The 144,179-nt window shown below is 42.9% G+C and overlaps 1 protein-coding gene across 2 annotated transcripts; it reads left to right on the forward strand.

Annotated features, from left to right (window-relative positions):
* Window positions 1–35,456: 35,456 nt before the first annotated feature.
* On the forward strand, window positions 35,457–84,013 carry USP46 (ubiquitin specific peptidase 46). 2 transcript variants are annotated; one of them, XM_058192607.1, is made up of 9 exons: window positions 35,457–35,785; window positions 55,020–55,100; window positions 57,702–57,915; window positions 59,082–59,311; window positions 61,492–61,568; window positions 64,470–64,553; window positions 68,545–68,742; window positions 75,250–75,328; window positions 77,960–84,013. In XM_058192607.1, the coding sequence occupies exons 1-9, from the start codon at window positions 35,750–35,752 to the stop codon at window positions 78,059–78,061; spliced, it is 1,101 nt and encodes a 366-aa protein (XP_058048590.1). In that variant the 5' UTR covers window positions 35,457–35,749; the 3' UTR covers window positions 78,062–84,013. The 2 variants fall into 2 exon arrangements, with proteins under 2 accessions (XP_058048590.1, XP_058048591.1); XM_058192608.1 differs by lacking the exon at window positions 57,702–57,915 and having other exon boundaries at window positions 35,729–35,785.
* The last annotated feature ends 60,166 nt before the right edge of the window (window positions 84,014–144,179 follow it).

The following is a 144,179-nucleotide window of genomic DNA, read 5'->3' on the forward strand; positions in this document are numbered from 1 at the left end:
AGGGCGGTTTACAGTGTGTAAGGCAATAGTCTCATTCTATTTGTATATTTACAAAGTCAACTTATTGCCCCCCCCCAACAATCTGGGTCCTCATTGGTGAGGGATTGGTGAGGGATTGGTGAGGGAATGGAGATTTTACAGTATCCTTCCCCTGCCATGCCTACAAAGCCACTCCCACCAAGCCATGCCATACTCACCAAGCCACACCCACAGAACCGGTAGTAAAAAAAATTTGAAACCCTCCACTGGTTTATATGTCACCATATTGGAAAAACTGCAAACAATTCTTGTAAAATCCTTACGTATCTGAAACTATCCTAGCAATAACAAGAACTGTGATTTTTAACTGTACAATCACAACTAAAATTCTGCAATTTGGGGTATGGGTAGAATCATAGAAACACAGATTCAGAAGGGGCCAAAGCGAGTCTAATTCCTTGCTTAGTGTGGGAATTAGCAATTCGGAAAGATGTTTACCCATCCTTCCTTTGAAGACATCTAGTGAAGCAAACAGACCTTTTGTTCTGTCCTCCTCCGCCTCCGTCCGAATGATGGCTTAATTAGCCGGCACTATCAGCTCTGGCAGCAAAAGAGTCAGCTTCTGCCAAGAGCCCTAGTTATCTTCCACGACGCTGGTGAGTCACAAACTTCAGCTCTAGTCAATCAGTGGATTTGCCTGTTACAAAGAGACACAGCAGCTCTCGCTGCCTTTTATATCCTGTAGGGTGTGGCTCCATGACTCAGCACTTCTTAGGCCTGCCCCACCCTTGCTTCTGTTGTTCCCTCCTCTCCTGCCTACAAAACCAAGCCTGATTGCTGTCAGCTGGGTCTGCAGGCATGGCCTGAGGGGGGGGGGGGAAAGAGTCAGGGGATGGAGGCCTCACTATTTCTTCCACCTGGCCTGTTTCGGGCTCCTGGAGCTGAGCCAGGGGAGCCGGTGCTCCTGAGGTAAGTCCTGACGGCCCTTCCCCCTCACTTTCCAAGTCACTTTCTGGCAGCAGGGCCGGCTCGGGGGGCACAGACACAACACCTTTTTGTGCATAAATCCACCCGCTTGCATACTGTCCCTGTCCTAATATTCCATTTTTTACTTACTCTTTTCATGTATCCAAATTATGTTTATATTTTTACCTGTTATCTTATATATGATTGACAAATAAAATAAAATTAAAAATTCCTCTTAATATCTCATCCTCCCTGCAGTTTCAACTCCTGGGTTCTGGTGTTGTCTTTCATCATGAGAGAAAACAAAGCCATTCCCTTCCCCTTACCACAACCCTTCACCAGTGGTGGGTTTCAAATTTTTTTACTACCGGTTCTCTGGGCGTGGCTTGGTGGGCGTGGCTTGGTGGACGTGGCAGGGGAAGGATACTGTAAAATCTCCATTCCCTCCCCACTCCAGGGAGAGTTACTGCAAAATCCCCATTTCCTCCCAATCAGCTGGGACTTGGGAGGCAGAGAATAGATGGGGGCAGGGCCAGTCAGAATTTTTACTATCGGTTCTCCGAACTACTCAAAATTTAATAATAATAATAATATCAGAGTTGGAAGGGACCTTGGAGGTCTTTTAGTCCAACCCCCTGCCCAGGCAGGAAACCCTACACCATTTCAGACAAATGGCTATCCAACATTTTTGTTATGTATTAACAGTTGTGCCTTTAAATATTTGAGCGGGAAATCAGCACGTTGCTGATTGGACGAAGCCTCCAGCAGAACTGTATAAAAGGAGAGGTTTTTCCCCCAGCCTGTTGCTGGGTTCACCCTATATTAAAGAGCTGTTGTCACTAACCTGGTCTCCAGCCTCGTTACTTTCCGAACATAACATTGGCGACGAAGGTGGGATCTCGAGGCTGAGGAGAACCAGAACCGAGCTGAAGCACGATAGACCCGAACCCAGCAAATCCAGGGCAGAAAAGGCGAGATGGCCAGTTACACTCCACCCGCACCGTTCGACCCGGCTAAGGAGAAATGGGGAACGTATATGACCCGTTTCGAAAGTTTCCTAGAAGCCAACGAACTGCACGGAGTTCCAGACAACCGAAAGAGGGCTTATTTCTTAAGCCACTGCGGTCCGGAGGTCATTGATATCGCGGAAGCCCTGGCAGAGCCAACGCCGTTGCAGTCGGTGTCGTGGCCAACTTTACAGACTTTACTGAAGAACCACGCACCAACGCCGTCCAAATCGTGCGGCGGTTTGAATTCGGAGGCGAAGGCAGATGGAGGGCGAGTCCATGGTGACTACATGGCCGCCCTAAGAAGAGCGCCCAAGGACTGCGGATACCGTGACCTAGACGAGGTGCTCTCGAGCAACTCATCCGAGGGGTCAAAGACATCCGTTCGGCGACGGTTGTTAGCAAAGAGCAACCTCACAGCCAACGCTCTGGACGAAGCCAGAGCACATGAAATGTCATCCCAAGCAGCAGAGACGCTACAGAAACCGGTTCCACAAAAGGCGGCGAAGGCAACGCCAGTGCACCAGGAGGAGGTTCAGACCGAATCCGAAGGTGAAGACGAGGAAGGGTCTGCCGCGCAGCGACAAAGGGGACCGAGATGAATGCGGAAGCTGCGGGGTCAACACCAGCGCCAACGCTGCAAATTTAAAGATGCGATATGTCGGAGGTGCGGGAAGAAGGACACCTAGCTCAAGTTTGTCGAGCGCCCAACCTTCCGCCGAAAATTCAAATCGGCCAATCAGAGCGCGGAATCGGCAAGGCGACCGCGATTGGCTCAAACAAAAAGGCGCGGATTCAACCAAACAACCGTGGTCATAGGCGCGCCTCGACCAAAGTGGAAGAAGATCTTCACCAAGCCAAAAATAGAGGGAGTGCGGTGCGGCTTGAAGTAGACACGGATCAGCGATAACCATCATGTCCTGGGACACTTTGGCGAAGTCGCTGCCGTCCGTCAAGCGCCACCTGCAAGCACAACGACTACGAGTCCACGACTACCAGGGAATCGCATCCCTGTTCGAGGACCACCTCCGTCCGAGTCGAGTCGGCCCTCACAAGAAGACCCTGCCCATCACGATCGTCGAAGGAACTCTGCCCAGTCTGTTGGGACTAGACTGGTTTCGTGCCCTGGGCATGGGAGTGACTGGCATCTACAGAAGTGACTGCAATTTGAAAGACATTCTCTTTAACGAGTTCAAGATGTCTTCAAGGACTGCCTGGGCAAGTACAAGGGGACCCCTATTTCCTTCAACTTAGACCCCAGGTAGCCCCATTAGGCTTAAGGCGAGGAGAGTCCTTTGCCCTAAAACCAAAAATCGATAAGGAGCTGGACAAGCTCATAAACCAGGGATTTTGGTGCCAGTCGATCACGCAAAGTGGGAGACGCCAATCGTCACCCCATCAAATCGGACGGGTCAATTAGAATTTGCGCTGACTACAAGGCGGCGCAACAAAGCCTTACAGAAAAGCGTGCAGGTTCCCGTGGTGCAACACTTATTGCACTCTTTGGGGCAAGGGCAAGTCTTTGCAAAGTTAGACTTGGCCCAAGCCTACCAACAACTGCCAGTAGACGCCCGCTGGCGAAGCCCAAGCGATTGTGGCGCACAGGGGGCATTCAAGTGCACCCGATTGCAATTTGGGGTTAGTGTGGCACCAGGGCTGTTCAAAACCTGATGGAACGACTACTGCAAGGGCTCCCAGGGTAGTTCCTACTTGATGATGTCCTAATTTCAGGGAAAACATGGAGGAATTGGGGAGGCGGTTAAGAAAGGTCTTGAGCATTTTCCGGACAGCGGATTAAAAGTCAAGACAAATAAATGTCAGATAGGGGTCGAATCGGTCGATTTCTTGGGCTACGGATAGACAAGAAAGGAATTCACCCTACTGAGAGCAAGGTTAAGGCAATTAGGAAGGCTCCAGCGCCCAAAAACAAAGCAGAGCTGCAGGCATTCCTGGGATTGGTTAATTTTACGGTCTTTTAAAGAACAAAGCAACCGTTGGAACCGCTGCATAGGCTCTTAGGAAAAATACTGTTTGGTCTTGGGAAAGTCAGAAAATAGGGCTTTTGAAGCAGTAAAGAACCTGCTCTCAAGTGATAGCCTGCTCATCCAATATCACGACTCACTACCCCTAGTGCTGGTTTGCGTCGTCCCCTTATGGGGTGGGGCTGTACTCAGCCATAGACTTCAAACGGCACAGAAGCCCCTATAGCGTTCTACTCTAGAACGATGTCCTCCCCAGAGAGGAACTACAGCCAATTAGACAAAGAAGCATTAGCCATTGTATCAGGGTCAAGAAATTCCATGAGTATGTCTTTGGGCGAATTTTGAAATCGTGACTGACCACAGACCGTTACTTGGATTACTGGCTGGCGACCGCCAACGCCTGTGGCACTTTCGCCACGCTTGACTCGATGGACTATATTTTTAGCCGCTTACTCATACAAGCTGCAGCATCGACCGGGAAAGAAGTGGGGCATGCAGGCGCGTTGAGCCGATGCCCACTGCCAGGGCGACCGAAGACCCCACTCCGGGACACCCATCCTCCTTATTGACTCGTTGGACTCTGGCCCAGTCACATCAAAGGAAGTGGCTCGGGCATCATACCGGGACATTGTGTTAAGGACTGTACTCGGTTGGGTACAGAGAGGTGGCCCGCTGCGCGGTAACGGTTCAAAGAATTTGTTAAGAAACGTGATGAGCTCTCGGCTCAAGGGGTGCCTGTTATGGGGTGATCGTGTAATAATTCCTGTTAAGTTAAGGGGCAAGGTATTGGACCTCCTCACGAGGGTCACCCAGGCATCGTAAGGATGAAGGGGTTAGCTAGAAGCTATGTATGGTGGCCACTCATGGGCAGAGATTGCTGAGAGGGTAGGGAAATGCCAAGCTTGCCAAGAGTCCAGACCGCTACCCCCAACAGCCCCAGTCAGAGAATGGGAAAAGCCCCAAGGACCTTGGTCAAGAATCCACATTGACTTTGCTGGCCCCTTTCACGGCCAAACGTTCCTAGTGGTGGTGGACGCATTTTCCAAATGGTTAGAGATCATACTTATGAAGTCCACCACAGCCGAAGCAGTAATCGCAACCCCGCGCCACCTATTCGCAACTCACGGGTTGCCGGACACTCTGGTGTCCGACAATGAGCCCCAATTCACGGCAGCCCAGTTTGAAGAGTACCTGGCAGAGGAAGGCATCCGACATGCCCTCTCTGCACCTTTCCACCCTGCGTCGAATGGCCTTGCAGGCGTTCCGTCCGGGCGCTAAGGAGGCATTGTCAGGCTCAAGCCAGGTGACTGGCAAACAAAAATAGACTTTTCCTAGCCGTCCAGCACAGAACCCCAAGCACAGCCACTGGAAAAGCCCAGCCGAATTGCTAATGGGACGGAAACTCCGGTGCCCACTTGACCGCTTGAACCCCATTACACACCCGAGGGTTACAAGGGGAGCTAGAAAAACAAGGAAATGAGCATAGGCGACGGGTGTGGGCCGAAACTATGGGGACGGCCCTAGTTGGGTCGCCGGACAAGTAACAAAAGTAACAGGGCCAAAATCGACGTGGTAGAGCTACCAGACAACCGAGTGTGGCGGCGCCACATAGATCAGTTAAGGAAACGAATAACTGACCAAACCAAACCAACAGAGACAGGTAATGACCAATACCACTTTGAATCCACAGCTGACAATGACCCGGGAGGCGCAAGACTTAGCTGAGGTCCCAGAGTTCCAGCGACGCCATCAGGTCCCGAGGGAAACAGCAGGAAAATTCCAAAATTAATCCAAGGCCGGATGGCCAAGAAAAAGAGTCGGCCAATAATCCAGAGCCCGATGGCCCAGAGAAAGAGCTGGGAGGAGAAAACAGCCCCTCCGACCAGCTCAAAACACCACCCAGAACTGAACCGCGCAGGTCAGAAAGAACTAGGAGACGCCCAGGTTATTTGCGTGACTACGTCGAAAAATAACATGTAAATAAATATGTAAATAAGACCAAGTGTTTTCTGGGAGGGGAGGAGTGTTATGTATTAACAGTTGTGCCTTTAAATATTTGAGCGGGAAATCAGCACGTTGCTGATTGGACGAAGCCTCCAGCAGAACTGTATAAAAGGAGAGGTTTTTCCCCCAGCCTGTTGCTGGGTTCACCCTATATTAAAGAGCTGTTGTCACTAACCTGGTCTCCAGCCTCGTTACTTTCCGAACATAACAATTTTCTTAAAAATTTCCAGTGTTGGAGCATTTACAACTTCTGCAGGCAAGTTGTTCCACTGATTAATTGTTCTAACTGTCAGGAAATTTCTCCTTAGTTCTAGGTTGCTTCTGTCCTTGATTAGTTTCCACCCATTGCTTCTTGTTCTACCCTCAGGTGCTTTGGAGAATAGTTTGACTCCCTCTTCTTTGTGGCAGCCCCTGAGATATTGGAACACTGCTATTTCCTCTACCGGTTCTCCAGAACTGGTCAGAACCTGCTGAAACCGAACTCTGCCCGTCATACATAACTCTGACGCCCCAACAAGGTAGAGCAGACTAAGAAAACAATGCCAAATAGAACAGGGTTACTTCTATTGTGTAACGGCTATGGAGACAGAATCTTGCAAGTTGGAATGTGCTTCCCCTTCCTCAGTTTATCTTTGTGGGAACTAGGGACGGGCTTGTCTGAGAAATTTTCTCACATTGTTTTCTTGAATTAGGTTCAAGTCTCTCCTATCTAATCATTGCCTTCGTAGCTGCTCTACCTCCTCTCTTTATGCCCGTGATGGCAAACCTATGACTCGCGTGCCAGAGGTGGCACGCAGCGCCCTCTCTGACGGCACAAGAGCCGTCGCCCCAATTCAGCTTCACTGAGCATGCGCACGTGCCTCCCGCCAGCCCACTGGGCTTCAGATCTCTGCCGCGCATGTGTGTGGGGGGGGGCAGGGGACATGTGGATGGTCTGTGCGTGGATGTGCAGGGGGTGGGGCGCATGCAGGGTCACATGTGCATGCATGGGGGTGAGGGGCACGCACGGGGCCATGCACGCATTGCATTTGGGAGGTTCGCGCGCGCTCTCGGTACTCGGTCCGGGAAAGGTTAGCCTTCACTGCCCTATGCCTTCTACATCTTTTCTGGTAGCTCTTTTCTTCCGCAGATTAAGTATTCTCAAATCCTGTAACTGTTCCTCATACCGGTTACTCATTTGTTTTCCAATCCTCTCACTATCCTGGTAGCCCCGTTCTGAACATGGCCCGGTTTGCGGATGTCCTGTTAAGATTGTAGAGCCCCAAACTGGACATGCTATCACAAGCATGGCCCGTTCAAAACAGAGTCGAGTCTGACCGTCACGTTCCTTGATCTGGATTCTTCTGAGCTTATGATAATACATCCCAAAATAACATTTGCCTTTTTTTTTTAGCAGCTACATCATATTATTGGGCCATGTTCAACTTGGGATCTCTTTGAACATCCAGATCCTTTCCCCGTGCACTACTATCAAGTCAGATACTTGTGTTTTTATTGCTTTTATACTTCTCCTCCACTAATTTTAATCAATTTCAGCAGTTCAAGCCTGTATATCTATAACTCTATCTATCTATCTATCTATCTATCTATCTATCTATCTATCTATCTATCTATCTATCTATCTATCTATCTATCTATCTATCTATTTATATGAATTATTTATGGCTTCTAAAATGTTAGCATCTGTTCCTAGTTTTGATTCATCTGCAATTTTTCCTCAGCTTCTTCATCTAAGTCACCAATAAGACATTGACTGGCTCAAAGCCCAGCGTAGATCTTCCTGGCCTTCCATTCTCTCCAAAATGATATGAATCCATTTATGAATATGTGTCTGGCAGCAATCGTTCAGCCAATTATGAATCCATCTAATAGTTGCATCATCTATTTTGTATTGAGATTAGAAGGAGGATTTCGGGTTTTACTGTTCCCTGGTTTCGAAATAATTCAGTTTTTCTGCTATTTAAATGGACAAATCCTAACGAACTGCCAGATTTTTTTCGGACCATTTGTCAATTTGTCCTCCTACGGAAGTTAGACAGCATAATAAATGCTTCTCTAAATAACCATGCATGGCATTGCAGTGTTTTGTTCCCCTGGAAAATAGTGGCCGGTTTAAAATTAGTCGCACTTTGCAGTTCTTTGCATGAAACGGCACACAATGTACTTGTTCTGCATCTTGTCATTTAAATTAGGCGATCCTTTAAAAATTGGGTTATAGCCAGTGGTGAAATCCAAATTTTTTTTACTACCAGTTCTGTGGGCGTGGCTTGGTGGGTGGGGTGTGGCTTGATGGGCATGGCAGGGGAAGGATACTGCAAAATCTCCATTCCCACCCCACTCCAGGGGAAGGATTCTGCAAAATCTCCATCCCCTCCCTACTCCTGGGGGAAGGATATTGCAAAGTCTCCATTCCCTCCCCACTCTGGGGCCAGCCAGAAGTGGTATTTGCCGGTTCTCTGAACTGCTCAAAATTTCCGCTACCGGTTCTCCGGAACCTGTCAGAACCTGCTGGATTTCACCCCTGGTTATAGCCGAATTCACAGAATTTATGTCCCTGGGTTGAGCAGCAACTTTACAACTTCTTAAATCGAGTGAAAAGACCCCCATAGCTATGAGGATCGTGAAATAAGTGACATGCTTGTTTATTATGGTGCAGTATAACTAAAATGCCCTAAAGCAGGGGTCTCCAACCTTGGTCCCTTTAAGACTTGGGGACTTCAACTCCCAGAGTTCCTCAGCCAGCAAAGGGTCTCCAACCTTGGTCCCTTTAAGACTTGGGGACTTCAACTCCCAGAGTTCCTCAGCCAGCTTTGCTGCTTTCACATTTGTATCATATGGAGAGTCGTGCTTTTCTCCTGCCCTTCCGTGTGCTTGCAAAATCAGAAGCAAATAAAGGTGATTCTGTTAAGTATACCCATGATCGTATATTCTTGGTTATATGAGACCAGGTTCATTTCTCTGCTTAATCCACAGGTCTCTTGGAATGATTGACCACCCCAACTCTTGTCTCCCAAAGGTACTTTTTCAAAAGGCAACCAGACTTTTTCTTTAAAAACATTTTGTTTCTCATCCAAGAAGCTGTTGTGGTCTGCCAGCAGCTTGCAGTGCTGGCAACAGAGTCAGACAGCGATGAGGCAGAGGAAGAGCGTGGGCCAGTCCTGGAGGCTGGGGAAGGCCTGGATGAGGGCTCTGCATCGGAGGCAGTGGTGGGGCTAGGGCCCTTGGGGAGTGATGTGCAGACTCCAGAGCCTCCAGAGGCTGACAATAGTGAGGCAGAGGAACAGGAGGAGTCTGTTCTTAATGCATGCATGAGAAGAGCTGCCAGAAGGCAAGAGCAGCTCAAGCAAAGAAGACGACTCAGGAATAGGGCCAAGAGATGACTGGCCCCTCCCATAAGGCTTAAAAGACCATCAACGGCGTTTGGGCTCTTTGCCGGAAAACAACGTTGATAGCTTTGTCTTGTTGCATTTGTTTCATATCAGTGTCTTCTGAACTTTTGCCAAGAAAGGCCTTTGGCAGTTTGCCTAATTGGACCAAGGTTGGTGATAGGACTGAGGAATTTGTGTTGGGAAGAATTTGCTTTAATTTAGTTGGACTATGCTGAGAATGAAGTAATTCTCCACTGTTGTAATAAAGTTTGTTTGTTTTTACACTGACTGAGTTTCCTACTACCTACTTGGGCCTGGGTCACAACAGAAGCTTCTTCTATTCTGCCTGTTTAACTAATGATGTAGAAAAGGGAATTGCAGCCAGCCTTTGTAGAAATGCTCACTCTCTTAAAGTGTCTATGGAGATTCTCAGTCATCCAGGTCATAGTTGTCTCAAAAGTGCTTTTCAAGAGTCAATAGAAGAATAGAATAGAATAGAATTTTTTATTGGCCAAGTGTGATTGGACACACAAGGAATTTGTCTTGGTGCATATGCTCTCAGTGTACATAAAAGAAAAGATACGTTCATCAAGGTACAACATTTACAACACAAATGATGGTCAATATATCAATATAAATCATAAGGATTGCCAGCAACAAAGTTACAGTCATACAGTCATAAGTGGAAAGAGATTGGTGATGGGAACTATGAGAAGATTGATAGTAGTGCAGATTTGGTCAATAGTTTGACAGTGTTGAGGGAATTATTTGTTTAGCAGAGTGATGGCCTTCGGGAAAAAAGTGTTCTTGTGTCTAGTTATTCTGTTGTGCAGTGCTCTATAGCGTCGTTTTGAGGGTAGGAGTTGAAATGTGACTTTCTTTGTTTTTCCTTGAAGACTTTTCACTTCTCATCCAAGAAGGTGCTTCAAATTCTTGGCCAAACTGAAGAACTTCAGTTCTTGAACTGAAGAAGCTTCTTGGATGAGAAGCAAAATGTCTTCAAGGAAAAACCAAGTCCAGTTACCTTTTGAAAAAAGCACCTTTGGGACAACCATGATCTGGATGACTGAGCATCTCCATAGACACAACTCTTGCGGTTGAGAAATTGGGTCTGGACATTTTGCCTACAGGTATTCCTCAATTTATGACTGCAATGGAGCCTACCCATTATGGTCATAAGACGTGATGGTTGTAAAGCAGTGGTGGGTTGCCCCCAGTTCAGATCGGTTCGCAAGAACTGGCGGGAGGCTCCGCCCATTGACCCAGATGTCATCAGGAAGCTTCTGCGCATCTGCGCGCGGCCCCATTGCAAACTGGTAGTAAAGGTAAGTAGAACCTACCCCTGTCGTAAAGCAGATAATTCATGTGACTGACCGAATTTTATCACCTGTTTTGCAATAGACGTTAAACAAACACAGTGGTCGTAATGCATACCCATTGTTCCGCAAGGGACATTTTTGCCAAAAACCAAAATAAAGGCCGTTTTTGGGCCAAAATGTTGTAAAAAATTATCATGTGACTGCAGAGCCCTGCAAACAGCGGTAAATGACAGCTAGTTGCCGATCCTCTAACATGGGGTCATGTGATCATGAGAGAGGGGCAGCTGCTGGAACTTTGAAATTGGATCGTAAGTATCTTGGAGTCGGTCCATCATAACTTTAAATAGTTGCTAAGCGAGCATCATAAGTCAACTACTACCTGTACATACATACATGCATGCATACATATATATATATATTCGTAGGTTTTCACAGGTATTGTCGTGTCCCACTCCTCCGCTGACGGCCGGGTCAGGAAGTCCAAATCAGGCGTGCCTCTGCAGCTCTGCCAAAGTCTTAGCAAAGTTCTCAAGGCAGGCAGGAGACCAGGAAGTGACTTCAGCAATATAAGGTAGACTTTGCCAGAAAGCAGATCCTTTATATAGGCCATGGGGTGTGGCTCCATGACTCAGCACTTATCCAGGCCTGCCCCTCCCTTCCTTCTGTTGACACCGCCTATCAATTCTCCTGAAGCGAGGGTCGCTCCAGGCTCCAGCTGTTGGTAATTGACCTTCCTCAGGCTCACATGCTGTGGGGGAGGGGGAGGGGTCTAGTTGCTCCGTTTGCCTGGGCATGGAGCCAGGGCTGGGGGCTGGAAGCACTTCTTCTTCCTCGGCCTGTCTGGGCATGGTGCCAGGGCTGGGGCCTGGAGGCATGCCAGGACATTCCTCAGCGTTCGGAAGGAGATAAGAAGGGCCCGGCTGCGGGGAAAGCGAACGAGACACAACAGGTATAGGTATGTAAATCTTGGCATATTCGGGTCTTTTCCCATGTAAGGTTGAGAGTATCTTGGCGATGTTTCAACGAGGTCTCACTCATTATCTTCAGGCTGGTGCTTTCGGCTTCGTGCTTTGCTCACAGAAGCACGCCGAAAGCACCAGCCTGAAGATGACGAGTGAGACCTCATTGAAACGTCGCCAAGATACTCTCAATCTTACATGGGAAAAGACTCGAATACACCAAGACCTACATGCATACATGCATACATGCATGCATACATACATACATATACATACATACATACATACATACATACATATATATATATATATACATACATACATACATACATACATACATATATATATATACATATATATATATATATATATATATATATATATATATATATATATATGTAGGTCTTTGGTTACGTTTCGACGAAGTCTCATTCGTCATCTTCAGGCTTCAGCTTCGTGCTTCTTCCAATTTTACGCGGGAGAAAACCCGAATAACCAAAGACCTATATACAAACACCCGCGAAAACCTCAGAAAACAAATATATATATATATATATACACACACACACACATACATACATATATATATACATACATATATACATACATACACATACATATATATATATACATATATATATCTAAAAGCCGGGAGGTTTTTTTTTATTGTTATTACTGCTGAGAGTTACCATAAACTCCTGTGCAATATAATAAATTGGATTTTGAACTTGTCATAATTTTTAAGAGTTGTTTTTACAGAGAAATAAAACCAGAATCTTGGGTTCATCAACCAGCTGCATAGTAAGCAGCATTTTCGTCATGGTGTGGAAGAAAATCATACCTGATTCTAATTCAGCTGCCCTAATAAAATTAGCAAAGGTTGTCATTTCAGAAGAAAAGAAGAGAGCCAGCATATTTATACTTTGTGGTACAGAAGCCATGACATCTTCTTTCGGGATTCATTGCAGAAGTCATTCAGCTTATTAAATCGGCTCCAAAGAGCCTTGTCACAGTAGGCACTTGCCACTTAAAAGGAGAGCAAGCATGAAGGAAGAGTGTGGTTTTCACAAAACTATGATTTTTTTCTTTAATTAAATATCAGGCTGGCCGGACAGACTATATAGCAATTCCCTCTTTCCAGGCAATGAAGCAAAGCATTCTGGAGATTCTTTTTGCAAGCAAGAATGCAAAGTAAAAACATTCTTAAATACCTAATTCTATATTTTTTAAAAAAACTTTTTAAAAAAACTGTTCAAGTGTTAAATTTGATTTTGAACTAATAAAAGCATAGATAACTAATTTCAAGGTCTGGCACAAAGAAAAATGAGTACCGTTCTACTGTTGTGTCTGTGACCAGCTTAAAAATGTTAAAATTGCAAATTTATCTCCAGTCCCACTGAGTGCTCAAATTACTTCTAATGTCACATAATCTAAAATGGGAATCTAATTTACCCATTTCAAAGTAAACTATGTGAAGCATTTCAGAGTGTGCAAAGCCACAGTTGGCATTTGAAATGATTGTTGTACACACACACACACACACACACACACACACACACACACACACATATACACACAACTCAGAAAGCTCATACTGCCCAAGGAGCTGCTGATTCAGTTCTACAGAGGAATTATTGAGTTTGTCATCTGCACCTCTATAAATGTCTGGTTTGGTTCTGCAACCCAACAAGACAGACACAGACTTCAGAGGATAATTAGAACTGCAAAAAAAAATAATGGCTACCAACCTGCCTTCCATTGAGGACCTGTATACTGCACGAATCAAAAAGAGGGCTGTGAAAATATTTACAGACCCCTCACATCCTGGACATAAACTGTTTCAACTCCTACCCTCAAAGCAAGGCTATAGAGCACTGCACACCAGAACAACTAGACACAAGAACAGTTTCTTCCCAAACGCCATCACTCTGCTAAACAAATAATTCTCTCAACACTGTCAAACTAATCACTAAGTCTGCATTACTATTAATCTTCTTATCGTTCCCATCACCCATCTCCTTTCACTTATGACTGTAACTTTGTTGCTTGTATCCTTACAATTTATATTGATATTGTTTCCTGATTGCTTATTTGTAGCCTATGACTATGATTAAGTGTTGTACCTTATGATTCTTGATTAAGGTATATTTTCTTTTACGTACAGTGAGAGCATATGCACCAAGACAAATTCTTTGTGTGTCCAATCACACTTGGCCAATAAAATTCTATTCTATTCTATTCTATTCTATTCTATTCTATTCTATTCTATTCTATTCTATAATTTGCACACACACAGAGATATACATTCATACAGTACATACATATACACATATGCACACATATATACCTATACCTAAACTTATACATTGTGCTCCTTGGTTTCTGTTACCAGACTTTGCAGCTCCTTTGCATTTTTGGCCTATACACACACACACACAGAGAGAGAGAGAGAGAGAGAGAGAGAGAGAGAGAGAGAGAGAGAGAGAGAGAGAGAGAGTGATTTCCTGAAACTAAGACCGGGTCTTATATAATTTTTTGCTCCAAAAGGTGCATTTACTATTTTCTTTATACGGTTACAAACTGACTGTTTTCTAATCTGTTCCAGAGTTTTGTCAAGATATTTATTTCCAGCTGGCCAAACTGCAGTTATCTTGTCTTCTTTTTCCTTACTGATAATTATTTATATTATTATTTCAGAAAGAAATAAAAAGAAGAAGAAATAATAAGAAACGAACATTTCTTATTTTCCAGTCTCTGGCACTGCCTCCATCTTAATTTCTTAAAGATGACACTGAGAAGCTTTAAGATGATTTCTGCTATGTCCTCCAAATTCTTGGAGGAGGTTAATTTAACCCTGGAGACATGAGATCATTTGAAGTAGCCAGTAACCATCTCTTTATTTATCTTGGGTCTGTCCTCCTTGTTTGTGCCAATTACTCTACTTATCTCTATGTGTAACTTTGGAGGAAAATACAATGTGAAGGTGAGGAGTTGTTTTTCTCTCCATCATCTTCAAGGAGGACTTGTAACTTCAAACAGTTGCTAAGCAACCAGTCGTAAGTCACGGTTACCTCTATGGACATATATGGATTTTTAAAGGACCAACTGTAGCTTAAAATGATTTCCCTCAAAAAGAATAGTCACTTTTTCAGTCCAATTTGGCAAATTCTTCTTGAAGGGCTTCTTTCCTGACAAAATTATTCCTTGAAACCAAGTCTCAGCCTTGCCTTAAACCTGTGGTGAAATCCACATTTCTTTACTACCAGTTCTGTGGGCGTGGCTTGTTGGGCGTGGCAGGGGAAGGATACTGCAAAATCTCCATTCTCTCCCTACTCCTGGGGATAGGATATTGCAAAATGTACATTCCCACCCCACTCTGGGGTCAGTCAGAGGTGGTATTTGCCGGTTCGCTGAACTATTCAAAATTTCCGCTACCAGTTCTCCAGAACCTGCTGGATTTCACCCCTGCCTTAAACGCTGAAGGGAAAAAAACATGGTTAATTTTGACATTTTAAAAAACGTAACCGGGGTAATTTGAGACTAATGGCTTCAGTCTTTTGCAAGATAAACACTTTACAACACACTTGTCCTAATATATACCAAGCAGCCATTGATCTGAGGAATAAATGTTTCTGAGGAATAAATGTTAATATCATTAAAAAGTTAGCAGCTCTTTTTTTTTAACCAAATGAAAGTTCTATGGAAATATTAATAATAATAATAATAATAATAATAATAATAATAATAATAATAATAATAATAATAATAATAATAATAATAATAATAATAATAATAATTTAATTTGTATACCGCCCTTCTCCCGAAGGACTCAGGGCGGTGAACAGCCAAAATAAAATACAAAAAACAAACACATACAATATTAAGAACAACCCTTAAAAAACTTATTCAATTGGCCAAATTTAAAATACAATTACACCCTATAAAATTTACAAAAATTTAAAACCCATTAAATCAAATTAAAATTTTAAAAAATCAAGCCAGTCCAGCAAGATGGAATAAATCTTCACCCATATTTCAATCTTCACCCATCTTCACCCATATTTTCAATAAATCACTAGAGATGTGCTATGTTCCTTCTTGCTTCAAACGCTCTACCATCATCCCAGTGCCGAAGAAGCCCACCATCAAGGAACTGAATGACTACAGACCAGTTGCTCTAACATCTGTAGTCATGAAAACCTTTGAAAGGCTAGTGCTTTCCTACCTGAAAACCATCACGAATCCGCTTTTAGACCCCTTGCAATTTGCATACCGAGCAAATAGATCAACAGATGATGCTGTTAATATGGCTCTGCACTACATCCTACAACATCTTGAGTCTCCAAAGACCTATGCAAGGGTCCTTTTTGTAGACTTTAGTTCAGCATTCAATACCATCATTCCAGACATTCTTCTAACTAAGCTAAACCAGCTACAGGTACCGGAACAGACTTGTAAGTGGATCACAAGCTTCCTAACAAACAGGAAGCAGCAGGTGAAGCTAAGCAAGATCACATCAAATACCTGTACAATTAGCACAGGGCCCCCCCAAGGCTGTGTGCTCTCCCCACTTCTCTTCTCTCTGTATACCAATGACTGCATCTCCAATGATCCATTTGTTAAGCTACTGAAGTTCGCAGATGACACAACAGTGATTGGTCTCATTCGAGACAATGACGAATCCGCATATAGACGAGAGGTCGAACGACTAGCCTTGTGGTGCAACCAAAACAATCTGGAACTGAACACACTCAAAACCGTAGAAATGGTGGTAGACTTTAGGAAAACCCTTCCATACTTCCACCTCTCACAATACTTGACAACATAGTATCAACAGTAGAAACCTTCAAATTTCTGGGTTCTATCATATCGCAAGATCTCAAATGGACAGCTAACATCCAAAACATCATTAAAAAAGGACAACAAAGAATGTTCTTTCTGCGCCAACTCAGTAAGCTCAAACTGCCCAAGGAGCTGCTGATCCAGTTCTACAGAGGAATTATTGAGTCTGTCATTTGCACCTCTATAACTGTCTGGTTCGGTTCTGCAACCCAACAAGAAAAACAGACTTCAGAGGATAATTAGAACTGCAGAAAAAATAATTGCTACCAACTTGCCTTCCATTGAGGACCTGTATACTGCACGAATCAAGAAGAGAGCCGTGAAAATATTTGCAGATCCCTCGCATCCTGGACATAAACTGTTTCAACTCCTACCCTCAAAACGACGCTATAGAGCACTGCACACCAGAACAACTAGACACAAGAACAGTTTTTTCCCGAAGGCCATCACTCTGCTAAACAAATAATTCCCTCAACACTGTCAGACTATTTACTGAATCTGCACTACTATTAATCGTTTCATAGTTCCCATCACCAATCTCTTTCCACTTATGACTGTATGACTATAACTTGTTGCTGGCAATCCTTATGATTTATATTGATATATTGATCATCAATTGTGTTGTAAATGTTGTACCTTGATGAACGTATCTTTTCTTTTATGTACACTGAGAGCATATGCACCAAGACAAATTCCTTGTGTGTCCAATCACACTTGGCCAATAAAATTCTATTCTATTCTATTCTAAATAGGTTTTAAGTTCGCGGCGAAAGGTCCTAAGGTCAGGTAGTTGTCGGAGTCCAGGGGGAAGTTCGTTCCACAGGGTAGGAGCCCCCCACAAAGAAGGCCCTCCCCCTGGGGGCCGCCAGTCGACATTGTTTGGCTGACGGCACCCTAAGGAATCCCTCTCTGTGCGAACGCACCGGTCGCTGGGAGATAGAAGACGGCAGTAGACGGTCCCGTAAGTATCCCGGTCCTAAATATTAACAGTGCAAAGTTTCCTTATTGGGGGTGAGGTCAGGGGTGAAATCCAGCAGGTTCTGACAGGTTCTGGAGAACCAGTAGTGGAAATTTTGAGTAGTTCGGAGAACCGGCAAATACCAACCTCTGGCTGGCCCCAGAGTGGGGTGGGAGTGGAGCTTTTGCAATATCCTTTCCCCAGGAGTGGGGTGGGAATGGGGATTTTTCAGTATCCTTCCCCTGGAGTTGGGTGGAAATGGAGATTTTGCAGTATCCTTCCCCTGCCACACCTACCAAGCCACGCCCCCAAGCCACACCCACCGAACTGGTAGTAAAAAAAATTGAATTTCGCCACGAAGGTGAAGATGGGGGTGGAAAACAAATCGAGCATTTTTCTCTAGAAAAGTAACTTTCTGGTAGCATCTGAAAATTTTTCCTATTTACTCAACAAAATGAATTGGGACATTAAGAGGTCAGTCTATTTGTACAAACTACACAACTTTACAAGAAGCCACACTGCAGAAAATTGTTTGTGTTGAAAAACACCATTTGCCAATATGTCACTAAAGGTAAAAGATCAGGACAGATAAAGGCCATTTCTTTTTCAACAAACTTCATCTTTTTAAATCCTCAAATTGTATGGGGTGTACAAAGGTGCTTTTTCAGGAGGCAACTGGACTTTCTGGTTTTTTTCTTTGAAGACGTTTCTCTTGGCATCCAAGAAGTTTCTTCAACTCTGACTGGATGGTGGGGAATGGAAGGATTTATATTCCTTGCAGACAGCTGGACATCCTTTTAGAGAGTCGTTGAGGCTACTTGGAGGTTTATCCGTGTCCTCAGGGGTCACCTGAGTAGTACAGGATAAAAGTAACATCCCCTTGCATAGAAAATCAGTTACATGTAGTCAAACATGTTACATGTATGTCCAATGAGATCTGATGTCAGAAGGGGCGTAAAATTTAAGATGTTAAGGAAGAAAAAGGCTTGTTTGGAGTTCAGAAAGAGACAAACCAGACGCCAGTTAGCACTCACAATTTTTTTTTTTTTAAATCAGCAGATATTCTCCAGCCATCCCTTCTATATTTTATCTTTTCAGTTTAGGAATGTTAAAAGCTATCAATCCATACAACAATAGGATAAAACGTTTTCCCACATTCCAGTTTAAGGGTTTAATAAAGCCTTATCGTCGTTTTAAAAGCGAGAGAAACAAGTTAAGTTAAAATACAAAGTAAGTTACTCGATCCATGTCAAGTGCCCCTCAGACCCTCCTTAGTTTTTCAAGCTGTAAAACAAGAATGGGGAAGAATTGCATTTTCAGATTTGTAAAATTCTGTTCATATTTGCTCTTTCGGAAGAACTCCAGCAAAAGTAGTTGAATCAGGGGTGAAATGCTCCCGGTTTGGACTGGATCGCCCGATCCAGTAGCGATGGCAGCGGGTAGTTCGGAGAACCGGTAGCAAAAATCCCTGCCCCCGCCCCGCCCCTGCCCAGCTGAGCCACGCGATCATCAGAGGTGGTTTTTTTAAACTTTTAAAAACATTTTTTTCTTCGGCTGAAAAAATCCTTTTAAAAGTTAAAAAAAAAGCCTCTGATGATCGCGCGGCTCATCTGGGATCGTCAGAACCCTTTAAAAGCATTTTTCTACAACCTCTTCAGCCAAACAGGTTTTTAAAAAAATGCTTTTAAAAGGTTTTGGCGATCAGGCAACTCAGCTGGGATCGTCAGAACCCTTTAAAAGCTTTTAAAAGGCTCCTCTGGCGATCCCAGCTGAGTTGCCTGATCATCAGAGGCTTTTAAAAGCATTTTTTTACAACCTCTTCAGCCGAAGTGGTTGTAGAAAAAATGCTTTTAAAAGAAAAAAAAAAAAAGTTGGCCACGACCACCCAGTCACATTACCCGCCACACCAAGCCATGCCCACAGAACAGTAGTAACAAATTTTACATTTCACCCCTGAGTTGAATGCCCTTGAGGTCAGCTCTGTTTTGTGGCAATCCGATTTTAGCAGAAACCAGACATATTTGAGGAAGTGAGAAGTGAAGCCTGTAAACAGGATCAGGTTCGACCCACCTTCAGTACAGGTAAGTCCTCAACATAGCCACAAAGGAGCCTGCCCATTTTGCTGGTAAGTCATGATGGTCATTATGCAGGTCCCCATATGACTGGACTCATTTTTATGACCTTTTCTGTAGCAGTCATTAAGCGAACATTTCGGTTGTAAAATGTTCACTATTTGGCACTTTGCCAAAAATGAAAAGTAAATTATAGTTCCGGGAGAAAACATACAGGGAGTCTACAACTTACAGCAGTTCATTTAGTGACTATTTGAAGTTCCAGCACCACTGAAAAATGTGACTTATGACCGTTTTTCACAATTACGATCTTTGCATCGTTCCCATGGTCACATGATCAAAATTCAGATGCTTGGCAACTGGTTCACATTTATGACCATTGCTGTGCCCCAAGGTCCTTTTGCGACCTTCTCACAAGCAAAGTCAATGGGGAAGCCAGGTTCATTTAACGGCCAGCTTACTAACTTATCAACTGCAGCGGTTCACTGTGGCAAGGAAGGTCGTAAAATAGGGCAAAACTCATTTAACAAATGTCCCACTTAACAGTAGAAACTTGGGGCTCAATTATTGTCCTAAGTTGAGGACTAATTCAGTGGTGGGTTGCCCCCGGTTCAGACCGGTTCTGTAGAACCGGTAGTTAAACCGGCGGGAGGCTCCGCCCACTGACCTGTCGTGTCCCACTCCTCCGCTGAGGGCCGGGTCAGGGAAATCCGAATCAGGCGTGCCTCTGCAGCTCTGCCAAAGTCCTAGCAAAGTCCTCAAGGCAGGCAGGAGACCAGAAAGTGACTTCAGCAAGATATGTTCGACTTTGCCTGACTCAGAGACTGCCAGAAAGCAGATCCTTTATATAGGCCATGGGGTGTGGCTCCACGACTCAGCACTTATCCAGGCCTGCCCCTCCCTTCCTTCTGACGCCGCCGCCTATCAATTCTTCTGAAGCGAGGGTCACTCCAGTCGGCAGCTGTTGGTAATAAACCTCCCTCAGGCTCACATGCTGTGGGGGAGGGGGAGGGGTCTAGTTGCTCCGTTTGCCTGGGCATGGAGCCAGGGCTGGGGCCGGGAGGTGCTCCTTCCTCCGCAGCCTGTCTGGGCATGGAGCCAGGGCTGGGGCCGGGAGGTGCCCCCTCCTCCTCAGCCTGTCTGGGCATGGAGCCAGGGCTGGGGCCGGGAGGCATACTAGGACATTCTTCAGCGTTCGGAAGCAGATAAGAAGACCCCGGCTGCGGTGAGAGCGGACAAGACACAACATGACCCAAACGTCATCAAAACTCTTCCGCCCATGCGCAGAAGAGCAAGTGCGTGCACGAGCGGAGCGCACACACGAGCGGAGCGTACGCACAATGCGAACCGGTAGTAAAGGTAAGTAGAACCCACCCCAGACTAATTGTAAAACGTGGTCACATGACTAAGGGACACTGCAAATGTCTGTAAAGGGAGGCCAGTGGCCAAGATACAGTCATGTGACAGGGAGGGAAGCAGTCAGAACTTTGGAACTGGGTCAAAAGTATTTTGAGGGGCATCCGTCGTAACTTCAAATGGTTGCTAAGCAACTGTTGTAAGTTGAAGACTATCTGTATTACACATGCGATTATTGTTTCTAAATATTTAATGCAGTTCTGTGGGTCGATGGCTTTGGCGGCTTTTTTCCTAGGTTGCAGAACAGGGGTTTTTTTTCTTAGCATTTCCCTCCTTTTTTCACAGGTTGTAGTATTTTGCTAGCCAAACAAAAATGAATGAAAAATGAAAAGGAGCAATCCTTTATACGTTTTCCCTCTTTCGGTGACTCTCGGGCTAGTAGAAATCCTGTCTTTTCCACTGAATGGGATCTCAAAAGGAGGAGGTCACACACAATTACAACCTTACACGAGGTTTAACACCCCAGAAGGCGAGGAACAATTTCTAACCAGTTAGCAGCTATAATGAAGACAAATATTATGTACACAAGGCAAGCTGAGCTCTGCGTGCACCGTCTGTCTCTTTGTGACTATTTCTGCAAAGGCCTTAATTTATACAGGGTTCGCTCCTTTACGAAATGCAATTAAGCAGCAAGGTAGCAAAGAGGCATGCTGTATAATACAATCACATTCCAACGAGTTATTTATGAGGAAGTGAACTGACTGTGAGAGGGGAGAAAAAAATGATCTAGCTGTGAATGAAAGCCAATCCATTCTTATCTGCAGAATAGGTTAACAAACTTTGCGAATCTGATGATAGCTTATTCAGGGTATGATGAATATGAGCTGTCGCAGATGTTTCAAACCCTTGAATTCCTAAGCTAAGCAAAATCAAAAATATATATATACTTTGGTGGATTATTCACAATGTCCTGAAGAAGAAGATAAAGTTCCTGCCGCAATTTTTTCTTTTGGGAATTATAACGGATTGTACAGGGATTGAGACTAAATTGATTTTGGACTTAATAACAGCAGCAAGGCTGTTGATTGGACAATATTGGAAGAAAAAAGAGTTACCTACAATAGAAGAATGGATATTGAAAGTTACTAACTTGGCTGAGATGGCTAAAATCTCAGCTTTTTTGAAAGACAACACGCAGGAAAGATATTTAATTGAATGGAAAAAATGGATTGATTATTTACAAAACAGATATCAGATTAAGAAATATCAGATTGCCTTTGAATAATTAGGAAGTATTATTTTATGTAATGGGGGGGGTTGGGAAATGAAAAGATTTGGATGAGGTTAATTGGATTAGAAGGGAAAATTTTACTCTATGTTTGGTTTATGTATAACAATACCTTGTGATTGACCCGGGAAGCCGGGGTGAAGGGAGAGGGAAGGGGTTTTGGGGGAGGGGGGAAAAGGGGGGAAATGTTTTTGCTTGTTAAAACTTTTTCAATATATCTATCTATCTATTTATCTATCTATCTATCTATCGATCGATCCCTGGCAACTCTCCTTTAAAAATAAAATATTAGCGCGGATAACAAAGTGGGGTAGAGGCCATGTGGAAGACGATTGTTATTTGTTATTTTAAGGAGTTTGGTAGCATATTTTGATTTTGTAATAATAATAATAACAACAACAACAACAACAACAACAACAACAACAACAACAACAGAGTTGGAAGGGACCTTGGAGGTCTTCTAGTCCAACCCCCTGCCCAGGCAGGAAACCCTACACCACTTCAGACAAATGGTTATCCAACATCTTCTTAAAAACTTCCAGTGTTGGAGCATTCACAACTTCTGGAGGCAAGTTGTTCCACTTATTGATTGTTCTAACTGTCAGGAAATTTCTCCTTAGTTCTAAGTTGCTCCTCTCCTTGATTAGTTTCCACCCATTGCTTCTTGTTCTACCCTCAGTATTAAGAAAGGTCTAGATCAGTCATGGCTAACCTTTTTCTCTTTGTGTGCCAAAAGTGCGCATGCGCATGCAACCCCCCCACCCACTCAGCCCTGTGCATGCGCGCACGAGGGGTGGGATTCAAAAATTTTAGCAACAGGTGCTGGGTGGTTGTGGCCATGGTGGGCGTGGCCTACTCAGCCTCCTGCACCACCGGGGGGGGGCGTGTTTTCACCCTCCCCAGGCTCCAGAGGCTTTCCTTGAGCCTTCGGAAGGGCAAAAATGGCCTCCCCCAGACTCCGGAGGCCTTCCAGAGGCAAAAAAGGGGCCCGTTTCCAGACTTCCAGAACTTCTGGGAGGCCCTTTTTTCACCCTCCCCAAGATCTGTACGGGCCCTGCACTTACCTGGTATCCAAAACAGGCTGTGTGGAGCCTCCTGGAAGTATCCTGGGAGCCTCCTGGCCCCAAAAATGGGCCGTGGGGGAACCACCGCCTCCCGTGCTCCCCCCGCCTCCCACATGCATGCGTGACCCCACCCCCGTGCATGCACATGCAAACAACCCCCCACGCATGTGTACGTGTCTCCCGCATGCACCTTTCCCCCTGCGCATCCCGAAAATCAGCTGGCTGGCGGGAGGCGCATGTGCGTATATGCAGTGGAGCTGAGCTGGGCGACGGCTCGTGTGCCCGCAGAGAAAGCTGTGGCACGCATGCTATAGGTTCGCTATCATGGGCCTAGATGTTTCTATCTCGTTCTGAGGTTATCTGCTTGCTTTTCACTCGTGCTTGCTGAATAAAGGAAAAGGTGAGAGAATCTTCACATAGCTGCAAACCTGTGAAATCATTAGACTTTCAGTTCCAGGATTGTGCCACTCAATCAGGATCAGATCTTGCAGCCTCATGATCAGAGCATGGTCATGAAGTCACGGTGCCAGGTTTTGATTTAAAAAAAAAAAGCGGTTCGTGTTGTTTCTGAATTGGGTACAGTTCATATTTGCTGCCACCGAGGTATCTCTGCTGTCCTTGTAAAGTTGCTCCTGACAGCTTGTAAGAGCTTTAAGTATCTTCTTGCTTGATACGCATAATTTTTGTGTTACGCTTTTAAATCTCTTTGCTTGAATTCGGAACAAAGCTTAGAAACTCTTGATTCACTGGAGTGCTCATTGTCTCTGGAGGAGGCAAGCAACCTAGAACTAAGAACAAATTTCCTGACAGTGAGAATAATTAATCAGTGGAACAACTTGCCACCAGAAGTTGTAAATGCTCCAGCACTGGAAGTTTTTAAGAAGAGGTTGGACAATCATTTGTCTGAAATGGTATAGTGTTTCTTGCCTATAGTGTTCTATTCTATTCTATTCTATTCTATTCTATTCTATTCTATTCTATTCTATTCTATTCTATTCTATTCTATTCTATTCTGTCTAGTCTAGTCTAATCTAATTCCTATTCTGTTCTATTCTATTCCATTCCATTTTATTCCATTCCCTGGGCATGTGAACCAGGGGTGAAATGCTACCGGTTCTGGCAAATCGGTAGTGGAAAAAAATAAGCTACCAGTTCGGACGAACCAGTAGTTAAAAATAGCTACTGGTTCCTCTGAACCAGTATTTCCGACGATCAGCTGTGCTGCGCGGTATTTAGTTTTGCTAGAAAGCAGGCAATCCTGCTTTCTAGCGAAGCTAAATTGTGCAGCACAGCTGATTCCCCCCCCCCACTCGGTGTTCTACTTACCCAAGCCTCCTTTTGGTGTGTAATGCGCAAGCGTATGCAGCGGGTATTTGACGTGCATCGCGCATGCATGGCCAGCAAACCAGTAGCAAACTGGTTCAGATTTCACCGCTGACCTGAACAATGCCCTGACCTTGGCAATACAAGTGGATGTGAACAGTAGACAGTCAATAAAAAAGAGTCGTAAAAAGACCGTCCTATGATGTATAATACAGGGAATGGCTTCATTAAACTCAGCTGATCAATCCATGAATACAACCATATTGTTTTCTTATTTTAGGATATTTTTCCAACTAGTTAGTCCAGCCTCCAACCCTTCAGGGTTCTGGTGGCCTCCCAATCAATTGCCAACCAAGTTCGATCTGCCTAGGTGGGGGTTTTTTTTGGTGGTGGTGGGAGTTTGGGGGAATCAGTCAAATTGGCTGAGTGCTGTTACCTTTTGTAAAAGAAAAAACCCAAACTGAGGCCAGACCTGGGTATTTAGAAGTGTGATCAATGCTGATTTTGGGAGTTTTTTGTTTTAAAAACTCACATATCAGAACAGGGCTTATGTGAGCCAATTACCAATCACTGAGGACTGATTTATTCGATCAATTACTTCTTTCTGGGTTGTTTTTTTACAAGCTCTCTATATAACCTAACTGGATCTGCCCTTTTCTTCTGACTTGTCAGTCTCTGCTCCTGGTTTTTTGTTTTTTTTAATTTACATTTATATCCCGCCCTTCTCCGAAGACTCAGGGCAGCTTACAGTGTGTAAAGCAATAGTCTCATTCTATTTGTATATTAATATACAAAGTCAACTTATTGCCCCCCCAACAATCTGGGTCCTCATTTTACCTACCTTATAAAGGATGGAAGGCTGAGTCAACCTTGGGCCTGGTGGGACTAGAACCTGCAGTAATTGCAAGCAGCTGTGTTTAATAACAGGCTTCTTACAGCCTGAGCCACACCGCGGCCATGGTAAATCAGGATGATGGATTGATCAATTTGTGGGATTTATACTTCGCCTTTTGTAGAAGCAGCATATAATACACTGCACTATCTCCTATTTTTCTCCACAACAACTCTACGAAATAATTTTAGATTCCAGCTGGCCCAGTGATGGAATTCAAAGATTTTTTACTACTGGTTCTGTGGGCGTGGCTTGGTGGGCGTGGCATGGCTTGGTGGGCATGGCAGGGGAAGGATACTGTAAAATCTCCATTCCCTCCCGATCAGCTGGGATTCGGGAGGCAGAGAATAGATGTGGGCAGGGCCAGTCAGAGGTGGTATTTACCGGTTTTCCGAACTACTCAAAATTTCCGCTACCAGTTCTCCAGCTCTTTGTGGCTTGTCTCAGGGAATGCGAAGAGGTGATATAATTCTGATTAAGTTGCTATCGGCAAAGAAACCCTCTGTGTCTTCATTTGAAGGCTGCCTTTGTATACACAGTGCAGTGACTTAACGAATTAAGAGTTTGGCTTTGCACGCTGCTCAGCCTTTGTAGAATGTAGATTGTTCAGGTTTCAGTATGTTTTATGAGCCCAGAAAAATGGAGTAAGTCAACTGTGGTTTACGCTAAATGGTCAGTATTGACCTATTGACTATCCAAGGGGTTGATAAATGGCTGGAATCAAAAGGAGATTTGATATTTGAGGGGCTGTCACAGAGAGGAGGGGCTCAAGCTATTTTCCAAAGCACCTGAAGGCCAGACAAGGAATAATGGATGAAAACTGATCAAGGAGAGATTCAACCTAGAAATAAGGAGGGGTACCATCTGTCAGACAATGGTATAGGGTCTCCTGCTTGGGCTGGGGGCTGGACTAGATGACCTACAAGGTCCCTTCCAACTCTATTATTCTGTTCTGAGATCAATAAAGGGCTGGAGTAAATAAGTGGCTGGTGAACAATGGCACATCAATTAAGGGTCAATTAATTTGAGAGATCTCTGTAGAGCTTCATTCCAATCCATAATCCTGAAGGTGAAGTGGCTAGCAGCAAAAGAGTTACCCGGAGTTGAATAATCACCAATGAAAATGACCTTGAGTTTTTACGGTTAGTCACAGTCAGCCAGATGTTTACACTGGATTTGGCACTTTTGTCCATCAAAGGACTTGGCAGATGTTATTCAATAATATTAAAGGTATTGTCATATGATGCAAGCTATTCCAAGTTAAGCTGCCTTTTGCAATTGACTGGTAGTGATTTTGTCATTGTTGATTGTGGTACTCCAGATGCTTTGGAATTGCACCCTGTTACTTTTGAAATTTTGCTTTCTTTTGCCACAGTATTCTCCTTTTTTATGCAGGTCCTTATATTTTGTGATTTTCCTCTAGTTCTTTCTCTTTTTTCCTGCTGTCTCTTCTCTTCTGCTGAAGCTGAGGACTTTGAGGAAGTCTACTCCCATTTAGATATATTGAACTTAAAACTTAAGAAATCCCTGGCTAGAAAGACCTTTGGGCATGCTGGCTAAATTTTGGGAATTGAAATCCATTCTATCTGACAGTCCTTAGATTGGGGAAGGTTGCCTTATATTCTCATCCTCCAATTTCCAAGCTAGACAACTTGATTCGCAACACACAATTCTCAGATCCTGCTAGCTACCTTGGAATTAAAGCCAACTCATCAATGAGCTGTGGAGTTTTGGGGTTTGCGCAGCTTATGTTAATGCAGATAAATGATGTCACTTGAACTGATGGGGAGAGGTGGACTGAAGGCAACCTGGGTTGAACAGTACATTAATAGCAATGTTAGTTAAACTGGACACCAGCCTAAATTGTTGGCATGTCCCTTCATCCACATAACAAAACAGAAACTTTATGGTAATCATAATTTGGCTGGATTGGCCACCAAAGGGATCACTAAACCACGAAAAGGAAGTGCAATGGCTTCATTTGACCTTTCAATAGAATTATATAAGCACTGCTGAGTTATAAATAGTTCTTTTGCCCTTACCAAAGAAAGGAAAACACAGAGGGCTGTTTGTTTGTTATGAAGGAATACAATAGGTACCATTGTTCTATGTTCTTAGCCTCCCAACTCTTTCCCAGCATTCATTGCCCAATCTTTTTTTTTTTAAAGGGAGAGAAAATAGATCTGTGTAAGTTATGCCCTGTCCTGCCTGTTTTTATCATGAGTTATCCAGGTTATTCCTTCGCAACACCATTTACAAAAAGTTGTACTGCGCTTTAGAATAGAGAATAGAATAGAATTCTTTTACTGGCCAAGTGTGATTGGACACACAAGGAATTTGTCTTTGATGCATATGCTCTCAGTGTACATAAAAAGAAAAGATACCTTCATCAAGAATCATAAGGTACAACACTTAATGATAGTCATAGGGTACAAATAAGCAATCAGGAAACAATATCAATATAAATCGTAAGGATACAAGCAACAAAGTTACAGTCATAAGTGGAAGGAGATGGGTGATGGGAACGATGAGAAGATTAATAATAGTGTAAATTTAGTGAATAGTTTGACAGCGTTGAGGGAATTATTTGTTTAGCAGAATGATGGCGTTTGGGAAAAAACTGTTCTTGTGCCTAGTTGTTCTGGTGTGCAGTGCTCTATAGCGTCATTTTGAGGGTAGGAGTTGAAACAGTTTATGTCCAGGATGTGAGGGGGTCTGTAAATATTTTCACAGCTCTCTTTTTCATTCGTGCAGTATACAGGTCCTCAATGGAAGGCAAGTTGGTATTAATTGTTTTTTCTGCAGTTTAATTATCCTCTGAAGTCTGTGTCTGTCTTGTTGGGTTGCAAAACCAAGCCAGAAAGTTATAGAGGTGCAGATGACAGACTCAATAATTCCTCTGTAGAACTATAACAAACTTTTTTAAAAAGATAGTAAAATTACTTGCTGTGTAAGACATTGTGGATCCAAGTCCATTTTAATACTTTCGAGACAATAATTTTTAAAAATTATAGCTTAGAGTTAGTGGGGCCATCAGTTAAATCTGTACATCAAATCCTTTATGAGGATTTGAGAATGATAAATAATTTAGGAAGAAGTTATTTTGGGCCATTTTCCCACTGGGGCCATTTTTAAAGCAGCATTTTCCAACTTTTAATAGATTCTGAATAAATGGAGTTTAACCTTCCAAATTCTCCAGTCAAGAATTCTGGGAATTGAGGTGCACAGTCCCAAAAGTTGCCAGTGTTGGAGAATATAGTTGTAGTCCAGTGTTTCTGAACCTTAGCTACTATAAGACATGTGGACTTCAACTCCTAGAATCCCCCAGTTAGAATGGCCAGCTGGGGAATTCTGGGAGTTGAGGTTCATACGTCTTAAAGTGCCTGAGGTTGAGAAACACCGACATAGATTTATTCAACCATCATAAGTTGAGGGCATTAGTCCTCAGTTAATGACCACAATTGAGCAAAAAATTTCTGTCTCGCTAAGCGAGACAGTTGTTAAGTGAGTTTTGCCCCATTTTATGACCATTCTCGCCTGAGTTGTTAAGTGAATCACTGCAATGATTAAGTTAGTAACATGGCTATTAAGTGAATCTGGCTGTCCCATTGACTTGGCTTGTCAGAAGGTTCCCAAAGGGAAGGGGGTCACATGACCCCAGGGTACCTCAAGCGGCATACCAATCAGTTGCCAAGTGTCTGAATGTAGATCACGTGTCCGTGGAGATGGTGCAACGGTCGTTAAGTGTGAAAAACAGTCATAAGTCACTTTTTTCAGTGCTGTTGTCACTTTGAATGGTCGCTAAATAAATTGCTATAAGTCGAGGACGACCTGTAATGAGAACTGCCTGGGAGGCAGTTCAGACAAGGCTATAAGTGACAAGTGTCAAATTCTGAGATATCATGAAAACTGCAGAGAGAATTCCCCACTGCGTTCTTCCAGGAAGTTGTATCAAGCATTCATGATGATAAAAATCTAAACCTTGGTAAAAAAAAGTCTGAGAGGCCAAATGAACAAAAGAAGTAAGCTCAAAGAGTTCCAAAGCAGACCTGAACCTTTTTTTTAAAGTCAGATTCATGTTTATTTGTTCTTTTGCATAGATGAAAATGCAGAGAAGTCCTACTTAAAAAGTCTGAGAGGCTAAATGAACAGAAACGGACAAAAGAAGAAAGCTCAAACGATTTCCAAAGCAGTCTGGAATATTTTTTTAAAGTCAGATTCATGTTTGTTTATTCTTCTGCAGAGACCAAAATACATATAGTCCTGTTTATGATCAGAAATGGGGCCAGAACTTCCATTGTTAAGCAGAGCAAAGAATAGAATAGAATAGAATAGAATAGAATAGAATAGAATAGAATAGAATAGAATAGAATAGGATCAGAAGTGGGGCCAGAACTTCCATTGTTACGCAAAGCGGTCCTAAAATGAGTCACATCCCATATTGCTGCGCTGGTTGAGTGAACTAAGGGTTTGTTTGTTTCCTGGAAGCCCCCTCCCCTCCCCTGGAGGATCACATACGGTGATCATGTGACCCCAGAATGCTGCAACCGACACTACATGCCGGTTGCCAAGCACAAAATTTTGATTATGTGATTGATGTCTGCAACGGTCATAAATCTGAAGAGTAGTCCCAAGTCACTTTCTTCAGCACCATCATAACTCCGAACGCTGGTTAAACGAACGGTTGAGGTTTACCTGTACAGAAAAGTGCTGTAGGTAGCGTATCTGATTTTAATATCTCAGTTGGAAAGCCTGTGCTCCGGTTCTACCTGTTGGACTGGAAAGAATGACTAATAAAACATTTTATGCTAGCGCAACACCGGCAGGCTGAGGCGACAGCATCAATTTATACGCTTGTTTTGCTGAAAGAAGATGGCAGGTGCCCAAAAACTAAAAGATAAAAATGGAATTCGGAATTGCTGGTTATTGAGTAAAATTCCAAGTTTACATCTGCGCAAAGCTACATATCTGGAAGAGTACAGGTAGTCCTCAACTTACAAAACTTCGTTTAGTGATGGTTCAAAGTTACAGAACTGAAAAAAGTGACATGACCATTTTTCAGAGTTACGACCCTTTGCATCATCCCCAGGGTCACATGATCAAAATTCAGAGGCTCGGCGACTGACTCACACTTACGACGGTTGCAGTGTCTATGAGTCATGTGATCCCCTTTTGCAACCTTCTGACAAGCAAAGTCAGTGGGGAAGCCAGATTCACTTAACAACCAGGTTACTAACTTAAGAACTACACTTAACAACCGAGGTAAAAAAAAAGTCATAGAATGGGGCAAAACTCATTTAACAAATGTCTCATTTAACCACAGAAATTTTGGGCTCCACTGTGGGTCATAAGTCGAGGACTACCTGTATATCCCACACAAACACAAACACAAAAACAGAATGTTCACATTTGGATTAAGGCAGTCCCAGATTGTATTAATTTTATAGCACAAAATGCTGATTAGGCCATCCAAATGCTGAAGACGCCTTGTCAAAATCGGGCACAAAGTAGGTAGGAGGCAGCAAGTAGAAGAAAATGCTGCTCAACCTACAATTTTAGGGACCAGTTACTTTGGAATATGTACATTTCTACAGAAATGGAGCTGTCAAAATCGACATCCAGAGAATTATTGTGCATCCAGAGCAGAATTCTGAAGCCGCTTAAGTCCTCTTGCTTTGCCTGCAAGATCAATAAATCAAAGCAGCGTCTGCGGTGAAGAGCCCAGGGCTCCTGTGCCGTTGTGAGAAAAATCTCATTTATTCATGCAATCCTCCTTCATGGGAGAGGCTGCGGGTTGCTTCTAAGCAGGCGCTTCCCACGGTTTTCCAGGGTTTGGTTTCCCAAAGGCAAAGTCATCATTAAGGGGGGAAGAAGTTTCTGTCGGGAAATATCCTGCCTGGCAGTCAAAACATCAGCGCCGGGCTTCAGACGTGCCTAAGGAGCCACCCAATGCATGCACGTACCAGTTAGTCCAAGATTTACAACCGTTTGCTTAGCGACCGTTCAAAGCTACAACGGCACCGGGAAAAGTGATTTAGGACCGTTTCACACACTTACGACCCATTTTGCACACTTATGACCCTTGCAAGATCATCCCCAAGGTTGCAGTTTACATTTGGACGCTTGACAAACTGATTCACACTGACGACCGTTGCAGTGTGTGTGTGTGTGTGTGTGTGTGTGACATGATGTCCTCTTCTGCAAACCTTCTGAGCAGCAAAGGGGAAGCCAGAATTCACTTCACAAGCGTGTGTGACGGATTGAACAATCGCAAGTGATCCGCTTAGCAAATTCCTCGCTTAGCAACCTAAATTGAGGGGTGGGGGCGCGGCTACAAGTTTCATTGGTCTGAAATGGTATGTGTGTGTGTGTGTGTGTGTGTGTGTATGTATATATATATATATATATATATATATATATATATATATATATATATATATATATATATATATATATATATATATATATCTGTGTATATAGGTCTTTGGTTGTTCGGGTTTTCTCCCGTGTAAAATTGGAAGTGTCTTGGCGACGTTTCGACGAAGTCTCATTCGTCATCTTCAGGCTTCAGGGAGCAATGTGTGATTGCAGCTGTTTCTTCCTTTTAACTGCTAGTGGGGGTTTGAACTGATTGGGTGGGAGCTTGGCTGTGCTCTGATTGGCTGGGGTTTTTGTGCTCTGATTGGCTGGGGGTGTGTCCTGTGTTGGTGGGGGCTTGGTTGTGCTCAGATTAGTCTGAGTTGCAGGGAGATTTGAGCTGGTGAGCTGCACTGCTGCTGTTTGGCTTCGTGTTCGTGGTCGTGCTACATCTTCATAGTGGGTGTCTGTCTGCTGCACGTATGGATTGGAGGGGTTTGAAATGGCTAATGTTGCAGCTGCGGTCTGGCTTCTGGTCCTTGGTCGTGCTTCCTGATCAGTGTGGGTTTGGGTCTGCTTTCTGGGTGGATGTGTGGTGGTGACATCCTGTGTGGACCTCGTGAGTGTGGGTCTGGTGTCATTCCTCGTGTTAGGGACTCGTTTGTCAATAAGGGCAGGTTTCCAAATGGCTGGTAGGCAGGAGGTATCATCTCGTTTGTTCATGCTGTGTGGGCGTTTTTCTATCTCGATGGCTTCTCTGATTATTCTGTTGTTAAAGTGTTCAGTTTTGGCGATAGTTCTGGTCTTTTTAAAGTCAATATCGTGTCCTGTGACTTTAAAGTGTTGGACCAGGGAAGAAGTTGGTTCCTCTTTTTTGAATGAGTTCTTGTGTTCTTCAATGCGTGCACTTATTCTTCTGTTGGTTTGTCCAATGTATGTGGTGGGGCAGGCGGTGCATGGGATTTCATATACTCCTTGATTTTCTAACTCAATTTTGTCTTTGGGGTTTCTTAGGATGGTGGATATTTTTTGGTTTGTGCAGAATGCTGTCTTGATGTTATGTTTGTGGAGGATCTTGCTGATTCTGTCTGTGGTGCCTTTTATATATGGGAGGAGGGCTGTGCCGTTTTCTTGTTCTCTGTCTTGGATTTTAGTGGGGGGTTCTTTTTGGATTAGTTTGGTAATCTTATTTCTCTGGAATCCATTGGATGTTAGTACGTTTGTGAGAGTGTGTAGTTCGGTTTTTAGGTGTTGTTCATCAGCTAAGCGTTTTGTTCTAGAGATGAGTGTCTTGGCTACGGAGTTGATCTGTGCTGGGTGGTGGTGTGAGTGCATGCAGATAGCGGTTTGTGTGTGTTTTCTTCTGGTAGATGGTGTGTCCTAGGAGCCATTGGGTTTCTTGTAGACTAAGACATCTAGGAAGGGAAGTTGGTTGTTAACTTCTGTTTCCATGGTGAACTGTATTTTGGGGTGTAGGCTATTGAGGTGTGTGAGGAAGTTGTCAAGTTTTTCTTTCCCGTGTGGCCAGATTATGAAGGTGTCGTCTACATATCTGAGCCAGAGTTTGGGTTTGTGATCAGATTTTTCTAGTGCTTGGGTTTCAAAGTGTTCCATGTAGAGGTTGGCAATGACAGGTGAGAGGGGTGATCCCATGGGTGCTCCTTCTATTTGTTTGTATTTTTGTCCGTTATAGATGAAGTATGTGTTGGATAGGCAGTGGTTGGTCAGATCTAGGATGTGCTTGGGGGGGTTATATTTGTTTTGGATAGCTGTCAAGGCTTCTTTGATTGGCACTTGGGTGAAGAGGGATATGACATCAAAGCTCACGAGTAGGTCGCTGGGCTGTAAGTTTTGTTTCTTTATGATATCTATGAACTGGAATGAGTTTTTTACGTGTGAGGCGATGGATTCTGCATAGGGCTGTAGTTGTTTGGCGAGAAATTTGGCTAGGTTTTGTAGAGGTGAGCCTATGGAGCTGACTATGGGTCTGAGTGGGGTTCCTTCTTTGTGTATCTTGGGAAGGCCGTAGAGCTTAGGGCATCTGGATGATTTCTCTCTGGGAATGATTCTTTGTTGGATTTCTTCGCTGATGGGGGAGGCTTTTATTTTGGATCTAGTGGTTTTTTCTAGGTAGGTGGTGGGGTCTGTTTTTAGGGGCTTGTATGCAGGGTCTTGGAGTAGGTTGGTTAATTTGGTTTGGTAGTCAGATGTGTTCATAACCACCGTGGCGTTCCCCTTGTCTGCTGGTAGGATTATTATGCTGGTGTCTTTTTTCAGGTTAAGTAGTGCTGTCTGTTCCTCTTTGGGTAAGTTGCTTTTGGGTGGCTTGCTGCAGAGGATGTTGGTGATTTCGAGTCTGATTTTGTTAGCGTCATCGGGGTTGATTTTGGTCAGGCTGGTTTCAACTCCGCATATAATGGTCTCAGTGGGGATGTATTTGGGAGTGACTGCAAAGTTGAATCCTTTGGAAAGGACATCGGTTTCAGCTTTGGTGAGGATCCTATCTGAGATGTTATGCACTGTTTGTTTCATGTGTGGCTGTGAGGGGGGAGGGGTTTGTTTCTGGCGTTCTTGTAGTCTTCGGAGTTTGTTGGTGTGTGTGTCTGTCTTGAGGGTGGTCTGTGTTTCAGCTCTCCAGACGGCGAGTTGTTTGGATTTGTCCCAAAGTGCAGGGTGGATCTTGTTGCTGAGTTTGAGGTGAAGTGTGAGGAGATCTTTGTTGATTTGATCTAGGAGGAATCTTTTTGTGTGAAGTTCATTTCTGATTAGGGCCAATTCTGTTCTTTTTAGGATGCGTTTGGCGGCTGCAGAGTTGGAGTGGAATTTCAATTGGAAGCATGTGGGGATTAAATTTTGATCTCGGCAGTTTCGTAGGAATGCAAGGTCACATAAAATGGAAGCTCTTTGGACTTCTAGTTTTTCATAGGTCCTGGTCAGATGGTGGATTTCCTCCCCGTAGAGGTGCAATATTTGTTTTCTGAGGTTTTCGCGGGTGTTTGTATGTAGGTCTTTGGTTATTCAGGTTTTCTCCCACATTATATATATATATACATACACACGCGCACACACACATATACATATACATATATATAGAGGGTTTCCTGCCTGAGCAGGGGGTTGGACTAGAGGACCTCCAAGGTCCCTTCCAACTCTGTGGTCCTAAATTCTAAATTGAATATGCTTCGCGAAATATCGAGGAGGAGGAGGTGGTTGAGGTAAAGAGCGAATCCTCGCAGCTCCTGGAGGCGCAACCCCCCCCCTTCCAACCGCTGTTTTTCGGCGTCCTCCCCCCGCCCTCTCCTCTCCAGGCTGTTCTGGCGGGCGGGGTGTGTGGGGGGGTGGGCTTTGCCTTTCGCCCTTCCCACTCCCCGCTCCCATTGGCGTTGGGCGCCGTCATTCCCGAAAGGCGGCCGGCCGATTGGTCGGCCTCCGCGTCACCGACGGGGATTGACCGTCCGTTTCTCCCTTCCCCCACCCTTGCAAAAATAAAATTAAAAAAATATATATAAAAAAAATAAAATAACCGCCGCCGCCGCTGTCAAAAGTGGATCCCGGGCGCTGCGCTGCGATGGAGAGACGGGAAGCGGAGCGGCCGGCGCGAGGGAAGGCGGAGGAAGCGGCGGCGGGGGAGGAGCGGGAAGAAGAAGGAGGGGAAGAAAGAAGGAAAGCGGCCGAGTGAGAAGCCGGCGACGTCCCGGCTGGCCGGGCGGGCGGGCGGCCGGGAGGGAGGGAAGGCAGGCGGGCAAAACCCCGAAGGCTTCCTCCAGGCTCTGCCCGGCGCTCTGCAGCTGATCCGCGCCTGGCCAGGCCGATGCCCTTCGGGCGCCTGCCGCCCTCTCCCTTCTCCGGGCTGCTCCTGCAGCTGCTGCAGCCGCCGCCGCCGCCGCCTGCGGGGCCGATTCTCTCCGCCCGGCCCGCCTCGCTCCCTCCCGCCTTCGCTTCTCCCAGCCGCGGCCATGCCGGCTTTCCCCTTCTAAAGATGGCGGTGGGGAATCGCTGCAACCTTTAGACTCATGACTGTCAGAAACATCGCCTCCATTTGTAATATGGTGAGTGGGCCGGTCGGGGAAGGGAGGGACGGAGCCTTCCCCTCCCCCGCTCGGGGGTCGGTCGTAAAGGCAGGGGAGCCTCCCGGGAGCGTCCGCTTCCCGGCTTTAGCGACTGCTGTGTCGGTCGTCCTCGACTTACAACCCGCCGTTGTGTTGTGGTCGCGGTCGTTCAAGCGATCTCACCATGGGGGGGGGAAGGGGGCGTTGCTGCAAGAACGGTCGTAAGTGGGGGACTTCTTGCACGTTCTGCAGCCACAGGGCGTCCCCCTTATGACTTATGACCACAGTGGAGCCCAGAATTAGGGGTCCGTTGTTGGCGGTCGTTACAAGCGATCCCGGCTCTCTCACCGTGACGGTCGTTATGCGGAACGGGGATGGGGGGGTTGCTGCAAGAACGGTCATAAGTGGGGGACTCCTTGCACGTTCTGCATCCACAGGGTGTCCCCCTTATGGCTTATGACCACAGTGGAGCCCAGAATTAGGGTCCATTGTTGGCGGTCGTTACAAGCGATCCCGGCTCTCTCACTGTGACGGTCGTTATGCGGAACGGGGATGGGGGGGTTGCTGCAAGAGCGGTCATAAGTGGGGGATTTCTTGCACATTCTGCAGCCACAGGGCGGCCTCCTTATGACTTATGACCACAGTGGACCCCAGAATTAGGGTCTATCGTGAGGTTGTTGTTGGTCGTTAAAGCCATCCCAAGTCTCTCCACCCCTCCATGAGGATCATTATGCGGAATGGGGTGCCTCACGGGTGGAGGGTTGCTGCAAGAAGGGTCATAAGTCGAGGAATACTTTTTTGCATCTGCAGTCCTCGACTTACGGCCACAAGGGTGGCCAGAATTGCTGTCATGAAGCAAGGCACCCGGCTCTCCCCATTACGGTCATTATGCGGAAGGGGGTGGCTCAGGGGGGGAGGCCATAAGTCGTGGACCACTCCTACAGCCGTTGTGCATCTACAGGGAGTTCTTGACTTACGACCACCATTGAGTCCAGAATTACGGTCATGAAATTGTCACGGTCGTTAAGCAAGGCACCCCTGTGATCCCGGCTCTCCCCATTACAGTCATTATACAGTCTCGGGTGGCGGAGCCCCTGCGTTGCTGCAAGGACAGTTGTACAGCTGTTGTGCATCCACACAGGGAGACCTCGACTTAGGGCCACAATGGAGCCCCAAATTTATGTTACTGAGTGAGACATTTGTTAAGTGAGTTTTGCCCTATTTTACAACCTTGCCACGTTTGTCGAGTGAATCATTGCAGTTGTTAAATTAGGAACACGGTTGTTAAGTGAATCTGGCTTCCCCCATTGACTTCGCTTACCAGAAGGTCGCAGAAGGGGGTCACGTTGCCCTCGGGAAACTGAAACTGTCATAAATGGAACTCAGTTGCCAAGTGTCTGAAGTTCGATCGCCTGACTTTGGGGACGCAGGAACAGTCATCGGTGTGACAAATGGTCAGAAGACACCTCTTTCAGCACCGTCGTAACTTCAGTCACTAAGCAAACCGTTGTGACTTGAGGACTACCCTGCCAAGTTAGTCCTCGACTTATAATGGTGCATTTAGTGACCGTTCAAAGTTACAACGTCACTGAAAAAATTGACTTCTGACCATTTTCCACAGTTGCAACCTTTGTAGCATCCGCGTGATCAAAATCCAGGTAACTGGTTCATACTTAACGACCGTTGCAGTGTTCCTAAGTCATGGGATCCCCTTTGGCGACCTTCTGACAAGCAAAATCAACGGGGAAGTCAGATTCACTTAACAGCCATGTTGCTAACTTAACAACCGCAGTGATTCCCTTAACAACGGTGGCCAGAAGGGTCGTCAAATGGGGCAAAGCTCACTTCACAAATGTCTCACTCAACAACAGAAGTGTTGGCCTCCGTTGTGGTCGTAAGTCGAGGACTACCTGTACTTGGGGCTGAGGGTATGGATCTGCAATCAAGGAATCGGGATGCAAAAGATGGCTGTTCCCCATTCAAATGCAAAGGTTGCCAGGATAAACAAAAAATCATGAATTCAAATTAGGGGCTGCTTTTTGAGCTCTGCCTCTGCTTCACAAGGAACTGACCCCGGTCAGTAATTGGAGCAAGGCGGACTTTAACCCCTCTTTGTTTTATGAAATGGGGGGGGGGGTTGAGCCAAGTTTTCTTCATTGCCCCTGGCTCACACTTCATATTTTGAATATCTGCTCCCCGATCATCAAGATGCTCTCCATTTTTTGTCGTTAGAGATTCCTAAATTTGCCGCAGGAAATGTCCAAAAGCTTTACTTTTGAATGGATGGACGGAATAATGAGCCAAGGATGACGAGACCTATCCTGAGAAAACTAGCCACTCTTTAATGACCTGCAGAGTTTTGAATGGGGAGCTGAGTAGCGTTAGAGTGAAGCATTAAGCAGAATGTTGAGAGGTTGTGTTGTGAGTTTGGAAACTCACTGGTGCATTCAAGGACTTGGATGTACAGTGCTGTGTGGCCTTTCTTTTATTTGGGAGCAACTTGACCAAATTCCAGATAGGTAGAATTTTGATTCCCAAAATTCCCCAGCCAGCAATTCAATTTATTATTTTTTTATAAATATCTCAAGGTGGTGAACATACGCTGCCCACTTTTTTCCTCCTATTTTCTATACGACGACGATTGTGTGAAGTGAGTTGGGCTGAGAAAGGGTGAATTGGGTCAAGGTCACCCAGCTGGCTTTCATGGTTAAGGCAGGATTACAACTCACAATTTCCTGCTCTCTAGTCTGGGGCCTTAACCACTAAAACAAGCACATTGTAGTTGTCCTGGATTAGGCCTACCAAATAGGGAAAACTTAGTCCTTAACCCACATCTCTTGATTAGCATCACTTTGATTTCTTGATGCCTAATAACAATAGAAGCCCATGTGAATCTATAGCAATGATATCTGGGTGTGATAAGACTTCTAATCTGAGGCAGTATTAAATCCAGAGATTACCGGTATTGATTGATTGATTGATGGAATTTTTATTGCCACCCATGGCAAATCAAAGCGGCTTACAAAATATAAAACCACATTTATTGCTAGGAACATAAGACTGGCATCTTGAATCTTATAGCGAGGCAACATTGGGGGAAATGGAAAAATACTTTCCGGCTATCTGTGATGCAGTTGAAAAGTGCTTGGTGGAATGTATAATTAAAAGGGACTAATGGCATAAATATGATTGTACGTCTGGGTTAGCCTCAGAACTGTTTATAAACAAGGAGTGAAAAACGGCATTCTCTTCATTTTGATCCACTACTGAGCCATTCGTGAAATGGAATTGTAATAGTGTCTGTAGTTGTGGATATGTTCACAATCACAGGCTAAGCAGACTTGTTTCAAAAACAGGTTTTATGTTGGGTGTTGTAATCGGTTACCTAAATATAGCTTTTGAAATCACAATCTTGATTTTATACCCAGAGTTGTCCTGTTTTAGGGTGATGTTCCTTTCATCCAAAAGTATGTTGCTGCTTCTACTAGGAAATTAATAAAAATATAAGGCCAACTTTGGCCTTCAGTCTGAATTCTCAGACTCCCACACATGTGTCTGGAATCAATCCATTGATAACTTTTTCCTGTTTTTGGCACTGTTGTGAATCACAGCACATCTGAATATAATGAAAAATATAGCCAAACTGTAAATGTATTTACTTAATATTTTTCATGTAGCCTCAAACCTCTTCCCTCACAGTAATTTTAGGATTGTTTTAAACAATAGTGGCGTATGGCTTGCCCAAGCAAATGTTTAGGCGTCTGTTAAATATATTATGACAGAAGCTTTCATGGATCAAAATCCATTTCATCATGTGTGTATGGTTATGCTCTTATACCTCTTGCTCATATCTTTTACACACACGGCACACAAGGGTACACATAAAAAACACATAAACAAGCCATAGGGGGGAAAAAACCAGTCAAATGGCAGGATAATCTGTCAGACTGAGTATTAAGGTGGAGATAGGCAAAATGACCATTACTAAAAGGAATAAGATAGTACCTGCACGCAATCCTAATATTTCTGGTAGAACAAGCATGCAGATTTTTGTTTGAACATAAATAGGTGGAACCTAATGTGACATGAAGTACAGCAATAAGTGAAAGTTCCTGCTCACTAATGCTATAATTATAGTTTGGCTGCCATTTTGCTGCTGTGCTCTTATGCTTATGGTCTCTGGGAATTATCCCAGTCTTATAGTTTGGGGAGGTGATTACATGCTTCATGTATTATAATTGATCACATGATTGATATTGTATAATATATATCAACTGAAGTACAGTAGACTCTCTAGGCAGGGCCATACAGCTTAGGATATAATATATTTGTTAGTTTTTAAGGGGTTGTCACATTACTCAAAGCCATTCAGGAATATCACGAGAGGTTTAAAATAGAATTTATTCCACTCTATTAACTCAGCAGGGAGAAATCCGTTATCATGATGGACTTTGGCTTTCCAGATTTCATGGACTTTTTTTGCCTTTTTTGTGTGTTTCTGGTTGGAGAATTCTAGAAGTTGAACCCACCTATCTTAAGCTTGCCATGGTTATGAAACATCTTCTTAGGGTGATGAGCTTGATCATCAACGTCTTTCTCTACGGGGCTTCGTGTCCTTGTCTGTATATCCTCAGTTGCAATCCTGGTGCTTTAGTGCTTCAGTGTGTCTTTGGTGAGCCTGGCAGTTTGCACCCCAGTAAGACAGTCAACTTTCTTCTTTTGAAGCAGAAGAACGAAACCTTTGAAGCGGTAGAGGGACCAAAGAAGACTTCAAGGCCTTCTAGAAGGCCAATAGATGACCTGTGCTACAAGCACACATATATAGGCATATAAGGTTGCATGTACGTTTGACTGGATGTACTGGATACTCAGAGCAAGATCCCAAATATGGTATGAATTCTAGGAGCACTTCATACTTTATTCTTCTATAGCAGTGTTGGGCGAACCTTTTCAGCACTGAGTGCCGAAACGGGATTGTGCGTGCGCCGGGAAGATGATCTTTTGGTTTCCACTGCGCGCATGCCAGCTGGTCTTCGCACACGTATGCACACCAGAAAGTGGTAGGCCAGGTGGCCAGTGCACATGCACGCGCCAGAAACCAAAAGATCATCTTCCCGATGCGGCCCATGTGCACTGGGCAGCTGCCCTTCCGATTTTTGGTGCTCTCACGTGCATGAAGACCAGCTGGCCGGCACGCCGGAACCTGGAAGACCAACGGGTGATGGCTCGTGTGCCCGGAGAGATAGCTCCGTGTGCCACTTCCTTCCAGCACATTTGCCATAGGTTCGCCGTCACGGTTCTATAGTGTAGAAAACGTTAAGATGTGTCGATTTAAGCTTCCGTATCTCCTCAGCCAGTTTGCTGGAATTCTGTGAATTGAATTCCACACATCTTAAAAGTTGGTGGGATTGAGAAATATTGGTGTCGTCGTGGATTAAAATGAAGATGTTGTGAGACAGAAATGTCTTTGGGCAATCTGATCTTCATTTAAGATCTTTTTAGCTGACTGTGACCGAGTTGTTATTTCTCGGTGTTTCATCCCTTTATGCTTCTATGAGGTGGCACTGATTTTTTTGACCTGCCATAAAGGGTTGTTGTATCAGGGCAGCTTTTCTCCAGCTTGATATCACCAGGTGTATTGAGTCTGTAACTCCCAGAATTAATAAGTCAGGATTAATGAGCTAATAGATCATTCTAAGGAAAGGGCTATCGAAACTTAATTGGACATTATTAGGCCATGACTAAGTTATTCTGTTGTGTTCAGGGAAGCTTATGCATCGTCTTTTAATTTGCCCAGTGTGTATTAAAGTGGTACAAGAAGAGGAAGACTGTGCAATTATGAAGTGTTATTACTGTGCAGTCAACAGAAAGCTGTTGCATTCCTTTCTGTAGAAATTTTATTGCACTTGAAGCAGCCTCCAGAAAAATGTTTACTGTCTACACATTCCTCAGGAAGGTGAGAAAATCACCGTTGTCATCATTGTTATGGTTATGAAATTTAGCTAAGAAAGAGCTGCTGAAGCAGGGCAAATAATAAAAGAGTTTAACCACCCAATCAAGTATTACTGGCTTGAGTTTCTGGTTAGTAGAGCATTAATTCAGCAGCTGAAAAATGACCAACCACCTGGAAGTACTCCACAAAAACTGGATGTTCTCTTCCCTAGAAATCATAATGCGGTGGAGGAACAGTAATAGTAACAGAGTTGGAAGGGATCTTGGAGGTCATCTAGTCCAACCCCCTGCTCATGCAGGAGATCTGTACTATTTCTGACAAATGGCTGTCCAGCCTCTTCTTAAAAGCCTCCAGTGATGGGGCATCCACAACTTACAAAGGCAGATTGATCTCACTGTTAGGAATTTTCTCCTTCAGTTCTAGGTCGCTTCTCTCCTTGATTAGCTTCCATTCATTATTTCTTGTCTTTTTTCAATTTGTTATAGCCGCAACAGACTCTGAGCGGAGTACTAAAACAATGAGAACATAAACCCACACAGACCAGATTAAGATTATCTTGCCCCTGGCAAGATGATAATGTTTAAAAGAGGGGGCCTGGATCTCTTGCGGAAAAAACTAAATTGGATGAAAATCAGATTTCTTTTTGTACTGTACTAATTTTAAAATTTCCACCACTTTCTTTTTTGCAAAAAAAAGAAAGAAAAGAGGTGGGAATCAAATAAGCAAGCAGAATAATGAATTAGTGTGGTGTCATCAGTGACTTCTATAAAATTGAATTCAAGTTCAGAGACTTCCATATTATACTTAGTGGTCTTCCAGTAAGACCTGATTGGCCCCTGTAGGAAGACGATGGGAGAGATTGTTTGTATGACAGTGTTCCAGAGGTGGGTTTCAGCAGGTTCTGACCAGTGCTGGAGAACCGGTAGCAGAAAATTTGAGTAGGTCGGAGAACCGGTAGTAAAAATTCTGAATGGCCCTGCCCCCATCTATTCTCTGCCTCCCAATTCCCAGCTGATCGGGAGGAAATGGGGATTTTTGCCGTAACCTTCCCCTGGAGTGGGGTGGGAATGGAGATTTTACAGTATCCTTCCCCTGCCACACCCACCAAGCCATGCCGTGCCACGCCCACCAAGCCATGCCACACCCACCAAGCCACACCCACAGAACCGGTAGTAAAAAATTTTGAAACCCACCATTGCAGTGTTCCACTGTTCCTTGCTTATCATGCCTCTGGTGGCTCAACAGACTAAGTCTGTCTGTTATTAACACAGCTGCTTGCAATTACTGCAAGTTCAAGTCCCACCAGGCCCAAGGTTGACTCAGCCTTCCATCCTTTATAAGGTAGGTAAAATGAGGACCCAGATTGTTGGGGGCAATAAAGTTGACTTTGTATATAATACACAAATGGATGAAGACTATTGCTTAACACATTGTAAGCCGCCCTGAATCTTCGGAGAAGGGCGGGATATAAATTCAAATTTTTTAAAAAAATCATCTCCTGCAGTGTGTGTTTTTCCATCCCACATAAACTTCCAGTTTGTCACCGTGTTGTCTGGTTGCTGAAGTTCAGGAAAATTATATTTATATTATATATTTAAGAATCTCCTCTTGAAGAAATCTGCATGCCTTCCCCACTACCCTCTTCCCCAGGAATCGGAAGTACACCTAAAAGTCATTTGTTTGGAATTCAGTGTAAAAATTTCAACATACTACCTTCGTTTCTCATGGTATCCTCACGTGTTACAGCTACTTGGAGGCTGAGATGAATCATTTGTAAATCTCATCTCCCCAAACCTATAATCCCTTATTCAAGATTCGCTTTACTCGACAAAAAGCTCAAACACAGCACTACTCAGCAAAAATGTCTCTCTTTGCTGCAAACAAGAATAGAGCTGAATAAGCAGCTACTGCAGTATATAGAAGTCAAGGCCTATAATAGGACTGCACTCTAGGATTTAAAATCTAGACTTTTTCCTTCCACTTTTCCAAGTGAACAGATACTTGGCTGTTCTCTCAATGGCTTTAGAAAGCATCTCATCTATGGATCTCATCTATGATATAGCAGTTTTCACTACCCTGGGAAGCAATGATTCCTGCCTCACCAGCCTTGTGCCGACAGCACTGTTTGCCATTTCCTTTTCCCGTGATACGAATATAAATAAATTATTATTATTATTTATTATTTATTTACATTTATATCCCGCCCTTCTCCAAAGACTCAGGGCGGCTTACATTGTGTAAGGCAAAATCCCATAATGTTTTGTGTAAGAGACCTAAGGATGGAGAGTCGGGCCTTTGAGGTAGACCAGACCAGAAGGCCAAAATGATGAATGCTAATACTACTTTTATTATAAGGTTCCTGGAACATCTGAATGCATAGCCCAGCCTCTCTCCCTTTATGTTTGTGAGAACTACCGTGTTTCCCTGAAAATACGACCTACTCAGAAAGTAAGTCCTAGCTTGATTTTTACACATGCACCCAATATAAGCCCTACCCCCCCAAAATAAGCTAGTATAATAACTAAGACCCCGCCCACTAGTAAAAATTAAGCTAGGGTGGGGATGGGGGAGCTGCCCTACTACTTACCTTTGGATAGTTGCAGCCAGGCAGTGGTGGGTCTCAGATTTTTTTACTACCGGTTCTGTGGGTGTGGCTTGGTGGGCGTGGCATGGCTTGGTGGACGTGGCAGGGGAAGGATACTATAAAATCTCCATTCCCACCCCACTCCAGGGGAAGGATACTGCAAAATCCCCATTTCCTCCTGATCAGCTGGGATTTGGGAGGCAGAGAATAGATGGGGGCGTGCCCAGCCGGAGTTTTTACTACCAGTTCTCTGAACTACTCAAAATTTCTGCTACCGGTTCTCCAGAACCGGTCAGAACCTGCTGAAAGCCACCTCTGCAGCCAGGCCTCACACACCGCGGCCCATTTCTTTTACTGCAGCCGGCAAGGCTTTCCTGAAGGCCTCTGTAGCCAATAACAGCGCGAGCTCTTGGTTGATCCAAAGCTCTGTTATTGGCTATAGAGGCCTTCAGGAAAGACTTGCTGGCTGCAGAAGAAATGGGCCGTGGTGTGCGAGGTCTGGCTACAACTATCCAAAGCCGAAGAAGTTCCTGAAGATGTTGTGACCCAGGCCCAAATAGGTAGTAGGAAACTCAGTCAGTGTAAAAACAAACAAACTTTATTAAAACAGCTGAGAATTAATTCATTCTCAGCGTAGTCCAACTAAATTAAAGCAAATTCTCCCAACACAATTCCTCAGTCCTATCACCAACCTTGGTCCAATTAGGCAAACTGCCAGAGGCCTTTCTTGGCAAAAGTTCAGAAGATGTCGATACAAAACAAATGCAACAAGACAAAGCTATCAACGTTGTTTTCCGGCAAAGAGTCCAAACGCCGCCGCTGGTCTTTTAAGCCTTATGGGAGGGGCCAGTCATCTCTTGGCCTTTCTCCCGAGTCGTCCTCTTTGCTTGAGCTGCTCTTGCCTTCTGGCAGCTCTTCTCATGCATGCATTAGGGACAGGCTCCTCCTGTTCCTCTGCCTCACTACTGTCAGGCTCTGGAGTCCGCACATCACTCTCTGATGGCCCTGGCCCCACCTCTGCCTCTGACGCAAAGCCCTCATCCGGGCCTTCCTCAGCCTCCAGGACTTGCCCATGCTCTTCCTCAGCCTCATCGCTGTCCGACTCTGTTGCCAGCTCCACAGGCTTCTGGTGGACCACAACAGAAGGCCTCTTGACAGCGAAAAGGAGGCCGGGGGCAACACAGGCAAGTGAGGTGAATCAGTGGACGACATTCCCCACTCCCTCCAAAAATAAGACCTTGTGCATTTTTGGTGGCAAAAAAAATATAAGACACGGTCTTATTTTCGGGGAAACACAGTAGAGATGGTCAGGGCTGAGACACTATCTCAAATTACATTTCTGCCTTCGATTTAAATTGATGTTATCCAATTGCTGCCTTATTTGTGACTCTTCCTCCTGTTCCTCTAGGTTATATGGAATCTCTGAGTTTTTCCCACTCTTCCTTGCAGAATTCTTCCAGCGCAGAAACGTCCTTAGGTCCTCTTGTATGTGCTGCATGCTTAGAACTTCGCAAACCAAACTTTTAATAATAATAAAATCTGAGGACAGCGAAAGCCGTTCTAAAGAGATCTGTTTTTCTTTAAGTACTCGATGGTTGTTTTAGAGCTGTGTTTTGGATTGTTCTTTTGTTGAATAATCTTTTAAACTTCTGTTCATCACGCAGGGAATTCATTTATGCATACAGTTTTTGCTGTGCAACTCTATTTTCTGCATTAATTCCTCAGAGGTGGAATGAATTAACCCAACCTGGTTCTTCTACCAGCCAACTCATTCACCTGAATCCAATTCTGGGTTGCTTGTTTCTTCTTCCAAGCCAGTATGTCAGAATAAAGCTCACTGTGATTCTTTAGTATGAATGGGAAAGATAAAAAGAAATGGTATTCCTAATTGCATCCCTTCCTCCTTTTAAAAACAAAACTCTTTCTCCTGCATTATAGTGCCACAAGAGTGAAAAATGTGTTTTCAAAATTAACAATCAAGTCTCTGGGAGATGTGTGTGTGTGTGTGTGTGGTATGTGGTGTTGTGTAATATAGCCATTCAAAAGAAGAGAGGCACCCAGAAAGGAAACACTTAAAGGAAAAATGCCGCAAGTGATGAAAACGAATGAAATAATAAGCTAAAACAGCTACAGTGCCATAAAGCTACAATAATAAAAAAAAAGAACAAACAAGAAGATAAGTTGACTTAGATCTTGGTATAGTTTAAGTTAGCTAGTGATATAAATGGGAGAAAACATTGCTAACTTGGGATTCGGCTCTTAGGATAGATAAAAATTTCCAGGGGAGTTGCTATAAAACTTAATTTTGTTGACGGTATAATTGGATCCATTAAATATTGTCCATAGCTGATGATTGTATGTCTTCCAGATCAAAATCGTCACAAAGCAATGACAGCAATTATGCCATAGAGATGAACTGTGGTACTTTTGAAGGTGGATCATTGTAATAAATGCAACAAGACAAAGCTATCAATGTTGTTTTCCGGCAAAGAGTCCAAACGCCGCCGCTGGTCTTTTAAGCCTTATGGGAGGGGCCAATCATCTCTTGGCCTTTCTCCCGAGTCGTCCTCTTTGCTTGAGCTGCTCTTGCCTTCTGGCAGCTCTTCTCATGCGTGCATTAGGGACAGGCTCCTCCTGTTCCTCTGCCTCACTACTGTCAGCCTCTGGAGGCTCTGTAGTCTGCACATCATTCTTTGATGGCTCTGGCCCCACCTCTGCCTCTGACGCAGAGCCCTCATCCGGGCCTTCCTCAGCCTCCAGGACTTGCCCATGCTCTTCCTCAGCCTCATCGCTGTCCGACTCTGTTGCCAGCTCCGCAGGCTGCTGGTGGACCACAACAGAAGGCCTCTTGACAGCGAAAAGGAGGCCGGGGACAACACAGGCAAGTGAGGTGAATCAGTGGAGGACATTCCCCACTCCCCCAAAAAATAAGACCTTGTGCCTTTTTTGGTGGCAAAAAAAATATAAGACACGGTCTTATTTTCGGGGAAACACAGTAGAGATGGTCAGGGCTGAGACACTATCTCAAATTACATTTCTGCCTTCGATTTAAATTGATGTTATCCAATTGCTGCCTTATTTGTGACTCTTCCTCCTGTTCCTCTAGGTTATATGGAATCTCTGAGTTTTTCCCACTCTTCCTTGCAGAATTCTTCCAGCGCAGAAACGTCCTTAGGTCCTCTTGCATGTGCTGCATGTTTAGAACTTCGCAAACCAAACTTTTAATAATAATAAAATCTGAGGACAGCGAAAGCCGTTCTAAAGAGATCTGTTTTTCTTTAAGTACTCGATGGTTGTTTTAGAGCTGTGTTTTGGATTGTTCTTTTGTTGAATAATCTTTTAAACTTCTGTTCATCACGCAGGGAATTCATTCATGCATACAGTTTTGCTGTGCAACTCTATTTTCTGCATTAATTCCTCAGAGGTGGAATGAATTAACCCAACCTGGTTCTTCTACCAGCCAACTCATTCACCTGAATCCAATTCTGGGTTGCTTGTTTCTTCTTCCAAGCCAGTATGTCAGAATAAAGCTCACTGTGATTCTTTAGTATGAATGGGAAAGATAAAAAGAAATGGTATTCCTAATTGCATCCCTTCCTCCTTTTAAAAACAAAACTCTTTCTCCTGCATTATAGTGCCACAAGAGTGAAAAATGTGTTTTCAAAATTAACAATCAAATCTCTGGGAGATATTTGTGTGTGTGTGTGGTATGTGGTGTTGTGTAATATAGCCATTCAAAAGAAGAGGGGCACCCAGAAAGGAAACACTTAAAGGAATAATGCGCAAGTGATGAAAACGAATGAAATAATAAGCTGAAATAGCTACAGTGCCATAAAGCTACAATAATAAAAAAAGGAACAAACAAGAAGATAAGTTGACTTAGATCTTGGTATAGTTTAAGTTAGCTAGTGATATAAATGGGAGAAAACATTGCTAACTTGGGATTCGGCTCTTAGGATAGATAAAAATTTCCAGGGGAGTTGCTATAAAACTTAATTTTGTTGACGGTATAATTGGATCCATTAAATATTGTCCATAGCTGATGATTGTATGTCTTCCAGATCAAAATCGTCACAAAGCAATGACAGCAATTATGCCATAGAGATGAACTGTGGTACTTTTGAAGGTGGATCATTGTAATAAATGCAGCAGAAATTTCTATCAATGGCAGTTAGTTTAACTGCATTAGCTGCTGTTTTTAAATTATTATTATTATTATTGTTATTATTGTTGTTGTTGTTATTATTATTATTATTATTATCATCATCTTTATTCATTAAACATGAAACTCAATCAATTGAACATTCAAAAAGCCATCACAAATAGCATTGACTGGTGCTACTGGTTGATATGGGTTGCTGCCAGCGTCCTAGGTATCAACCAAGTACCTTCTTAAGATGTACGATGTTCCAAGTAGCGCAGTTTTTTGCTGTTCCGCTGGTGTTATTGCAGGAAGCTGCAATTTGTTGATGTATCTTATAAAATTCTTGGACATGGTACCAAGTGTTCGATGACAATGGGTATCACTGTTACATGTTTCATCCATAGCCGTGTAGTTTCGATGGCCAGGTCGTGATATTTCATGATTTTTTTTCCAGTTCTTTTTCTTCGACTCTGGCATCTCCTGGTAGTGCGATGTCAATAAATTGTACATTTCGGTTTTCGACAACTGTGATACCTGGTATGTTGTGTTCCAAGTAACGATCCGTCTGTATTTGGAAGTCCCACAAAATCTTCACCTTCTCATTTTCTATAACTTTTTCTACTTTATGCTTCCATGACTTTTTGGATACAGGTAAATCGTATTTTTTACATAATGACCAGTGGATTAATTTAGCAACTCGGTTGTGTCTAGCTTTGTAATCAGTTTGTGCAATTTTGCTGCATTCACATATTAAATGTGAAACAGTTTCAACTTTGTTGTTGCAAAGTCGGCAGTTTGGATTGTCGGTGGATTTTTGTATCTTTGCTTTCATGGCATTAGTTTTTAGTGCTTGTTCTTGAGCAGCGAATATTAAACCTTTCGTTTCTTTCTTGATGGTTCCCATCTTAAGCCATGCCCATGTCAAGTTGTCATCACATTTTCCTTCAATGTTTTTCAAGTGCTGTCTATGCAAAGCTTTGGTTTTCCATCTATTTAATCTGTCATCTAGCTGTTTTTCCTTATATTCTGTCTTTGTTTCTGTTGTTTTTATAATGTTCTCTGTTTTCACAGCCTGCAGCAATTTTTCTGTACTTTGGTTCACATGTTGTTGTTGTTGTTGTTGTTATCTTTATTCATTAAACATGAAACTCAGTCAACTGAACATTCAAAAAGGCATCACAAATACCATTGACTGGTGTAATGGTTGCTGCCAGCATCCTAGGTATCAACCAAGTACCTTCTTAAGATGTACGATGTTCCAAGTAGTGCCGTTTTTTGCCGTTCCAAAAAAATCGCAATTTGTTGATGTATCTTATAAAATTCTTGTACATAGTATCAAATGCCACAATGACAATGGGTATTTATTATTATTATTACTAATTATTATTATTATTTAGAAACTTATATATGCCAGTTCTTTAGCTGGTTTTGGCCTTCATATGCATTGAGATCTTCCAAGAACCTCGGATGCCATCATGTATTAGCAAAATATGTGTGTGGATTTGGCCTTTTGTAATTGACAGATGGAAATTTTATCAATGTACAGATTATTTAAGTGATGTCCAAGAGTTTTTGGTATGGCACCAGCAGTGAAATCCACTTACCTTTGCTACCAGTTTGGGAACGGGAGCATGCACACTCTACGTTCACACATGCCTCTTCTGTGCATGCAGAGATAGTAAAAAAACGGGATGTAATCACGTCCCGGCAGGTGGACGGAGCCTCCCGGCACTACCGGTTCGGCGAGCCGGATAGAACCGGAGGGATTTCACCTCTGTATGGCACCTAGAGTGCTGATAACCATTAGGATCACCACAGCCAGTTTATGCCATCATCTTTCAATCTTTCAATTTCTCAGCTCTTGATATTTTGGGATCTACCCCAAGTCTTTTATTCTACTATTTCCTGGTATGGCTGAATCAAATTATCCATACTTTCTCCTTCTCAACTACAGTTAAATCTGGCGGCCAATAACTTACCTGTTTATATTTGGAAATCCTACAATATTTTAACGTACTCATTCTTGACTACATTTTCAAGTCTTACGTTCCCATCAATTAAATTTAACTTAATTGACAGATGGAAATTTTATCAATGTACAGATTATTTAAGTGATGTCCAAGAGTTTTTGGTATGGCACCAGCAGTGAAATCCACTTACCTTTGCTACCAGTTTGGGAACGGGAGCATGCACACTCTACGTTCACACATGCCTCTTCTGTGCATGCAGAGATAGTAAAAAAACGGGATGTAATCACGTCCCGGCAGGTGGACGGAGCCTCCCGGCACTACCGGTTCGGCGAGCCGGATAGAACCGGAGGGATTTCACCTCTGTATGGCACCTAGAGTGCTGATAACCATTAGGATCACCACAGCCAGTTTATGCCATCATCTTTCAATCTTTCAATTTCTCAGCTCTTGATATTTTGGGATCTACCCCAAGTCTTTTATTCTACTATTTCCTGGTATGGCTGAATCAAATTATCCATACTTTCTCCTTCTCAACTACAGTTAAATCTGGCGGCCAATAACTTACCTGTTTATATTTGGAAATCCTACAATATTTTAACGTACTCATTCTTGACTACATTTTCAAGTCTTACGTTCCCATCAATTAAATTTAACTTAATTGACAGGAACGTGATATCTTTTACAGATTGAATCATTTTGGCGACTGTGTTACGTCATTGTTATAATCAGTTTGGGTGATCTTTTTGCACGAATTAATAAAATCAGGACCAGAACTGAAAAATCTACAAATAATCTGCTTTATTTCTCAGTTGCTTTATTTCTCAGTTTCATGCCAACTAGTGGTCATGTGGAACATGGCAACTCAGCTATGATAACCTTATATGAAGTCAAGCCTATAAAGAATATCCACAGTGGGCTGTTTTGGTATGATGTCAGCTCTTTGAGGTAGAACCAGGCTCAGAAATCAACTCCACAAGTGGCTAAAATTACTTTTACTGAGTGGCTATAATAACAGAATCTTGGAAGCTTGATTGTATTGTACCTCATCCTCGGGGTGACATGCTACTAGTTTGCTCCGGTTCGGGCGAACCGGTAGTGATAAAAACTACCAGTTTTGGGTAAACCGGTAATTTAAAAAAAAAGCGACCGTTTCCTCTGAACCAGTATGATGATCAGCTGTGCAGAGGGGTTTAGCTTTGCTAGAAAGCAGGAAATCCTGCTTTCTAGCAAAGCTAAATCACACGCAACAGCTGATTCTCTTCCCCCCACCAATTGTTCTACTTACCTTCCCAAGCCTCCTTTTCGTGCGCACTGCACATGCGCACACAGCACATGTTTGGCGCGCACTGCGCATGCGCAGCCAGCAAACCGGTAGCAACCGGTTCGGATTTCCCCACTGCTCATCCTCCTTCTAATGCTAGCTCAGCCAATTAGGAAGGTGCCTGTTTGACCCTCTTCAAAAATACTATCCGTTTTTTTATGTCTTGACTCCTCACTTTGGCAATGGATAGGCATCAATCTATCAAGGTCATCTTCCTTACTTTCTGCATGAGGCCAGGTGTGACTTCCAGCATGCTGGAGTGGGGGTTGGGGAAGCTCAACAGAATGAAAAGCCATTATGTGGCTTGAAGTTAAACTGTGAAAGCTATTTTATTGGAACTGCTACAAGCACGGGAGCCCAGCAGGTGCAGAAAGTCAAGATCCTGGCCAGAGAATTGCAATTGAACTTCTATCCAGCATTTTTAATGTGCCATCTTCTTAATTTTTATTTTTACCCTCCCTTATGGATGTTCTGAAAGAGACGCAGTGGCTCAGTGGCTAAGACACTGAGCTTGTTGATTGAAAGATCGGCAGTTCAGCGGTTCAAATCCGTAGTGCCGCGGAACGGGGTGAGCTCCCGTTACTTGTCCCAGCTTCTGCCAACCTAGCAGCTTGAAAGCAGGTAAAAAAATGCAAGTAGAAAAATAGGGACCACCTTTGGTGGGAAGGGAACAGCGTTCCGTGCACCTTTGGCGTTTAGTCATCCCGGTCACATGACCACGGAGACGTCTGCGGACAGCGCTGGCTCTTCGGCTTTGAAACAGAGATGAGCACCGCCCCCTAGAGTCGGGAACGACTAGCACATATGTGCGAGGGGAACCTTTACCTTTATCTTATGGATGTTCCTGTTTGCAAATAATGATACATTTAAAAGCTTGGGTAGCCTTGATCTGACAGATAATGTTTGACAGCAAGCTGAAATTTAAATTGATACATGACATTGTATTAGGAGCTCCCATCTATATGCAAGTTGGTTTTATTTTTTAAAGGCTGGGCCCTTTTTCTGCAATTATCTGGTTTCACACTCATTCTGCCATTCAACTCTTCTGAAAACATTCTTTTAATTGGGGGAGGGGGAGAGAATCAGAATTTCTCTTAATCTAAGCAAGTAAAAACATCCCGTTCCCCTTTCTCTGCTCTTGCAAACTTAAGACAAACTAAAATAGTAGATAGGAAACAATTTGATAAGATTACAAAACTAAATAAACCTGGATAGCATCAGTAAAACTAGAGGAGTGTTTATTTTTGTAGGCTAGTCTAGGAAATGATTGATGGCCGGTTAATGGATTTGGTAATGGGGAGGGCAGGCAAATAAACCATCTTCCTTAGCGATTGATTCCAGTTTCTTTCTCCCAAAAGAATGGATCTCGTGCTCTCCTTCTAATTTACAATTGCTGGCATTCCTGTGCGCTTTATGAATAGGATGTGGATAAAATGCCCCTTGGGGAGTTTTTTGAAGACCATATTTTGGGGCATCAAAAGGATGAGAGCATTCATAACTTTTGCAGCAACCTAGAATAGAATAGAATAGAATAGAATAGAATAGAGTAGAATAGAGTAGAATAGAGTAGAGTAGAGTAGAGTAGAGTAGAAGGGAAGGGAAGGGAAGGGAAGGGAAGGGAAGGGAAGGGAAGGGAAGAGAATTTTTTATTGGCCAAGTGTGATTGGACACACAAGGAATTTGTCTTGGTGCATATGCTCTCAGTGTACATAAAAGAAAATATACCTTCGTCAAGAATCATAAGGTACAACACTTAATGTTAGTCATAGGGTACAAATAAGCAATCAGGAAACAATATCAATATAAATTGTAAGGATACAAGCAACAAAGTTACAGTCATAAGTGGGAGGAGATGGGTGGTAGGAACAATGAGAAGATTAATAGTAGTGCAGATTTAGTAAATAGTTTGACAGTGTTGAGGGAATTGTTTAGCAGAGTGATGGTGTTAGGGGAAAAAACTGTTCTTGTGTCTAGTTGTTCTGGTGTGCAGTGCTCTATAGCGTCGTTTTGAGGGTAGGAGTTGAAACAGTTTATGCCCAGGATGCGAGGGGTCTGTAAATATTTTCACGGCCCTCTTCTTGATTCGTGCAGTATACAGGTCCTCAATGGAAGGCAGGTTGGTAGCAATTATTTTTTCTGCAGTTCTAATTATCCTCTGAAGACTTTGTCTTTCTTGCTGGGTTGCAGAACCGAACCAAACAGTTATAGAGGTGCAAATGACAGACTCAATAATTCCTCTGTAGAACTGAGTCTTTCTTCCCGAAGAATGGATCTCATGCTCTCCTTCTAATTTACAATTGCTGGCATTCCCAGGCACTTAATGGTTAGGATGTAGATAAAACGCCCCTTGGTGAGTTTTTTGAAGACCATATTTTGGAGCATCAAAAGGATGAGAGCATTAATAACTTTTGCAGCAACCTTAGAACGGAACGGAACAGAACAGAACAGAATTTTTTATTGGCCAAGTGTGATTGGACACACAAGGAATTTGTCTTGGTACATATGCTCTCAGTGTACATAAAAGAAAAGATACGTTCACCAAGAATCATAAGGTATAACACTTAATGATAGTCATAGGGTACAAATAAGCAATCAGGAAACAATCAATATCAATATAAAATGTAAGAATACAAGCAACAAAGTTACAGTCATACAGTCATAAATGGGAGGAAATGGGTGATGGGAACCATGAGAAGATTAATAGTAGTGCAGATTTAGTAAATAGTTCGACAGTGTTGAGGGAATTATTTGTTTAGCAGAGTGACAGGAAAAAACTGTTCTTGTGTCTAGTTGTTCTGGTGTGCAGTGCTCTATAGCATCGTTTTGAGGGTAGGAGTTGAAACAGTTTATGTCCAGGATGCGAGGGGTCTATAAATATTTTCATAGCCCTCTTTTTGACTTGTGCAGTATACAGGTCCTCAATGGAAGGCAGGTTGGTAGTCATTGTTTTTTCTGCAGTTCTAATGATCCTCTGAAGTCCGTGTCTGTCTTGTTAGGTTGCAGAACCAAACCAGACAGTTATAGAGGTGCAGATGACAGACTCAATAATTCCTCTGTAAAACTGGATCAGCAGCTCCTTGAGCCACCAGTGGAGTAGAGGGAGGGTGTGAGCACAGCTCTCTGAAGCACTGTCTGTGAGAACCATAATGTGCCATTTTTTGTGAAGCAAGAAAACTGCCCTTTCTGGAACACATTTGTCCCTCTCTGATTCTATTTGAATTTGAATTTGTGGGAGAATAATGGCCTCTTTCTTTTTCCCCAGGGCACCAATGCCTCCGCTCTGGAAAAAGACATTGGGCCAGAGCAATTTCCACTTAATGAACACTACTTTGGACTGGTCAACGTAAGTATTATCACTCCATTCTGCCTTCCCTAACATGGCACCCTGCAGATAATTAGGTATCAGCCCCTCACTTCCTTAGTAGAAATCCTTTAGCCAAGCCAGCTGAGCAGGGGTGAAATCCAGCAGGTTCTGACAGGTTCTGGAGAACCGGTAGCGGAAATTTTGAGTAGTTCCCAGAACCGGCAAATACCACCTCTGGCTGGCCCCAGAGTGGGGTGGGAATGGAGATTTTGCAGTATCCTTCCCCCAGGAGTGGGGTGGGAATGGAGATTTTGCAGTATCCTTCCCCCAGGAGCGGGATGGGAATGGAGATTAAGCAGTATCCTTCCCACAGGAGCTGGGTAGGAATGGAGATTTTGCAGCATGGAGTGGGGTGGGAATGGAGATTTTGCAGTATCCTCCCAGGAGTGGGGTGGGAATGGAGATTTTGCAGTATCCTCCCAGGAGTGGGGTGGGAATGGAGATTTTGCAGCATGGAGTGGGGTGGGAATGGAGATTTTGCAGTATCCTCCCAGGAGTGGGGTGGGAATGGAGATTTTGTAGTATCCTTCCCCCAGGAGTGGGGTGGGAATGGAGATTTTGCAGTATCTTTTCCCTGCCATGCCCACCAAGCCACCCCTATCAAGCCACGCCCACAGAACCGGTAGTAAAAAAAAAATTGGATTTCACTACTGCAGCTGAGGGTAGTAGACAGCATAACTGAAAGAACCTGGGCTGGGGAACATTGACATTTGAGAGAGTATCTTTTCATGAAAAGCGTAAATTTGCAGGTATGGGCGACAGCCTGAAAGTTAAAGAATCTTTTACGAAGTTGTAAAGGGGTTTTGACTAAATGTGGCTCAGTGCAATTACGATAGTGGACATAGATGTGTATGGAAGCTGGGCTTTCTTGTTTTTCTTTGAAGACATCTCGCTTCTCATCCAAGAAGCTTCTTCAACTCTGACTGGATGGTGGGGAATGGAAGGAAATTTCTTTCGCACTGCTCGAGATAAACCTCCAAGTGGCCTCCACCACTCTCTAATAGAATGCAAATGACCAGCTGTCTGCAAGGAGTATAAATCCTTCCATTCCCCACCATCCAGTCAGAGCTGAAGAAGCTTCTTGGATGAGAAGAGAACTGTCTTCAAAAGGAAAAACAAGATTGTCCTCTTGAAAAAAAAGCACCTTTGGGACAACCATGACCTGGATGACTGAGAATCCCCATAGACGTACTGTACTTAATGTGAAGGTCTGAAAGGACACCAAAGTCATTTACCGATTCATTAAGAACCCCTTTGAATCAAAATGGAGAGCAACTGAATTGCCATTTGATTGCCAAATCAAACTTACCCGTATTTTTCGGAGTATAAGACTCTCTGTACTATAAGACGCACCTAACTTTTTGGGGGGAGGAAAACAAGAAAAAAATATCTGCCTCTGCCTCCCAGCAATTTGCCTCTTTGCAGCAAACAGTCTGTTTCAGTTTCAGCACCTCCTGATTAGCACCAGAAAAAAAAATCTGCCTCCCAGCAATTTGCCTCCTTGCAGCAAACAGCAGAAGTCAAAAATGGGGTGCGCAGAGGCAGCAATAGGCAATGGCAATCCCTGCAGCCTGAAACAGCTGATGGCTGGGAGGCCGATCCAGCTGACAATCAGCTGCTGTGCTCAAGCTGAAACTGAAACGGGCTGTTTGCTGCAAGGAGGCAAATTGTTGGGAGGCAGAGGCCAAAGGGTGAGGGCCGGCGGGTGGGCGAGGCTACATTCGGTGTATAAGACGCACCTAAATTTTCACCCTCTTTTGGGAGGGGAAGTGTGTCTTTTACTCTGGAAAATACGGTAATGGCCATTTAATCCCAAATCAGATGGCAATTGAGACACTTGTAATCTCAATTAATTCACTGATTGGTTGCTTGAGTAATGATTAGGAATGGTAGGAGAATAAAGAGCAAGTTGGATTAAGAAGCAGATTGTTCTGTCCCCCTCAACCACAACCCGAAAAACACGCGAGCTGACTATATTTGCCAGCAATTTATTGCTACTACAGATATCAGTTCTGGCAACGAACCTGCGATTGCCTGCCAAGTCCTCCTATCTCTTCAGTGCAACTGCCGTCCGTTGTTGGAGCAACCTAGAGTTCAGAAATAAACAGAAATCCAAAAGCCAATTCCTTAGTCTCGCAATAAAGCAGCCAAAGTTTCCAAAAGTCAGTTTTTGTCCGTCATGAAGCCCAATGGCAGCTCCACCCACTTTTATACCCTATGGGGTGTGGCTCCGTGACTCAGCACGCTCCTTTGCTGCGCAGGTTTCCCTCGGCGTCGCTGCCTTGCATCTAGCCAAGATTGATCCTCCTTAGCTGGCTCTTGGGGCGTGGCCAGGGAGAAGGAGGGGTCGGGGGAAAGAGGCCCTGTCAGCTCCTCCTCCTCCACCTGGCCTGCCTCTGGAACCTGGAGCGGAGCCAGAGAGGAAGGTCCTGCAGAGGGAAGCCCTGTTTGCTCTTCCCCCTCACTCTCTGAATCACTCTCTGTCAGGAGGCCAGGTTCAGGGCCTGCAGACACAACACAGATGTTGCATTAGCTGGGTTTTTTTTTTCATCCGTTGCTTATCTCTATGCTTGTTTGCAGTTTGGCAACACGTGTTACTGTAATTCCGTCCTGCAAGCTCTGTACTTCTGCCGGCCATTTCGGGAAAATGTGCTGGCATATAAGGCCCAGCAGAAAAAAAAAGAAAACCTCCTGACGTGTCTAGCAGATCTTTTCCACAGCATTGCTACACAGAAGAAAAAAGTTGGGGTGATTCCTCCCAAAAAATTCATCTCAAGGCTACGGAAGGAGAATGGTATGTGTAGATCCAAGCTATTCAAGCCGATGGTGAATGGACCTACCCCGATTACTTTTTCAGGGGGCAGTCTGATATATGTCATATAGTTTACCTATACCATATGTACTGTATTTTTTGGAGTATAAGACGCACCTTTTTCCCCCAAAAAAGAGGGTGAAAATCTGGGTGTGTCTTATACTCTGAATGTAGCCCCGCCCGACGGAGGTTTCAGAGGCTGAAAAAAGCCTCCAAAACGGAGGTTTCAGAGGCTGAAAAAAGCCTCCAAAACGGACGTTTCAGAAAAAAAGCCTCCAAAAAAAAAGCTTCAGAAAAAAAGCCTCCGAAACGAAGCTTCAGAAAAAAAAGCCTCTGAAACGGATGCTTCAGAGGCTGAAAAAGAAAGCAAGGCACAGAGCTCACAACCAACGAACCTGTTGCTAAAATTCACCTCTGGGAAAAGCTGATTGGGGGTATTCTGAGAGGCCAATCCAGCTGCCATTCAGCTTTTTTCTTATTTTCCTCCCCAAAAACTAAGGTGCATCTTATACTCTGGTGCGTCTTATAGTCCAAAAAATACAGTATTTTGCCCCCAACAATCTAGGTCCTCATTTTAACCACCTCGGAAGGATGGAAGGCTGAGTCAACCTTGAGCCTGGTGAGATTTGAACTGCCAAATTGCAGAGCAGCCGGCAGTCAGCAGAAATAGCCTGCAGTACTGCACTGTAACCACTGTGCTGCCACTGCTCAATAAGGTGGCTTAAGACATTTCTTTCTTCTGGGATGAAAAATGTCCTTCATCCAGGAATTGCTTCACTCAAGGGACTACCTGGAATGATCATGAGATCTCAAGGAATCCTGTCCAGGATCCATGGTCAGCCACGAAGCGACAGCTGTTAGGATCCTCATGTTTGCTAACCATTCTGACTGCCAATGCCCGTCACAGACAGAGGAACTAGCCCTAGGATTATAAATTAAAGCCTGGGGACTAAAGAGATAAATAGGTATAGTTTTGGGCATCTGGTTTTTCTTAATTTGATGTTTTATAATTCTTTTCTTTCTGTACTGGTTTCATTTGTTGTTAGCAGGCCAGAATTGTTTGCACTACAGAATGGACGGCTCTAGCCGTCTTTTACATAAAATAAATAAAGATAACATCCTTTTCTTTTCTTTTCTTTTTTAAATAGATCTTTTTGACAACTACATGCAGCAGGATGCTCACGAATTTTTGAATTACTTGCTGAACACGGTGGCCGACATTCTGCAAGAGGAGAAAAAGCAGGAAAAACAAAACGGCAAACTGAAAAATGGAAACATGAACGAAGCAGAAGAGAACAACAAACAGGAGCTCACCTGGGTGCACGAGATTTTTCAAGGAACCTTGACCAATGAAACGAGATGTTTGAACTGTGAAACTGTAAGCATTGGCAGGATTGAAACAAGAATTACCTGTAAACAGCTGGATAACCCTTGCATAGTCAAAGAAATCTCTACATTTATAAAGTCATTGAAATGATGGTCTTAGGTGGTAAAGACAATGTTTATTTATTAAGTGTGTGTTTGGGGCCATTTATCTGTCCCCGTTTATTGTGAAAATTATTTTTTAAAGGGACTGCCAATCTCTCAGTCTAGCTTCTTTATATATGCAAAGAGCAAAGTGCATAATTTTAATATACAAATTTCTATGAAAAAAGCAGGCACGGGTACATAATTTAAATATGCAAACCTGTACAAAGAGCACATGTACATACATTTCATATGCAAACACCGGCAGGAATTTCTGGACTTAGGACCGCAACCAAAACTAGAATTTTGGTTGTTGAGTGAAGTCATTGTTATGTGAGACACTCATGTGACCACTTTGCTCAATGACTCAGTTGCCCTTATTAAACAATTATATGGGTCGTTAAGGGGAAATGCATGGGTGCCTCAGGGTGATGGAGGCCAGGACCTACTCAGTCGATCACATTCTCCAATCGCCATCCGTCCCATCTCGAGACAGCACTCGGATCACTCCTTCTCCAGATGCAGGATCGGCCTGACCTTGATTGACAGGAAGAATGCTATGATGTCTAAAGACAACCCCTCTACTAAATTCGCCCCCTCCTACTTTCCCACACATGAGAAGGTGGCAGCATGGAAGCTTCCGGCCTAATATGGCTTCCAAAACTGACATAAATCTCATTTAAACTCCCTGATTCTTCTGATTTCTCTGGTGCTTGACAATCGCCTCCTTTCAGTATGTCAGGTGCAGAATTAAGTTAGAATTATTTGTCTTCCCGCGAGAATTGGACTGAATATAATAGTAGCAGGTGTGAAACTTTAATGCATTAATGAATTAATTTCTTGACATTCCCTAGACCAGTTTTTCTTAAACTGGGAGCTGATTTCGACATACCCCCAGGGGTAATTGAGCAATCTGTGATTGCTGGTTTGTGGATCAAAGATCCAGTTTGGGACTTGTGCTTCTGTAAACGACAGAGTCTGGATGTTATTTGGTGGGGGGGAGAAGAAATTAGAGATAGTCCTCGGATTACAACCATAATTGAGGCTGGAATTACAGTTGTATGTCATGCCAGTAGGTAAACAGGTAACACTGCAGTCATTAACTGAACCCATTAGCTATAATGGGCATATTTTTGCTGGCAAACAAAAGTATATGCCCATTTCTGGCTAAAAAAAATAACATAAATCAGAATCATGGGACTGCGGGATACTGGAATCACCACAAATGTAGACTGGTTATCGAATGACCAAAATGTAACCACATGACTCGGGGAAGAGGCGGGGGGGGGAGGGAATCAGCCATCAGAAATTCAAATCCAGGTCAGAATCAGCCCTGGTAATTTTGGATGGTTGCTAAGCAACAGGCCATAAGCTGAGGAATACTCGTATTGGAGACTGGGAAAAGAGTTAATTGGGTCAAATGGTTTAAAACCTGCCCTAGACTTTGGGGTGTGTTTTAAATTTACTTTTTTTTTTTTATCCTTATGGATATCTTTCAGATTTTTCAGATTTGTCCTTTATTTTTTCCCAAGAAAAATGGTCACGGTAGCTAGATGTGAACGTCTATGGATGATGATGATAATCGTTGTCATCTTTATCCCACCTTTTTTAAAATAGAACAAGGTGGCAAACATTCTTAATATTTCCTCTTCGTATTTTCCCCACAGAAACAATGCTGAGAGGTGGGTTAGGTTGAGAGAGAATGACCCAAAAGTTACCCAGACAGTTTTCACAACTAACGATAAAAATATAAAATAAAATTCTGCCTTAGAGTTTTGTCGAATACACAATCATAGCTACAAAATCCAAACCATGATTAGACGTTAGCCCTGCATTGGACCACAAATGCCTGAGCAGCGGGTTGGATTGGAAGACCTCCCAGGTCTCTTTCAACTCTGTTATTCTATTCTAAATGCAAATCTGTGATTGTAGAAATTCATTTGGCAATAATTTGGATTGGGGAAATTGGCTGCCTCAGTGTTTCTCTAAGATCCAGGGAGGCCTTCCTGGTGTATTGACAGGATGAAAATAGGGTAAATTAAAATGTTGCAATGCTTTAAAATGCTATTAAATCTTGTTTTTTTATGGCAGGTTAGCAGCAAAGATGAAGATTTTCTTGATCTCTCTGTTGATGTAGAACAGAACACATCCATAACTCACTGTTTAAGGTAAATGCATTTTCACAACGGCCGGCATCGTTTTTGCTTTACTGTTATTAAAGATTAGTGGGTTACAAAAAGAAAAAATTATATAGGTGTAGAAGTAGCAAAAGTCAAACAAAGAAGCGTCATTGAAGCTTTTCTTGGCAGGCAAGTAAGTCAGAGAATGAATGGTATAACAGCATATTTGGCAAAAGGCAAATGTTTTTGAATGCCTCTGTTATTTGCTTCAGAGAAGTCCCATCGATTGTAACAGGATTAGTCAGAATCAAATAGATTGAGAATAAGACCTCACAGGGGCCTCTGTGGCTCAGACTGCTAATGCAGTCTGTTATTAACAGCAGCTGCCTGCAATTACTGCAGGTTCTAGTCCCACCAGGCCCAAGGTTGACTCAGCCTTCCATCCTTTATAAGGTAGGTAAAATGAGGACCCAGATTGTTGGGGACAATAAGTTGACTTTGTATATAAATATACAAATAGAATGAAGACTATTGCTAACATAGTGTAAGCCGCCCTGAGTCTTCGGAGAAGGGCGGGATATAAATGCAAATTAAAAAAAAAAAAAGACACATACTAAAGAAACCCAACTGGGAAACTCATCTATTATTTGTCAGGCCAAAAGCCTTTTATTACATAATACAAAGTATTTGCTCCCAAGCTTTAGAAACCATATTTATCACATAACTTAATTATGAAAAAGTTCTTAGTATCCCTTACATCCCATTGAATTAAATACAGTAGGTAATTTATATAGATTTACCAGAATAGTACTCGTACAAGAAGAGACATGTTAAAAGTCCTGCTAAACATTTTTGTAAGTATTGTTGGAATGAAACGTGAGCAATACTAGTGTTCTTTCTTCCCAGTTTTATTTCTTGCTTGATTACAGGTAGTCCTGGATCATAATTGAGCCCAAAATTTCGGTTGCTAAGTGACATAGTTGTTAAAGTGAGTTTTGCCCCATTTTACAACCCTTCTTGCCACAGTTGTTAAATGAATCACTGTGGTTGTTAAGTTAGTAACACGGCTGTTAAGTGAATCTGGCTTTCCCATTGACTTTGCTTGTCGGAAGGTTGTAAAAGGGGATCGTGTGACACTACGACCGTCATAAATAGGAGCCAGTTGCCAAGCGTTGGAATTTTGATCACGTGACCATGGGGAGGCTACAAAGGTTGTACGTGTGAAAAATGGTCATAAGTCATTTTTTTTCAGTGCCGTTGTAACTTTGAACGGTCACTAAATGAACTGTTGTAAGTCAGGGACTACATATAGTTTCTTTAGCTCCTTGGGCAGGTAAGTTACCTGGCTTTATCTGAAAGAACAGATAAGCCCGTATTTTATTTTGGGGTTAATTGTAAATACAGTGGGTTCCTTCAACCCGCTGTCCTTAGGTAGCGCTGATGTGTGATGATTTTTCTCAGTCTGGCTGCAGATTGAAGTATCCATAAACGCTTTGTGTATCTCACAATTTTTATCAGAGTTTGTTGCAAAAATCAAATCCAGAAAGCACCCACAGGGAGACTGAGGCAGCAGGATCTATTAACTTCTTTATATACATAAAAGATGAAGATAAATGTACAATATCAATATAGATTCTTCTTCAATGTATTAGCAGTTACAAGCAAAACACAAGGCAGGAGAGTACAGTTAGTTTCATTTCAGCAGAGCTCAGACACTCTGGTTTCAGTTTCGTTTCTCACCACAGACTCAGAAGCTGCAGACTAAGACATGCCCTGGCTCCAGTCTGTCTCAGCTCCCATTGGCTGACTTAGTTGCTATGCCTATTCATTGGCTGACCTTGCTACCTTGTCCTATTCCAGTTGATAAATATACTCTGACAATTTTTCTGTGTTTAAACTTGGCAACTTTCAAGGGGCCTGGACTTCAAACATGGATGCCTTAAAAGTTGCCAAGTTTGAAAAACACTGGTGGAAGCCTAAACTAGGGTTCAAGCGATTTAAAGAAACAAGCAAGCCTTCTGCCAGCCTCACCCACCTCCAAGACAAAGCAGCAAAACAAAACAAAACTCACCATAAAATCCTGAAATTTACAGGGTGCAGGGGATCACGGGGAAAAACAGCTGATCATTGTGCTGCCCAGATCTTACCATTCACCAGTTAACATTGCCTTTTTGGAAAATAAACCTAGCTTTTATGAAGGCTGAGTTGGAAAACTGGGGGTGATAGATGCTGTCATTATTCCCCTCTGATATACCAAGGAAGATAAGGTACAGACTATTTAACTGTCCTTCTAACATTTTCCCCCCTCTCCTGGACTCCATTCATGCTTTTGTAATGTTGCCCCCATCGCTTGCCCAATGTCATCTCCAGGGTTTTTACAGTTTGACAGTGGGAAAACAATGGGGCAACCTTACAAAAGCATGAATGGAGTCCAGGAAAGAAAGGGGGAAAAAGTTAGAAAGAAAGAAAAAAGTTAGAAAGAAATTGGGAAAATGCTAATATTTTTTTTATTTGGAATCTTGTGTGGCTTTTTACTGTTTTTATGTCCGCATTTCTGTTTTATGCCTTGCTGGCCATGCTAAATTAGGTGGCTGTTATGTATATAGAGTAGAATAGAATAGAATAGAATAGAATAGAATAGAATAGAATAGAATAGAATAGAATAGAATAGAATAGAATTTTTATTGGCCAAGTGTGATTGGACACACAAGGAATTTGTCTTTAGTGCATACGCTCTCAGTGTACATAAAAGAAAAAGATACATTTTCTTTTTCTTTTATGATACATTCGTCAAGAATCATAAGGTACAACACTTAATGATAATTATAGAGAAACAGTCAATATAAACCTTAAGGATACCAGCTTATTTATCAAATAAGTGAACATATAAAGCCATGTCTGTGCTATTCAAAGACATCTAACAATTGGTACCTCTCTGTTACTTCTCAGAGACTTCAGCAACACCGAAACGTTGTGTAGCGAACAGAAATACTACTGTGAGACTTGCTGCAGCAAACAGGAGGCTCAGAAACGGTATGTGAAAAGGATTCTCTTATCACTGTGCAGCTTCAGTTGCCTTCTTGGATAGATTTTAAGGCAACAATTAAAGCAAACTGAAATCGTTTTGCATTTAGGTCCTTGCTGAAGGCCCAGTATTTTTGCTATGGTTTCTTCAACGTATGTTGGAATAACACTTCAGATAATAGCAATAGCACTTAGACTTTATATACCGCTTCACATCCTGTTCTGACCTAGGCATTCCCCAACCACAAAGCAGACTCCTTATCCCGACAAAAATCCCTTTTTATTAAGTTACTGTGAATTTCCGTCATTCACATTCAACAATGGGAATGACAGAATTGTCATTGACAGCATGAATTTCTGTCATTCACATTTCAAGGGTGAATTTACAGTCACAGACCTTATCTGGCTTGGAGAGGTGCCAGGCCCATATCTTCAAAACTTGGCAAAGAGTCTCGGAGAGTCACAAACCAATTAGGTGAACTAATTGCCTCCTGCAAACTCCACTTCCCTTCCACTCCTCTTTTATTCCCTCTGGGAGGGGCCATTCATCGTCCACCTGTGGCCTTACTCCCAAGTCGATCCTTGTTCCCTAGCTGTTCCCTTCGTCTGGCAACTCTGCGCATGCGCACACTGGGAACAGGCTCCAGCTTTTCGTCTGCCTCACTGATGTCTGACTCCAAAGGCAGCTGATAACTGTCATGCGGCCTTGGCTCTCTCTCTGCCTCCAATGCAGAGCACTCGTCAGAGCCTTCCCCAGACTCCAGGAGTGGCCCTTGTTCCTCCTCACTGTCCGAATCTGCTACCAGCTCCACTGGCCGCTGGTGGGCCACAGCACAGCCCTCTCTAAGCGGTTTACAGAGTCAGCCTATTGCCCCCAACAATCTGGGTCCTTATTTTACCGACCTCGGAAGGATGGAAGGCTGAGTCAACCTTGAGACGGTCAGGATCAAACTCCTGGCTGTGGGCAGAATTTACCTGTAATGATGCACTCTAACCACAGCACCACAGATAAAGCAAAGTCCTGCCTATTTTATTAAAATAAAGTATCTGTTTCCAGAAATTGGTTTTTGTTTTTTTTTTGCTTCTGTCTATATTTATCCAGAATTTCTTCCTATACGACCTCTAAATCCAGCTTTTTTTCAGCCCCAAATCCCCTGTTGTCTTCTGGCTCCTGAATCTGTAGGTCTGTTACTTAAGATTGTAGATCTGTTCATTAGGATATGCTCCCTAATCAAATTTGCAGATGTCCAAAATGGAAACTGTTCGTGTTAGTCATTCAGAACTTCAGTTGATGTAGTTACTGGTCCATGAACTGCAATAAAAGTTAATTTTATTTTCTTCAGGGCACAAACACATACGGTCATTAGAACTGCTAAGTTTATTGCTCAGCCAAGAACATGTTTTATAGAACTCATTAAGAGAACCTGCAAATCTCGTGCATTATCTAAACCTGTCCCAAAGGTACTTTTTTCCAGAGGCAATTGGACTTTCTGGTTTTTCTTTGACGACATTTCGCATCTGATCCAAGATGAGAAGTGAAATGTCTTCAAAGAAAAACCAGGAAGTCCAGTTGCCTCTGGAAAAAGCCCTTTTTGGACAACCGTGACCTGGATGACTGAGAATCTCCATAGATATCTAAACTTGTTTTTCCTCAACCTCAACAACTTTAAGATACGCGGGTTTCAACTCCCAGAACCCTCCAGCCAGCAATTTTACCTCATTCTTTTATCTTTTCATTTATCTTAACTCTACCGCCTCATCTTACTTCATTTTACCTCTCCTTTAATGAGGCAGATGCTCATTGTTTGTTGAAAGTCGACTAACTAGTCAAATTATCCAATACAATATGATACCTGTCTATGGAAGGTTATAGGAGGAATAAAAACAGAGATTTCCTTCCTTCCCTTCCCTTGATGGTAATAGCAACCCATGCGAAAATACAGTATGGTTGTCCATCCAAGTAGCTCTCAGTAGCTGGTTCTCCACAAGCAGGAGAACGAGATAGAAATCATGCAGAGTCCCTGAAGAAAAAGCATTACCGTAACAGAGAAGACAAGTGGTTTGTCCAGTGTTCAATTCCTGTTTAGGTTTTCTCGCATGGTTCATGCGCGGTCCTTTCTGCTCCCTTTTTTATTCCTCACATCCTTGTAAAGTAGATTAGGATTAGGATTATTTCTGGTTCTCGCTGTACACAGACAGCTAGCATGTCTGAAGTGGAGGCTCACCTGGCAAAAATGGTGAAATCCAATTTTTTTTTACTACCTGTTCTGTGGGCGTGGCTTGGTGGGCGTGGCAGAGGAAGGATACTGCAAAATCCCCATTCCCTCCCCACTCCAGGGGAAGGATATTGCAAAATCTTCATTCCCTCTCCAGTCCAGGGGAAGGATACTGCAAAATCCCCATTCCCACCCCACTCCTGGGGGAAGGATACTGCAAAATCTCCATTCCCACCCCACTCCTGTGGGAAGGATACTACAAAATCTCCATTCCCTCTCCACTCCCTCGGTCAGGATACTGCAAACTCTCCATTCCCACCCCATTCCTAGGGGAAGGATATCACAAATTCTCCATTCCCACCCCGCTCGAGGGAAAGGATACTACAAAATCCCCATTCCCTCCCCACTCTGGGGTGAGCCAGAGGTGGTATTTGCCGGTTCTCCGAACTGCTCAAAATTTCTGCTACCGGTTCCCCAGAACCTGCTGGATTTCACCCCGGGGCCTAGGTCTACCCACCTTCTCCTCTTAGTGTTACTAAGGGAGCCTGTTCCTATTTTTAATTGTGTAAATATGGGAGCTTTCACTAAGCAGGATCTTCCAGCTATAGTATTGGGGCTTTGCAAACTTATTTTATTTATTTATTTATTATTATTTATTTTTTTTAATTTGCACTTATATCCCACCCTTCTCTGAAGACTCAGGGCAGCTTAAACTATGTTAGCAATAATCTTCATCCTATTTGTATATTTATATACAAAGTCAACTTATTGCCCCCAACAATCTGAGTCCTCATTTTACCTACCTTATAAAGGATGGAAGGCTGAGTCAACCTTGGGCCTGGTGGGACTAGAACCTGCAGTAATTGCAAGCAGCTGCTGTTAATAACAGACTGTCTTACCAGTCTGAGCCACCAGTCTGAGCCACTTCTTCTCAACCTTCCGCTGCAGATCAACCCTTTGAACATTCAAGTTGATACACCTGTAACTGTGGTGCTTTGGAGGAAAAGGCTGAGTGAGGAGGGGAGATAAACAATTTTATTTTGGACAGCTGTAGAATTCGCTTTAAAGGAAGTTTGAAGTTTTCTTTTGAACAAACTACTTTTTTAAAAAAAGTAAAAGTGCAAATTATTATGGAGATGAAGAAAAAAAGTATTACCTGTTTAATGACGAGCGTAGTGAATTATTCCCCCAGAATTATTCTGGGGAAAAATAAAATGCTGTCTCCGCAGCCTTCTCCAAACTGATGCCTTCCAGATATGTTAGAATTACAACATCCAAAATCCCTAGCCACCATGCCTAGGGTGCCTCATGGTTGTAAGGAGTCCCAAAACACCTAGAACTGGGGTGTCAAACTCAATTTCATTGAGGGTCTCGTCAGGGTTGTGTTTGACCTGGAGGGGGGGCTGGGTTGGCGTAGCCAAGCATGGCCAGCGTAACGTCATTTGTGTTGGGGATACCTGTGGTGGCCCGAGCGCTCTGTCAGTGGAAATGAATCCCCGAGCTCCATTTTCAGCTGCAACAGCCTCCTGTAACCCTCTTCCAGCAAAAACAGAGCTCGGGGGTACCCGCACGTCCCTCCCGACCTCTGTTTTCGCTGGCAGAGGCATTGTGGGCCAGTCCGCTGTTTCCAGGGTGACCCCATGGGCCAGATCTAAGCACCCCGTGGGCCAGATTTGGCCCACGGGCCTTAAGTTTGACACCCCTGACCTAGAAGATCTCCACTTAGGAGACAGCAGATCAGACAGAGACAACCTTCATTCCATATTCCGCTTTTGACTTTGTAGGATGAGGGTGAAGAAGCTTCCAATGATCCTTGCCTTGCATCTGAAGCGGTTCAAGTACATGGAGCAGCTACACCGATACACCAAGCTCTCTTACCGAGTAGTCTTCCCCTTGGAGCTGCGACTCTTCAACACATCGGGAGAGGCCATCAACTTGGACCGCATGTATGACTTGGTGGCGGTTGTTGTTCATTGTGGCAGGTAAATTGCACTCTGTGCTCTGCCAGGGAGTTAAACCTGATGTAAGAATAAAATAGAATTTTTTATTGGCCAAGTGTGATTGGACACACAAGGCCACACAAGTCTTGGTGCATATGCTCTCAGTGTACATTAAAAAAAAAGATACCTTCATCAAGAATCATAAGGTACAAAACTTAATGATAGTCATAGGGTACAAATAAGCAATCGGTAAACAATCAATATAAATCGTAAGGATACAAGCAACAAAGTTACAGTCATACAGCCATAAGTGGAAGGAGATGGGTGATGGGAACGATGAGAAGATTAATAGTAATGCAGACTTAGTGAATAGTTTGACAGTGTTGAGGAAATTATTTGTTTAGCAGAGTGATGGCGTTTGGGAAGAAACTGTCCTTGTGTCTAGTTGTTCTGGTGTGCAGTGCTCTGTAGTGTCATTTTGAGGGTAGGAGTTAAAACAGTTTATGTCTAGGATGTGAGGGGTCTGTCAATATTTTCACAGTCCTCTTTTTGACTCGTGCAGTATACAGGTCCTCTATGGAAGGCAGGTTGGTAGCCGTTGTTTTTTCTGTAGTTCTAATTATCCTCTGAAGTTTGAAGTATATAAGGAATAATGTGGTAGTCGACGCCAGGGCTCACTCAGCTGATCGAATGCCTATCAGTCCGGAAGCCAAAATAAGGCTCTTTTTTCTCTTGCACCGAAGAGTTTTTATATATCCACCTACACCTGGGGATGCAGTGGCTAAGATGCTGAGCTTATCGAAAGGTAGGCAGTTCAGTGGTTCGAATCCCTAGTGCCATGTAACGGGGTGAGCTCCCATTACTTGTCCCAGCTTCTGCCAACCTAGCAGTTCGAAACCAGTTCGAAGTAGAAAAACAGGGACCACCTTTGGTGGGAAGGTAACGGTGTTCCATGCGCCTTTGGTGTTTAATCATCCTGGCCACATGACAACGTCTTCGGACAGCGCTGGCTCTTTGGCTTGAAACGGAGATGAGCACCGCCCCCTAGAGTCAGGAACAACTAGCACATATGTGCGAGGGGAACCTTTACCTTTTTACACCTGAGGCATTCATAAGTAGGCAAGCTTGTAAAGTTAAAATAGTAATCTCTTTCGATGGTCCTTGGGAGGTTCTAAAATTTATTTATTTATTTGTTTATTCATTCGTTCATTTATTGCAGGAGATAGATTGGTTGTGTGGAAAGCGAGACAGAAACGGGAATCAGCCTTCTCAGATTTTCCGAAGGAAGAGATAAGGCTGCTGTATTGATCTTTTTTTTTAAAAAAAAATCCCACCTGCATTTTAGTGAGAATGAAAAGAATTTTCCATCTTCTGTCAGTATACAAGCTGTGTCAGTGTCACTGTTCTGTTGCTTGATTTTTACATATAAGGGGGGGAAATCTACTCTACTCTAGCAGCTGCACACCATGTTTGTGTATGAGGAGAATTTGGCTGGCACCTTTCGTTTCTTTGCATAAACACAAGGTTGCATTAAACACGTCTTGTGTAACCTGAGCATTGCTCCCATACAGCCGTAAAATATGCAGATGTGGAAATGACCTATCTTAGAAAACTAACTGATCCCTTTTGCCCATTCCCCAAAGTTGGACTATCTGTCTCATCACGAAAACATCACATGGAGCCTTCTGCCTATTGCAGGAACAAAACTTAGCTGATAACAGCTGTCAGGGTAGATGTTTTCTCCATCAATGCTATCTTATCTTTTAGAGGACTACAGATTGACTTAGTGAGAAGGAAGGATAGGGTTTTTGTTTTTCCCTCCTGGAGACAAATAGTCTAGAAAAGATACACTCCATCTTGTGCTTTGTTTTTAAGCTTCTTCATCCTGACAAACAGCTATTTCTGAGGAGTTTAGTAATATAGGCCAGTGGTAGTCAACCTGGTCCCTACTGCCCACTAGTGGGCGTTCCAGCTTTCATAGTTGGTGGTAAGGGTTTTGTCCCATACTGAAGCACTTTCCTTTTTTTTTTAATTTAATTGATTTTTTAAAAAAATTTCATAGCATTATTTAAAAACATTTTCATTAGGTTGTCATAAAATTCCCTGTGACAATTTAAATTTCTGAAAGTATACTATTTGTATCGACCGCGCAGAAGTTTAGTTCACGTTACCTAAGTGAAACTAAATGGCGCTATAGTGCGACTGCAAAGAAAAGAGCCTCGTCCCAGAATAGCTCGCGCATCTCCCCCCACAGCACCCAGCTGTAACAGACAAGCAGAGCTGGTAGCCAGCACCCCCCCCAAACCTAATCCACGATGCGCAAGAGGCATGCACAGACAATGATACACGGCGCATTACTGTGGAACCGGTGGGCGGTTAGAAAATTTTACTATTAACAAAGATACAAAAGTGATTGGTAGGTATTAAAAGGTTGACTACCCCGATATAGGCACAGTTCTGATTCTCAGTCCAAAATGCCTGATTTTTCTACAGATCACACATTTTTCTTTAATGCCAGGTATGGGGTTCATGGGCTCATGAATTCTGCAAATTTTCCTCTCATCCTTCAGACAATCACTCGTATTGTCGGTGTCTTTAATGCTGGGATTAAGGCGGTGGACATTCAAATTCATCAAGAGCCCTTGTTGAAAACTAGGATCCAGTGTACAAGCTGGGGGAATGAAAGGTTAATGGGTAATGAAGTGGCCGAACGTCCCATTAAAATAAAAATAAAATGCTTACGATAATGATGAATCTGGATACAGGTAGCTTACTTAACCGTTCCATTGTGGCAGGTGTTCACTGTACTCAGAGTCCAAGCTAGGTTTATGAAGAGATGCCTGAAGACAGAGAAAACTCACTGCTCTCTAAACTACGGGAGGGGAGTCAAACCAGGACATGTCCTGTGTTGTTAAATCCAGAGATTCTTTTCACCAACAATAAGCCAGGTGAGAAATAGCCACAGGACCTGCATGTCAAGTTCCTGCCCTTGATCCGTCTCTCGTCATTTGGCCCTGACAGTGCAAATAAGTGCAAAGAGATTATTCAGTCCCCAACAAAAACAGAGACTCAAATGTCTTTTTTTTTTTTAAGTGAAGAGGGGTTTTGTTGTTGTTGTTGTTCATTTTAAATGATCTTTTTTAAAAGGTCAGAAAGTCTTACAGCTAGCCAGCATGACATGGCGAATCAGCACTAGAAGGCAACCTTGACTTTTGTGTGTGTGTGTGGGGGGGCTCTCCCTGCAGGCAATCCTGGTGGGAAGCAAACAGTTGATAGAAATAATGAGAATGTCAGGTGTTCTGACCCAGCTCCTCAAACACAGCAAACCCTCTGTAGTTAAATCAATGATTCCTTTAGTAGGAGCCTCAGCAGTCCCGGCAAAAAGCTTCTCTCTCACACACACACAGCAGGCTAACAAATCTATCCGGCAGGGAGATGAATAGTTGTCTGTCACACCCATTCATCTCCGGCCCCTGCCTTTTATCCCCAGAGATAGGGTAGGGCTTCGCTAGCAGCAGTGGCTCTTCCATCCCAAGGATCAGCCCATAGATTTCCACTGCTCTCCTCTCCTCTGCCTTCTGTGCATCAGACACTGGACCCAACTGTTCCTCCTCTTCCTCATCAGCCACCTCCACACCTGGGGGCTATTGACTGAGGGACAGCCCAGGCTCTGCCTCTGTCTTATTCTCTGACAGCTCCGTTCCCTCTTCCCCCTCGGAGCTCTCAGGTTGCCTTGATGCTGACCCTGACTCCCATGCCGCCTCCTCCGCCTCTGATTTGGCTGCTGGAGGGGCTGGCGGCCATCAGGCCACAACAAATACATTTGTTTTATTTATTTATTGTGCATTTTTTTATGCCGCCTGCTTAAAGAACTCTGGGGCGTTGAAGCACAGGTGATACCAACTGATGACGGGGAACAGCTAGAGGGGCAAGAAAATAGATTCTCGAAAGACAAGGCTCGTTCAGTGCCAACTGCCAGCTCTGGATAGAAAACAAGAGTAACAAAAACAGCTGAATCTGTTTGCAAATGGTTGTTTAACCCAGTAGGGTAGACGGGAGGAAGCTTTGGCTATGTGCACTGTTTAAAAAAAGACAGCTGAATGTGCTATATAAAAACATTCCTTCACGCTGGAGACTAGATGTTAGATATAATGTTTAAAGAGCCATTTGTTTTTGTTTTATTTTTCTGTAACATACTGAGTCTGGACTGTCCAACACAGCCTCTCCCCCTCCCGCCGCCCCACCTCTTTTTCTTACTCAACTCAGCCTGGTCAAGCAGTCCTGAAGCTGTTTTGGTGCTTTTTTCCCAGGCCCTTGGAAAAACATTGCTCCTTGCAAAAGATCCGTATTTTAGTCTGCTTGCACCTGTTTAATACATTCAGGGGGACTGTTTGGTAGGATTTAGTCCTGTGAAGACCCAAAGGAAAAAGAATTCCTGTCTGTTTCTAACATTCCCCCATCCCTGTTTAAGCATCTCTTTCAAAGTATTTGAAAGAGCTCCATGTTTACTCTGTGGAGCCTGTAATTGGAGTGGGAAGAAGAGAGAGGCGTGAATGAGCACTCGCTTGAGCTCGTAACTGCCAAGATGGCAGCAAGAGAAGAAATAAGCGACTCTAAATGGTCTGGAGAGCAACTTGGGTGCAGCACTTAAGGCAGCAAACAGGAGGGCATGAGTGACAGTCCCCCCTTAAATATAAAGACAGCTACCATATTTTTTGGAGTATAAGACGCACCTTTCCCCCCACAAAAGAAGCTGAAAATTTGGGTGCGTCTTATACTCCGAATGTCCAAGCTTTTTTTTTCAGCCCTGACGAGGCCCTAGTGAGTGAAGCGCTTGGCCTGCTTTTCTCGTTGCTGCTCCGTCGGACGATCAGCTGTGCTTTAGAAGCTGTTTTTCAGCCCTAATGAGGTGCTAGCAAGTGAAGCATCTTCTGAGCTTTGCCTGTTCCTTCAACTGTCAGCTGTGCTTTGACGAGGCGCTAGCAAGTGACGTGATCTCCCTGCTTTGCTCCGACTCTCAGCTGTTCTTTAGAAGCTTTTTTTCAGCCCTAACGAGGCGCTAACGAGGCCCTAGTGAGGGAAGCGCTTGGCCTGCTTTTCTCGTTTCTGTTTCTGGACGATCAGCTGTGCTTTAGAAGCTGTTTTTCAGCCCTAATGAGGCGCTAGCAAGTGAAGCATCTTCTGAGCTTTGCCTGTTCCTTCAACTGTCAGCTGTGCTTTGACGAGGCGCTAGCAAGTGACGTGATCTCCCTGCTTTGCTCCGACTCTCAGCTGTTCTTTAGAAGCTTTTTTCAGCCCTAACGAGGCGCTAGCCAAGTGACGTGACCTCCCAGTGCTTTGCCTGCTTTTCTCATTGCTGCTTCCTCTCAGCGGTGCCTTAGAAGCTGTTTTTTATCCCCAAGCAGGGGATAAAAAACCAGCAAACTAATGTGCTGAAGCTGACCAGACTAAGGACACTAATCCAGATGAATACCTGGTAGGGAGATTTTTTTTTTCCTATTTTCCTCCCCAAAAACTAAGCTGCGTCTAATACTCTGGTGCGTCTTATACTCTGAAAAATACGGTAATTGGGTAACTTTGGGCTGGTCACTCTCTCTCAGCCCTAGGAAGATCATGGCAAGCCATTTTCAAAAATTTTGCCAAGAAAACTGCAGGGATTTATCCAGATAGATGCCAGGGGTCAAGGTTGGCTTGAAGGAGCATATGCGCACACATATGTAAACAAACACCCTCTCACACCTGTGTCTTCCCATCGGAACACTGGTGGTACCAACTGAACATGGAGGTTGGTATGGAGAAAGTTCACCTGCAGAACTCCCCATTTGTGTGTGAAAGAAACAGTGGGGAAAGAATTTAGTGTCACCCTTGGAGTATATGAAGAAGAAGAAGAGGTCAACACGGTGTTCTGTCTCCTTCCCCACTTCGGAGTAACGAGCTGACCTTCAGCCAGTGGATTCACGGCTCTTATCAGTCCTGGCAGAGAAATCGCAGCTGCCTGCCAAAGTTCAAACAAATGACTCACAGAATAAGACTTTCAGCTCTCTTTGAAACAGTTCAGCTAATCTTTTGCTCCCCATGGAGCGTGAGCAGTCCCAAAGCTCCTTATATATCTTCCCTTTGATAACGCCGCCTCTCTAATCTTCCGAAGCATGGGTTAATCCAAGCTTGATTATTATTATTATTATTATCAGCTGGGTCTGAAGGCGTAGCCTGAGGAAGGTAGGAATCAGGGGATGATGGTCTCATTACATCCTCCGACTGGCCTGGTTCTGGCTCCTGGAGCCGGGCCAAAGGCATCGGTGCTCCCGAGGTAAACCTTACCAGCCCTTCCCCCTCACTCTCGGAGTCACTTTCGGACATGGGGCCAGGTTCAGGGGCTGGAGCACAACACACGGAAGTTATTTTCATTATTTTTGTGTTTAGAAAATTCTCTAGGATTCTGGTTTTTCTATTTTAATTTGTGGGTTTTTTTCTTTCCTTTCTTCCTTCCTTCCCTTCTTTTTCCTTCCCTCTTCATTCTCCTTCCTTCCTTCCTTCCTTCCTTCTCAGTGGGCCTAACCGTGGACACTATATCACCATTGTGAAGAGTCATGGCTTTTGGCTATTGTTTGATGATGATATTGTAGAGGTGAGTAAATCGACAATTTTAAGCAAACCGGCCAAGCCTTATCGGGCCTGTTTAGGTGTTAACAGCATTTCATTTGCTGAAAGTAAAATCCTTATTATTCTAAGGCAAAGTTTTTCCACCCGGTCAACTTTTAACATGCGCGGGTTTCAACTCCCTAAATTCCTCAGCCAGCTTAATAGATATAATAATATCATTCTCTCCCTTGTGGTTTGGAAGAATTCATGTCTTTCATGTTTTTTTTTTCAACCGTGCTTTCAAGGACTAATTTTTTAAAAAAAAAGTCAAGATGGCAGTTAGAATATAGGCAGTCCTCAAGTTAGGAACAGTTGCTTAGCAACCATTCAAAGTTACCTCCCCAAAGCTACTCCCAATCCAGATACAAAGTTCCAACAGCCACTCTCCCCCCACCCCCTTATAATCACATTTTGGGGGCTTGGCAACTAGCTTACATTTATGGTCGTTTGTAGCAACTCATGTATTTGATCACGATTTACATTTTTGCTGGAAATGAACAATTAATTTGGCTCCCAGCAAAAATCACCCTTTGCCGACATGGATTCGCTTATATTTACCATATTCCCTTAACACCCATGGCATTTGTTTAATGACTGCAGTGAGTCACTTAATCACCACCTTTAAAAAAATGCTGCAAAATAGAGTGTGGTCGTTTGTTGACCGTCTTAATAACCAGCCTAACCTATGACCATAATTTCGGCCTCATTTACAGTCAAGGACTATCTGTTGTGCAGTCAAAGGAGACACTTCTAAAACCCAGATGGAACGTCGATCATGTTGTTGCAGTCATATTGTCACAGAAAGTTTTTGTTACACTTTTTTTTTTTTTACCATTCCATATGTCGTGTCCCACTCCTCCGCTGAGGGCCGGGTCAGGGAAATCCGAATCAGGCATGCCTCTGCAGCTCTGCCAAAGTCCTAGCAAAGTCCTCAAGGCAGGCAGGAGACCAGAAAGTGACTTCAGCAAGATATGTTTAGACTTTGCCTGACTCAGAGAATGCCAGAAAGCAGGTCCTTTATATAGGCCATGGGGTGTGGCTCCATGACTCAGCACTTATCCCAGCCTGCCCCTCCCTTCCTTCTGTTGCCTCCGCCTATCAAGTCTTCTGACGCGAGGGTCACTCCAGTCGGCAGCTGTTGGCAATAGACCTCCCTCAGGCTCACATGCTGTGGAGGAGGGGGAGGGGTCTAGTTGCTCCGTTTGCCTGGGCATGGAGCCAGAGCTGGGGGCTGGAGGTATTTCCTCCTCTTCAGCCTGTCTGGGCATGGAGCCAGGGCTGGGGCCGGGAGGCATACTAGGACATTCCTCCGGAAGCAGATAAGCAGGCCCCGGCTGTGGTGAGACTGGGCGAGACACAACACCATATGGATACCTTTAGTCCTTTACAGTAAGACTGAGTTGGGCTCAGTCTTATAACTCCACTTGCTAATCGAAGCTCCATCTTGGAAGTTTTGACGATGATTTTGTTTGCTTTATATTTATCAGATTACAATCCGAACATCGCATGCAGAAGAGCTGCCAAATTTCCTACGGCTGCCATTGTTTTAAGATGGAGTAACATCTTAATTTGTGGATAATGTAAAAATGATGTTTGTGTTGTTTTAGGTCTTATCACATGTCACTGACTGCGACGATGTCATTGAATCATGAATCATTGTACAGGTAGTTCTCGACTTACAACCACAGCTGAGCCCAAAATTTCTGTTGCTAAATGAGACATTTGTTAAGTGAGTTTTGCCCCATTTTACAGCCTTTCTTGCCATGATTGTTAAGTGAATCTCTGCAGGTGATAAGTTAGTGACACGGTTGTTAAGTGAATCCGCTTTCCCCATTGACTCTGCTTCTCAGAAGGTCACTAAAGCTGATCACATGACCTTCAGGACACCGCAGCCGTCATAAATATGAGTCAGTTACCAAGCATCCAAACAGTAAATCACGTGACCATGGGGATGCGGTCACCTTGCACCTGAATGTCCAGAAGTGTGAAAAATGCTCACAAGTCACTTTTTTCAGGGACGCTGTAACTTCGAACGGTCACTAAATGAACTGTTGTAAGTCGAGGACTACCTATACCGAGATAGTACTGTTAGGAAGTGGGGAAGAAAAAGCAAAATATTTTTTTCCCCAAGAATCAGTTGAATTCACACGAAAGAGACTTGGATTAAACAAAGTTTAATAAAGTCTGAGTTGTACGACTTGCAGACCAGAAATAGTCCAAAGATCTCAGCTGTCCACAATCTTTTCAACAATGAGGGAGAAATATATGCATACACCTGTGGTGGGTTGCCCCCGGTTCGGACCAGTTCGCAAGAACCGGTAGTAAAACCGGCGGGAGGCTCCGCCCACTGACCCGGATGTTATCAGGAAGCTTCTGCACATGTGCAGAAGAGCGCGCGCAGCCCCGTTGCGAACCAGTAGTGAAGGTAAGTAGAACCCACCCCTGGCATTCACATATTGCAAGTACGTAGTATATGGAAAGAGTTTAGCTAACTATTTTGTACCTGGTTGTCTAGTTTGCTGAAACCTGAGGCCAAATCCTATTGCTATAAACATGACATCAATTTCAGCATTCCTGAAACTTTTGATAGCATCTTTCTTTTCTTTTCTCCCCTTAGAAAATTGATGCACAAGCTATTGAAGAATTCTATGGCCTGACATCCGATATATCAAAAAATTCAGAATCTGGATATATTTTATTTTACCAGTCAAGGGAATGATTGGGAAGACTTGTGACTTTCTCCATACTCGAGTGGATCGATCCTGACCAACACTGTTAACTTGACTACTCTGTAGACGTGACCAATACAGCCCACGCAGGATCATTGCTTGATCGCTGACTAAAACTCCTAACTTATGTCTAGAAGATTCTCCCATCTTAAGTCATCAAGAAAAAGAACCAATGTATAGAGACTCGCATTCATCAGGTGAATCCGCTGAATTGAGGTATAATGTTGGCTAGATGCTTGCATCACCGTTAAAGACCATTTCTTCACCCATTCCTTTTCAGCAGTGATTTTCAGACTGTTCCATGTGGAGTTGTTGCGTTTCTTAAATGATCTACGAGTGTTCCTCAATAATAAGACCACTCAAAATGAGAGCAATCTATGAGATACCTACTAGTGGGGAGGTCTACGACAATTTGCCACAGCCAGCTCGTCAAGGGGCAAGAGATACACTAATATCAAAGGAACAGAAATAGAACCATTAAAGGACGCTAAAGAAAGGACAAAATGAAACGTGAATGGCAATAATTACCGTATTTTTCAGAGTATAAGATGCACGTTTCCCCATCCCCTCCCCAAAGAAGGTGAAATTTTGGGTGCGTCTTATACACCGAATGTAGCCAAAACCGCGAGGCACAGAGGCTGCGATGGTCTGTGGCAATCCCTGCAGCCTGGAACAGCTGATTGGGGGTATTCCAGGAGGCAGATCCACCCGCCAGTCAGGCTGAATCAGGCTGCAATAATGTGCTGAAGCTGACCTGGGTTTTGGCTATTTGCTGCAAGGACTCAGAGTTTGCAGCAGCAATCACATCCAGAAAGCACACACAACTAATTGATTCAGCAGGATTCAATAATTTCTCTTTATATATAACACATGAAGTAAAATATACAATACCAAAAGTAAGTTTTCCAAGCAAAACACAACAGAGGAGAGGAGTTTCAGTTTCAGTTTTGAGCAGCAGACTAGTTTGCAGCTTTAGCACAGACTCAGAGCTAAGCCATGCCCAGGCTCCTTGCTGTCTCCTTCCTTGTTGCTCACACAGCAAATCCTGTTTCAGTTTCCAAACAGCCCTCAACTCCCTCACAGTGACAGGATGCTAGCCAGATAAATACGGATGGATGCTGGTAGGCAGAGGCAGATTTTTTTTTTCTTATTTTCCTCCCCGAAAACTAAGGTGCGTCTTATACTCCAGAGCATCTTATATTCCAAAAAATATGATAAATTAAATTGTTGAGTTATTGCATGGTGAGTTAGCCATGTCGGATTGTCCTGTAGTGAGTTGGCTGCAGTAAGCAGTCCCATTCCATTACTAAGATCCATATCAGACCAGGTGGTTCATTGCTGATCCCCAGGGGGATAGAGAGGAAGGAAGGAAACTGTATTTGAAGAAGCAAGAATATATTCTCAGAAGGAATAGGATCTGCTGAAGATGCTTCACTCAAGCCACTTCTCCCAAATCAGGAACCATAGTTAATACCAGGGGTGAAATCCAGCAGGTTCTGACAGGTTCTGAAGAACTGGTAGTGGAAATTTTGAATAGTTTGGAGAACCGGTAGAAGATATTTTGAGTAGTTCGGAGAACTGGCAAATGCCACCCCTGGCAAGCCCTGGAGTGGGGTGGGAATGGAGATTTTGCAGTATCCTTCCCCTGCCACGCCCACCAAGCAATATTACACCCACGAAGCTACGCCCACAGAACCGGTAGAAAAAAATTTTGGATTTCACCACTGGTTGATCCCAATTCCTTAAAGCAGCTTTTCCCGACCTGTATATTTCTAGATGTTTTAGGCTGCAACTTGCATCTTTGAGCTTTTCCCATGCTGTTCAGGGATAGTGTAAGTTGTTGTCTAAAACATCTGGGTGGCATCCAGCTCAGGGAATGCTGATTGTTCTATCTGTTCAGCCCATAACTACAGTATAGGTAGTCCTCAATTGCGACTGTAATTGAGCTACACCCGATTTTATGAGCTTTTTGGCAACAGTCATTAAGTGAAAGCGGTGGTTGTTAAACAAACCTGCTTTAGCCAATGGGCTAAATGGAAGTAAATGATAGTTTACCGCAAAAAAAAAATGCAGAAAATCACTGTCATGTGACCACAGAATGCCACCAATGGCCAGTTGGCAAGCATCCAAAAATGTGATCACATGACTGGCTGTTGGGATTTTGAAACTGGGTGGTGAATTAATTCCGGGGAAGTCCATCGTAATTTTGAACGGTTGCTAAGCAATCGGTCACCATCAAGGACCACCTGCACTGATGTTAGACTGAAGGTATAAAATGTAAAGTGCGCACATGCATTTTTTTAATGCATGAATTCCAGGAAGCCTTACCCAGCCCATGCTATGAAGTGAATTTTTAAGGGGCCTTGTAGTGTGGGTGGTGAAAAGGGTTTTCGTGTTGTAGGAAACCCGAAATCATTGCTTTAAAGGTCATTGCTGGTCACGGAAAGGAAAGATAAATATGTTTTTGGGAACTGGGCTTGGGCTGTGGATTATTTCACATGGTGTTCTGTTCTCCCTTAGAGAAGCTCTGCGCTTGGGTGTATTGAAAAAGAAATCAAATTGGCAACGCCAAGCCATACTTTCCCTTAAAGTGATTTTAGTCTCACTTAAATCGTGCTGCAGATCCACATTCCCTGTTTATTAGGGGGATTTGGCACTGGGGAAAAAAAGTGGGGGGAGCTATTTCTCCGGGTTCGCTTCATTGCAAATGTTACAGTTTTGTTCTTCACCCGAAGAGATACCAAAAATTTGGCTCTTGCTTTTTCAGATCTGTTTTTGTATCAACGCCGCATGCATCATCCAGGAGTTGCATATCCAGTTAAGCAAATAGGAAGCACAATCCAAAGTTCTATAAGGTTGAAACCCATAAGCAGAATCCCAGGCAAGCAGGGATTTTTTAGTTCTTTTCCCTCTTGGAAGATTGAACAGGTGTGCATATGAGATCCTGCACGCTGCTGGATTGAACAGTGGTGCTGAGCAGGGTGGGTTCTACTTACCTTTACTACCAGTTTGCAACGGGAGTGCGTGTGCATGTGCAGAAGCCCCCTGATGATGTCAGGGCGGGTGGGCGGAGCCTCCCGCCGGTTTTACTACCGGTTCTATAGAACCGGACAGAACCGGGAGCAACCCACCACTGGTGCTACAGATTGCCACATTTCAGTAAATTTCGTGGACCGCAGAGAGCAAAACGGGATGGACTTTCTGGAGTTCCCCAGGATCTGTAACATATTTCTCATCTGCAGTAAGAAGAATCAATTATTGGGTTCTTCCGATTCTTTGCCCTGAAGTATGACGCAAGAAGTTGAATTTTGGATGAGTAGAAAAGATTGCAATTTCGAAGGCTCCCAGTGAGTTCAGTGTGATGAAGTCAGTGGAGGATAATCGGCAAGATCAATAAGGGAGGCACAGAATCACTGAGAGTTGAGGGTTTTTCAATGCTAAGAGGTAAAACCTAACATCTGTTTCTGGTATCCCTACAATCCTGCCTGACCTTTCTAGCTTAAGAAATACAGGTAGTCCTCGATTTACAACAGGGACCAATTCAAAGTTACAACGGCACTGAAAAAAAGTGACTTACGACCATTTTTCACAGTTAACGACAGTTCCAGCATCCCCGTGGTCACACGATCAAAATTCCGACGCTTGGGAAGTGACTCACATTGATGACCGTCGCTGCGTCCCAAGGTCGTGTGATCCCGTTTTGCAGCTTTCTTAACAAGCGAAGTCAACGGGGAAGCCGGATTCACTCAACAACCGGGTTTTATCAAGTGCAGCGATTCGCTTAACGACCAAGACAAGAAAGGCGGTGAAATGGGGCAAAATTCTCCTTTAGCAAATGCCTCACTTAACAGCAGGAATTTTGTGGTCGTAAGTCGAGGACTACCTGTAAAAGCTCAATTTTGAGTGGTCCCCATCAGGTTTTATGTCACAGAATAAATGGGCCACAATTGACTGCAATGTTCTTACCAGTCATTTTACAACAGTTTATAGAGCTACCTTGAATGGGTGCTTTACAACGCACAAAGTACTTCCGGTTGTCATAACGCAGGGGTGTCATGGCCTGACATCTGGATGCAGCCTGCAGGGTGCTTAGATCTGGCCGGCCATCACAAGCACCTCTGACACGAGTGACGTCAAACTAGCCATACCCACCTTGGCCACATTCAACCTGCCCCCCCCCCCCCCGAGGTCAAATACAACCCTGATGCGGCTGTCAATGAAATCGAGTTTGATACCCCTGTCGTAAAGTGTCATTCCCCTCCCCTTCCCCCCCGCAAGGTCCCATGATAGCTCACCTTTATTGACCGGTTGCAACGTCCCATGGTCACATGACTGCAATTTTACAACTTTTTTGCTAGCTTATGGCAAAAAAAAACAACAGCCGCAACAACAACCCATTCAGAAAAATGGGTTCCCTTATCAAGACACATCATTCACTTAATGGCTGAGGGGATTCGCCTAATGACTGCTGTGAAAAACTGGTGTGGTCACATTAGTGCCCCAACTCGCGACCAGATTTCTAGTCTCAAAGCGTCCTAGGATGAGGACAAGCTGCATTGAGCCAGAGAATTTTTTTAAAAACCCTCTTTTTCCTTCAAAATTATAGTCGCTACATGTGCAGGACAGTTCTGACCCCAAATATGTTCTTGAGGGAACCTGTTTTCCCTTTCCTCTCACAGAAGTGAGGAACTGCCAATCGGATCCAAAGAAAAAAGAATAAAATGCTGTACTTTTAATGCAACAGCTAAATATCGCGGTACCTACTGGATATAGCCATTCCCAGGAGAATCCCATCATTTTTCTGATGCGATAATTAAGATCCGTCCTCTCGGCAGGAATGAAGGATGAAGACGATAGGGACAGTGCTTCTAATTTGCTTTGGCTCTAAGAACAGCTCGAAATGTAGGTGTCGAACAGTCTTCACTCCTAAGATTTAAGCACGAGTGAACAATTACTGGATTGCAAGTATTTTTGATTTCCTGACTTCTACCTTTTTAAAAGGAAACTTTTTTTTCCCCCTTGCTTTAACTAATTGTTTAAAATGGCGTTTGAGGAAGTGAAAGTAAAGAGCAAGCTGCATAATTAAGAAGCTGGGAAACTATTTCTGGATTGTAACGAATTGAGCTCTCCTATACTTAAAGGGAAAACGGCGTTTATTTGCTGAGAATGTGAAAGTGAATGGAGATTTTATCTTATTGTGTTGGACTGTGGATTGTTGGATTATATTAGTTTGTTTAAGTATTTCATAAGGGGATTCTCCGTAAGAACTTCGCCGTGAAGGCTCTTTCAGAAGAATGGATTCGTGACTTTATACAGGATTATACAGAAAGAATGTATTTAATTATTCAAAAATACGAATTGATACAAAATGGGGATGTTTTTGATGAGAGCTTGGAGGAAATTAACCAGTGTAATCAGTACTTGGATGGAATGGAGGTACAAACAAAAATGGATAAAAATGAAGATATGATCGTGAATAAACAAGATGATCTAAGTTTAGATGAAATGCCTGAATCTGTGTTACAAGAGGCTGTCTCCCGAATTGGAAAAATTCACAGGGTTAATGCTTTCCAAGAGTTTTCTTTCCAGACTGATGGAATATATGGCAGTAACTTGTGGATTGTTGGACATAAGGAACTATCAGGAAATATTGTGATTGACTTTTTAAAAGGAGTAATGAAGGAAAGACAGAGACTAATGCATCAAATAAAATGGCAAGAGATAAAAGTATTATCCTTGAAAGAATCTTTTTTTGAAATATTAACAGATAAAAACATTAGCGTCCCTGAAAGACTTTATGTGAGAAAGATCTGGAAGAAATGGGTTGATTACATGTTTCACATCTATCATAAAAGACTAAATATTTGGATTTATATTGGATTTTGAATATAAAGTTGAGATACTGTAATTTTTTGTGTTCAAATTATATATAATGTGTTCTACTGAATTGCAATTAGAATATTCTTGAAAGATCTTATGTAAGAAAGATTTGGGGGAAAAATTATATGTTTATAGAAGCTATAAGGGAGATATTCTCTGAATTGGATTGGACTTTTACGCATTAGCTGGCTTTAAATACTTTAGGATTAATTTGTTCTACTGATTTATATATTTTATTATTGTTAATTGTTAAAAAAAAATTATTTATTTTTTTTTGGAGGATTTTGGTTTTGTAAGGAGGAAGTCAGAGTTAGAGAGGGAAAATTGGTATAATAGTTTTGGGATTTTTTTTAGCATATGTTTTGTTTTATTTTTAACTATACCTTGTGTTTCTTCCGGGAAGTCAGGGGGGAGGGGGGAGGGGGGTTTGTGAAGGGAGGAGGGATGGGAGTTGGGGGAAAGGGGGGGAAAATTTTTTGTAAAACTTTTTGAATTAAAAAAAAAAGAAAAATGGGTTCCCTTATCAAGACACATCATTCACTTAATGACTGAGGGGATTCGCCTAATGACTGCTGTGAAAAACTGGTCACATTAGTGCCCTGACTCGCGACCAGACAAGCTGCATTGATCCAGACAATTTTTTAAAAACCCTCTTTTTCCTTCAAAATTATAGTCGCTACATGTGCAGGACAGTTCTGACCCCAAATATGTTCCTGAGGGAACCTGTTTTCCCTTTCCTCTCACAGAAGTGAGGAACTGCCAATCGGATCCAAAGAAAAAAGAATAAAATGCTGTACTTTTAATGTGACAGCTAAATATCGCGGTACCTACTGGATATAGCCATTCCCAGCAGAATCCCATCATTTTTCTGACGCGATAATTAAGATCCGTCCTCTCGGCAGGAATGAAGGATGAAGAGGATAGGGACAGTGCTTCTAATTTGCTTTGGCTCTAAGAACAGCTCGAAATGTAGGTGTCGAACAGTCTTCACTCCTAAGATTTAAACCTTAGGAGGTGGCGCCCGGCATGCTAGGAACCGACGTTGATTCAAGCCGGGAGGAACCGCCATAAGAGATCAAAAAAAAAGTAAAAAAAAAATGACCACCACATAAAAATCAGGCAGGTGGCTGCCACCTTGGCATATTTGAACCCCTTGGATGTCTCTGCCAACATAATAAAGGACACAGGATGCATATAATCCACTGAACTTGGTGCAAAAGGTTGCGTGAATTTGTGGATCTTGGTAGGGATCCATGTATCAATTCAAATCCTAAACGAGACACCAGCTCCTGCATTTCTTTCCCATGGAAGACAATGCAAGCAGTTATTAGCCCATTTAATGATTCCCAACTAGAATCTAATACAACCCTGCTGGGCTGCTTATTCCTTTGCTAACTACTGTTTCAGCTTTTATCTTGGCTTGTCTTCCGAGAGTGAAAAAAATCTTCCTTTGGTGTATGCAACCGTTATCTTTTTCACATGGTGGATTTTATAGTATTAAATCTTGCTATACTTTCCATGCTGTGAAGCACTTGGGTGAAGAACAAAATCAGATCACTTTTTTTATGTTTTAAGATAACCACCAAATATTTATCTTGTGAGCCAACAGAAAGTCGAGCTTTCATGGTTCATCCAGCTCTGCTTACCAATATATGGACTCTCCGCTCAATTCCGACCAGTTTTTAGCCAAGTATGGCACATGTAGAGTATTTCCCAAAACGTTCACCTTCAGAAAAAAACTAGAACTCTGGTTTTCTTTTCCTGTTTCCCCTAAAACAAATTTATACTTGTATATAATCTTGGCAAAGATGCAAAGATACCACAAAGCAAGCGCAGGAGAACCTTAGTATAAAGCAGAAATAAAAAGATGTATTCATTTCAAAGTGCTCTCAGTTTTGATCTGTAGCTCATAAGACACAAATAATCATCCATCCGTACAGATGGATGCATCACTTGATTATTCGGTGTTCAATTCCTGGCAACTAAGTATGGGAATGGACTCGGGGGAGAAAAAGGAGAAACTGGGACATAACTCTGGAACCCTACCAGTTTCAAGCCTTACAAGGTTTGCAGCCTTCTCAGGGCCAAAAGGAAGAGGAAAAAGGGCCCCAATCCAATTTAAACAAATCAGTTCCCCAGGATATAAAACTAAGAGTTCTAGTTATTTTTTTAAAAAAAAATTACAGTTGGGAACCAGCTAAGTTGGTTTGATCCTGAGTTGAATTAAAGTACTGTAGTTTCAAAGAAATCACTTCCTGAATTTGAATATGTAGGGAGACTATGGTTTGTTTCAGTGGTGAGTTTCACTTACCTTTGCTACCGGTTCGCTCGTGTGTGTGCAGAACATATTTGATGACGTTTGGGTGGGTGGGCGGAGCCTCCCGCCCCCCTCTACTACCGGTTCGCCCAAACCGGGGCGAACCGGTAGCAACCCACCACTGGTTTTGTTTATTTAAAACTGAACATGGAGGCATGTAAGTGAGTGGTGCGGTGGCCTAGCGGTGGAGCTCTCGCCTCACAATCAGAAGGCTGCGAGTTCGATCCTCGGTAGAGGCAGATATTTCTCTCTCTGGGCACAATGAGAATATATATCAGAGGTGGGTTTCAGCAGGTTCTGACCAGTTTTGGAGAACTGGTAACGGAAATTTTGAGTAGTTTGGAGAACCGGTAGTAAAAATTCTGACTGGCCCTGCCCCCATCTGGCTCCCAAGTCCCAGCTGATTGGGAGGTAATTGGGATTTTGCAGTAAACTTCCCCTGGAGTGGGGAGGGAATGGAGATTTTACAGTATCCTTCCCCTGCCACGCCCACCAAGCCACACCCACAGAACGGTAGCAAAAAAATTTGAAACCCACCACTGATATATATCTGTTAAACAAATCTCCACATTGGTGACAGGAAGGGCATCCGGCCAGTAAACACTCTGCTATCTCCATTCAGTTGCCCAGACTCCACCCTGCAAGGGATTATGTGGGTCATTAAATGAAGACGATAGAGGTATGTAAGTATGGGCAAGAAAAAAACAGGGTGATCCTACAAATTGACCATGGCCCATTTACTTGGCAGGAAACCACGATTTCCCACGTCACCTCCAGGCCTCTATAAGTATTGTATTTGATTCAATGATGTGAAAACTGCCTCTGGTATCCATTCAGACGTGCAAAGAATTCTGATGCAGCAGGTCATCAGGCGACCAGTAAGCATGTGTCAGTATGCAGTTCACAGCTAGCCTATTCCCGGTCCACTTCTTGCATCAAAGGACCATGTGGTGGGATGCTACTTCTTACGAAGGTGCTGAAATGATAAGTGATAATGACCTTGTTTAACTAGGAACTGGAATCAAGGAGGGTCTGGACACCAAAGGACAACTAAGCAAACAGGCAACCTAACCGTGACTCCCGGCGGGGATGGGAGTTGTCCTTCGGTGACTTAAGGCCTTTCACTTGTGTTGCTATGTTGCACAGCATTTTTTCCGAGAGGGAGGGGCCATCACTTTTCTGACCGGCCAGCTCTTTGATGGGGATGAATAAATGCACTTTCTAGTTTGGTGTTGATCAGTGTAATAGAGATGTTTTGTATGTTGCAAAGGTTGCTGCCAACCAGTTTTAGAATCTCTGTCCAATAATTTTTTTAAATAAATAAATAAATAAATAAAAAGCTACCCTCGATGTATGACTTGAATGTTTGGAAGCAGATGTTTTTGGAAGAGAAGTTTTGCATTGCTGGAGATTTTTTTTAAAAAAAAGAAAAGTTAGTGAATATATTATTTTTGTGCTGTAAAAGAAAGAAGAACGAAATAACACTTAAATATACCGATTCCATGTTTGTTCCTTTTTTTTTTTTTAATTTCACTTTCTCACAATTTGAGGATAATAAATTACGGCATTATGGTTATTAGTTACACAAAAATGTGATGTCACAACTGCCAGTTAAATACCAGTTTAGCTGGTGTTGCATTCGTATGCTTTGGGTTCTTTCTAAGGCCCTATGAGGTCATAATATAGCAGCATAGTATAGTGCAGATCAAAGCAATCCGGCCTTCTGCAAATTGGCAGATGGAAATTCTGTCAACGCATATATTTTCTAAGCGCCATCCAGATTTTTTGGATATGGCACACAGTGACAACTGGGGCCACCGTGGTCGGTTTATACCATCTTTCAGTTTTGTTTTTAGAACTCAATATTTTGTGACCGTCTACCTCACTATTTCCTGGTATTATGACATCAATTATCCACACCTTCTTTTCAGTCAAGAGTCAAATCTGGTATGTTAGGAGGCCAAACAATATTTTAACCTGTTCGTTTTCAACTACTTTGAATCTATGTTCCCACCAATTTTACCTTACAATATTATTAACCGGTTTTGAATAGTAAATTTGCAATGCTTGGGTTTTTAAAAAAAAAAAAAAATCCTCACAAAATCAGGATATAATCTTTCTAAACATGAACATCCTGACTGGATCTATGAGCATGTGCAAAATTATGTGTTCCCTATTTAAGTAAGTCAGAAGTATAAATGGATCTGACAAGCAGATCAAGTGGAAAAATCTAGTCCCTTTCCACTGCAGATAGAATGCATGAGACCTGCTTCTACATAATTAATATGGCATTTATCAGGAATATGGTGCACCTCCTTAGCTTCATCAGCCTGCATCCTTAAATATGGTTCTTCAAAAATTCACTCGATTCTCTCTGGTGAACTCACCCATCATTTTTGGCCACATAGGAAAGTGCAACACACACATCCCCTGCTCCTTGCACAGTGTTCGAAGTCCTTCCTACTTAAGTTCAGTTCTACACACCTCAGCTTAAAAAAGATCATGATACACCAGAGCAGTTTCAGAGAAAGTTACTAAGCTGATGGAAAGGGTGGTAACACAGAATGATTAAACGGTGTGGAAATGCTTGCAGAAGAGACAGTTGGGAGCACATGATGTTTGTCTTCAGATATCAAGAGGGAAGTCACACTGTAGAAGGGTAGGACTTATTCTTGCTGGTTCCAGAGAATAAAATGAGAAGTAATGGGATGAAACTTCAAGGATGGAAATGCAGATTAGACATAGATAAGTGGAACATTTTAATAATAATAACAATAATAGTAACAACAACAGAGTTGGAAGGGACCTTGGAGGTCTTCTAGTCCAACCCCCTGCCCAGGCAGGAAACCCTACACCACTTCAGAAAAATGGTTATCCAACATCTTCTTAAATACTTCCAGTGTTGGAGCATTCACAACTTCTGGAGGCAAGTTGTTCCACTGATTAATTATTCTAAGTGTCAGGAAATTTCTCCTTAGTTCTAAGTTGCTTCTCTCCTTGATTAGTTTCCACCCATTGCTTCTTGTTCTACCCTCAGGTGCTTTGGAGAATAGCTTCACTCCCTCTTCTTTGTGGCAATCCCTGAGATATTGGAACACTGCTGTCATGTCTCCCCTGGTCCTTCTCTTCACTAGACTGGCCATTCCCAGTTCCTGCAACCATTCTTCATATGATTTGGCCTCCAGTCCCCTAATCATCTTGGTTGCTCTTCTCTGCACTCTTTCTAGAGTCTCAACATCTTTGTTTTTACCTCATGGTGACCAAAACTGAATGCAGTATTCCAAAGGTGGCCTCACAAAGGCATTATAAAGTGGTATTAACACTTCACATGATCTTGATTCTAAAGTAGTTGTTTTGATAACTACTTTCTTACTGCAAGGAAGTTTTCAAAAAGTCATCAAACAAGCGGTATAATCATCTATCAGGGATAGTGCAATGAATGATCCTACAATGTGCAGAATTTGGACTTCTTACCCTCCTTCCAACTACGATTCTATGCATGACATGTTCAAAAACAAATGTTATGGTATTGAGGAACTGGGTTAGCAATGAATTCTGAATGTAACAGCTGTTCTTGTAGTTTTCCTGCGATGATATGTCTCTCTGCGTGTTTAATTCCATCACCAGCCCTTATATTTGTAATTCTGCAGCTTCATCTAAACTAGGCCTATTTGACAACGCTGTATGGGTATGCCAAGAATAATTCGGCCCTTCGGTTTGTCTGAAGGTGATCTGTTTTGATGCATGATCGCTGGATTGATTCAACAAGCGGTAATAATGATTGTACTCTGTGGTGAAAACAGATCCCCGTGGCACTATTATCTAAATTTTGAACGTTCGTGGTCAAGGCATTCTGGGCCTCACGTGTGAGATACGACGTTCAATGAATGGACATTATTAATAACCAGAATCTTAGCCAACATCTACATTGATTGAGGAGACATAAGGAAACATTTTTACAAGAAAATGAAATTGCATAGATACCCTGTTTCCCCGAAAATAAGGCCCAACTGGAAAATAAGTCCTACCATGATTTTTCAGGATGCTCGTGATATAAGTTCTACCCCAAAGATAAGATCGCCAACCAGACGGAGGCGTTTAGTATTGTATTTCCCCCAAAATAAGACCTAACTAGAAAATAAGCCATAATGCATCTTTTGGAGCAAAAATTAATATATGTTAGACACTTCATTCACAGGGGCTAGGAACTTCAAGATGTTGATGGTTTGTAAATTTTGCCACATTTGCCCATCGACCATGCTGGCTAGAAGTGATTAGAGCCAGAATCCAAAAGCTTCTAACAGATCATTCCCCACTCCTGCTTGTAAGGTGACTCGTGAGTTATGACTACTTATTCAGTGATCATTCAAAGTTAAGAACCAGGAGACGTACAACCAATTTGCAAAATTGCAGTTTGTTGAAACATCCCCAAAATGTGGTTGCAATTCAGGTACGTACCAAGCAGCTGCAATTAACCACAGTGGCAGCATCCCGTGGTTATGTGATCATCCTTTGCTACCCTCCTTGACAGCTTCCCACATGCAAAATCAATGGGGAAACTGATTGGAGGTCACACGTCACTCCCACTCCTGCCATGCTTCTCACCTGCATATAACACCCACCCACTCACTCACCTGTACTCAGTAACTCCTATCCTTGGTACCCATGTACTCAGCCATAGCACCAATCTGTTTCCATCAGATATTTGTGCATTGCAGTGTAAGACATGTATGCCTAGAAACAAAAGCTGTTAGCAATAGCAATAGCACTTACATACCGCTTCACGGTGCTTTTACAGCCCTTTCTAAGCGGTTTACAGAGTCAGCCTACTGCCCCCAACAATCTGGATCCTCATTTTACCCACTTCGGAAAGATGGAAGGCTGAGTCAACCTTGAGCCTGGCGAGATTCGAACTGCCAAATCCCAGGCAGCCGGCAGTCAACGGAAATAGCCTGCAGTACTGCATTTTAAACACTGTGCCACCACAGCTCGTAAATGCTAGCAAAATGGCTAAAAAAATGTTTTTAAAGAATTTATTTTTAGGACATCTCTCTACAGATGCGACAGAGACAAGGTTCAACTTCCTGGTTTGTATAATCCCATCGAAAACCACACACACACACTGACACCCTTTCCTGCTTGAAAAGAAAGCATCATGAAATTAAAATTGATTAGAGGAAACCTGGCTCTGTGGGATTGTCTAAGGCAGGGGTATCCAACAGGGGTGAAATGCTCCCAGTTCAGACTGGATAGCCTGATCCGATAGCGATCACGGTGGGTGGCTCAGAGAACCAGTAGCAAAAATGCCTGCCCACCCCTATGCCCAGCTGAGTCGCGCGACCATCAGAGGTTGTTTTTTTTTTTACTTTTAAAAGCATTTTAAAATGTGCCCACCAGGTTCCCGAGCATTCCATCAGCCGAGGGCCCAAGGTAGGGATGGGGGAGTGGCGGTCATTATCAAGGAAAGCCTAGAACCGAGGGAGACCACTGTGCCTCAGATAGCTGGTTGTGAATCCCTCTGTGTGAAGGGTCATAGGACTCAGGTGGGCTTGTTGATCACGTACCTGGCTCCTTGCTGCGTGACAACAGCCCTGCCTGAGCTGTTGGAGGTGCTTGCTGGGTTGGCAGTTGAAACCCCCAGACTGCTGGTCATGGGGGATTTCAACTTGCCATCAGCTGGCATGGCATCGTCGACGGCTCGGGAGTTCATGGCTTCCATGACGGCCATGGACCTGACTCAAATAGTTGACGGCCCTACTCACACTGGGGGAGGCACACTAGATTTGATTTTTGTCTCTGGCCAGTGGTTGAATGATCTGGAACTAAGGGATTTAGTCGTTGAGCCTCTGTGATGGTCAGATCATTCTCTTCTTCGTCTGGACTTTCGGACCGCTACTCAACACCGCAGGGAGATGGAACCAATGCGTTGGTTCCGTCCCAGGCGCCTGATGGACCCGGAGAGGTTCCTGACGGAGCTTGGGCCGTTTCCTGAGGATCTGGCCTGCGGCACGGCTGAAGAACTAGTCGCAGCCTGGGAACTGGCCGCGGCTGGGGCTCTGGACTGTGTCGTGCCTTTGCGGCCTCTGACCCGGCGCAGGTCTCAACCAGCTCCTTGGTTCTCTGAGGAGCTGAGGGAGATGAAGCGCCGGAAAAGACGCCTAGAGAGTGCCTGGAGGTCCAGGCGTTCAGAAGCTGACTGAACACTAGTTAGGTCATATATTCAGACCTATCTAGTGGCATTGAGGGAGGCTAAGCGTACTTACGTTTTCTCCCTTATTGCATCGGCAGATAATCGCCCAGCCGCCCTGTTTCGGGTGACCCGCTCTCTCCTACAGCCAGAGGTGCGGGATGACCCCCTGCAGGGATGTGCCGAAGATTTTAGTGCGTATCTGCACGATAAAATTGCTCAGCTTCGGGACGGGTTGGACCAAAATTGGGTAGATCCGGGTGAGAAAGCAGAGCCTTGTCTTGTTGAGACTGTTTGGGAGGAGTTTGACCCTGTGACTCCTGAGGAGGTGGACAGGTTGCTGGGAAGGCTTAATGCCACTACATGTTTACTGGACCTGTGTCTCTCCTGGTTGGTACTGGCCACACAGGAAGTGACACGGGGCTGGCTCCAGGGGATTATTAATGCTTCTTTGGTGGAGGGGACTGTCCCTTCCGTCTTGAAAGAGGTGGTGGTGAGACCCTTCCTCAAAAAGCCTTCCCTGGACCTGGTCATTTTAGGTAATTATCGTCCTGTCTCCAACCTTCGCTTTGTGGTGAAGGTTGTAGTGTGTGGTGGCACGCCAGCTACCCCAGTTCCTGGATGAAACGGTCTATCTGGACCCGTTCCAGTCCGGCTTTCGGCCTGGATACAGCACCGAGACAGCTTTGGTCGCGTTGGTTGATGATCTCTGGAGGGCCCGGGACAGGGGTTATTCCTCTGCCCTGGTCCTGTTAGATCTCTCAGCGGCTTTTGATACCATCGACCATGGTATCTTGCTGCGCCGGCTGGAGAGATTGGGAGTGGGAGGCACCATTTTGCGGTGGTTCTCCTCCTACCTGTCTGACCGGTCGCAGATGGTGTTGATGGGGGGCAGAGATCGACTGTGAGGCGCCTCATGTATGGGGTGCCGCAGGGGTCGATTCTCTCACCCCTCCTGTTCAACATCTATATGAAGCCGCTGGGTGAGATCATCAATGGCTTTGGGGTGAGTTACCAACTGTACGCTGATGACACGCAGCTGTACTTTTCTACCCCAAGCCACCCCAACGAAGCTGTCAAAGTGCTGTCTCAGTGTTTGGAAGCCGTACGGGTCTGGATGGGGAGAAACAGGCTCAAGCTCAACCCCTCCAAGACGGAGTGGCTGTGGATGCCAGCATCCCGGTACAGTCAGCTGCAATCGCGGCTGACTGTTGGGGGCGAGTCATTGGCCCCGATGGAGAGGGTGCGCAACTTAGGCGTTCTCCTGGATGGGCGGTTGTCCTTTGAAGAACATCTGACGACCGTCTCTAGGAGAGCTTTTTATCAGGTGCGCCTGATTCACCAGTTGCGCCCTTTTCTGGACCGGGATTCCTTATGCAGTCACTCATGCTCTTGTTACCTCTCGCCTGGACTATTGTAATGCTCTCTACATGGGGCTCCCCTTGAAGAGCACCCGGAGGCTCCAGTTAGTCCAGAATGCAGCTGCGTGGGTGATAGAAGGAGCTGTTCGAAGCTCCCACATAACACCTATCCTGCGCAGGCTGCACTGGCTGCCTGTGGTCTTCCGGCTGCGCTTCAAGGTGTTGGTTTCCACCTTTAAAGCACTCCATGGCTTAGGACCGGGTTACTGCCACCTACTGCCACCGTGTGCCTCCCACCGACCCGTGCGCTCTCACAGAGAGGGACTCCTTAGGGTGCCATCGGCCAAGCAATGCCGGCTGACGGCCCCCAGGGGAAGGGCCTTCTCTGTCGGGGCTCCCACCCTATGGAACGAGCTTCCCCTGGGACTTCGACAGCTTCCGGACCTCCGGACCTTTCGCCGCGAACTTAAAACATATTTATTTTCTTGCGCATGACTGGCCTAAAATTTTAAAATTTTAGCTGATTTTATGGGCTTTTAATTTTTATTAGTTTTTTAGGGTTTTGAAATGTATTTTAATAGTTGGGCCAAATTTAAATAAGTTTTTTAGTTATTGCTTTTAATTTGTATAGTAGGTGTCTTGATTGTTGTTTTATTTGCCTGTTAACCGCCCTGAGTCCTTCGGGAGAAGGGCGGTATACAAATTAAATTATTATTATTATTATTATTATTATTATTATTATTATTATTATTATTATTATTATTATTATTATTATTTTAAAAGTAAAAAAAAGGCTCTGGTGATCGTGCAGCTCAGCTGGGATCATCAGAGCTTTTTAAAAGCATTTTTTCTACAACCTCTTCGACTGAAGAGGTTGTAAAAAAATGCTTTTAAAAGTTAAAAAAAAAGTTGGCCATGCCCACCCAGTCACATTACTCCCCCACCACCAAGCCACGTCCACAGAACTGGTTTTAACACATTTTACATTTCACCACTGGTATCCAACCTTGGCAACTTCAAGACTTGTGGACTTCAACTCCCAAAATTCCCCAGCCAACATGGTTCTCATCTTCCTATTGTTCCCTGTTCCTCTTCTGTTACCCAACAATCCCTGAGTAAGTAATGTATGTAAACAATTCAGTCCCTACACTTGCTTTTGTTACCTCCAGTAGATTTCAGGTGCCTGAACGGGATTTCCAAAGAGCTGTCATTGTTCATAAAACACAGCTTAAAAACAATCTGTACCACATGGTGTCCGTATGATAAAAAAAAAATGAGCAAATGTTGGAATTTAAATTCCATCCGTTTTTTTTATGTGCATCGTATAAAAATGTGGCCACCATCTTGACTTATTTTAATACACTCTGTGGACACCCATTTTCTAGTGAAAACACCTCCATGCCAACCAACTGCCTCTCTCACATAGTGGCCTTTACAATGTAGATTCAGATATGAGGGTTCAGATACCCACTCATGTATAACACGATGACCCATTATGAGTTGTCCAGGAATGGAAGATCTTTCAGGGTGCCTGCTGGTAGCTAGGACAGCCCCCACTTCTCATAGAGTACAGAGAAGAGCAACCAAGATGATTAGGGGACCGGCAATTAAAACATACAATGAACAATTGCAAGAACTGGGCAGGGCTAGTCTAGTGAAGAAAAGAGAAGGACCAGGGGAGACAAATTTTTTTATTTTTTTATTTTATTTATTTATTTTTGTCACAACAGTATATATAAGCATAAGCATGAAAATAACTATATAATATATAAGCATATATATGAACATAAGTATATAATAACTATATTAATTGGATATAATGAAAGGAAACAATAGGATAGGAACGGTAGGCACTTTTGTGCTCTTATGCACGCCCCTTACAGACCTCTTAGGAATGGGGTGAGGTCGATAGTAGAGAGTTTTTGGTTAAAGTTTTGGGGATTTTGAGAAGAGACCACAGAGACAGGTAGTGTGTTCCAAGTATTAATAACTCTGTTACAGAAGTCATATTTTCTGCAATCAAGATTGAAGCGGTTAACATTGAGTTTAAATCTATTGTTCGCTCTTGTATTGTTGTGATTGAAGCTGAAGTAGTCTTCAATAGGAAGGACATTGCAATAGATGATTCTACGAGTTAAACACAGGTCCTGTCGAAGGCAGCTGAGTTCTAAGTTTTCTAAACCCAAGATTTCAAGTCTGGTGGCATAAGGTATTTTGTTGTATTCAGAGGAGTGGAGAACTCTTCTTGTAAAATATTTCTGGACACGTTCAATTGTATTGATGTCTGAAATGCGGTATGGGTTCCAGACAGGCGAGCTGTATTCGAGAATTGGTCTAGCAAATGTTTTATAAGCTCTGGTTAGTAGTGTAGTGTTTCTGGAGAAGAAGCTACGTAAGATTAGGTTTACAACTCTTAAAGCCTTTTTTGCGATGTAGTAGCAGTGGGCTTTGGCAGTTAGATCATTTGATATGAAAACTCCAAGGTCTTTAACAGAGTGGGGGTCATCTGTAAGGTAATGTCCACCAAGTTTGTATTTAGTGTTTAGATTCTTTTTTCCAATGTGTAAGACAATGTGTAAGACATGATAGCAGTGTTCCAAGATTTGAGGGACTGCCACAAAGAGGAAGGGGTCAAGCTATTTTCCAAGGCACTCGAAGGTCGCCAGACAAGGAATAATGGATGGAAACTGAACAAGGAGAGATTCAACCTAGAAATCAGGAGAACTTTTCTGACAGTGAGAACAATCAACCAGTGGAACAGAAGTTGCCTTCGGAAGTAATGGGAGCTTCATCACTGGAGGCTTTCAAGAAGAGATTGGACTGCCATCTGTCAGAAATGGTGTAGGGTCTTCTGCTTGGGCAGCAGGCATGTGTGGGGGTTTTGGACTAGATGACCTACAAGGTCCCTTCCAGATCTGTTAATCTGTAAGGTCTGTAAGCCAATGATGAAGATGACAGTTGGCAGGCAAATGGAGAGAATAGACTGACTAATTCATGTAATCTTCAAGTTTCCCTTTCTTACATTTTTTGCATTCCTTGAATGGATTCATCTGAACGTGTACTGCATATGTAGTAGATAGATGAATAGAATAGAATAGAATAGAATAGAATAGAATAGAATAGAATAGAATAGAATAGAATAGAATAGAATTTTTATTGGCCAAGTGTGATTGGACACACAAGGAATTTTTCTTGGTGCATATACTCTCAGTGTACATAAAGGAAAAGATACCTTCATCAAGGTACAACACTTACGACACTTATTTATTTATTTATTTATTTTATTAGATTTATAAACCGCCCTTCTCCCGAAGGACTCAGGGCGGTGTACAGCCAAAGTAAAAAAGAAACAATGTACAGTTAAAAGTAAATTAAAAAACTTATTATACAGTGTGGCCGAAATTAAAATAGTTAAAAATCTAAAAGACCCCAAATTAAAACTAAAAGAAATTTAAAATTTAAAAACTAGACAATTTAAGAAAGCCCCGCACAAACAAACAGATACGTTTTCAGTTTGCAGCGAAAAGTCCGAAGCTCAGGTATTTGACGTAAACCAGGGAGAAGTTCACGAAGACACACAGCAGTGCTCACTGCCTTTATATCCTGTGGGGTGTGGCTCCATGACTCAGCACTTCCTAGGCCTGCCCCACCCCTGCTTCTGTTGTTCCCTCCTCTCCTGCCTACAAAACCTAGGGTCCAACCAAGCCTGATTGCTATCAGCTGGGTCTGAAGGCGTGGCCTGGGGGGGGAAAGAGTCAGGGGATGGAGGCCTCATTATCTCTTCCACCTGGCCTGCTTCTGGCTCCTGGAGCTGAGCCAGGGAAGCCGGTGCTCCTGAGGTAAGTCCTGACGGCCCTTCCCCCTCACTTTCCAAGTCACTTTCTGGCAGGAGGCCCGACTCGGGGGGGCGCAGACACAACACTGGCACATGCGCAAACACACCAAGCTCAATTTGGGTGAGCAGCAGCTCAGCACACATACACATGCGTGCGCAGCTCAATTTGCATGAGTGGTGGGCCAGCAAGCACATGCGTGTGTGCGCAACTGGTGGGGCCCAGCTGTAAATAGGCCTGGCCCGGGGGGGCTGGTGGGGGACTGATTTAAATACTGTATATCCCAGTTCCATTCCATTCTTCTTCATGCAGAGAAAACATACAAAGCGTTTTCATTAAAATACCTTTTCTCATCCTTTTTCCCCAGCATTGTTTTTACTAAAGGGATCATAATTCTTACTTCAGATTTAGAAGTAGTGTAAATTTAGGATATTAAGTGGTTCCTCCTAAGTTTGTTGATGGGGCCCAGCCTGTGAATCTCCCAAACAAGAATATATCTGATAGTCTCCCAGGTAACAGTTGCTATAGCATTTCTCAAAATGTCACTGCCATTTATTCTTCAAAAGCCAGTGTTGTATCTCACTGTGGGAGGCATATGTTCTAAGTATTAATGTCATATTTGAGTGGTTTACCTGCTTTCTCGTAGAAGGTTATACATTGTTACTATTACCCACCTACCTGGAGTTTCCAGAAAAACAATAGCAGTCCCTTCTTTCAATAATATGCCTTCTGCATGTTAGTTACGTTTCTTCCCTCTACTCTATTTCTAATTCCCAGCCCTTTTCATTTTTTAATTCCCAAGCATTTACATCGTTCTAATTTCTTCCACCACCTTCTTTGGAATGTAAGGTAAAGGTAAAGGTTCCCCTCGCACATACGTGCTAGTCATTCCCGACTCTAGGGGGGGACGGTGCTCATCTCCGTTTCAAAGCCGAAGAGCCAGCGCTGTCCGAAGTCATCTCCGTGGTCATGTGGCCGGCATGACTCAACGCCAAAGGTGCACGGAATGCTCTTACCTTCCCACCAAAGGTGGTCCCTATTTTTTCTACTTGCATTTTTACGTGCTTTCGAACTGCTAGGTTGGCAGAAGTTGGGACAAGTAACGGAAGCTCACCCCGTTACACGGCAGCACTGGGGATTCGAACCGCCTAACTGCCGACCTTTCGATCGACAAGCTCAGTGTCCTAGCCCCTGAGCCACTGCGTTTAATGTAGGTTTACATTAAACCTGACACACAACTGTGGGATTCGTTGTTTAGCTTTGAAATAAACAATCACCAGCCGAAACGTCCAAGAGAAAACAATGGTAATTTTATTTACTGCTTTGCAAAGAGGGTGCATGCATGAGCACGGAGGAGGGGGGGTGCGCGCCCCCGCAGCCTGTTTTTGGTCCCAGGAAGCTGCAGGGAGGCCTGCTAGGCCCAAAATGGTGTGGGGGAGGTCAAGAGTGCATGCACAGGGGGCAGGGGAGCGCACGCATGTGTGGCGGAATGGGAGCGCGGGGGTCGTGCGGGAAAAGGACACGGAGGTGTCGTGCGCGCATTGCACTATGGGTGCCGGTGCACGCGTGCACTTTCAGCACACGATGACAAAAAGATTAGCCATCACTGCCTTATATTCTCTATTGCCGTTACAAATTACCTCCCACCTTTTCCTCATTGGCTTAGTATTCATGCCATTACAACCTATAGAAAGCATCTATAGTGAATACATTATCTCTGCCCCTGATTACATCTCCCACTACTCTAATTCTATCGGCCCCCTGCCCTTATTTATGAATTACCTTCTATGGTCCTAGTTCTTAGGGGTTGTCTTTAGAGTAGCTAAACATATCAGTAAATTCTGGTTAAGACAGTTTGTAGCATAGCTGTTGTGGCTCCCGCCCCCGAACCTGGCCCCATGCCCGAAAGTGCCTTGGAGCCGGGCCTGCTGCCAGAAAGTGATTTGGACAGTGAGGGGGAAGGGCCGTCAGGACTTACCTCGGAAGCACCGGCCTCCCTGGATCAGCTCCAGGAGCCAGAAGCAGGCCAAGCAAAAGAGATAACGAGGCCTCCTTCTCCTGACTCTTCCCCCCCCCCAGGCCACGCCTGCAGACCCAGCTGACGGCAATCAGGCTTGGCTCAATCCCAGGTTTCGTAGGCAGGAGAGAAGAGAACAACAGAAGCAGGGGAGGGGCAGACCTAGGAAGTGCTGAGTCATGGAGCCACACCCCACAGGATATAAAAGGCAGCAAGAGCTGGTATGTCTCTTTGTATCAGGCAAATCCACGGATTGACTAGAGCTGAAGGTTGTGACTCACCAGCGTCTTGGCAGCCAACGAAGGCTCTTGGCACACGCTGGCTCTTTTGCTGCCAGAGCTGATAAGAGCCGGCTAATTTAGCCATCGTTCGGACGGAGGCGAGGAGGACATAACAATAGCAGACAATATACATACAATTCTCATGCTTCAGCCTAGCTCATGAGATTAGAAATATATACACAGGCTAGCGTGTCTTCTTACAAGTGTGGAAAAACAATATGTTTCCCACACAACCATAAGAAGCACCCCAGAAGCAATATATGGCAGTAAACATAGGTGAGTCAACTGGAAATTCATCCAACTCCAGCTCATTTCCAAAAAGCTTTTGTATAAATGGTACGTTGGAAAAACCTATTTTGTCACAGTCTTGTTTAAATTTAGAAGATAACTAAAGCATCTTAAGTTTATTGAACAGAACCAGTGAAAACAAAAAATCGATCCAAGATTTTTAAATATATTGTACTCGTTAAAAGGAAAACGGCTCCATGCTTCTTTCCTTGTGGCTTCATTTATTTAGTTAGTTCGTTTTTCAGGATCTTTATTTATTTCTGGCTCGACATGAATTGGATTCCTTCTTTACATAAATATTACAGGGTGTCCTTTTAAAACTTTGGATCTGCTTTAGAACAAAGTTTTGATGGGATTTTGCAAGTTTTTTTTTTAATTTATTTAAGCAATAACACTAGGAGAATGTTTTTCACGCTTGGCAATTTTAAGATGTGTAGACTTCAAAATTCTCCAGTCAACAATTCTGTGAGTGGAAGTCAACACATTTTAAAGTTGCCAAGCTAGAACCAGTAATCTACAACCAGTAATCATTAAATATAGATAGTCCTCGACATATGACCACAATGGAGCCCAAAATTTCAATTTTAGGTGAGACATTTTAGGTGAGACATTTGTTAACGATGTCATGCCCCTGTCAAAGTCTGAATCCGAAGGGGAAGAGGAACGGGTGACAGAGAGTGAGAGAGTGGATCCATTGGCTGTGGAAGAAACTGGGGAATTGCAAAGTCAGGCTGGGCAGAGCAGGGGAGAGGTAGAACAAGGGAGAGGGGGTTCAGATGAAGACCAAGGCCCACCCCTTCCTCATCCTAGGCAGCGCAGGGAGGAACAGAGAAGAGAGCAACATGGGTTGCGTGGCTTACGAGGGAGGAAAGGGACCAGATCCTCTTTACAAGGCACAGCTGCTGATGGAGTTTAAAAGGAGAGGCAAATGGGAGGGGCAGTTGTCGGGAACAAACGCTGAGTTTATCTGGTGTTTCTTTGAATCCTGGCATCCTCCCAACTGGCTTGATTTATTGCAGTGCTACTTTATTTGTGGAATTCCTTATTTTGCTTGCCCTGCTGGATTAATTACCTGGTCTTGCCTGGTTGGATTTTTTGTTAGAAGTTTTCTGCTTACAATGTTTGGGACTGAATTATTGTCAGCCAAAGACTATTACAGGTTGGTGGAAGAGTTCTCTCTAGGCCGGAGAGTTGAAAGGGACATTGGGGGCACAGTTGGTGATAATAAAGGGACTCATATTGGTTCGCTGGCTGTATTGCCTTTGTGTCACACTCTGTGTCATCACATTAGGGAGTTTTGCCCCATTTTATGACCTTTCTTGCCACAGTTGTTAAGTGAATCACTGCAGTAGATAAATTAGTAACCCGGTTGTTAAGTGAATCTGCTTTCCCCGTTGATGTTGCTTGTCGGAAGGGGATCACGTTATTTTGGGAACACAGCAACGGTCATACATATGAATCGGTTGCCAAGCACCTGAATTTTGATTATGGTGATGCAGCAAAGATTTTGAAGTTAGCTCTAGGTTACACCGTAAAAAAACACAACACAGAAAGCATTGATCAAAAAGCACTTAATCCAATTTAGAATTTTGAACTGATTCTAAATATGTTATTTTAAATATTTAAACTAAATAGTAATGGAAAAATGTATTTTACAAAGTGAGAAATATAAAACAGTTGAGAGTAAGGCACGTAGAACGCAATTATTCAGTTTTATTCAGGGAACTTTACAAAAGCTCCAGATGTTGATGTTGGCCGATTTGTAATCTTCCTTTGTTTTCCCATCCCCTTTCCCATCGTGGGGATGGATTCAGACCGGTTCGTCCAAACTGGCAGTGGAAATCACAGGTGGGCCCACCTGCCTGCCCGCCCCAGCTCCAAGTCATGCTATTTAGGCACATTTTTGAGGCCGGGCGCATGCGCGGAAGGCGCGCTCGGCAGCAAAGAGCATGCACGGAAGGCCAGGCGTATGCATAGACTGTCAGGATGTCAGAACACACACTCACATTTGCAAACCGGTAGGGAAAGTACCCCTGAAATAGGTACTCTGTGGCTTTTTATTGGGGGCACTAGGCACCTTTTTCCTGGACCTTAAAGACTTCTGGAACTCCAGCCAGGTGCCTTTCAACCAAACATTTCACAATTCTCTACAGATGGTGAAGACCTAGACATGTGGGAAAGCGGTCTAACATTGTGAGATATTTTTAGTCAACTTGTTGTGCCTCATCCACCCTCCTCTCCTCAGCCGGGCCCCTCCCGTCTCCTCCCGGGCCTGCTATCAGACTCCAAGTCTGATAATGAAAATGAACGGCCTGTCATGCCTCCAGCCCCCGGCCCTGGCCCCATGCCTGGACAGGATGTCAGGAATGAACAAACAAACCTCACTCATACAGCGTGTGTTCCTTTGGCTCAGCCATCAGAGGAAGTCAGCCATGGATTGGAATTACTCGGGCCTACTTCTTCTGACCCCTCCCTTTCTCAAACAGAAGAAAATTCAAAGTGGGAGGATCCTCGCTTCCGGAGATCTGAGAGGCGACGCCAGCAGAAGGAAGGGAGGGGCAGGCTTGGATAAATGCTGAGTCATGGAGCCACACCCCACAGCCTATATAAAAGACCGGCTTTTGGCATTCCAACCTTGAGTCAAGCAAAGTCTCATCTAGTTTGCTGAAGTCACAACTTGGACTCCTGCCTGCCCTGAGAAACCTGGAAGGAATTTGGCAAAGCTGCAGAGGCTTCCTTGCCACATTTGATACGGACTTCCTAGACCCGGTTGTCAGAGGGGGAATGGGACACGACACAACTGCACTTTCAGAGCAAGCTTCACTGAGCGAAATATTGTGGCGATTTCAGATATGGTCTTCTCTAATTTATAATTTCCTTTTTTTCTTTTTTACCAATTATCCCTCCCATCTTTCTTTTCCCCCCTTTCCTCAAACAATGTGTTAAGGGAAGACAAGTTGGATTAATGGGGAGTGATAACACTAAGAAGGACTAACTGAACAAACCAGTTAAGATTTCCTACTTCTTTCAGCGTTGTGCTAGGTTATGGTTAAAAGTGTTGCACATAAAAACAAGCAGAGCTTTGAGTGCATCTGCGGGGTGCAGATAACTAACAATCTGATTTGGTCTCTTCGCACGTTATCTGTAGTGAAGTGTGCAAACCAGCATTTGAGTTTCCTGCATTGGATGAGGAGAGCACATGACCACTTTTTACCGAGGCACAACTGAGAGCGTTTTAACAAAATGCATCACTGTCTCAGATAGAAAGTCCATACAGAGAGCGGTAAGAACAACCAAGAAGATTATAGGAAGCTCGCTTCCTGTTATTCAGGATGCTGCTTATAAGCACTATGTGCTTAGAGTGCCAAGCATTGTTGGAGAACTCACACACCCACTTCACAACCTGTTCCTGTTGCTCCCCTCTGGGGGGGGGGTTTTCGAGGTATTTCTAGCAGGACTACCAGATTTTGTAACAGCTTTGTTCCTTATGCTATCCATCCTGTAAATTTGCAGGATTCTTTTTTTCCCCACCATGTATATGTACACATTCAAACAAGTTTCTCTGTGTCATATATATGCATAATGGTTATTTTTTGAGAGCTGAATGCAATGAAATTTCATTTTAATAAAATTAAAATTATTGATTAGTATACATTTAAAGTGACAATGTTCTATTCTATTCCATTCTATTTTACGGTGAAATGCACTTACCTTCGCTACCGGATCTAAAATGTGAGTGTGTGCCTCTTCTGCATATGCACAGAGGGTCAAAAACAGGACATAATGACATCTCAGCGGGTGGGCGGAGCCTCCCGCTGCTGGCTCTACCACCTCGCGCGAACCAGATAGATCCGGCCGGATTTCACCGCTGATTCTATTCTACTCTACTCTATTCTATTCTATTCTATTCTACTCTACTCTATTGCGTCCATTTTGGCTTTTTTGACCATACCTGACTTCTTTAATGGTCAGAAATTTACCTGAGTTCTTGCTTATCATTCAGTGATAATGGTAAGTGCTTTTCACCATACAGATCCCAGTTCCTTTCTGCTGTTCATCATTGTTGCTATTGGAAACCTGGAGATGACCAGCCAAAAAACATCCCAGCAAAACTCTCCGCTTTGACGGGAAAGGTTCTATTTGTTTGTCACATGGATGGTCTGGAATTCTGTGGTAATCTGAAAAGAATACAAGCAGTTGTTTTTACAAATAATCTTGTACCTCCATTTTGACTGCTGTCACAGTGCTATTGTTAAGACATAGCAAAAACAAAGTTTAAAGAATCTGGGTTGAGTTAATACAAGTTTATGTACCTATAGTTTCCCAAAAACATCCCTGCTTAAAGAAAACGTATTTCATAGTGAAGATATTTCTGATTTTATTGTGCAAATTATGGTGAAATCCTGACAATAATTGGAGCAACAGAGAGCACACTTCATGAGTTCCTAGGATTTGTAGGTTACCACAACAAAGAAAAGGAATATTTTAACCATTTGTTTAGCTTAGTATCTTCTAGCATCTCTGTTGGGTGACAAATTCCCATCACTCAAAAGAAAATGCTAAACTTTGCAAAGAATCTAGGGCCCAGAATTATAAACAAAGTATAATAGATTTATTTTAAGTCTAATTATACAAGACATGTGCCCTAGAAATGCGTGTTGAAATGATGCAAATACTTCAAGCAGCCATTACGTGGCCATGAAATTAATAGGCATACAAAAAGAACTGGAGACAAAATGGTGCCGTAATGGCTGTTTCATGGATTATTGCATTTGATCCAGCTTTGTCATATCTTTCTTATTGCAATGTATAGTCTTCTAAGAGCCCTACTAAATATTATGAGGCGTTTAAATGAAAAGTAACCCTAGAGACTGCTAGAAGATTTTTATGGAAAGACATGTTGAAAAAGAAGAAGTCACAAAAATGTCTTAAATTATAAGACTCTCAGGGCCAAACCTGGATCTATTTTTCAGGGGGAAATTGCATGAAAACTTTCTCTAGCATATAGAAAGAATTGGAATGAAGTTCTGTTTAGAAGACTGGGAAGAATATTTCTTTATTGTTTGTTGTTGTTAGTTGCGAAGTCATGTCCAACCCATCACAACCCCATGGACAATGTTCCTCCAGGCCTTCCTGTCCTTTACCATCCCCTGGAGTCCATTTAAGCTCACACCAACTACTTCAGTGACTCCATCCAGCCACCTCATTCTCTGCCGTCCCCTTCTTCTTTTGCCCTCAATCTTTCCCAGCATTAGGCTCGTCTCCAGTGAGTCCTTCCTTCTCATTAGGTGGCCAAAGTATTTGAGTTTCATCTTCAGGATCTGGCCTTCTAAAGAGCAGTCAGGGTTGATCTCCTCTAGGACTGACTTGTTTGTTCGCCTTGCAGTCCAAGGGACTCTCAGGAGTCTTCTCCAGCACCAGAGTTCAAAGGCCTCAATTCTTTGGCGCTCAGCCTTCCTTATGGTCCAACATTCACAGCCATACATTGCAACTGGGAAAACCATAGCCTTGACTATACGCACTTTTGTTGGCAGTAACTTTATTGTTACATTTATTAATTCTTTCTTCTAGAAGCCCAAGAAAATACACAGTGAAGTCTTCCCTAATTATTTTTCTCACAAATATAACTCTGCGGGATAGATTGGGCTGAAAAGTAGAGACGAGTCAAAGTGCAGTGAGGTCTGATCCAACTCCTTAATTGTTATCCAGTGGTGGGCTGCTGCCAGTTTGGACCGGTTCGGGCGAACCGATAGTTGCGACCTGTGCCCGGGAGCAATCGCACCCTAGATTGCTGTGTTTTCGATGCTGCATGCATGTGACTTTTGTGACTCTGTACGTACCCATGCGCTCACATTTCCGGTGCTGGGTGAACTGGTTGTTACAGTATGGGACACCCATCTCTGCTGTTAACCCAACCTTAATCCAATCTGACACCATGCAGTTATATGGACTACAACTGTCATTATTCCAAGTCACTGCTGGCCTTTGGTCTGGGAACACAGGCCACTCTTGTCCAATATAATAGAACTACAAAATGCTGGGATAGGGTAGAATGGTTTGTGAGAACCATGATTCTCTGGCTTTGTAATTGACTGTTTAAAATATAGCTGTGACGCTTGCTTCTGTTAGTACTTAGGGATGAGGTAGCCTAGCAACAGAGTAGTCACTTAACTTCATGAAGATTGAATTTCCTGAATCAATAATAAATCTTTTAGAATTTGTCAGGACAGCTTGACCAGAATGGTATAAATGCAGAAAGACACCTACGGAAGACTTTTTCCTCCCTTTTATCTAGTGGTTGAAAATTGTGAGTCATTTTTAGAGGTTATTAGCTCCACTCACTTTCATATGTTTTCTCCATCGCTTTTCTCACAGATGTACATAACCCCAGGTTGAGTAATATGCAGTATTTGGTCTCTCTTTGGTAATTGCACTTTCCTGATTAAATTAATCCTCTGTGTCCATTAAAAAAAAACTTATGGGGAACATAGCTTTCAAACCCTAAGTGCACTGTAGAATCTGCACAAGTTTCAAGTGGCCAAGTTAGAGAGCAGGCTTTGCTTGTAGTCCAGGTTTTATCTCTGATTTCTATATAGACAGAGTTGGGACAGAAGCTTCTCCAGAACCTTGAAAAGCAAGGATTTGGCAGTGTGTGTAGATCGGAGTTTTTCCAAACTTGACAACTTTAAGATGGGTGGACTTCAACTCCCAGAATTTCTGTTGTGACCCAGGCCCAAGTAGGTAGTAGTAGACACAATCAGTTCAAAAACAAACAGACTTTATTAGAACAGCTGAGAATTAACTCATTCTCAGCGTCGTCCAAACTACATCAAAACAAATTCTTCATAACACATTTCTTCAGTCTTATCACCAACCTTGGTCTAGTTAGGCGAACTGCCAAAGGGTTTTCTTGGTAAAAGTTCAAAATCAGAAGACGCCGACAAGAAATAAATGCAGCAAGACAAGGAGCAATTCTATCAATGTTGTTTTCCAACAGAGCCCAAACGCCATTGCTGGTCTTTTAAGTCTTATGGGAGGGGCCAATCATCTCTTGGCCCTACTCCCGAGTTGTCTTCTCTGCTTTAGCTGCTCTTGCCTTCTGGCAGCTCTTCTCATGCGTGCATTAGGAACAGGCTCCTCCTGTTCCTCTGCCTCACTACTGTCAGCCTCTGAGGCTCCAGAGTCCGCACATCACTCCCAGAACCCACCTCTGCCTCAGATGCAGAGCCCTCATCTGGGACTTCCCCAGCCTCCAGGACTGGCCCATGTTCTTCCTCAGCCTCATCACTGTCCGACTCCACTTCCAGCTCCGCAGGCTAGTGGCGGACCACAACAATTTCCTAGCCAAAAATCAGAAGTCTGAAAATTATTTCAAAAATATCCTGACAACTGGCTATCATTTTAAAAAAAAACTTTTGAAAAAAAAAACAAGTAAGAGAGAATGATTCAATAATGAAAAATGTATTTCATAGCGGCCAACTTTAAAAAATTCTTCAAAGTGCCCTTAGGTTTTGAGTTTCGTTTTAAATATGAAAGAACTTTGTTAAAGATCATTTTATCTACTCCTTCTTTTCACTGTTGCTGAAGGGTAAACTGTTGCCTTTTTGGGTAAATCTTCCAAAATAGAAATAGGTTCTTTAAAGAGATTCATATACAAAGCCCTTTTCTGTTGCTCTCATATTTCTACGTCTTTAGCTAGGAAGATTGACTACAATGCTAAGCAATCACTTCTGAATGTAGACAGAGTATTTTGGCTAACCACAATTCTTTAAACCAGTGGATCTCGACCTGCTGTCTGTGGATCCAGGGGCAGCTTATGATGTCACAGTAGGGTCTGCGAAGGCTTGAAGAAATGTTGTGATTTACATTTTGAGTTGTTTTGGGAGTCCATGGGCACAAAAGGAGTTTAAGTGGGGTCTGAGGTAAAGAAAAGGTTAAGAACCATTGCTTTACCATGCCTATCAAATGGGCGGCCCACGGGCCAGATGCGTCATGTGCAGGCCACGCCCACCCTGGCTCCTCAAAGGCAAAAAACATTGTGATACGTCACAATACGTCACGTGATGTGATCGCGTTTGACACTTGTGCTTTAGACCAGGGGTCTTCAACCTTGACAACTTTAAGACTTGTGAACTTCAACTCCCAGAAGCTTTGCTGGCTGAGGAATTCTGGGAGTTGAAGTCCACAAGTCTTAAAGTTGCCAAAGTTGAAGACCCCTGCTTTAGACAGTTTCAGAGTAAATAAAAGTTTTGAGCATTCTAATTACAGAACTGTGATCGGAGATACGCAAAAGTGTTGGATTTTATACAGAAGACAAATGTGGTGATTCCTTGCCTTGGGAAACGTCATCAGACGTGTGAAATACTTCAGCTTTAATCAGTGGTGGGATTCAAATAATTTAACAACCAGTTCTCTGCCCTAATGATTTCTTCCAACAACCAGTTCACCAAACTGCTCAGAAAGTTAACAACCGGTTCTCCCGAAGTGGTGCGAACCGGCTGAATCCCACCACTGGCTTTAATATCAACCATGACCTATTTCTTCTCATTCCCCTTGATGAAGGACTTGCCACAAATTACAGTTGATGAGCAGGATTTCTGATTATATTTCTGCAATACTGATCCTTCTCAGGCTTCTGAAGCGTCTGATTAAAAATCAATCTTTGTAACAGGAAGCAAACTGAATTTTATCAACTCCATACAGTTTAGCTATTTTAAAATTTCTGACTTTGTTATGCCAAAAAACATTTTAAAAAAAGCAAAGCCCAATGCTAAAAATATCCTTAAAACCCTGCCAGCCTCCAAGAGATCTAAGTGAAATTCCAAAAGTCAAAATATCTATCAAAAAAAAAGGGGGGGGGGTTTCAAGAATTTATAGCATTGGAGATTGTAGGGTGTTTCAAGGCCTTGTCACATGTTGAATCTTCTTTGTGTTCATTCTCCATTTGGAGGTTTTTAAAAAAAATTAAACCGTGTCCATCAAAGAACCATTCATCTTCCAAATTGTTAAAGGAACTGGAGTTTGTTAAATGAAAGATTTAATAAAGTCAGGCACATTAGGGTGATAGGTTATTCTCGACTTCCTCTTGAAAATGTTGGTACTTGTCAAATCATTGTTCACACTACACATCATATTAAAGTCTAGGTATGAGATCAAAAGTGTTGGATTTTATACAGAAGACAAATGTGGTGATTCCTTGCCTTGGGAAACGTCATCAGACGTGTGAAATACTTCAGCTTTAATCAGTGGTGGGATTCAAATAATTTAACAACCAGTTCTCTGCCCTAATGATTTCTTCCAACAACCAGTTCACCAAACTGCTTAGAAAGTTAACAACCGGTTCTCCCGAAGTGGTGTGAACCGGCTGAATCCCACCACTGGCTTTAATACCAACCATGACCTATTTCTTCTCATTCCCCTTGATGAAGGACTTGCCACAAATTACAGTTGATGAGCAGGATTTCTGATTATATTTCTGCAATACTGATCCTTCTCAGGCTTCTGAAGCGTCTGATTAAAAATCAATCTTTGTAACAGGAAGCATTCTTAACTGCAAACTGAATTTTATTAACTCCATACAGTTTAGCTATTTTAAAATTTCTGACTTTGTTATGCCAAAAAACATTTTAAAAAAAAGCAAAGCCCAATGCTAAAAATATCCTTAAAACCCTGCCAGCCTCCAACAGATCTAAGTGAAATTCCAAAAGTCAAAATATCTATCAAAAAAAAGGGGGGGGGGGTTCAAGAATTTATAGCATTGGAGATTGTAGGGTGTTTCAAGGCCTTGTCACATGTTGAATCTTCTTTGTGTTCATTCTCCATTTGGAGGTTTTAAAAAAAAATTAAACCGTGTCCATCAAAGAACCATTCATCTTCCAAATTGTTAAAGGAACTGGAGTTTGTTAAATGAAAGATTTAATAAAGTCAGGCACATTAGGGTGATAGGTTATTCTCAACTTCCTCTTGAAAATGTTGGTACTTGTCAAATCATTGTTCACACTACACATCATATTAAAGTCTAGGTATGAGATCAAAAGCATTCTCCGACGTGCCTTAAGTCTGCAGCTATTGATGTCAGCAGTTAAACTCACATTATGTTCTCACAAATGTTTGAAATTGATTTTTGTAGCAGTTAATAGGAACACTGAAATTTGTCCAGCACATCCCATTTCCTTCACTTGCTGAGTAAAACATCACATCCTTTTTTCTCTCATTCCATTAAAAATGGCAGTGATCAAACTCAAAGCAGACCCAAAACATTATTGTTATTGTTGTTATTACTTTGGCTATCTTTCTAGGCATGTTTTCACTAAAAAACAAGAATACACTAGTTTACCAATTTTTTTAAAAAAAATATAAAATACAAGGAACTAAAAATAAACCCCAAGAGAACTGAGCTCCAAGATGCATATATTGTAGCCATGAAGAACCTTGCTTGGGTTTCTCCAAGCAATATTGTAAAGTCAGCTCAGAAGGGAATCGGTGTAATATGTCCCCAATTTTGCAGGTCTTTCAGTAGCCATCTTACGGTCTTCTACCCAAGTTGAATCTTCTGATCTAACCATTCTAATGTATGGACAGCAAACTCTATAGCAGTGATAGCTAACCCTTTCCGGATTGAGTGTCCAAAGTGCACGCAAAATGCAATGCATGCACGCCCCCCCGACACGTGCCCTGCCCCCAGTGCATGCGCCCCACCCCCATGCATGAACATGCAGCCCCCCACGAATTCGCAGCAGAGACCCAAAGACCAGCTGGCCAGCGGGAGGCGCACTGAACTGGGTGTCAGGCCTGGAAACCATACTAGACTTTAGGGTTCCAGACGCTGCCACATTTTTCCCCTGAGGGGAAGAAGGGGGGCTGAGGGGTATGGTAACATTCTTCAAGCAGTCAAGGTCGGATGGTGTTCACATCTGCAGGAAGAGTGGCGAGAAGATATTCGAATGAACTGGGAGAACGTGGGACCATGTGACCATCAAAGGAGTCAGGGGGGTGGGACTCTTGGGGTTTGTATAACTGGGAAAAGAATCCGGAAGTTCAGTTTTGGAATTTCACTCATCGTGTGCCAGTTTCCTTATGCTAGTAAAGAACTCTGAAAGACAATGGCTTCTGAGTTTTTTATGCAGAAGGGGTTTTTCTGGAACCTTGACACTAGGGTGATGGCTCCCATGCTCACAGAGAGGGTGCTGCATGCTACCTCTGGTACACATGCCATAGGTTCGCCATCATAGCTCTATAGGGTGGAATGAAACAAGCAAGGAACAAATACATGGAGATTTGTGGATGATCTCGTCTTACTTCTTCTCTGTAGAGGAATTAGAAAGAGATGTCCTACTCGCTGGTTCTTCATTCTGTCATAGTTATTGACTCCATATTTCATGGAGCTGTCTTCGGTTCTCCATTCCTTCCTCGGAAGTCCTTAACGTGATTAAACAGGGATCCATACATGAAATCCATACAGTCCTGTTGAGATTCCCTGCTGAATGGGACATGGGGTGTGGATGAGATGACCGTGATGGCTCCCATTTTAGAGATGTTCTTTTCCAAAATGGGATCTCTGGCATTTGGAAACAAATAAAATTTACTCTGTTCCCACAAGCTGCCAACAAAGACAAATTCCTTGTGTGTCCAATCACACTTGGCCAATAAAGAATTCTATTCTATTCTATTCTATTCTACAGTAGAGACCTTCAAATTTCTAGGTTCTACCATATCGCAAGATCTAAAATGAACAGCTAACATCAAAAATGTCATCAAAAAGGGACAACAAAGAATGTTCTTTCTGCGCCAACTCAGAAAGCTCAAACTGCCCAAGGAGCTGCTGATTCAGTTCTACAGAGGAATGATTGAGTCTGTCATCTGCACCTCTATAACTGTCTGGTTCGGTTCTGCAACCCAACAAGACAGACACAGACTTCAGAGGATCATTAGAACTGCAGAAAAAATCAATGGCTACCAACCTGCCTTACACTGGGGACCTGTATACTGCACAAGTCAAAAAGTGGGCTGTGAAAATATTTGCAGACCCCTCGCATCCTGGACATAAACTGTTTCAACTCCTACCCTCAAAATGACACTATAGAGCACTGCACACCAGAACAACTAGACACAAGGACAGTTTTTCCCCGAAGGCCATCACTCTGCTAATCAAATAATTCCCTCAACACTGTCAAACTATTTACTAAATCTGCACTATTATTAATCTTCTCATCACTCTCATCACCCATCTCCTCCCACTTATGACTGTAACTTTGTTGCTTGTATCTTTACGGTTTATTCTGAAATTGATTGTTTCCAGATTGCTTCTTTGTACCCTATGACTATCATTAAGTGTTGTACCTTATGATTCTTGATGAAGGTATCTTTTCTTTTTATGTACACTGAGAGCATATGCACCAAGACAAATTCCTTGTGTGCACAATCACACTTGGCCAATAAAAAAATCTACTCTATTCTATTCTATTCTATTTTAGGCCCAAGTTGATGCTGGATGCTCATAGAAATTTAGATTAACATTTATGCTGCTCTTGTTTTTTGCTTCTATATTTTTTGGCATATACTTTCTGTTTGCCCACCTAGAGTCTACTAGGACTGGAGCTGGTTGCAAATATTGATGAATGAATGAATGAATGCTCCCCCTCCCCCATGGAAACAGAGAAAGCCTAATAAACATTGGTTATTAAATAATTAAAAATTATTACAAACATAGAATTGAGAGGGGACATTTAGGACATTGTGTCCAATCCTTGTTGAGTGCAGAAATCTAAATTAAAGCATTCCAACAAATAGCTGATTAGCCTCCCTTAATCCAATAAAAGGAAGCTCATCATATCTCTGCAAAAGAGTTTTATTTATTTTTTATTTATTTATTTATTAGATTTTTATACCGCCCTTCTCCCGAAGGACTCAGGGCGGTGTACAGCCAATTTTAAAACAGTACAATATACAATTAAAACAGGAAGTTAAAAAACATATTCTATAGATGGCCGAAATTTAAAATAATTAAATTTAAAACCCTTAAAATTCATAAAATAGTAACCCCAGTTAAAAGTAATATTTAAAAATTTAAGCCAGTCCCGCTTGAATAAATAAGTGCGGTTTTGTTTTTTTTTTTGTTTACATTTATACCCCGCCCTTCTCCGAAGACTCAGGGCGGCTTACAGTGTATAAGGCAATAGTCTCATTCTATTTGTATATTTTTTACAAAGTCAACTTATTGCCCCCCCAACAATCTGGGTCCTCATTTTACCTACCTTATAAAGGATGGAAGGCTGAGTCAACCTTGGGCCAGGCTCGAACCTGCAGCAATTGCAGGCTTTGTGTTCTTAATAACAGGCTGTTCTTAATAACAGGCCTTACCAGCCTGCGCCATTCACCGGCCCATTCACCGGTTTTCAGCTCACGGCGGAGCTGTTGCGTCATCAAGGATTTTTTCCTGATATTTAATGGAATTGGAATCTGCCTACTTGTAACTTGACTCCCTTCTTCCACATCCTGCATTTTAGACTGAAAACATGACAATTTTTCAGGCATTGAAAGTGGCAGCATATTCATAGCGCTAAACAAGCCCATCTTCTGTCATCTTTCTCCATTAATCAGATCTGCTCTCATTATATCTAAATAATCCTGATGGATCTTTCAGGGCTATATATGCCAAGTATTACATCACAGATACCCCTTGCTGTTAATACAGTGTATTTTGTGCAAGCGAAGAGATGGGTATTTTGAAGTATGATTAATGTGACTTTGACGTACGTCTACCCGTTTTCCAAAATGTTTATTTGAACGGCAGAAAATGTTCAAGCTACTTTCACACTGGGACCCCAAAAAAAAAATCTATTTTAGTTTTAATTGCACTGCTGTTTTCTAATTTGCATTCTCTTGGTTGATTTGCTTACATTTTTACCCTAAAATGTAAGCGTTAACATTTAAATCATCGTTAACATTGATAGAAACCTCTTCTTTTTTCTACCTTTATTTTATTTATTTTCTACCTTTATTTATTAATACATTATCTAAATCAGGGGTCCCCAACCTTTCAGACCTCAGGGACCACTAAATTCATAATTTTAAATCCCATGGACCACCAATATGACCTGCCTAATGACTGGCTGGGTGGATATGGCCAACTCAATGTCCAATCTGATGTCACTCACAATGAGGGGCACCTCACCAGCCACTCCTCACCTCTTCCCTCCCAGCCACTCCTCGCCTGCCTGCTCGGGCTCCTTAGGGCCCCAACAGGAAGCAATTGTTGGAGCTAAGCAGGCACCACGAGAAAGAGTTAGCAAAACAGCTCAGTTCAGATTGGATCTGGCCGAGAAGAAGGTTCAGCAGAAGCACCTCACTGAGGACTAGGAGCATAGGCTTTCCAAGCAGCGGGAAGACCTATGGGAGTGCAAGGCCAGGTACCGGCACCTGGAGGCTCAGTGGGCTGAGATGGTCAGTTAGTTCCAGGCCATGATGCAGTCCCACTGGAACAAGGACCTCCGGCTCTTCGCCACCAGCCTTCGGCCAAAGCCCTACACCACGAGACTGAAACAGATCCGAAGTCGGAATTTCTGCCCCGCTCCAACCCACACAAAAAGACCGTGAAGAGGGAAACTCTCTGCAGCAACATAAATGTTGGACTAGATTTTAAATTTATATTGGTTTTAATGGGTTTTATTATTTATATTGTTCTTTTTTAATTATTTGGCTGGGTAGAATAAGTTTTTTAATTGATGTTTTATTCTGTATTTATATGTACTTTTTATTTGCCTGTGAACCACCCTGAGTCCCTAGGGAGATAGGGAGGTATATAAATACAATAAATAAATAATAAAATAAATTGCATCTATCTGTCCCAGCGGCCGTAGTTTGAGGACCCCTGATTTAGTGCAATATAAAAAAATGCCAATAATTTTTTCTGCAGACCGCCAAAATTTTCTCACGGACCACCAGTGGTCCATGGACCACCAGTTGGTGACCGCTGATCTAAATAATAGAGCATTAATAATTTGTAGTCAATGCTGTGTCAATACCACTGTATCAAAATAATAGTTTTATTACTTATAAGCAGGGGTAAAATGCTCTGAAGTCTGCTACCTGTTTGCTTTGCGTGTGCATGCATGGTGGGTGCCAAATGCATGCTTTGCACGTATACACACCACATGCGCTACCGCGCAGCGCAGCGCTGAAAAAAAAGGATTTTTCCTCCTGAGAAAGGAGGATTCAGGCAATAGACTGTAAAAAAATTCTTTTAAAAGTAAAAAAAGGCTCTGACAATCACACGGCACAGTTGTGATCGTCACAGCCTTTTTTTTTTTACTTTTTAAAAGCATTTTTACTACTGTTCTGGAGAACTGGTAGTAAAAAAATGCCTAAAAAGTAAAAAAAAAAAAAAAGTTCCAACGATCAGCTGAGCAACGCAAGATCTTCCAAAGTTTTTTATTGTTGTTTTTTTTTACTTTTTAAAGCATTTTTAACTGGAGAACTGGTAGTAAAAAAATGCTAAAAATGTAAAAAAAAAAGTTCTGATGATTGGGCGTCGCTCACCTGATCATCAGAACTTTTTTTTTTACATTTTTTACTACCAGTTCGGCAAAGTAGTAACCTTTTTTACTACCAGTTTGGATGAACCAGACCAAACCGGGAGCATTTTACCCCTGCTAGGCAGTCATCGGGAGATAAACTCAACTGAAAAGGGTCTTATTTTTTAATTAAATGGAATATACTACTACAAACTTGCCTTATCTCTGATTCTGTTTTATTTGACTCGAAAACCAGTGATGGAATTCATCCAGTTCAGACCGGTTTGGGAAAACCGGTAGTGGCCACCAGTGAGTGAGCCCGGCTACCCGCCCCGTCCTATTTAGCCACTTTTTTAAAGCCGTGTGCATGTGTGCAAGCCCCATGCATGAGCAAACTGCATGCGCAGAAGGCCGCAAACATGCACTGAAGGCGCATGCATGAATTTTCAGTGCATGGCGAACTGGTGGTAAAATTATTTGAAACCCACCTCTGCCGGTAACTCTTATGAGTAATAGAACAGACAAGAATATCATCTGCTTTACATCTTCGAAAAGATTCAAGATTTGTTCAGAAGTCCTTTTCCAATGGCAACAAAGCATTCTTCTTCAAAGGCAGAAAACAGGGATCTATCATGCTTGCAACATTTGACACCATCTGATCCTGCCAGAAACATTCACACTTGCTGGAATTTTAATGGAAAAACTGGTGACGTTCCAGGACACTTGGCGTCTAGAAGAAAGGTTGTGCCACTTTCATCAATAATCTGTAAGAAACCCAGAACTTTAGGAAGCATCAACATTAGTTGGAGTGTAGTTGGAGGAATATATCAAAATCATTTATTTTGATTCCAGCTGTTTTCCATGCAACAGTTAATTCTCAGACTAGAAAAAAATAATCCAATAAATTGCACAGAGTGAAAACAGACTGGTCATCCTCAACAGAAACAAGACATAAATGGATTGCCAAATTAGCTAATAACCGAACAAAAGAACAAAAGAACCGAATTGGAAGGGACCTTGGAGGTCTTCTAGTCCAACCCCCTGCTCAGGCAGGAAACCTTGTACCATTTCAGACAAATGATTGTTCAATCTCTTCTTATAGATTTTCAGTGTTGGAGCATTCATAACTTCTGGAGGCAAGTCGTTCCACTGATTAATTGTTCTAGAGTTCACATAATACATTGACTGATACGCTAACCAAAGGAGCTGGGCTCATACAACATAAAAATTGCAAACTTGAAACTGTCCAAACTGCATGTAGTGCAACTGAAGTTCCCAGTTCTTTAACTCAGGGGTCTCCAACCTTAGCAACTTTAAGACTTATGGACTTCAACTCCCAGAATTCCTCAGCCAGGTTTGACCCCTGCTTTAACTCATCTAAGTTGGTCGTTATGAAGCAAATTTTACAAAAAGAACAGTGAGATGAGCAAAAAAAAAATAGCAATTACATATGCCTTAACAACAGAAAATCAATGATCAGCAAGCAAAAAGAATGCTGAAAATTCCATCCATCATTATTGAATGTTGATCATAGCCATAAAAAAAGGAAATGATAAATGTGGTATCAATTCTCCAGAAAACATCTAGCCATTAGAAAAGAAGGAAAGAAAATAAAAAGATAAAAGAACTTTAAAACTTCCAAACTTGAAAATAACAAAAGGAAACAAATGAGACAAATTTGTTTTAGAAATGATCACAAAAGGAGGAGAAGGAAATTGAAGGTTTGGACTTTGGCATGTTATTTTTTCATTACATTTATATCCTGCCTTTTTTCCAGGAGCTGCAAATGGAATATGCAGAATATTGTCTTCCTATTGTTTTCTCTACCAAAGGACCAGTTGGCCTAAGTGAATTCCCACATTTGAGGGTGGACTCCAATCTGCTTCTAACCGCTTCCACATGGCATGCAGGTAAAGGGGGCATGAATCCAATTACTGAATCTGAACTTTGGTCTTCAAGGAAAGTTCCATGAAACGATTTAGAGCCCCAAAATTAGGAGTCTATTAATGTTTCTAACCCTCACCTCTTCTCTGGTGATATCCAAGATAGGAACACATCTGGACAACTCCTCCCCCAATCAGTTCTTTGCCTGCTACTTGTAAGTTCTAAGAAATTCCAAACATTGTGATTTCATCTCCCACATTATTTTTACTAAGCTTTTACTGAGGGAAAATAAGGCAAAAGGGACATTGGTCAGCAACAGTTATGAGCTCCCTTGTCATGTCTAACTGGACTCCCAGGAATCAGCTGCCCTTCTAAGCTGTGATTTAATGCTCAGAAATGAGCTGGGGAAAGGACAAGTCGTAAGAATTTATTCAGTGATGAGGATGGATGGGCATAGTTAAATGATCACAAAGTTGATGCAAAAGGTCAAAAGTCCTTTGTTGTGACTCCAGCCCCCGAGCCTGTCCTCATGGAGGAGGATAACTTGGAGAGTGAGGGAGAGGAGCCGACAAGGCCTCCCTCTCCAGGTCCCTCCTTTCTGGCAACGCCACAGGTGGCAGCGGAAGGCCAGGAAGAAGGCGTGTCGGAGCTCCTACAGATAGATGACGATGAGGATCAATCCTGGATTGATCCTAGGCAGCGTAGAAAAGAGAAGCGTGTGCAGCAGAGGAAGAGGTGTGGCAGGCCCAGAGAGTGCTGAGTCACTGAGCCACACCCCACAGGGGATAAAAGTGGGTGGAGTTGCTCCGGAGCCCCTTGTGACGGACAAAACTGCAAGTGTGAACTTCGGCTTGGTTGTTTTTGAGTTAAGGCCTGGACTGTGTGAAGGAATTATTCTGTGAGCTCTTGGCTGCCTCGGCAACGGACACGTGGACTCCCGTCTCTGCCAAGTGATTAGGAACTTGGCAAGCATTTGCACTGTACTTGCCAAGTCTTTCATCTACCAAGGAAATTCAGGTCGGTTGCAAAATAAAGGACTGTTAGACGCTCGCTCCTGCGTGAGGTGGGGAGGGGGACAGAGCATCCTTTTTACATCATATATGACCGTGATGGCGAACCTATGGCATGGGTGCCACAAGTGGCACATGGAGCCATATCTGTGGGCACGCAAGCATTGCCCTAGCTCAGCTCCAGTGCGCATGCGTGTGCCGGCCAGCTGATTTTCGAGCCTTCTGGGCCCACCAGAAGTCAGAAAACGGGACATTTCCGGCCTCCGGAGGGCCTCTGGAGTGGGGAAGGCCATTTCCACCCTCCCCAGGCTCCTAGAAAGCCCCTGGAGTCTGGGGAGAGAAAAAAACGGCCTTCCAGGTCCACCATGCCATCGCGTGCCAAAAGCGGAAGAACATGGGAGGGGTCGCGTGTGCATGCGTGGGGGCAGGGCGCATTGAATTATGGGTGTGGGCACGAGCGTGCGTGCGCCCCCCACGCTCCCCCCACTTTTGGCACGTGATGGCAAAAAGGTTAGCCATCACTGATATATGAAGTGCAGACTATATGAAACAAACAAAAAAAACCAATGCAACTGTTTGCAATTGTTTGCAATACAGATACATTAGCTGTTATTTAAATTATGCAGGTTTCTTTTTTAAAAAAAAAAGCAGAAAGTTTAAAACTAATAGAAACTTTATGATGAAAAGAAAGAAAGAAAACAAAAGGGAAGCTAAAAGCACAAGAAAGAAAAAAAGAAAATAGAAAATTAATAAGTAAAACAGCAACGGAGTAGTAGGTTCCAATCTTTTTTATAGCAGTTATACCCTAAGTACAATTATAAATTTGCTTCTTACTGTATGATTACACCATAATTCTTCGCTTTCTATAATGTAGCTTCTCTAAGCATCAAAATAATAAATCATAAGTTCATTTTTTTTTCTCACAAAAAGTATGTAAGGGTTCTAGTCAGCAACAAATATAGATATTTTCTTTTTTTTCCTGTTCAAAATAAGTCAACCTAGCTATCTCAGCAAGTTCCATCATTTCCATCCACCATTCCTCCATTGTAGATAATGGATAATTTCCATCTTTATACATAAAATACACTGCAGTTATCATATAGATTTTCTGATTTTCTTTCATTCATTCATCAATATGTTAATTTTTAAATCTGTGTTATTCATCCATTCTGTTTGATCTTGTATTTTCATAGTATTTGTTCTCATGTTCATCTGTTTATTAATTGTGATGCTAATGCATTACATTCTTGTAATTTACCATGAATATTTCAATTCCCCTTAAAGAAACTTCCAGAAACAACCCCAAGTCAACTGCAAAAGCCCTTGACTTGTACGTTTCTTTTTTAGTTTTTATCCTCACAATCCTCTCATTTTGTCTTAAATCTCTGTCCAGTTTTTCACGAACCAAAATAAACAAGGGAGGGGGCAGTGGACATCCTGTCTTGTTCCATTGTACATCTCACGGGGTTTTGTTGATATCTCGATTAATAATTTTTGTGCTTTCTGTAAAGGAGAAATTGATCTTACCCGTTTCATAAAGTTCGCTCCAAAAGTAGTCTTTGAAAAACCTTGAACAAAAAATAGTGCCGTCAAAGACTTTCTGCATTTAAGAAAATCAATGCAGCCTATTTTTCATTATGTTGCTCCAAATATTCCAAGATGTCAAACATATTTTGTCCAATGCCCACATTGATCCACAGAAATAAATTCTTGCAAAATTATTTTCAGTCTTTCCACTAGAATTGTTGGGAACAATTTGTACTCCATTATACTTTAGAGTTTATAGGTTTTTTAAAAAAAGTCGAATCCTGTCTCTCTTCAGGTACTAGAACAGGGGTGGCAAACTTAATTTCATTGAGGGCCCCATCAGGGTTGTGTTGGACCTCGGGGGTGGGGGGGACGGATGGAGAGGGCGTGGTCAGGATGGACGGGGCCAGTTCAACATCATTTGGAGCAGTGGTGGGTTTCAAAAAATTTTACTACTGGTTCTGTGGGCGTGGCTCGGTGGGAGTGGTATGGCTTGGTGGGCGTGGCAGGGAAAAGATACTGTAAAATCTCCATTCCCACCCCAATCCACAGGAAGGATACTGCAAAATCCCCATTTCCTCCCGATCAGCTGGGACTTGGGAGGCAGAGAATAGATGGGGGCGGGGCCAGTCAGAATTTTTACTACTGGTTCTCCGAACTACTCAAAATTTCCGCTACCGGTTCTGCAGAACTGGTCAGAACCTTCTGAAACCCACCTCTGATTCGGGGGCTCCTGTGGTGGCCCGTGTGCTCTGCCAATGAAAATGGGCTTCTGAGCTCCGTTTTCAACTGCGACGGTTTCCTGCAACCCTCAGCCAGCGAAAACGGAGCTCAGGAGGGCTGCCTGCGGCCTCCCTCGAGGTCCGTTTTTGCTGGCAGAGGCATCACTGGCTGGGCTTTTGCTGTTTCCAAGGCAGCCCCGCGGGCCAGATCTAAGTGACCCACGGGTCAGATCCGGCCCCTGGCCCTTGAGTTTGACACCCCTGTATTACAACAATATACTAGATTGTTTCAAAGCTTTCCTCCCAGCAGCATAGAGTTCATTGTGTTTTGTAAAAATTGTAAAAGTTCATCCTCAAAACATTTTTTTAAATAATAACCTGATCATCTATCTAGTCCAGGCTCTTTTCCTAGTTAGATCTTTTTATAGGTTCAGAAATTCCCTTAATTGTTATTGGTCCATTCATATTCTGTCTCTGTTCCTGTGTAATCCTTGATAAACTTTGTTTCTTTAGGTATCTCTCCCTTTTCTCTAGAGAGATGTCACTTCCTTAATACAAATTAGAATAATATTAATGAAATGCTTTTTGTATGGCCACATTGTCCATTAAAACGGCATCTCCCCTTTGTAATTTCAATATCATTTTCTTTTCCTTTCCTTTTCATAATTTATACCCTAGCCATATTCCTGGTTTATTTTCAAACTCAAAGGTTTTTTGCTTTATATAATTCATTTTTAATTCCCTGCTGGCTCACATTTAAATGATTGCCCACTAGGACTACAAAATCCCTCTCACAGTTACTAATATTGAGTGAGGTACAACCTATACTATATCCGTGCATTTGGGTTTTCTTGTCTAAATGTAGAAACTTACTTTTTCACCGTTGAATTTCATTTTGCTAGATAGCATCCAGAAGGGACGCGGTGGCTCAGGGGCTAGGACGTTGAGCTTGTCGATCGAAAGGTCGGCAGCTTGGCAGTTCGAATCTCTAGTGCTGCCGTGTAATGGGATGAGCTCCCGTTACTTGTCCCAGCTTCTGCCAACTGAGCAGTTTCGAAAGCATGTAAAAATGCAAGTAGAAAAAATAGGGACCACCTTTGGTGGGAAGGTAACAGCGTTCCGTGCACCTTTGGCATTGAGTCATGCCGGCCACATGACCACGGAGACATCTTCGGACAGCGCTGGCTCTTTGGCTTTGAAACAGAGATGAGCATCGCCCCCTAGAGTCGGCAACGACTAGCACGTATGTGCGAGGGAAACCTTTACCTTTACCTTTTAGATAGCATCCAATGTTCAAGACTGTCAAGATCCTTCTGTATCATGACCCTAGCTTCTTTATTTGTAAGATTACTTTGTCCTCATTTGGGGGGGGACATTTAACCTGGTGAGAACTTCGATGGGAGACTCCCAGGCACTGGAAATACAATAAATACCATGGAAGAATTCAGCAGCAAACTAATTTTGTAACACTGCCAAGAAAATTCCCATCAGGAATCAATCTCTACTCAAAGAAAACTTTACTTTTTTCCCATTTGGAAAAACACATAGCCTATGGACAGTAGAGAAAGATATCAATAAAAATAAGGGACCTGTTTTGCAATCTTCCTTAGATACAAATGAAGATTTTTATTTAAAAGGTTGAAAAGCAGCTTTTTTTGAGGAGAAGCAATCACCCCGGTTCTTACTCCAAACTTGTTCTACACCACAGCTTAGAAACAGAGTTTAATTTGAGGACCACATCTGGTCCCAAAGTTATTATTTGGAAATTGTATGGAAGTTCCATCTCAAATCAATCAAATCAATTTTTATTACAATCGTAAACAGGTCCAATTTAAATTTGAAAATTTTTTACAAATACAAAAATTTCCATGGCAAATTAACTACAAAATCAGCTACCATGCGAAGCTAATCTTAGACAAGGCTAAACATCCTTAAAATTGTTCTATTGATTTTCACAACTTCTCATTTCTACCTGACAGGCAAAGCTTACAATTTCTGTAACCAGCAATGAAGGCTGTGCAAAGGTTCACTAAAACGAATGGCTGTTGAATCAAAAGGTTTTGACTGAATCCTTCCCTCCATACCAATTGTATCTGGGGAGATCAAAATAATATGGTTTGCTGTTTTTTTTTTAAAAAAATAAAACCGAAGTGAGTGGTTTTAAAAAAAAACTTAGCATGTGTTAAACTCCCACTATTGTAATCCAAATCTTCATTAAAAGGTGTGGTTTTTTTTAAACAAACTCTTTCTTGGCATGGCTTCATATCCTTACATGAATTGTTTAGCATAATAATATAACATAATAACAGAGTTGGAAGGGACCTTGGAGGTCTTCTAGTCCAACCCCCTGCCCAAGCAGGAAACCCTACACCATTTCAGATAAATGATTATCCAACATTTTCTTAAAAATTTCCAGTGTTGGAGCATTCACAACTTCTGGAGACAAGCTGTTCCACTTATTGATTGTTCTAACTGTCAGGAAATTTCTCCTTAGTTCTACATTGCTTCTCTCCTTGATTAGTTATATTAGGAAGGGGCGTGCATAAGAGCACCAGCGTGCCTACTGTTCCTGTCCTAATGTTCCCTTTGACTGTATCCAATTTGTATGGTTATTTCATGCTTATACTTTTATATACTGTTGTGTTTGACAAATAAAATAAAAAATAAAGTTTCCACCCATTGCTTCTTGTCCTGCCCTCAGGTGCTTTGGAAAATAGTTTGACTCCCTCTTCTTTGTGGCAGCCCCTGAGATATTGGAACACTGCTATCATGTCTCCCCTAGTTCTTCTTTTCATTAAACTAGACATACCCAATTCCTGCAACCGTTCTTCGTATGTTTTAGCCTCCATTTGCATTTGCTTGCAAATTTATGTTTGCATTTTTCTTTTTCTTTTTAAAAAAAAGCAAACAGATTTACTTTTTCATTTGCTTCTTTTATTTCCTTCCTTTTTTTTTTGGAGGATTAAAAAAAATTGTCCTGAATGTGATGTTTGTTTTGGAAAAAAAAAAGAAGAAGAAAGACTCACATTCAAGGTTGTAAAAGAAGACCAGAACACACCATGCATTCCAAAAAGAAACAAAACTGCTCCAAATCCAGATGAGCTTGTTATCCTTTAGATATAAACAGCCTGCGATCATACTTTGGAAAACTGAGACCGACATAGCAATCGCCTGGGATGGAGCCTACAAGGAATTTTTCTAACCCAAACATGTATTAAAACAATTTTCAATACTGCTAAACAGATATACTGTTTTCTATTTGTTTTGTTGCTTGGATCTTGATTTCATTCTAGCCACCCGCATTGTGAACTAAAAATTCTAGGGGCCTCTGGTGGCTCAGACTGGTAAGACAGTCTGTTATTAACAGCAACTGCTTGCAATTACTGCAGGTTCAAGTCCCACCAGGCCCAAGGTTGACTCAGCCTTCCATCCTTTATAAGGTAGGTAAAATGAGGACCCAGATTGTTGGAGGCAATAAATTGACTTTGTATATAATATACAAAAGGATGAAGACTATTGCTAACATAGTGTAAGCCGCCCTGAGTCTTCGGAGAAGGGCGGGATATAAATTCAAATGTTAAAAAAAAGAATAATTTTCCCGATTTTACTTCCTTCTAGCCACATACATTAAACCAAGGCAATAATCCCTTAGTACACCGTAGATCAGTGGTAGTCAACCTGGTCCCTACCGCCCACTAGTGGGCGTTCCAGCTTTCATGGTGGGTGGTAGGGGTTTTGTCCAATACTGAAGCACTTTTCTTTTTTTTTTAATTTAATTGACTTTTTTAAAAAAATTCATAGCGTTATTTAAAAACATTTTCATTAGGTTTTCATAAAATTCCCTGTGACAATTTAAATTTCTGAAAATATACTATTTGTATCACCCGCGCATAAGTTTGGCTCACATTACGTAAGTGAAACTAAGTGGCGCCTAGAGTGCGACCGCAAACAAAAGAGCCTCGTCCCAGAATAGCTCACACATCTCCCCCCACACCACCCAGCTGTAACAGACAAGCAGAGCTGGTAGACGGCGCCAAACCCAATCCACAGTGCGCGAGAGGCATGCGCAGACGACGATACACAGCACATTACTGTGGAACCAGTGGGTGGTTAGAAAATTTTACTATTAACAGAGATACAAAAGTGGGCGGTAGGTATAAAAAGGTTGACTACCCCTGCAGTAGATACAAACACTTCAGTGAAAGATGTAAAGAAAAATGGCAAAAAGGATTAAATGTTAAATAAGGAAAGATATTGAATTTCGGGGTTTTTTTAAAAAAAAATCAAAGGTATCCATATCAGAGTTGGAAGTAATTAAACAATCCATCCATGTATTATATTATAGTGCTTGCTTGCTTTCGTGGCTAAGGTGGGACTTTATAATAAAGACAGTTTGGTCTAGTGCAGGGGTCTGCAACCTTAAACACTCAAAGAGCCATTTGGACCCGTTTCCCGCAGAAAAAAACACCGGGAGCCATAAAACCTGGGTGGGCGTGGCCAACTCTACATCACTCACTCCCACCCAGTCACATGAGCCCCCTAGCCACGCCTACCCAGCCAGTCATTAGGGCAGAGAACCGATTTGTTAAAAAACACCGGGAACCACAAAACCCTTTTCTCTCTTTCTCTCTCTCTTTCTCTCTCTCTCTCTTCCCCTCTTTCTATGTCCCTCTCTCTATGTCCCTCTCTCTCCCCCCCTCTCTGTAACTCTCTCTCTCTCTGTGTATCTATGTCTTTCCCCCTCTCCCTCTCTCCCCCCCCCCTCTGTATCTCTCGGATTTCCAAGGGCAGGCGAGGAGTGACTGGGAGGGGAGGGCGAGAGGTGGGACCAGCCAGTGATGGGACAGGAAGTTATTCTGCAAATCCAGAATGCAATATATTTTCCAGCTTAATTTTGAAATGAAGGACTCTACTATACATTGCTACCTTCAGAATGAATTTAATGATTTTAGGAAACCTCTAGAATAGATTTAGGTTATCTGTCCCAAACCATAATTCATCTTTGTAGGACATAACCTTTTCCATGGCCTTCCATAATTTATTTAATGTGGCATTCCATTAGCCACTCACTAAACTTTTTTGAGAGGGGTATCCGAGTCTTCTTGGCGCATGTCCTGAATAGGTTTCAAAGCAACCTCACCAGAGGTGGGTTTCAGCAGGTTCTGATTAGTTCTGGAGAACCGGTAGCGGAAATCTTGAGTAGTTTGGAGAACCAGTAAATACTACCTCTGACTGGCCCCACCCCCATCCATTCTTTGCCTCCTGAGTCCCAGCTGATAGGGAGGAAATGGGGATTTTGCAGTAACCTTTCCCTGGAGTGGGGAGGGAATGGAGATTTTACAGTATCCTTCCCCTAGAGTCTGGTGGGAATGGGGATTTTACAGTGTCCTTCCCCTGCCACACCCATAGAACCAGTAGTAAAAAAAAAATTGAATCCCACCACTGAACCCCACCATCCAAAATGCTTCTGGAGAAGCATTGGCTGGATCTCCTACTTCTCTAAGAAAGATGATTCAATTTCTTGTGAGATTTTCTTCCTTTCTCACATTTGAAAGACCGGGGGCTCTGATCAGTATCTCTTAATGGAAACAGTTTTTTCAAGCAACCCATTGGTTCTAATTCCTTCTAACTTGTTTATTCTCAAAGATGTAAACATTTTACGTTCAAATAAGTAGGATCTCAGAATATTATAAAACTCCCTAACAAAAGAGATAAATAAGCTCAATCATTATAAGATGTCTATCTGACCTTTTGTCGCAGGTTTAATTTTATGGGTTTTTTTTTTACATCTTATTCACTTGTACTCTTTTTGTTGTAATTAGAATAGAATAGAATAGAATAGAATTTTATTGGCAAAGTGTGATTGGACACACAAGGAATTTGTCTTGGTGCATATGCTTTCAGTGTACATAAAAGAAAAGATACGTTCATCAAGGTACAACATTTACAACACAATTGATGATCAATATATCAATATAAATCATAAGGATTGCCAGCAACAAGTTATAGTCATACAGTCATAAGTGGAAAGAGATTGGTGATGGGAACTATGAGACGATTAATAGTAGTGCAGATTCAGTAAATAGTCTGACAGTGTTGAGGGAATTATTTGTTTAGCAGAGTGATGGCCTTCGGGAAAAACTGTTCTTGTGTCTAGTTGTTCTGGTGTGCAGTGCTCTATAGCGTCGTTTTGAGGGTAGGAGTTGAAACAGTTTATGTCCAGGATGCGAGGGATCTGCAAATATTTTCACGGCCCTCTTCTTGATTCGTGCAGTATACAGGTCCTCAATGGAAGGCAAGTTGGTAGCAATTATTTTTCTGCAGTTCTAATTATCCTCTGAAGTCTGTGTTTTCTTGTTGGGTTGCAGAACCGAACCAGACAGTTATAGAGGTGCAAATGACAGACTCAATAATTCCTCTGTAGAATTGGATCAGCAGCTCCTTGGGCAGTTTGAGCTTACTGAGTTGGCGAGAAAGAACATTCTTTGTTGTCCTTTTTAATGATGTTTTGATGTTAGCTGTCCATTTGAGATCTTGCGATATGATAGAACCCAGAAATTTGAAGGTTTCTACTGTTGATACTGTGTTGTCAAGTATTGTGAGAGGTGGAAGTATGGAAGGGTTTTTCCTAAAGTCTACCACCATTTCTACGGTTTTGAGTGTGTTCAGTTCCAGATTGGTTTGGTTGCACCACAAGGCTAGTCGTTCGACCTCTCGCCTATATGCGGATTCGTCATTGTCTCGAATGAGACCAATCACTGTTGTGTCATCTGCGAACTTCAGTAGCTTAACAAATGGATCACTGGAGATGCAGTCATTGGTATACAGAGAGAAGAGAAGTGGGAGAGCACACAGCCTTGGGGGCCCTGTGCTAATTGTACAGGTATTTGATGTGATCTTGCTTAGCTTCACCTGCTGCTTCCTGTTTGTTAGGAAGCTTGTGATCCACTTACAAGTCTGTTCCGGTACCTGTAGCTGGTTTAGCTTAGTTAGAAGAATGTCTGGAATGATGGTATTGAATGCTGAACTAAAGTCTACAAAAAGGACCCTTGCATAGGTCTTTGGAGACTCAAGATGTTGTAGGATGTAGTGCAGAGCCATATTAACAGCATCATCTGTTGATCTATTTGCTCGGTATGCAAATTGCAAGGGGTCTAAGAGCGGATTCTTGATGGTTTTCAGGTAGGAAAGCACTAGCCTTTCAAGGGTTTTCATGACTACAGATGTTAGAGCAACTGGTCTGTAGTCATTCAGTTCCTTGATGGTGGGCTTCTTCGGCACTGGAATGATGGTAGAGTGTTTGAAGCAAGAAGGAACATAGCACATCTCTAGTGATTTACTGAAAATATTGGATATTGGATATTGTTGCCACTGCTTGGTGTTAAAATATTCATCACAGCTGATATCCAACGGAGTGACTATTGTAGACACAAACTATGCTATTAAAGGCAGGAATGTCATCAGACATGACATGGTTTTCTCTTTAGGCAACTTATTTACATAAAGTCAATCAGAATCAATCAATCAGAATAGAACTGGAAGAGACCTAGGAAGTCTTCTAGTCCAGGGGTCTCCAACCTTAGTAACTTTAAGGCTTGTGGACTTCAATTCCCAGAGTTGAAGTCCACAAACCTTAAAGTTACTAAGGTCGGAGACCCCTGTTCTAGTCCAACCCTTTGCTCAAGTAGGGGACCCTATCCAATTTCAGATAGGTTTTTAAGTCTTTTCTTAAAAGCCTCCAGTGATGAAGCACTTACAACTTCTGAAGGCAAGCTGTTCTACTGGTTAACTGTCCTCACCGTTAGGAAGTTTCTCCTTAATTCCAGATTGCTTCTCTCCTTGATTAATTTTCCACCCATTGTAACTTGTCTTACCTTGGAAAATAAGTTGATCCTTTCTTCTGTGTGGCAGCCCCTGAAATACTGGAATACTGCCATCATGTCACCCCAGTCCTATTTTTCCCTTGAATTGCCATACCCAATTCCTGCAACAGTTCTTCGTATGTTTCTTTTTTCTCCAGGTCCTCTCAGTTGATCTTCTTTGCACTTTTTCCCAGTGTTAGTGAAATCCAATTTTTTTTACTACTGGTTCTGTGGGCGTGGTGTGGTGGGCGTGGTGTGGCTTGGTGGGTGTGGCTTAGTGAGCATGGTAGGGGAAAGATGCTGCAAAATCTCCATTCCCACCCCACTCCAGGGGAAGGATACTGCAAAATCCCCATTCCCACCCCACTCCAGGGGAAGGATACTGCAAAATCCCCATTCCCTCCCCACTCCAGGGGAAGGATACTGCAAAATCCCCATTCCCTCCCCACACCTGGGAGAGGGATACTGCAAAATCTCCATTTCCCACCCCACTCTGGAGCCAGCTAGAGAAGGTATTTGCCGGTTCTCCGAACTACTTAAAATTTACACTACCAGTTCTCTAAACTGCTCAAAATTTCTGCTACTGGTTCTCCAGAACTTGCTGGATTTCACCCCTGCTTTTTCCCAAATCTCAACATCATTTTTGTAATATGGTGACCAAAACTGGATCCAGTATTCCAGGTGTGGTCTTACTAAGGCTTTTTTAAAGCCGTACTAATACTTCATGAGATTTTGATTCAACCAAATCTTCATCAACCTGGTGCCCACAATATGTATTATTGGGGCTGCTACTTATGGAGTTGTCAGTCCATATGATTCCACTGACTGGGAATTTTACTTGGGGCATCAGGTTGAGAAGGTCTGCTTTAGGACAGATAGCACTTCGACATCTTTAAATAGGATTATTGCAAATCAGTTTGAATCAGGAACCTGCTAGAAAATAACAAAGACAAGGAATCGAGGAAAAACCAAATTGAATAGGAAGCCTGTGGCATATTAATTTTCTTATAACTGAAAAAGAATAAGGTTTACAAGCTAAAACAACATAATGTTTTCTTTCTTAGTGCAGAAAAATATACAAACTCCGCACTGAAAGACTTAAAAGCAAATAATAAAAATGCACTTTAAAATACTGCAATCCTATACAATTTGAATTTCTCCTTGAAAAATAAACATGGAAAAGGCGATTTTTTTAGAAGCACATCGATAAAAGTGAGCATTTTCAATATCTTTTGTTATTATATTTTGGATATATCTTCCTGCAAGGTACTAAAAGTTCTTTATGTGTATTTAAGCGATCAGGTTGAAGGTTGGTTTCTTCAATTTCTTCAAGGTCAGACTTCCAAAAAAAAACAAAAACCCACCTCTCAGCAGCTCCTTGTATTGATTAATAACAAGACATCATTTCCAACCCAAAAAATTGGTCCTCCTTAATTGTCTTTTTTTTAATTATTATTCAGTAAAATGAACCGAGGCGGCATTGGAGGACACGTGGATCACTCAAATGCCTCATTTCCATCACCTTGAAGAAGGTGACTGCATCTGTTCCAAACTGGTATACTGGCTTGGGAAAATCACTGAGTGATTTAAGACATCGTTATAATGAGACTGTCCTTTGCCAAATTTGGTAATTATCCAAACATGCTAATTGCAGTGCCCTTAAGAAGATTACTTTTTAGAAGGGCAATTTTAAAATAGAAAATGAAGTTGCTGACATTTCCAAGATAAAAGGGATTTAGAGGAGAGAAATGGAATATTTACTTCCTGTTCTTTTGTCCCCACTGTTAAGACTAGATCTATCTACCTTCCAGGGGCGATATCCAGCAGGTTCTGACAGGTTCTGGAGAACCGGTAGCAGAAATTTTGAGCTGTTCGGAGAACTGGCAAATACCACCTCTGGCTGGCCCCAGAGTGAGGTTGGAATGGAGATTTTGCAATATCCTTCCCACAGGAGTGGGGATGGAATGGAGATTTTGCAGTATCCCTCTCCCAGGAGTGGGGAGGGAATGGGGATTTTGCAGTATCCTTCCCCTGGAGTGGGGTGGAAATTTATTTATTTATTTATTTATTATTTAGACTTTTATACCGCCCTTCTCCCGAAGGACTCAGGGCGGTGTACAGCCAAATTAAAATATACAATCTACAATATTAAAACAACAAATTAAAATAACATATTATATAGCGGCCGAAAAATTTAAAAATTTAAATGTAAAACCGTCCAATTGACCCCAATAAAACACAGTACCCCAATTTAAAATTATTAAAATTCAGATTTCAGAATTTAAAAATTAAAAGTTAAAAATTAAGAATTAAGCCAGTCCCGCTTGGATGAACAAATACGTTTTCAATTCACGGCGAAATGGAGATTTTGCAGTATCCTTTCCCCGCCATGCCCACCAAGCCACGCCCATCAAGCCACACCACGCCTGCCAAGCCACACCCACAGAACTGGTAGTAAAAAAAATTGGATTTCACCACTGCTACCTTCTGCATATATATTTTAAGTATCATATTGAGAATGTACTTATGTCTTGCACGTGTTTTTTTTCCTGATAAACATTTCAGGATATTTTCCACACCGGGCCTGAGTATATTGGACCATGTTGGAAGGACAATAATGGAACAATGTAAACCAAATGAATGGTATATAGAGAAAATTTTTTTAGTTAAAAAAACTCTCTTATATGGTTGATGCAATAGAGCAGGAGTGTCAAACTGGATTTCATTGAGGGCTGCATCCGGGTTGGTTGATCTCGGGGGTGGCGTGGGCGTGGCCAGTTTGACACCATTCGTGTCAGGGGCGCCTGTGGTGGCCCAAGCACTCTGCCAGCGAAAATGGGCTCCAGAGTTCCATTTTCAGCTGCATGCGGCCCTCCCGAGCTCCATTTTCACTGTCGGAGGCACTGCGAGCCAGTCCTTCCCTGTTTCCAGGGCGGATCCGCGGGCCAGATCTAAGAAGCCCACAGGCCAGATCTGGCTCCCGGGCCTTGAGTTTGAAACCCCTGCAATTGAGGATCTGGATGAAACAAACCCTGATTTTTATTTTAAAAAAACCTCAGTTGTGGATCACTACAAAGAGACTGTCTGTCCACCCTGAAGCTGACCTGACCGAAGCCATCTTAGAGCTTCAGTGCTGCCACACTGGAGCAAGGGATAAGGAGGGAGGATTAGAGATAGCTGGGTTGTGTAGTCAAAACGGTAATGAAGGGAAGCAGTGGCTCAGTGGCTAGGACGTTGAGCTTGTCGATTGAAAAGTCGGCAGCTCGGCGGTTCAAATCCCTAGTGCTGCCGTGTAACGGGGTGAGCTCCCGTTACTTATCCCAGCTTCTGCCAACCTAGCAGTTTTGAAAGCACATAAAAATGCAAGTAGAAAAAATAGGGACCATCTTTGGTGGGAAGGTAACAGCGTTCCATGCGCCTTTGGCGTTGAGTCATGCCAGCCACATGACCATAGAGACGTCTTCGGACAGCGCTGGCTCTTCGGCTTTGAGACAGAGATGAGCACTGCCCCCTAGAGCCGGCAACAACTAGCACATATATGCAAGGGGAACCTTTACCTTTAGTCAAAATAAAATACTTTCTCTACATCCGCTCAAGGTGATTAGGAGGTGAACTGCTGATGGGGGGGGGACCGTTGCGTGGGTTGGTTGAGGGTCAGTGCTGTCTCTGGTTGGCTGGGCAGTTGATTTGCATTCTGAGGGTATCGTAGGCTGGTTGTAGGTCAGTGTGTCTGTTGATGGAACAGCTTGTGGCGTGCCAGGCTTCGATGAACTCGGGAGCGTGGCAGGTGGTAGCGCGGCCGATTATTTTTGTGTTGATCCAATCAAACTGATGCTCTTTGGTATCGGTGTGGGTAGAGATTAAAGATTTGGGATCGTGGCGTTTGACTGCTAGCCGGTGGTTTTCATGGATCCTGGATTTTTTATTTATTGTGCAGGCACCACCTGACGCCCAAGCTTATTTTCTTGTGCTTTCACTTTTAAAGGAGAATTATTTGGTTCGGATAGCCCGCCTATATATAGATGAAATCATAAAATCATGTGGCTCCCCTTTCTGAGACAAGCATTTATTTTTACATTCTTTTTCCTACACAAAACCCGGTTGTGCATGTATATCCTGTGTACCTTCTGTGACTGATTATTGAGCATACAATGTAATACATTGAAAGCTGTATTAGCTCTGTCCAAGAGTCTGTATGTCTGTGTGAAATAGTCCTGAACTGATGCTCCAAAAATATAAGATGGCCACAACCGCATGATGGAAGTACCATCTAATTTTTATACGTGCGTCTGGAAAAGGCCTCATTTTCTAGGACCAGCCAATTAGAAATTTGGAAGACACACCAAAACCCTCCGAAACAGTAATATCAAAGACGTTGGCATTTTATTAACATATGTTGATCTTACTCGTAAATTGAAACATGCAGTTTTCCTGACATCTAGTGGTATTAAATATTTGGTAGTAGTACTTTAAACATGCCAGTAAAATTATCCTGTCTATGAATTTCCTTTTACCACAAATGATGAGATCTTAGATTTTCTTTCCACAGCTTCAAATACTTTCCCAACAAATGAGTAGATACTTTCAGTTCTTTTTTAAAAAAGTTCCTTAAATATTAAAAAAAAAAAAAAGAACTACAAGATTTGCTCTGTGCAAACCCAAAGATCTTTTGTAAATATTAGTTGCTGGAATCCACATTGCAACCAAATGCATTTTTTCTTCGATCTAATTATCAGCCCAAATATCATTTGAGGTGGGTTTCAGCAGGATCTGACCAGTTCTGGAGAACCAGTAGCGGAAATTTTGAGTAGTTTGGAGAACCGGTAGTAAAAATTCTGACTGGCCCTGCCCCCATCGATTCTCTGCCTCCCGAGTCCCAGCTGATCGGGAGGAAATGGGGATTTTGCAGTATCCTTCCCCTAGCTTGGGGAGGGAATGGAAATTTTATAGTATCCTTCCCTTGCCACGCCCAAGCCATGCCCATCAAGCCATGCTACGCCCACCAAGCCACACTCACAGAACCGGTAGTAAAAAAAATTGAAACCCACCACTGATTTGAGGAACATATCTCCCATCCTTGAAACCTGTTCTGCTGTCTTTGACCACCAATAATAGTTATGCTGACCTAAAATGTGAAATTGTGAACTTCTGGTTCAAAATATGGGAGTGATAAAGAAATACTTCATAACGAGGGGCGTTGATTCATGGAAGATACAAAATTGTCAGATGAGAAGATGCCCATGAGAATTGGGAACATGGCATTAGTAGACAAATGGCCCATGGTGGGTATTCAAATCCCATAGACAAATGGGCCCTGGAGGGTAGGAATTCTATATTTTTTATTTATTTGGTAAGCGTAGAGGCAGTGGTGGGTTTCAAACTTTTTTACTACCGGTTCTTTGGGTGTGGCTTAGTGGGCGTGGCATGGCTTGGTGGGCGTGGCAGGGGAAGGATACTGTAAAATCTCCATTCCCTACCCAATCCAAGGGAAGGATACTGCAAAATCCCCATTTCCTCCCGATCAGCTGGGACTTGGGAGGCGGAGAATAGACAGGGGCAGAGCCAGTCAGAATTTTTACTACCAGTTCTCCAAACTACTCAAAATCTCTGCTACCAGTTCTCCAGAACTAGTCAGAACCTGCTGAAACCCACCTCTGGACTGATCTCTCAGTAGATATATCTTTCTGCTTTTAATTATTTCGGAAAACTCCCCTTCAAACTAGCATGAAGCATGTCATCAGCTGACAAATTGTGTGATCTGGTAAAACACCGCCATCATGTGGCAATGGAAGAGACGGCACCGCAGTTTCCTTTGTTTAAATTTAAACATTGTGCCTTCATGTTTGTCTTAGACTTCTGGAGTAAACCCTGCAGTTTTCTCAGCGACGTTCCAGAAATAGTTTGCCTTTGCCTGCTTCCTGGGGCCAAGAGAGAGTAACTGGCCTACAGCTACCCAGCTGGCTTTATTTTATTTATTATTTATTTATTTGTTGAGTAGGTTATCCATAAAATGGGACTGGAACTCCCCACCTCCTAGTAAATTTCAAATTCTTTCTTAATTAGGAAAAGTCCATGCTCTGGCATAACTGCCATTGGATCGGACCACGGGCACAAAACAGTAACCCAAACCACCATTGGGACAATCGTGTCCAGAAATATTTTACAAGAAGAGTTCTTCACTCCTCTGAAAACAACAAAATACCTTATCCCACCAGACTTGAAATCCTAGGCTTAGAAAACTCAGAACTCCGTTGCCTTCGACAAGACCTAAGTTTAACTCATAGAATCATCTATTGTAATGTCCTTCCTCTTAAAGACTACTTCAGCTTTAATTGCCATAATACAAGAGCAACCAATAGATTTAAACTTAATGTTAACCACTTTAATCTAGATTGCAGAAAATATGACTTCTGTAACAGAATCATCAGTGCTTGGAATACTTTACCTCGCTCTGTGGTCTCTTCCCATAATCCCAAAAGCTTTAACCAAAAATATATATTTGTTTTCTGAGGTTTTCGCGGGTGTTTGTATGTAAGTCTTTGGTTATTCGGGTTTTCTCCCGCGTAAAATTGGAAGTGTCTTGGTGACGTTTCGACGAAGTCTCATTCATCATCTTCAGGCTTCAGCTTCGTGCTTCTGGGAGCAATGCTGAAGCCTGAAGATGACGATGAGACTTCGTCGAAACGTCGCCAAGACACTTCCAATTTTACACGGGAGAAAACCCGAATAACCAAAGACCTACATACAAACACCCGCGAAAACCTCAGAAAACATATATATATATATACATATATACACACACACTTATACCTCCTTATATTTCCTCATATATATGTTTATATACTATATAATCTTTTGTGTGATGCTTATATATATTGTTATGACAAATAAAATAAATAAAATAAAAATAAATAAAAAATAAATATACAAGCCTTATTTTGAAAAAAAGACAGTGGTCTCTAGAAACTGGTCCAAGGTAGGCCCAAAGCATCGAATAGCAAAAATGAGGTAGGGGAAAGATTCTAACCAGGGGTGAAATCCAGCAGGTTCTGACAGGTTCTGGAGAACCGGTAGCGGAAATTTGGAATAGTTTGGAGAACCGGCAAATGCCACCTCTGGCTGGCTCTCAGAGTGGGGTGGGAATGGAGATTTTGCAGTATCCTTCCCCCAGGAGTGGGGAGGGAATGGAGATTTTGCAATATCCTTCCCCCAGGAGTGGGGAGGGAATGGGGGTTTTGCAGTATCCTTCCCCTGCCACGCCCACCAAGCCACACCACACCCATTAAGCCACGCCCACAGAACCGGTAGTAAAAAAAAATGGATTTCACTACTGATTCTAACCCTGGAAATCTTGTGCCCAAGGTTATGGCTTGTGGCTTTTGCTGAAAAATTAACTCCTTGTACACCTTTTAATTGGGAGCAATCAAAGATCCACTCCTCTATTCCCAACAGAATACCTTACGCCACCAGGCTTGATATATTTTGGGTCTGGACAATCTAGAACTATACCGCCTTCGGTCTGACCTAAGCTTAGTACACAAAATTATCTGCTACAACGTCCTACCTGTCAATGACTACTTCAGCTTCAATCACAACAATACATGAGCACACAGTAGATACAAACTCAAGGTAAACCGCTCCAAACTCCATTGCAGAAAATACGACTTCAGCAACTGAGTAGTCAACGCCTGGAATGCACTACCTGACTCTGTGGTCTCATCCCCAAACCCCCAAAACTTTAATCTTAGACTGTCTACTGTTGACTTCACCTCATTCCTAAGAGGTCTGTAAGGGGCGTGCATAAGCGCACCAGTGTGCCTACTATCCCTGTCCTACTGTCTCCATGTATCTGTATCCATTTACTATGTTCATATTTATGTTTATACTTATACCTGTTATCTTCTACATGTTTGACAAACTAAATAAAAAAAATAAGACTGGTTTAAAGAAGGAAGAAGAATTGCAGGAATTGGATATGTCTAGTCTAGTGAAAAGAAGGACTAGGGGTGACATGATAGCAGTGTTCCAATATCTGAGGGGCTGCCACGAAGAAGAGGGAGTCAAGCTATTCTCCAAAGCACAAGAAGGCAAGACAAGAAACAATAGATGGAAACTAATCAAGGAGAGAAGCAACCTGGAACTAAGAAGAAATTTCCTGACTGAAAAATAAAGCAGGGGAATGATTTTCCTTTGTAAGTTGTTGGTTCCCCAACACTGGGGGTTCTTGAGAAGAGATTGGACAACCATTTGTCTGAAATGGTACAGGGTGTTGGAAGAAAAGTCCGTCTGGATTCAGTTCCAAGTGGGAAGAAAGACACTGGAAACATGGAGACTGCTTGGAAAGATGGTTTAATGGTAGACAGGGCCATATGGGGGTTTTGGATCCTCGGCAAAAAAGAGCACATGGAGTAGAGAGAGGGATATATTTATACACTCTCTTGGACCCTGCCTTAAAGTTTCCTGTTCCTGTACAAGAAATGTATCCCATTGGCTGTCAGACTCCCCAGAGGCAGGGGTCTTAGCTAACTTTATAGGTTGCTTGTGTCCCAGGCCTGGTTGAATCTTGCTGGGGGATGATGTAATGAAGGGGCCTATTATGGCTTAATGACTTGGTCCTGGTTTGGATCTTGAGTGAGGGCTAATCCTATCATGTCCTGAGGGTGAAGGTCTTTTGTGTTGTAGATAAGCTGGCCCAGCCTTTTGTCTTGTAAATAACCAAAGTATCAAAGTAGCTGGGGACAGGGAGCTGGAGCTGAGTTTCTATTTCTCTTTTAGGGGAAATATTCTGCCTTTTTAATATTTCCTAGAATATTTCATTTTTTTCTAGGAGAGAGGTAGGTGCTAACTTTCTACAAGTGTTTCCTGCCTGGGCAGAGGGTTGGATTAGATGATCTCTAAGATCCCTTCCAATTCTGTTATTTTGTTAAATCAAGGCATTTCCTTTTCCAGCACAAGGATTTCTTTGAGGGAGAAGCTTTTGGCTTGCCACATTTATGCCATCCTGCAGGACAATTGTGATCAACTTCTTGGAATGGCAATAAGCTCAGTTCAGGAATCCAAAAATCAAGATGGTGCTTGGTGAAGACTGGCTAGGACTACCCCCCAATTTTCCAGCTCCAATGGTCAGCCAGGGGTCGAGATTCTATAGCTGGGTTCCTTCTTTCATCTGGGCTACTTGAGTTTACCTCAAAATATTGAGAATCAAAATCTGTAATTACCCCAAATTGCCCATCTGGAGGGGCTAAAGTCACCGTCAAACCTCCTTGGCTGAACAAATATTTTCCATTCTGGCGTCACAAAGCTGTTTCTTAGCAATTGGCTATCTGTTTCCACTTGAGATATGTGTTTCCTTTTCTTCCTCCAATACCCATTCCATTTAAAAGTTTGGAAGAGGACAACAATAAAGCCTACTCTGAATTTGTGTATCTGGGACTATTTTAAAAGAAGTATTAATGTAGGTCACCCAGGGCCTCCTTCCTGTTTACTGGCATAGTATAATCTTGAGGGGTCCCTGGAAGTCTCTGAGCTTGCTTGTTTTCATACAGACCTGTGGTGGGTTGCCCCCGGTTCGGACCGGTTTGCAAGAACCAGTCGTAAAATCGATGGGAGGCTCCGCCCACCAACCCGGATGTCGTCACGGGCGATCTACGCATGTGCAGAAGCTTGGCACATGTGTGCACAAGCGAAGCAAGCACGAGCACGCGATCCTGTTGCAAACCGGTAGTAAAGGTAAGTAGAAACCACCCCTGATGCAGACGTTTCATTACCCTAACTAGGTAACATCATCAGTGCTAGTACTGCAAGAAAACAAGCAAGCTCAGAGTGTTCGAGGGACCCCTCATTTCAACCCTGAGCTACAAACATTCTCCATTATTGATAGTATAATCTTGTAGCCTTCAGCCTAAACCAAGCACCTTCATATTCATGTAAATTATCCTGTAATTTACAACTTCTTCACTGCAAAAACATATGGACTACAAATCTTGATCAGGGCAAAGCAATAGATGCAATTTACATAGACTTCTGTAAAGCTTTTGACTCAGTGGTACATGACAAACTTCTCCTAAAACTAAAATCCTACGGCATCTCCGGACCCCTCCACAATTGGATAACAGCGTTTCTGTCAAACAGACAACAAGTGGTCAAAATAGGCAGTGCCCTATCAAATCCTGTTCCTGTCAATAGCGGCGTCCCCCAAGGCAGCGTTCTTGGACCAACACTCTTCATATTATACATTAACGACCTCTGTGACCATATTATAAGTAATTGTGTTCTCTTCGCCGATGATGTTAAACTATTTAACACTACCAACAATGCGGTTACCCTTCAAAAAGACCTTGACTTTGTGTCGGAATGGTCAAAAATTTGGCAACTCCAAATCTCAACCAGCAAATGCTCTGTTTTACACATCGGAAAAAAGAATCAGAACACTAAATACAAGCTTGATGGACATTATCTTGTAGATGACCCTCACCCCGTCAAAGACCTTGGAGTTTTCATATCAAACGATCTAAGTGCCAAAGCCCACTGCTACTACATTGCCAAAAAGGCTTTAAGAGTTGTAAACTTAATTTTGCATAGCTTCTTCTCCAGAAAGATTACACTACTAACCAGAGCATACAAAACATTTGCTAGACCAATTCTTGAATACAGCTTGCCTGTCTGGAACCCACACGTCATTTCGGACATTAATACAATTGAGCGTGTCCAGAAATATTTCACAAGAAGAGTTCTCCACTCCTCTGATCACAACAAAATACCTTATGCCACCAGACTTGAAATCCTGGGTTTAGAAAATTTAGAACTCTGTCGCCTTCGGTATGACCTGAGCATAGTTCATAAACATCTGCTACAATGTCCTTCCTGTCAAAGACTATACTTCAGCTTCAATCGCAACAATACACGAGCACACAATAGATTTAAACTTAATGTGAACCGCTCCAATCTTGATTGCAAAAAATATGATTTCAGTAACAGAGTTGTTAATGCCTGGAATGCACTACCTGACTCTGTGGTCTCTTTCCAAAATCCCCAAAGCTTTAACCAAAGACTATCTACTATTGACCTCACCCCATTCCTAAGAGGTCTGAAAGGGGCATGCATAAGAGCACCTGTGTGCCTACCGTTCCTGTCCCAATGTTCCCTTTGATTGTATGCAATTTGTATGGTTATTTCATGCTTATACTTATATATACTGTTGTGTTTGACAAATAAATAAATAAATAAAAATAAATAAGTCTGTTTTCTGAAATTGGATTACTCATTCTTTAAGTAAAGAAGCCCTATACTCTTCTTCATTGACATCTCTGTTGGAGAACATACTCTATCTGATGGACACTGCAGATCTAATTCAATTCAAAAATTTAAGGTCATGAGAAGAGAATGCTTCTGATTAGTGGTGAATTGTAAAAATTTGTTACTACCGGTTCTGTGGGTGTGGCTTGAAGGGTAATGTGACTGGGTGGGCGTGGCCAACTTTTTTTTTTTTACTTTTAAAAGCTTCTTTTCTACAACCTCTTCGGCTGTAAAAAAAAATGCTTTTAAAAGGCTCTGATGATCCCAGCTGAGTTGCCTGATCGTCAGAGGCTTTTGTTTTCTTTTAAAAGCATTTTTTTTTGCCTTTAAAAGAAAAAAAAAGCCTCTGACGATCAGGCAACTCAGCTGGGATTGTCAGAGCCATTTAAAAGCATTTTTTTTTTCGGATGAAGAGGTTGTAGAAAAAATGCTTTTAAAAGTAAAAAAAAAAAACCTCATGATCGCCTGGCTCAGCTGGGCATGGGGAGGGGCAAGGATTTGTGCTACTGATTCCCCAAACCACTCGCCGCCATCGCTACCGGATCGGGGAATCCGGTCTGAACCGGAAGCATTTCACCCCTGCTCTTGATGTTCCCAAGTTAAGTGAGGTTTCTTTTTTTTTGCTGGAGAATTTCACTCCCATCTGCGCTATGAAAAGCTTTGAACCATTCCTGCCGAGCTGGAATGGAAGGACGTCTTACGTTGGGGACATTTATTATGGAATCCATTCCATCTATCTCAGAAATATGATATCCTCTCCACTTCAAAATAACAATTATTTTTTTAAAGTACCTGAAACTTAAGCAGGTCTTCTGCATTCACAAGCTTCTTTTTTTTTTTAATTTGCATTTATATCCCGCCCTTCTCCGAAGACTCAGGGCGGCTTACACTATGTCAAGCAATTGTCTTCATCCATTTGTATATTATATACAAAGTCAACTTATTGCCCCCAACAATCTGGGTCCTCATTTTACCTACCTTATAAAGGATGGAAGGCTGAGTCAACCTTGGGCCTGGTGGGGCTTGAACCTGCAGTAATTGCAAGCAGCTGCTGTTAATAACAGACTGCATTAGTCTGCTGAGCCACCAGAGACCCAACAGATTATAATGTGATTCTATTGATCACATTACAAAATAGTCAAGCAGTCCTTCTGCAGAGTTAATTTCCAGCCAGGATCATATCAGCTCCTTCCCTAAGAACTGGTTTATTGTTTCAGTCCTGGCTGTTCACTTCAAACCTGAAGCCGAAGCCCTTCAAAGTTTCTGTATTTGTTTCTGTATTGTACCGTATAATCCAAATTATAGAAATACATAAAGTAAAGGTAAAGGTTCCCCTTGCACATATGTGCTAGTCGTTTCCGACTCTAGGGGGCGGTGCTTATTTCCGTTTCAAAGCCGAAGAGCCAGCGCTGTCCAAAGACGTCTCCGTGGTCCTGTGGCTGGCATGATTCAACGCCAAAGGCACACGGAACGCTGTTACCTTCCCACCAAAGGTGGTCCCTATTTTTCTACTTGCATTTTTTATGTGCTTTCGAACTGCTAGGTTGGCAGAAGCTGGGACAAGTAACGGGAGCTCACCCCATTACGCAGCAGCACTAGGGATTCGAACCACTGAACTGCTGACCTTTCGATCGACAAGCTCAGCGTCTTACCCACTAAGCCACCACGTCCTCTATAAAAATACATAGCTCTCCTCAATTCAGTACTCCAGTTCACTTCTCCCACTTCTAATCTCATCGTGTGACATAGAAACTGCTTCTTTTGTATAATACGCAGGTCACAATGAGATTTACTATGGGATAATCCTTGATTTATGATGACAATTGAAATCAGAATTTCTGCTACCAGACAACACAGTCATTAAAGGAGCGGTGCTGTTGTGACCCAGGTTCCTGGACCCAGACTCCTGGACTCGGATGATTCAGAAAGTGAGGGAGAAGACCTGGCAAGCCCTGCTTCTCTTGAGCCCTTTCCCTCCCTGGCACCCACTCAAAGGGAGGAGGAGGGGCCGGCAAGGCCTGATTCTCTGGAGCCTTCTTCTGATTTGGCAACGCCCCAAGAACAGTTTTGGAGTGATGCAAGACTGCGCAGACGTGACCGACGCGCGCAGCAGAAGCAGCGTTGGGATAAAGCCAAGTTATGATTGTCATGCAGTGACATCTGCAGAGACTATAAATAGGAGGCGGGACTTCCTGGTTTTTTGTCTTGGACAAAGCAATGAATTTGCGCGGGCAAACTGTATCAATGGAGGGAAGAATATATTCGTGAGCAATTCTGGCCTTATCTATAATTTCCTCGTTATCTCCAGAAACTTGGCAGGCCCGTGGGTAGATGTGACCAGGACATTATCTATGTAAATAAATTAGAAAAGAAGGCCTCTGACTGACTCTTTGCTGGGAGTATTGGGGGGAGGGAAACAGAACAGGTACCCAATTTTGCAACTTTTTCACTCGTGGTTTGTTAAAGCAACTCGTTGGGGTTGTTAAGTGAATCACATGGTCATTAAGCAAATCCAGCTTCCCCCATTGAGTTTTGCTTGTTGGAAGCCAGATGGGAAGGTTGCAGATGGTGATTACATGACTCCAGGACCCTGCCATGGTCATTAAAAATTCTGGGGGTTGAAGTCCACAAGTCTTAAACTTGCCAAGGTTGGAGACCCCTCATCTATCCGTCACTGCAGAGATATAAAGCTTATTTTCATTACATTGTTTTTGGCACAATGATGGATGGATGATTCTAGAAGATTCCGTAAGCCACTGGTGGGAAGAAGATAGCTATAATATCAACCACAATTAAACTAGATTAGAGCTGGCAACATAACTCATGTTGACTAGATTATTGTTGACTTCAAGTTCTGTTTGAAGTCAGGCCAAAGTTAATCCCACTTAAAGGACAATTCATTTCAAAGATATTTGGGGCAATTTTCTTTCCTCATAGAAAACAAAAGATGCCTTGAAAGGGAAATCAGTACTGTGATCTTTTGAGAGCAGAATATCGACATCATAATCTGGAGAATCTGCATGACTAAATCAAATAAAATAACTTTATTACAGCCCTAAGGCTAGAAAACAGCAATATAAAATAAAAAAAAGTGAATACAAATATCCATATATGTCAAATGTCCAAGTAGTATGTATATAGCATGTTTAGTTTTCAGCACGTTTTTTGTGCTGAAAAACGTCCCCTCGGCTTATACTCGAGTATATACGGCTTATACTCGAGTTTTTTTTCTTCTTCTTTTTTTCACATTATACCGGATGGCGCAAACTTGGCGGGCTTTTGCATTAGCGCGGGGAAGCCCTGCCGGTGCAGTGAGAGGGCGGGGCGGGGGAGCCGCCAGCCTTCTCGGCTGAGGGAGGGAGGGTTTCCCCGACCGGTAGCTGCCTCATTTCCCACCCTCGGCTTATACTCGAGTCCCCAGTTTACCCCAGTTTTTTGGGGTAAAATTGGGGACCTCGGCTTATACTCGGATCGGCTTATATTCGAGTATATACGGTATATCAAGGAATAACAATGACATCTGGGCCTCTATTGTCTAGCTAAATGAGATAATAAAAAGGTGTTCCAGTTTTAGTTTGTGACGGATTAGTTCAAAGGAAATAAGAGACGAACGGAAGTAAGTAGAGTTCATTTTGTTTGATGGACTCCTTACTTCGTATTAACAAGTTAGATAACTGTATTTTCTTGCTTTAAAAGCTAACAGCTCTCCTTCATGCTGGCTATCAATTGTTTGTTAACACTCAGATATAGATGTATCTTCAAGGAAGGGTAAAAAGAAAAACAATCCAAGTTGGCCCCAATTCCTTTCAGTTAAATGGTTACAAGAACTGGGCATGGCTGGTTTAGTGAAGAGAAGGACCAGGGGAGACATGATAGCATCCTTCCAATATTTGAGAGGCAACCACAGAGAGGAGGGGGTCAAGCTATTTTCCAAAGCACCTGAAGGCCAGAGAAGGAATAATTTATTTTATTTTATTTATTTATTTTGTCACAACATCATACAAAAAGATTATATAGTATATACAAATATAAACATATATAGGAAGAAAAAAAGAAAAACAATAGGACAGGAACGGTAGGCACGTTTGTGCGCTTATGCACGCCCCTTATGGTCCTCTTAGGAATGGGGTGA

The sequence above is a fragment of the Ahaetulla prasina genome, chromosome 8 (assembly GCF_028640845.1).
Source record: "Ahaetulla prasina isolate Xishuangbanna chromosome 8, ASM2864084v1, whole genome shotgun sequence".
Lineage (NCBI taxonomy): Eukaryota > Metazoa > Chordata > Lepidosauria > Squamata > Colubridae > Ahaetulla > Ahaetulla prasina.

Bases quoted from the DNA above. Each gene is read 5' to 3' on its own strand.
- USP46 (XM_058192607.1), top strand. From the start codon at position 35,750: ATGACTGTCAGAAACATCGCCTCCATTTGTAATATG. The intron at 35,786-55,019 runs GTGAGTGGGCCG...CTTTTTCCCCAG, and splicing joins TCGCCTCCATTTGTAATATG to GGCACCAATGCCTCCGCTCT. The intron at 75,329-77,959 runs GTGAGTAAATCG...TTCTCCCCTTAG, and splicing joins TTGATGATGATATTGTAGAG to AAAATTGATGCACAAGCTAT.